We start from the raw sequence: 117,665 nt of genomic DNA on the forward strand, positions 1-117,665 counted from the left end.
AAGTGTGACCATTTCCTTTTGTTTTTGTCATTTTGCATTATGGTAATATGGTTTATTTCATCTTTCTCGTGTGGAAAGCTCATTAACAGCACATTTCTATGAACTCTTCAACACTGCTGAGGGGAAGAAAGCATAATGTATTTTTGAATCCTGCAGTCCCGATCTTGGCAGTCTGAGAAAAACACTTGAGTAGATAAGAACAGATCAAGAAGACATAGACCCAACAGACCGAAGGCAAAATGGCAGTTCGTGAGAATGTCCCTGGAGGCCTGAAGTGCTCTCATATCTGCCGGGATGGAAAAGGAGAAGAACGTCATCAAAAGTCAGGTACATTTCAGTCAGCGCAATTTTGCCGACCGAAACGTGTGTGTGCTGGCATGCAAATGTCAAAGTGTCTGGGGAGATATGAAAGCAGCAAATAAAACAACAACCATTTCTGGTAATACAGAGCTGACACATGTCACATGGCTTTAATCAGACATCAGACACAGTTCCTGCCTGTTGTTGGACAGGAAGTGAACATGTTTGTGTTGCTGCTGTGCTTAAAGATGTATTTTTATACCTGACCTTTAAAATTACATAAATTGTTAATTACATTTTTTTATAACCGTTACAATTTATGTAATATTTTAATATGTATTAATGTGTTGTTATTTTATATTTTATGTTTATATTTAGATTTGTATTCTTTTTATATTTACATTTTTTAAATATATTTTACAGAGTAGTTTTACTTCACGGTTTGGAACGCAACATCTTTACCACAGCAAAGTTCAAGCTCTTCATAAACTATATTTACTTTCTCCTTAATCACAGGAAGAACATGTTGCACGTCAGCGTTCTAATTTATTACTGTGAACCTGAGGTGAGATCTGCTCCAGGAAGCAATTAGTTAAATAACCCAAGAGCTAAACTGACACTGTTTGTCGCCGATCAATTGAACAGGCAGCATTATTAGAGGTGATTAATGCATTTATTAGTCACCATTGATAAGCACGGTAGCCATCTACAGAGGAAATGATGTCAGATGCTACGTGTTTGCCCAAGGGGGATGGAATGTCAAGTGCTTGTTTTGCCCATACAAACATTGGATGGTTTTTATATTATGTTCAGGGAACATTAGATTACAGGCAAATATGTGTGCAAATCCATGCATCTGTCAATAAATAATCTTGAAGTCATATTCCTAAATATATAATCACTTCATTGCAGTTCTGATTAAAACTGAATTCATAAAAGGGAGAGAAATTGTTTATTTTACAGGGACAAAACAAGCTACATTTTGCATTTTCAGTTTTTAAAATAGTTTTCCGTTTTGTTCTCTCCAGCATCACCTGGTCTGGTTAAGGTGGAGATGGAGTTCCTTTCGGGTCACTGAATAGTCTTGCTGTTCTCGGTAGCCAAGAATAGGAATAGTCTTCGCTTGAGATGCAGAAAACTGACTGCATCATAATGTTTTCTCTACTATGTCCATAGGAATTAAATCACTGCCGAAAAAACAGGAACGCAGTGTGTCCCTATACTCCAAACCGGTGATGGAATCTTGCTTGACAGAACACAAAGACACAAAGGTTTCTGTCACAGCCTAATATACACAGACAAATATACTGTTAAGAGTTAAAAAAAGAAATAAATTCACAGCATGAATTGAAGTAGCAACGTGCAAATTTATTTACAAATTATTACAAAAAAAGGTAGTTCACATGTTGTAGAAACTAAACAGTTTTGGTGATTATTTGACAAAAACAGATTTCTCAAAATATCTTCATTTCTGTTTCACAGAAGAAATTAAGTCATACAGGTGAGGAATGACATCTGGGTGAGTAAATGATGACAGACATCTGATATCATTACCATAAATTATTCATATTCATCATATGACAAATAATACTGTTCCACATCCCAAGGTACAATTCATTCACAGGCTGATAAAAACTGTGGCCGAGAGAGCTCACTGTGCTGCAACTTGAGAAAACATACAAATAGAAGAACACCAGAAAATAAAGAAAACATCTTCATCAGTTTGACAACACATTTGCGGCAAATACTCGCAACACAATCAAATCCAGAAGCACAGTGCAAAAAAAGAAATACATTGCAAATACTCGCAACACAAGCAAATGCAGAAATGCGCTGCAAAAACAGAAATGCGTTGCAAATACTCACAACACAAATACAGAAACGCGGTGCAAATATTAGCAAATGTCACGCCCATGTACTGTCTGTTTGGTTGTTTTGCTCCCCATGACCTAGTTTCTCCCTCGTGTTTGATTGTTCATTGACTTCAGGTGTATCTCGTTAATCCCCTCGTTTAGTTCAGTACTTAAGATCTGTTCTGCTCAGTTTGCTTTGTCTGGTGTTGTATGTCTTCCTGTTCTCCTGAGTTGAGCTTCATGTGTGTTCCTGCTTGCCCTTTGTTACCCCTTGGATGAATAATAAAGACTGTTTGCTTGCATTTAACCAAAGCCTCCTTGCTCCTACGAAGTGGCTATACTGTGATAGAACACCGGACCAAAGATAAAGATGACAGAGGTTGAGGATCAGTTGTGGTGCCTGCGGCAGGGTGGTTGGCCTTTGGAGAGATATGTAGAGAATTTCCTCAAGCTGTCCAACAGAGTGAGCTGGCACGACACTGCACTCAGTGCCTGTTTTTAGTTGGGGCTGGATGAAGAGACGATCCGTTCCAGTTTTGAAGTGGAAGAAATAAAGGAGAATTTAAAGTCTCATCATCCAGCCCCCTCTGGATCATACCGTGTCTCACCAGCTTAACCCCACGCCAGGAACCCCCACGTACCTAACCAATGGTTCTGACCACCTGTCACCACATCTGTACTCCTTTCGACTTCCCTTTTCCTGGCTCCAGTCTGAAGATCTGTCTCAGTCCTCAGCCCTAAAACCATAGCCGCTTCACACTCAAGCCCGCTGGCCGTTCAGCAGTCAAACCCACTGGCCGCTGTACTTTCAAGTCTGCTGGCTGCTTTGCTAACCAGCCCGGGGGGGCTCCTGCTCCCAAGTCCAGCCCAGAGGGGCCTTCAGTTCCTGAGTTTAGCCCAGAGAGGGCTTCTGTTTCCCCGTCCAGGCCAGAAAGGGCTCCTGTTCCTAAGTCCAGACCAGAGAGGGCTCCTGTTCCCAAGTCCGGTCCAGAGAGGACTCCTGTTCCCACGTCCGGTCCAGAGAGGGCTCCTGTTCACAAGTCCGGTCCAGAGAGGGCTCCTGTTCCCACGTCCGGTCCAGAGAGGGCTCCTGTTCCCAAGTCTGGTCCAGAGAGGACTCCTATTCCCACGTCTGGTCCAGAGAGGGCTCCTGTTCCCACGTCCGGTCCAGAGAGGGCTCCTGTTCCCAAGTCCGGCCCAGAGAGGACTCCTGTTTCCACATCCGGCCCAGAGAGAGACTCTGTTCCCACATCTGGCCTAGAGAAGACTCCTGTCCTCATGTCCAACCGAGTCATACCCAAAGCCTGTTCCAGCCGTAGGGGCCCTGCCACGTGCAGAAGCTGCTCTGCCATGGCTCCCTGAACTGCCTGTTCCGCCATGGCCCCCTTCAGGGAGGGACTGTCTGTTTGGTTGTTTTTCTCCCCATGTGCTCCCCTAGTTTCTCCCTCATGTTTGATTATTCACTGATTTCATGTGTATTTTGTTAATCCCCTCATTAAATTCAGTACTTAAGCTCTGCTCTGTTCAGTTTGCTTTGTCCGGTGATGTATGTCTTCCTGTTCTCCTGAGTTGAGCTTCATGTGTGTTCCTGCTTGCCCCTTGGATAAATATTAAAGACTGTTTGTTTGCAATTAACACAAGTCTCCTTGTTCCTTGCTCCTATGAAGATGGCAGAGGGCAGATCCAGTCCAAAGCTTTATTCATAGATATAGTCAAAAACAGGCAGTGTCTAACACCAGCAAACAGATACAGTACAGGCAAGACACAAGAGTAATCCAGGTACAGGCAAGGGTCAGTTGGTGGTGAACGTAATCCAGGGGGTGAGGAAAACGGGTAATCCAAACAAACAGATAACAGTCCAAACGAGGGGCGAACAGCGTCTGAAACGGCAAGGCAAAGGGTTAATCCAAGACAGGCAATAAATCCAAGGCAGGCTGCAGACTCAGGTTACCAGACAAAGAACAAGACTAAACTATAATCCGGAAACTTGGAATTGGCTCCGTAAAGTAGCTGTCACTAGACAATACTCGGCCCAGAATTATGGTGACGGCCTCGTATTTATTCTATGTGTGATTGGCTGCAGCTGTGTGCATAATAAGTGAAGTGGAGCATGGGAAATGTAGTCTGGGGTGTAGTTCAACAGTCTGTGTAGTCAATAGAATGGCAAGGCGACTTCTGGTAGACTGAAGACCATATACAGGATTTGTGACATGCTGCAAAAACAGAAAAGTGCTGCAAACATTCGTAACACAAGCAAATACAGGGATGTTCTGCTAAAACTCACATCAGAAACAAATACAGAAACACCCTGCAAAAAAAGAAATGTGTTGCAAATACTCGCAACACAACCAAATACAGAAACATGCTGCAAAAACAGAGATGCGCGGCACATATACGTAACACAAGCAAATACAGAAACGCTCTGCAAAAACGCAGACAAATACAGAAACACACTACAAAAAATGTTGTAAATACTCCCAACACAACCAAATACAGAAACATGCTGCAAAAACAGAAACATACATAAATGAGCTTCAAATAGAGAAATGCACTGCTAATACACGCAACACAACCAAATACAGAAATGCAATGCAAAAACAGAAATGCGTTGCAAATATTCACAACACAGCCAAATACAGGAACATGCTGTAAAAACAGAAAAGCACTGCAAATATTTGCAACACAAACAAATACAGAAATGCACTGCAAATACAGAAACATGCTGCAAATACTCACAACACAAATACAGAAACTCTCTGCAAAAACAGAAATGTGCTGCAAATATTCAACACAAACTAAGACAGAAGCACTGCAAAACATAGATGTGCTGCAAATACTCACAACACAATGAAATGTGCTGCAAGTAGCACAGACCACAATAGATCACTTATAAAAATTGAACTGTGGTTTTACTACAAATAAAACAAAACAAAACAAAACAAACAACAAAAAACCGAAACAAAAACAAAACAACAAAATGAAAAATGTTGTTGTTCTCTGTTGTGTTTGTTGATCTCTGTCACCATAGGGATAAACCTGTAAAAACTCATCTAATTTTAACACATCTTTTAAGAATGTGTTGTTTTATCAAATTGTCTTTGCCTACTTATAATACATGGAATTCCAAATGAACTCTTTTAGTTAATGGGTTCTTAATTTAAATCACTAGTATAAAGTTTATTGATGTTTTGATCTTGGTACAAATATAACAAACTGTGTGAAGGTGTTAGATTTCCCCAGTGCACCACCATCTTGAGTTTTTGTTAACCAGTTCGTGAGTTAGAAAATATAAGGTGAAGTTGGTTAGATAAATCTCCTTTTGTGTCCTTCTGTGTCTTGAAGACTGGTTTTCAGATGATTTTTTATTCACTCCCCAGACAGAAAGGGAAGAACCACTGGAAACAATTTAATAGTATTGACATTTCTCAACATTATTATATTTAAATATATTTTTCTTTTCTATATATTCGACTTGTCATTGTTTTGCATCTATGAGTTTTGAATGAAGGAGGGTGTCTAAGTTCAGCAGAATCTTTCTTTTGCTGATATTTTGACCCGAGGGCTCTGCTTGTTAAAGCGATATTGGCAGATCCAGAAATGAAGCGGAACGCTCTACTCTAGGGCCATGCTAATGATGACGTGGGATGATGTGGATCAGCACAAAGTCAGGTTTAGAGTTAATGAAAGTGAATATGTCCATGGTTAAAATGATCAAAGACAACATTCACAAGTGTTTCAGAAAGACACCAAATTTGGATGTTGAAGCTATAAACAATTAAAGATGCCATGTCTGTTGACAAATATGTTGGAATATAATTTAAATAATATTCAGTCGTGGATCTCAGATACAAGGATTTGCATACATTGAGCATAAACTGAGGTGTGAGAGTTTTTCAGTTTAATGAGACTGCAAAATCATCAAATCAGCTGTAAACCAAACAAACAGTCCATATCTGACCACAGTGTAAAAATATGTGTAATTTTCTTTTTCTTTTAATGGAGTGGTTAAATCCATTCTGGTCAGGGATGCTGGTAACACAGATTGAGTTTTAACACCATCAGTTTAACCACTTATGGTAGAGTTATCAAATCACTTTAATACTATCCTCTTGAGGTGTCAGTAAAATAAAGGATTTTTAAGGAAGTGAGGAATTAGCATTTTATTTAGAAGATGGTTTTAACCAAAATGACATACTACTAAAATAATTTAGGAAAACTTAAAGGATGTTTAAATAGTGATAGATTCTTGTGTTGAATTATATATACCATGTTTACTCAATATTTTTATAGTTTTACCTCAATTAATATATGGAAAAAAGTGAGGAGAAAAAAATAGATATGTCATGGTTGGGAAAACAGGGAGTACAATATTTAAATACTTTTTGTGTTTATATTAATTTATATGAATTGTGCTATAATCACATTTTACATGAGAAACAGAGAGTAAAATGCATCTCTTAAACCATTAATTTCAAAGAGAAGTCTATTTCAGCAGCATTCAATTGATCTAAAAATGATTTTTAAGTAAAAAGTCAGTGTTAATATTTGGTCTTTAAAAAGGTGTGATTGTCGGAGTTCATTCTTTCTGATTTAGTTTTATTTCATTTTTTCTTTCACAAAGACTTTTTTTCAGGAGACAATTTTCAGCGGCATCAGATTGCCTCCTTCTAAGTGCTGCACAAAATCAGATAGAATTCAATCTATAGCGGTTCCATCCTCTTATTACAGAACTTCACATCCTCTTTTATCTTCACAGTACTAGTGTCATAAGTGAGGTCTAGCATGCCATTGTAGTGTTCTGAAATGAGACAGTGTGTGAGTAAGACAAGCATGACTCATTACAGCCAGCAAAATTTCACGAATGACTGAATCGCCAGACCGATTTGTCTCCAAATTGTGGACTCATATCTGGTGACCATTCTCAGTTATGAAAGAGTGAAGTGGAATGACTGAAAAGAAAAAAAAAAAAAAAGTAAAGAGGAGTCTCAACACTGAAAAGGGAGTTTGGCCTTTAAATTAGCACACCGTTAAAAAACTGGTAATGTGGTTGTTAATTTAATGATTCATTTTGGTCACACTTTATTTTAAGGTCCAGTTCTCACCATTAACAAACAATTAACTATGACTTTTGCCTCAATAGACTCATAATTTGCTGCTTATTATTACTTAGTAGTTGTTAAGTTTAAGTATTAGAAATGATTAGGGATTTAAAATATGGTCATGCAGAACAGGTGTTTTATAAGTACTATGGGTAACACTTTATTTTACGGTTTCTTAACTAGTTGCTTATTAGCATGCATATTACTAGAATATTAACCATTTATTAGTACTAATTAAGCACATATTAATGCCTTATTCTACATGACCTTATTTTAAATTCCTAATCCTACCCAATACCTAAACTTAACAACTACCTTACTAACTAACAAACAGCAAATTAGAAATGTATTGTTCCCTATAAATGTTCCCTATTCTAAAGTGTTACCGTAGTATGTTATATTAATATACTAATATATTAACATATGCCATTATGTTAATAAGTAATAGTGAGAATTAGTCCCTAGAATTAGTTACCTTCATTTCTCCTGATCCTTAAAAATGATTTTCAGTTCTGTAACCTATTGTACTCTGGTTGATTCACATTAAATTACAAGTTGACTTGATCAAAATAAAAACTTGATTAGAGTTGTAATATGTCTATGTCATTTCATGCGCATGTTCGTCTTTGGAACACAGTTTAAGATATTTTGGATGAAAACCAGAAGGTTTGTGATTGTCTCATTGACTGCCAAGTAAATAACACTGTCAAGGCCCAGAAAAGTATGAAAGACATCGTCAAAATAGTCCATCTGCCAGTGGTTCGACCATAATTTTATGAAGCTAGGAGAATACTTTTTGTACACCAAAAAAACAAAAATAAGTGCTTTATTCAAAAATTTGTCTCCTCTGTGTCACTGTAGCGCCATTTTGGAGAGTATTCGCTGGCGCTGTGTCTGCCACACCACACGATACGATACGTTTTCTAAGTTTATTTGCACTTTGATTCAAACGAAAACAGTTTTTTTTTGTTTGCACCCAGCGGATACTGTCCAAAATGGCGCTGTGGTGACGCAGAGGAGATGAATTGTTGAATTAAGTCATTATTTTTGTTTTCTTCTGTACAAAAAGTACTCTCGTAGCTTCGTAAAATTATGGTTGAACCACTGATGGCAAATGGATTAATTTGACGATGCCTTTCATACTTTTCTGGGTCTTAAATGTCTTAAATTGTGTTCCGAAGACGAACAAAGCTTTTACAGGTTAAGTGATTAGTGACAAATTTTTCATTTTGGGGTGGAGTAACCCTTTAATAAGATTAAAAGAAGAAAACAATAACTTGCTCTAAAGCAAAAAAATTGGAAAACCATATTTGGATAACATATTTGCCACTATGTTTTCATTGTTAATAGACAATTAGCTTCTGATAAACAGCTGAACATTTCTTACGTACAAACAAACACCTTGGTTTGAAACATCATCCAAGGGTGTGTTTCCAAAAAGCATTACTAACTAGGGCTGTCACTAATGATTATAAAATAACATCAAATATATATAATAGCAATAAGGCAATAATAATCAGTTCAAATAAAGTATCAAAAGCAAGTAATCATATGGTTTTATTGAACAAAACTGTTAAAATACATAATGTATTACAAACAATAGAGCTAATGTACATTACGCATTACAACAAATGACTGCAGAGGCAATTGTTTTTACACTTTACTGCGCAATCTACTCTGACTAACTGCGCAATCTTAATACTGACTAAACAACATTTAATTCAAATTTCCACTTAATCTTTAATATTTGGCCATTTCTTTATGATAGAAAAACAACAGCCACTGTAATTTCTTAAATATGTGGACATCAAAACATGTAAACTCAGAGTGAGTGATTTACCTTACAAATCTGATGAAATGGTGCACGTTGCACCAGATGATCGTTATAATAAACCCAAACTTACAATAACATGCAGAGATGGAGTTTGAGATGCTCCACACATGTAAAGGATAAGAGTTTGTGTAGCAGCATTTTACTGTGAGATGCACGTACATAATCTACATGCATGTAAATAATTAAAGCGCATATATTAAACCTGCATTGCATATTTATTTAATTGAATAGAAGCGTTTAAAAATTCTTAATAGCTTTATGCTTTATTATGATTTTTTAATATGTGAAATGCGCCACTTCCAGCACTTAAGGATTTTTTGATAATCGAATATTCGAATAGAATCGAGGAATCATTGCAGCCCTATTACTAACCATTGCAGAGCTATGATTGAAAGCTCCATCATCATCCATCAGCTCCATCATGCAGTCCCAGAATCTGATTCAGTCCAGGAGCCACCCGAAGATCCTCCCTGTTCTGTCATGGCCATGGAGGTTGTCCCTACTTTTTATGCCATGGCCATGGAGGCTTTCCGCTGACTCCGGTATGGTGGCTCCATCTGTGCCATGGCCCCCAGCTGGTGTCTCCAGCCCTATAGTGGTGCCCCACCTAGTTGTCCTCAGCTCTGCTGGCTTCACCATGGTGGTTTTCACTTCCACTGCAGTTGTCTCCTGCTCCTCAAGCACCCCTGTAGTGCTCCACCAGTGCCTGGTGGTCTCCATGCATCTACTATAGCTTCTCCTGAGGTGGCAGCATCCACTGTAAAGTTTGCTTCAACCTCAGAGAAACCAGAGTGCCTTACCTGTTCTGTTACGGTTATGGAGGTTGTTTCTGGATTTTTTGCCACAGCCAGTTGTCCCTGGCAATCCATGATGGCCTTCTGCTCCACCAGTGCACCTGTCTTCATTCCCATTCCACCTACCTGTTCCCTTCATTATTCCCTGATTGTTCTTACCTGTGCTGTGTTAGTCAGTTTGTCCATGTGTATATAAGCCCTTGTGTTTCCTGTGTTCATTGAGTCTTGTCTCATCAGAATTCAGAATTCAGTTTTGGTTCTGTGTTTTGTCTAGTTTCCAAGTTTCTATATTTGGATCCTGCTCTTTTGCATTTGCTGAGTTCACCTGGTGTTACAGTAGTTCAAGGTTAAGCAGACACATGCATCATTTTACAGGAAACAAATGCTAACTTTATGTCATAGTATCTCTCAAGATAAAGAAGATAAAAAATGTAAAATCTAAAGCTAAGAGTGTTAATGAATTCATAATAACTTCCACTTTTCTCAGTTATTGGGTTGAATAGAAATGTGGCAGCACTGCAGCAAGCTAATTAAGCAGCCAGGCTGGCTCTCTACAAGAAGATAGAAGTGTGTGTCATGCTTTGATGAGCTGGATTAAGAGAGAAGCTCCTGGATTAGTACTAGGAGCCAAATCAGTACTTCATTTCAACATCATTGAAGTAACTAAACTAGTAATAATAATATAATTCTTATAAATATCTTTATTGTTATCATTAGCATGAGTTTGCTTTTATTTTTCCATCAAGAAACAAAATAGCACAAGAATATGCTCAGTCTTGTACCATGGAGAACTATTGCACTCCGACCTCATTTATTCCACAATGCTCTTCACCTCTGCAATTTCATCAATCCAATTTAACAAGCTGCTATTTCTGAACATCTAGAGTTTGCCAGTTAAACACTGGTGAAGGCAGGACCATATACAGCAAAAATGTTTGATTGAAATTGTCTCAGAGATACTTTGTCATTGTTTTTATAGTTTAATAAATTGATTTCAATGTATTAATCTAAACCTAAACATTGAAGGCATAATTCAGAAATACTGGCACATCACTGAGAGTGACCCCAAGTTGCAGTCGATTTTTGATAAACCACCTCGGGTGATTTATAAGAAACCTCCTAATTTGCGGATCTGTTGGTTCCACAACCTATGCATTGTTTGAACAATATACCTTTTGGGCGATTTTAAGTGTGGTGGCTGTCAACAATGCAATTTTACGTATAAGACAAACTTTTAATCATCCCTCTTCTGGTAAAACTTTTAAAGGGGTCATCGGATGCCCATTTCCACAAGTTGATATGATTCTTTAGGTTAAAATTTCTCAATAGTAGTGTAAATAACACCTTTTTTTTTACCTTAAACCAGCTCTGCAAAAATCATCCTGTTCTGGTCGAGTTTGCTTTAAATGTTAATGAGCTCTGCCCCTCCCCCCCCCCTTCTCTCTGTGGAGTGATGAGCCTGTTTACTTTAGCCACATTTAGCCGCTAAACTTGCACATTATTAGGAAAGGCGATCACAAAGATTCATGAAAAAAACCTTATACTCACTTCTGCTGTAGGTGAAGCTGGATCACGACTGATTCGCGTGAACATAGACAGATATATGTAGATCGGGAGGTGCATTCCCTTTGCAAACAAACGTAAACCACTGCATCTTCAGCAGCTCAGATGTTGGGAGTAAATGATTATTACATGCAGCAACACAACACCTCAATCGCTCAATCGGAGATATTATTGTCTAACTTACATCCCTGCTCCTGCATCGAAACAGTGGAGTTCAGACTGTTACATCTGATTTAAGGTGGGTCCGAGGTAAGACGCTCATATCAATCAACTATCATAGGAGTGGCCTCTGTTGGTGTGATGCCACACCCACAGGCATCTGAGAATGGCTCGATTTGAAAAAGGGGGATATTATTTTTACAGATTAATTAAAAACCACTGCATGGATTTTTATCATTATAGGGTAGATTTGTACATACACTGCCAACACACATTAATGTTCAAACAACATGTAAAAGTGAACTTTGCATCCGATGATCCCTTTAAGATCTGAGGAACGATTTTCTGTAAAACAACCAACGTCATTTATATGTTGTGTTGTCCTTGTGGACTGGACTGTGGACGTTGCTTCAAACGATCCCAAATGCGGTTGTAAACGATCCCAGCCGAGGAAGAAGGGTCTTATCTAGTGAAATTTACATACTATTTAAATACTTTTTAATCTCAAAACGCTTGCCTTGTCTTGCTCTCCCTGAACTCTGTGTATTCTGGCTCAAGACAGTTATGACATGACGAAAAAATCGTAAAAAATCGTATTTTCTCCCTCAACTTCAAAAATCATCCTACATCACTGCAGAAGTTCTGAGTCAGTCTTTGCAAAGTGAACATGCAAAGAAGATCAAACACAAAAAGCAAAACAACGATATAGGACAATTTTGAAGTTGAGGGAGAACATGAGATGGGAGTTTTTCGACATACCCTAACTGTCATGACACGCTAAAAAACAGAGGTCGGGAAGAGCAAGACAAGATGAGCGTTTGACATTAAAAAGTATATAAATTTTATTATTTTTATGAAAATAACCGATCGTTTCCTTCTTCCTTGGCTGGGATCATTTACAACCACATTTGGGATCATTTGAAGCTACATTTAAACTGCATTTTGGAAGTTCAAACTCGGGGCACCATGTCAGTCCATTATATGGAGAAAAATCCTGAAATGTTTTCCTCAAAAAACATAATTTCTTTACGACTTTTGAAAGAAAGACATGAACATCTTGGATTACAAGGGGGTGAGTACATTATTTGTAAATTGTTGTTCTGGAAAAGGACTTATTCTTTAATAAAATCTCTGTCATTTTGTGGCTTGACTCTTTAACTTCAAAGTCCCGTATTTATTTTCTGATGCATGGCTTATGGTTAGCCTTATTATCAGTCATGACAGATTTAAAGCAAATAAAGCTGTTTGTTAATGAGGCTTATCTGTTGTAATTGTATGAAGGAGCACAAAAGGATATCAATCATTCATTTGTTTCATGGCCTTACTTCATTAAATAATAGTAGGCTAATCAAGAGCGTGTGTGTATATATGTATATATATATATATATATATATATATATATATATATACATATACAAATGTACTAAAATGTAAATACTTTTTTGTGCTAAGTATACTACAAATACATTTAAATATTTAGGTGCTTAATAAAAAATACTCTGGAGTTGCACTTTTAGTATACTAAACTGGTATAATTAAAATCTTGTAAACTGGAACAACTAATTCTGTGCTGAATGTACAATAATTGTGCAGAATTCACAATTCACAACACAATTCTTCATACTGTTGCTAGAAAAGATATCATGACAATAGCATTAGCTTTTGTTGCTTCATTTTAACATGCGCTCAAATCACTTTAGAGATACAATACATTCTAATTTTATCTAGAAGAAATTGCTCATTGATTAGCTGTGTCACAACAAGAGACCAGACAAAAGTGTTATTCTCTGTAATACTGTTTGCTTGTTTTAAAGATTGCTTCCAAAAAGCAATAACGTCTTTTCCCCAGACAAGTAGGCCTAATTAACAAATATCTAAACATAATTGTTGTGCATGTCTGTACTAGCTAAAACAAGACAACTTTTGTGAAGAGCAATTGTTGTAATGCATCATTGCAAGGTTTAGTGATTTTTCATGATTTTAGAGATCATTTCCTGCAAAAGAGAAGTGTCACAGTAGGAGTATTTTGATATTTTCTTTTGGATAAGCAATTTAAAGACTTCCTGGAAACTTCATTGTTACGCTGTATTATGTAAGATTCTCTATTACCATAAATCTCTGGGTTGAGTGAGAGCACTCTGTATGCCTTTCCATATCGCACTGAGAGGCATTTTCTGCATTTTAGAATGCCATTTACACAGATGCATACTGCTCTGGATATTTGAGTCCACTGAGGTTGCAATAAAGTATATCTTTTTGTAATCAAAAGTTAGGCACAAACTTACGTTTCACACACTTCCTGCTTGCGTTGTAATATGAGATTCAAATGATTTGGCTCAGATTTTTTAATATGGGTAAAAAAAAAGAAGAAGAAAAAAACATTTCTTTTTTTTTTTTTTTTACCATTTTACCTTTTTTTTTTTTCCTTTCACAGAGTACTTTTTTCACATTTACTTGCTTTATTTCCAAACAACCAATAAATTATTAAGAAAAAATAAATAAAAAATGAAGCCTCAGAGTCGTGATTGGATGCATCATTATGCTCCTTAAATATCCTGTTGGTTTGAGGGCATGTCATGTAGTTCCTGAAAAGTTAAGATGCGCACAGTTGAGAAAATGAACAGTCATAAGAACATTGAAGTGTATTTTCCATCTCAGGCAAGCTTTTTTTTTTTTTTTGTTAAGATGGCATACAGAACTGTTCTGAAAAACACTGATAAATTGTGCCACCGTATATTGCTGGTACAGAACGTGGAAATTCGTATCATTATACATTTTGGTAATTGAGGCCACAATGGTTGAGTAGGATGCAACATAATCTCTTGCCTATTTCAAAATAATTTTATCCCCCTCCTTGAGGGAACAAAATATTCTCATTTTGAGTAGAACATATTGAATTCGTATTTCACCTATCCCACACTGTAAAAAAAAAAAAAAGTGCAAAAGTGTAGCGGCTGGTTCCTTACCTCTGTGCATGCTCAACCCACCAACTGTTGCTTGGCAAAAAAAAAAAAAAAAAAAAAAAACGGTCAAACTTTATTTTAAGGTCCAATTCTCACTATTAACAAACCATTAACTATGACTTTTGCCTCAATAAACTACTAATTTGCTGCTTATTAGTAGTTAGCAAGGTAGTTTTTAAGTTTAGGTATTGGGTAGGATTAGGGATGTGGAATATGGTCATGTAAAATATGTGCTTTATAAGTGCTAATAAATAGCCAATATGTTATGAATAGGCTAGTGAGAATTTTTCCCTATACTAAAGTGTTACCCTCACCACTGTAACTGCAATTAACTGCATAGGACCTTATTAGTTAAGTGGCAAAATTTTTTGATTTGAATTGATATAATAGTGTAATTACATTGTAATTATAGATATGTTACAGTGTAATAACATAATTAAAGAGTGTAATTACATGCACAATGTATGCTAATTGTTATGAAGAAATAAAGTGAATTTGACTGATAAAACATATTGTTGCGTTATATTGTTGCAACATTTAATATTTTCCTCGAATTCATTTTTTATTTTTTTTTTACAGTGCACCTGTAAGAACATAAATCAGACATTATCTGATCTGACTGTATATAGTCTTACAATTTAACCTCATCAGTTACTGCCTATCAAAGGAAAAGTATTATAGATGAAGGTCTGTTTCAGATTTCATTTGCCTTCAAAATCTTTAACTGAGACTCATAAACTGATTTCCCTGTTGGATAAGTCTTAATTGACTCTGGACCAAATGAAGCCCCAAAGCTTATTTAAAATAGATGAACAGTCTCAAAGACTTAAAGCTATTTTGGTTTCTCCAAGGTAGGAACTATTTGAGAGAGAGAGTGATGAAGGTCTGTCTTAAAGTAATCTCTCTCACACTCACACATCTGCACATGGCCATACAGATTATTATTTTTTTTTTTAAATATAAATAAAAGAATAGACATTGTGGTCATCTTTAGACCATTACTATCTGATGTATTTCTTTTCTGTCATCATATTTTTTGCAGGTGATTTATAGGTCCCCATTTAGAGTAAGAAAAGGAATATTCTCACTTTAGCCTTCGAGGAAGTGAGTAAATGAGCAGAATGATATAAGGAGGTCTGAATTGTGTTTAATGGTCTCTGAGGATCCTCAAGGCTCCAGAGACCTAGAGACGTTGAGAGGGACCATATATGTCCTACACTAGTTAGAGCCTGTTTAACAGGGCTGTGCATGAAAGTACAAGGCGCTTTTAATAAAAAACTATACAAAATATGGCCTGAATCTCTTAAGAAGCCTCTTTTATTCTTTTCTTTTATTATATACTTTAGTTTGGAGATCAATTCTCACTATTAACTAACTATTAACTATGACTTTTGCCTCAGTAAACTCCTAATTTGCTGCTTATTAATAGTAAAATAGCTGTTAAGGTTAGATATGGGATTAGATTTAGGGATCGTCATGTGATCATGCAGAATAAGGAGTTAATGTGTTTTACAAGTATTAATAAACAGCCAAAATGCTTGTAATATGCATGCTAATTAGCAACTAGTTAATAGTGAGAATTGGTCCCTAAACTAAAGTTTTAGTTTTGGTTAATATATTTATGGTTTTTGAATGCTTTTTTTATAAACAGAAAAGATAGAAACATAGTATTTTATGACCTTACAAAAGATGGAAAAAATAAAGGGTGATTGATTTTGTTGCTTGGAAGAGAAAAAAACATATCTGTTGTATTAGAAACACTCACACACTCATACTGCAGCGTTAACTTGTAAAATTATTTTTTTTTTTTTACAATGCTATGTAGAAACTCAGTCTGCGAAAGGGTCAATATGTTCAATATGTTATGGAATAAGTCTAGGTAAGTCTGTGCAGGATGTTTGTTTACATGTATGTACATTCATTTATATCTCATTAATGCGTATTATGTTGTAAATCAATTATTATGAGTATTATTAACAGTTTCCTTTTGTTCCGACGAAACCCTTTAGAGCTTTATGTAAATACACAACCTTCCTGTGCCCAACAATTGATAGTGTAACCACAGTAGCAGATTCACAGGTCCAACTGCAGGGCAGCTAGAAGCTGTTTGTCTCCGCACAAGCACAAATTTAATGGCACACTTTATCAAAGAGGCCAGCGCTCATATCCTTGCTCTCATCTGTCTCTGAATGCCCTCTGAGCCCAATAAAAGCATCTCCTTCACTCCATAATGACTTCCTACTCCACTGCAAATGACAGTCGCTCAAGCTAATTGTCCACATTGTAAATTATGAGTGGTGAAATGACATCTTACTAGAACGTTCACAGCAAAATGATGGCTAAATGTGCACAGAGATGAATGGATCTATCATTGTCTTTGACAAAGAAGAGCTGGTTGCCAGGTAAACCAAACAACAACAAAAACAAATGAAGAATGGGAGCATTATGGTATTATGGTCAATGTAGAGTGCAAACTTTGTTTTGCTTTCAAATGGTTCTGAATGGAACTTACACTGAAACAAACTCTTTTCTTGGTTAATTAGACATTTTCATTGTGCAATGTTTGGTCTAAAACTGTATGTGCAGTCCTTTTAATCCTAACAGACAAAAAGAGCTGCCAAGGCAACCCATGTGTCCCCAGAGCAGTCCATGGAGATGCTGTCTTTTTCTGTCCCCTGTTGAAACTTTGACAGAGATCAATTTGTCGTTTGCAATCAGAGAGGAATTGTTTATTAGACCGCCTGAGGGTTTCACTCTTACGTCACAGTATGAAAGGAAATGAACAAACGGTAGAGTCATTTTTTGACATGACCAGTTAGCAGTCGAGAGTCCCTCAGAGCTCATCTTCCACTGCTAAAAATGTCTCAACAATGCGTTATTTTTTCTGGAATGCTCCAATTTCCCCTGTGCCTTGAGAGCGGGATCAGTCATGATTACTGGCTCTTTGGATAACCCGAAATTCACAGGCCATCAGTCATGATTCTTCTTTTCCATTTATCACTTTTTCTCCCACTTTCCCATCTATATGTCAATTAGAGAGAGGGTTTTAGGCTTTCTGGCTAATAGGCTCATTTAGACAAATTGTAGAGATACTGGAAAAGCAGTTCAATATCTCTCTTAGCTACATGGGATGTAGAAAAGATTGCTGTGTTTTTAGATACAATGAGATTTGGTTGTGCTGTACAACACAGAAATCATGAGATGCTGCATACTGCGATGCCAAAGCATCAAGGATTAGCCAACTTTCCAGGTGCACAGCAAAGCATGAATGTTTAGAAAATTGCTGCGGTGAGTTTTTGTGCCATCTAGTGGTTTAAGGCTTGTTCACACCAAGAATGAAATCTATAACTATATATACAATATTTTATCTGGAATGCTCTAATTTCCCCTGTGCCCTGAGAGCAGGATCAGTCATAGTTACTGGGTCTTTGAATAGCAAGAAATTCACAGGCCATCAATCACAGTCTTTCTTTTCCATTCGTCACACATTCTCTCTTGTGTCTTCATGTCAATTAGAGAGGGGATTGCACGTTTTCTGGCTAATAGGCTCATTTAGATAAATTGACGTGATATCTCTCAGTTCCACTCTTCACTGGATGAGGTGTAAAAAGATGTTGAACAGAGATGACAAAAGTACACACATCCTTTACTCAAGTAGAAGTACAGATACTCATGTTTTACTTAATTAAAGTAAAGAGGTATGGGCTCAGACACTTAAGTAAAATGTACCCATTGCTACTACCTGTTTTAGTGTCACGCTGGTAACTGGACCTCACATCATATTGACACATTAATACGAAATAACTTACATTTCAAATTTGTTAGCTAATGAATGTAGGAAGGCTAAACAACCACCATGTAAAACAGGGCTGAACTGGGATAAAATTTCAGGCCGGAAAATTTCACACTCATCCAGGCCATCCCATACACCCAGTCGTCTGAGCAAGTCGAACTTGCGACCATAGTTGGCTAACGATGCTTTTGGGAAATGCACCCCAGGTCAGTAGTTTTGCCGCTATGGTCCACCCGGGTGCTTAAACTCCATGCTCGATTCACTTGTCAGGCCCATAGCCAGGGGGATCCACCCCATCCAGCCAAAGGTTTTTTTTTTAAATAAGTATTCTCTTTAATAACAATACACTTTTAAAGCCATAAAAAAGTATTAAATACCTAGAAAAGTCTTAATTATAATTTCAAGAGCTCTTAAATTTGTAGACAGAAAGACAAAAATGGCGTTATGGATTAAATGTGCTAGTCATTTGAAGCGTGCCACACGGACCGCTGCTCAGATCACAGTTCAAACAGCAGCGGAGTGCAAGTTTACTAGAGCAGAAGCGTTTACTCGCGAACAAAAAAAAAAAAAAAAAGATAACAAATGTTAGATTTTCTTGAGTAGTTTTTGCTTATTAGTATGGTTAAATTGGATCAGCGAAGGTTGGCAGCAAAGACATTGGTTAATAAAATGGGATTAAATGCATAAATGACATTTGTATTATTTAACATATTTAATTATTGCAGGTTTGTGTCATATTCTGAGTTGAATTTCACTGTTTTTATTCATTTTGAGGAATACTGAATCTGTTTTTTGTGAGTGAGATGAATTAATGCATGTTCACATTTATTCTAGAGCTAACATTACTCCCTATTTCTCTCAACATGGGGAAATGAGAGCTTTTAATCAATAAATGGGGGAAAAGTAACTGGCGTTACTTATTTGAAAAAAGTAACTCAGATATTTTCTTGTCAGTTAAAAGTAATGCGTTACTTTACTAGTTACTTGGAAAAAGTAATAATATTACGTAAATTGCGCTACTTGTAATGCGTTACCCCCAAGCAGAACCTGATTTTACCAAGTACAACATGATCCTGGATCAACATCTTTGTTGACCCTGGAACAACATTGTGATTAACCAATCAGATTTGAAAAAACAGTTTATAGTTTTTGTGAAGTTTAGGCTTACAATCAGTGTTTGGTGCTTGTACATCAGTGTCATTCATCTAGCATTTCCTCTGATTTTAGGGATTACTCATGGGCAAGGTTAGGTTTAGGTGTAAGGATGTGGTCAAGATTAAATTTTTGGATTAAAATGTCTAACTCAGCAAAATCAGGACGTGCTACCCCCAACACTGCTAGCGAGCACTAAACAGCGCGGTGAGATCCAGAGGGAAGAGCTCAAATTCGGCAAAGAACACAATGACGTGGCGATTTAAACAGCTAAAACAGCGCTGACAAACAAGAGAAACACTGTGCGCAATGATAGTCAGAATAATTAATTATGGATTATTTTTACTGTAACACTGACTGCACTATGGTATTGTGGCAGAATTGTGGGACATATCAAACTGTGTTATATTATTATGTAGACATGTATTAAATCTATTAAAGGAGTAATGGAATATAATTACAGTATTAATAGCGTTTGTGCATTTATACTAAGACCACTGTTCTTCATACAAATACCTTGAAGCCATGTAGTTCATTTATATACCATGGTATTGAGGTGAATAATTATTATTAATAATTTCATCATATAAACATAAGGTTGTTACAATTTTTACAGATGTTACTGTTTTTGATAATGAACATTATCTGAGCTGTAAATCAGAATATCAGTTTAATATATTACTAGACATCTTGCTTATTCCATATTAATTATATTTCTGCCGGTCTTTAAAAAAGTAACAAAAAGCCTTAAAAAGAAAAAAAAAAAAAACCCTGCATAAAAATCCTTCCTTGATATTTGTATTTTGAAAAGGAGGAAAGACTCCATAGGGTTCAGAGGTTGAAAGGGGCCCAGAAAAGGGGCTCAGAAAACTCAGTGGAAGGGTGTAGCATGGGTCAAGAAAGAACACAGTATATTTTGACCAGGGGCGGTTCTAGAACCTTTTTTTCAGACTGTCATCAGCTTTTTTGTTTTTTCAATTTGCACAATGAACATGGGTTGGATCTTTTACTTTTGAGTTCTTAAAGTACACTAAATTAATGAATTTCACTTTAAAATATATAAAATTTTCTCCTGCATGCCCCCAGACCCCCCTACAGGGACACACGTCCACTCAGCATTCGTATATATGTCAGTATAAAGAATCTGTGAATTTATTGCATTAAAAAATGTCATTCATTTAATTAACTAACTTTTTGCTTTAGGTATTCGTGTATATTTACTGAACAAGGCGATATCTTGGTAAGCAGTTTGACAGCATTGTAATAAATATTTTTGGTGAATCAAAAAATCATGCTTATTAATACAGACATGATAATACAGCACAAATTGGTGCATGAGTAGTCACCAAAATGAAGTATGTGAACCTCAGTTAAATACAAAATGGGTGGGAACTGAAAAAGGTCCACTTTTTGGAAAAAAAGAACCCCCCCCTTCCGCAAGGCTAGCTACGGGCCTGCTTGTAATGATTACTCTGATAAAAAACATTTGGCGGAGACATCGAGTGTGTGCAAGCTGAATCGCGTTGCCATTAAAGACTAAGCCATCCATGATTGATTTATTACAGATTTGGTATCGAATGGTGATCCACCAAATGTTGATTAAAACTAACAAGCCTAGTTTGGAAATGTAACAAGTAGAAAGTACAGATATTTGTGTAAAATATAAAAGAGAAGTAAAAAGTAGTCAGCAAAATAAACAGTGAAGTAAAGTAGCCTACTGATACCAGAAAAATATACTTAAGTACAGTAACAAAGTATTTCGTTACTTCCCATCTCTGAGGTTGAACTATATCTGAAAGGTTTTATTTACAGCACAGAAATCATGAGACACTGCATCTTTATGAGTGTAACAGTTTAAGAATAGATGCAAATTTATCGTAATCTAATTGCAATTTTAAATCTATTTTATTGATTTTAAATGAGCAAAAAATGAAATTAAATTACAGATTAAATTAACAATGAAATTAAGCATTAAATTACAGAATTAAGGTAGACAAATATATTCTTTTCTACACTTATACTGTTTCAATTTGTAAAAATTGTTTAATATCCTTATAGAAAGGTCTTAGATGAACTACATTTCCAGAATACTTGTTTGTAATTTATTTATTTATTACTACTTGTTAAGATTATTAGAATCAAACCATGTCAGGTCGACAAATGAAAAAATATATACATGTGATTGTCATTTAGCTCTGAAATATATATATATATATTGATTTGTGGTGGACAAAGTTTCTCAAAATCGTGCTGATGTAAAATGTGCAGTAAAGATATTACTCAGGTTGTATATAATAGATTTCACCCTAGAAAAAATAACACTATTTTAATTGTAGCTGTAATATTTGTTAAAAAAGATTTAAATGTAATTTTAAAAAGTTTTTGTGGTCATTTTCACTGTCAGTATAATGGTAGAGGATCATTAAAAGACCACAAAAAATTGGCTTCATACATGTGTCCAACACCCTGTACATGTTAAACATGCATGGGTTTCCTATGTCTGTGAATTTAAAAAATGTAAGAAAAAACAAAATAAAACAAAAAAAAAACATCCCAATGCTATTACATATCTATACTACTCCACAGCATGATTAGTCTTCAGATCTCTCTCAGGTCCCATCACATCAGATGCAAGAAGATACTGAGTAGGCAAATTGTAGCTGTAATTCAAGAAAATATAGAGTTATTTGAACTGTATGCATTGAGAATTTATTTATTTTTTAATCAACTGTGATTACTTTAACACATCATTGGAGGACATCTTAGAAATATATTTACCATGACTCAGTAGGCTGGTGAGTGAGATGCAGGCATTTGAATTAACTGTGGTGCTAGTTGTGGTGCTAGCTGTGGTGCTTACAACATTAGTAGAAGTGACATTAGCTAGATTCACCAGAGCAGAGGACCCAAGTACACTTCTTGGTTCTCCCAGCACAGTTCCTACAAAACAAAATGCAAAATGACAGTCTGTCAGCTTAGTGTTTATGCATGTGCATACCTGATCTCATGATGAAAACATACCTGTGGGAACATTTTCGCAAGACACGAAATACGTACCAATAAGTACATATCACTGCAGTTTCCAACAGAAATGAACACTAGAGGCGGTAAAACAGGCGCACTTGTAATTGTTTTCATACACAGTTATGATTACAGCTCCATATGTTTTGCCGTCCAGTTTTGACGCCCGCCAGATTACTACCCCCCTAGTATTGGTAGGATTAGGGTTAGGTGTGGAGGAGGGGTTAGGATTAGGCAATCATGTAGCGATTTCAACGAGATGGTAATTATTTGGCAGGGGTCGAAACTGAACACAACACCCGGATGTAAAAAGCTAGCTCGGTAGCTCAGCCGGCACAAAACTGGACTTAAGGATGTCGAATCCTTGGGTACAAATCCTGTGAAAAAACATGACCTACTATTAAAGAGCTGAAAGATGAGATATCGGAAAAACGGCATGCTTGCAATTGCGTTTTTACGCCTCATTCGCTTTTGTTCATACTATCAGGTAGGTTTAGGTGTAGTGCAGATGGTACATTATTTTAAATTATGCCGCCACTCAATTGACATTTCAAGTCAGAACTGAGGTGATACGTACAAAACCAATGTCGCTTTAAACGTATCATATGTACGTTCATCTGTTCTGGGAAAAAATGGAACATTCTTTTAGTGCCACTTTTAGTTTCTGTTGAAAACTGCAGTGATATGTACTTATTGATATTTAGTTCGCTACTCGCTAAAAAGGTCCCACAGGTACGTTTTCGTCATGAGATCAGGTTAAGATCAAAAGTCACTAGTAGAAGTGCTACATTTATTTTACATTTTCCTGCTACAAATTATATATATATATATATAAGTTAGAAAAATGCACAACCCTGATGTTTTGTTAATATGGATGTGGAGTTTGATGTGACAAATTTGCTTATTTGATCTTTTTTAAATTCATTTTTGTATTTATTTTTTTTACAAAATCCAAAATCTTTGTTTAAAGTAAGCAATTGTTATTTCTAAAGCACATTTAAACAGCCAAACTATCTGCAAGCATGCAAATGTGGACTGAAAAGACTTAGAATTGCTAAAGTCTAGTCCTGATCTAATAAAATCATAGATAGCCTTTTCCACAGCATGGAAAGAATTTTAATTTTAAACTGGTTGTAGCTATTTTTCATGACAGAAGTGATTTGTTTATGAAGGCAGAGATTGGAACCAAGTAACACCCAGAATTTTTAAGTGTGCTGTTGCATACAGTCTGAGGTGGCAAGAAATAGACCTTGAAGTATCAAAGAGGATTGCTTTGTCACTATTCAAAATGATATAGGTTTGTATTACAAATATTTTTATAAACTATATTTCCTTCAGTATCAGCTACATGTCCAATAACAACCTGTAACATGCTGAAAAGTGATCAACTCACCATTGGTTGAACCCTCCATGATGTCAAGGAAAACATTCACCTTGGAATTCGCAATGTTGCTGATGTTGATATTTGTGCCACTGACAGTGTTTAGGAAGGTGATAGTGTTTAGATCAATGGGGACACTGAAAACACATTGAACCAAGTTTGGTTGTATTGAACCCTGGATACTGTTTACATTGGGCTGAAGAAAAAAAGGATATTGATCCATATATCAAAAGCATTTAATGATTCCACACAAAAATGGAAAAGGTCTGTAGAAATGCTCAAACAATACTCTAAAAATATTATCCTTACTACATTTGTTGGCACCAGAGTTTTTGAGAATATTGCAGTCTGGAGAAAGAAACTGCCACTATTATTGCCACAGACAAAGACGATATTGAGGCCCTGTACAAAAAGATGGGATTTTATTATGAGAAGGAACAAAATGACCCTTGTAATCTGTCAAGGTTTCCAGCTAGACAACAGAACTAAACAGCTTCATTGCTAATGTGAGTCCTTTAGTGTGAAGGAGCAGGAAACAGGCCCTTATGTTGTTGAGATTTGGTTAGTTAAGAAATTCAGAATAAATATAAATAAAACAAGATGTTCTACAACATAGAATCATGGTGACAGATGTGAAAAGGAAGAATTTATACGTGTGTCAGTTTTTGACTAGAAACATTTCGACATAGTATTGCGTATCTACTTCTAGCTCCTCAGGGAGCTTTCTCACTCCTTGTTCGTCATGTCTTTGCAGGATTACAGAATGTATATGTCCTGAAAGATTTGAATCTGCTTCATCTTTTCAAGAATTTATACAGTCGGAAGATATGCAATGCTTATCCGATTGGAATCTGATAATATGTAGCAAGTGTATGAACGGCAAAAATAATTCTGGAAATTGGAGGTGAATTTGTAATCTCATTCATACATTTTCATAGGATCTACTTACAACTACTTTTTTTTTTTTTTTCTAAAAACTGTATGTTGTCATATGAATCAAATGCAATTGATATGCTTTGTAAAACTGGTAAAATAGTTACATTTACTCACGAGATTGGGTTGGAATAACGAAAACATGTTTATTTCACACACAATTCAAATCACATTGTCTGTCAACAATTAATTTTCCCAACCACCTCAGAGAAAACTAGTTCTGTCTGAAAAGGTCAAGATGTGAAAAGATGACGATCTTAATGTCCCCTGTTAAAAATATAAAAGGAGACTTCACACTGCACCTTTATTCTAGACCCAACTTTTATTATAGAAATGTGACACTATTTAAAGACTGCTCAATCTAGACTGAAATATTTTTGAGTGTAAACCCCAAGCAGCAAAATATAAACTGCTTAAACCTCTGAATGCAGTCAAATTTACTTTACAGACACTGTACATCTGTCACTGTTTAATGTACATTAAGCCTGACAACTTTTTCAAGTGACGTGTATGTACTGCTTCTTAAATATCTGTATTGCAAAAAAATGTGCATTTTTCTACTGAGCCTCGCTGCAAAGCTGTTCAGTTGATACAGAAAAGAACATGAGCAGTTGCAAGGGCATGTCAAGTATTAAACAAGTCTTAAGCTAGTATTGGTCTGTCATTCTTAGACACAGCTATTTATGAGAATTAATAAGCCACATCACCTCTTTGTTTATGTTTATGTCTTGTAATGAAAAAAGGCTGTTTGAAACAATAGTATTTTCCAGTTTAACCTGTTAAGAGTTCCACTGTACCACCCATGGTACACTGCTTGCGTAGTTTACAGGAAAGCTAAGGCATTAATCAATGTTTCTGTGGGTTCATTGTGGATCAGTTATTTCCACAATATGGCTTTTCATTTGATCTTTAATCAAAACGTTATATACTTTGCTTTAAAGGGGTCATCGGATGCCCATTTTCAGAGATATTGTTGTCTAACTTACATACCTGCTCTGGCATCGAAACAAAGAGGGCGGACTGTCACAACTGATCTGAGGTAAAATGCTCATGTCAATCAACTATGGTGGGAGCGGCCTCTGTGGGTGTGACACCACAACGACAGGCATCTGAGAATTGCTCGATTTGAAAAATGGAATATTATTTTTACAGATTAATTAAAAACCACTGCATGGATTTTTATCATTATAGGGTAGAATTGTACATACACTGCCAACACACGTCAATGTTCAAACAACATGTAAAAGTGAACTTAGCATCCGATGACCCCTTTAAGGAAGTATGGTCCACAGAGTGTGAATGTATGTTGTAAAATGTGCTTTTTATACCTGAGACACATTTGATGTCGTCCCAGCTGCTAAAGCAATGTAACCATTGGAGTTGCCACTGAGCTCAAGCATCAGACTGGGGGTAGTTGCGTTTATCTGTACTGAGGTAAAGAAACACTGAGAGCTGCCTGAAGGATCACATCCTTTAGGGATGTCCAAACACAGTTTGGTTTTTCCACACTCATTGCGGGTGATGTTGGACTATCAGAAAGAAAAATCAGAAAAAATGACAAAAATCAATTAAAAAAGAAATGGATTTGTCAACATCTACACCCTAAACTGTTTTATTAAAAACAATAGCATATCAAGGGTATCAAAGTGTATCAAACCTAGCTCCTGGAGGGCCACAGACTTGAAGAGTTTAGCTCCAACCCTAATTGACCATATGCATGAAGCGTTCTTTAGAACTTTCACATAATGATAAGCCAGCTGGTAAACTTCCTGTAGCACATTTTAAATGTGCTATATATAGATGGAGACTCTTGAGACTCCTCTCCTGCCCTGTTCTTATCAGAAACTGAGATAAATTATAATTGAAACATTGTAAATAATGACAGAGGCATGACCATTCAGTTTCATATTATTTAACAACATATCATTTAAATGCCGAGCCTGGTAATCCCAGGAGAGTACCTACACACCTAGTTGTACATTTAAATGCTGACAGCTAATAACTGTTTAGGCTAACGTTAGCAAGCTAGAGATGCTTCTCTTCAATGACATCTTAATAGTATTCTTGATAATCAATAACTTGTGTTCATAGTCATGAACATATTTTTAAAATCTTGTAATATTTTAAAGCCTTTATTATTTTTAAACTCTACAGCTGTGCAGTAAAATTCACTTAAAAGATTCACCCATACCACCAAACCTGTCCCTAACCTTCCCCATATCACACCTCAATAGCAGTAAAAGTGTTTTTAATATGCCCACATTAAGTATATTGTACTTATTTTTTGATGTAGGGACATAAGGCCACTTAAAGTGCTCCTATTATGCCTTTTCAAATATGATCTTTCATGCAGTGTGTCATATAGCTGTATGTGAACATACATCTGTAAAGTTGTGAAGCCAACAGTGCACGATAAATAAAGTTATTGTCTATAAAAAAAAAAAAGAGTCGGCTCACATTTGTCTGAACGAGTCGTCAGGAATTCAAATCTTTTTCTGTTACGGCCATACGTCACGAAGTAACACATTTGCATAACGTCCGCCCACGTTCTACGTCGCGAACAACTTGCCAGCCCACAAACAGTAAAATTTCCATGTGGTTTACGTCACATGGAAATTTACACGTACATTATACAGAAGACGCTGTATCCTACGCAGTGAGTAAAATTGTTTTATATTCACTTCCAAAAGATGAATCTAGAAAGATTGTATTTTCTAGCGATCATTCAAAATACGTAGTTGTGTATGTTATGTTGTGTAACATCCCCGCACATGTCTTGCTAACCGGCTAACTCACGCCTCTGTAGTTCTGTTGTTCAGCTGTGGACCCACTGTAGTCTGACAATTTGTGATTGTTGCAGCTTGACTGTCTGTCTGTCTCATTAGTTGGAGCAATGATAGATGGTGCACGAAGCGGCTTTCACACCGAATGCGGAAAGCGCTGTGCTATGAAACCAATTTGTTTCAATTACTTCCGGACGGCTTGAGGACGGCTTGTTTATGCCTTGACCAACGCGTATGTGCAGTGGAGTGTGCACACCGCGGACAAAGTTCAAATGAACCTTTGCTGCTGCGCTCTGAAGGGCTGCACTGAACCCAGCGGCCAGCGCAGCGCTTTCCACGTTCGGTGTGAAAGCTGCCTTAATGCATAATACAGTGTTGAAGTTTACAACATAGAGGTATGCCCTGTTCGCATACATAAGCTAATTTCAAGCACTTTCCACGCTTGTCTGTGCTAACTTCTCGATCAACCACTTCAGCCGTTTCATCATCAGACTCTGGCTGGAATTGTTATGGTAAAATCGATGCCATCTTTTCTACATTGTATGTAAATCTCCAGGGCTGTCATTCAGTTATGGCAATGGGTGTTTCATTCTCCGATACGGTAGACTAATCATAAAGGACTATGCCATCTGACCAATCACAGCAGTGAGGGCTCACGGAAAGGAGGAGTTTAGAGAGACTGATTCTTCAAACTGCTTCGCACGAGTCGTTTACGAATCATTTAGAAATGGGGTAAAATTAAATCTATTTTTGGAGAAAACTTAAGTGTTTTTTGACCTTGCATACATGTAAACCTGTTTTGGGAGTCTATTAAAACAATATTAGCAACCTTTAAAATGGCATAATAGTAGTACTTTAATATAAAGTGGGACCCAAACTTGTTACTGCTGTACTTTTGTTAGTCTGAATTTAGTCTGAATCATTTAATCCACAGCTCTGTTTTTGACATCGGCTTGTCAGATGTTTTGTTCGGTTATTGCTGTAGAGGCTACCCAGCAGGCACACAACGTCATAAGACGTTGATATTTGGTTAAATTTCGGTTGTGACATCGGCTGACCAAAATTCAATGTAAATTCAATGTTTAATGTCAACGTTAAATTGATGTCCAATACCAATGTCAGCTGACGTTGATATTTTGTTGTTTTTAGGTTGTGTAACCGAAATCCAACATTAAGTCAGCGTCACATTGACGTCAAATACTGACGTCAACACGATTTTCATTCTCAACCAAAATGCAACGTCTGTCCGACATCATGTCCAACGTCAACCTGATGTTATATAGACGTCCAGTGCCTGCTGGGTAAGTTTATGCAACTGGTCCCTGATCCAGCTAATCAGGTCCTTCAGGCTTATTTGAAAAGTAGATGTCAGAGGTGTGTCAGAGTAGGGCTGGAACTAAACTCTGCAGGGCTGTGGCCCTCCAGCAACTGAGTTTGACACCCCTAAAGCAATTTTTTTTTTATTTAATTAATTTTTTCAGTTAAATTGTTTATTTAACAACTGTTCCAAAACAATTTGCCAACAAAAATGCCAATTGTCATCGAATCTTTTCTAAGCACAGTTCCTTTCAGTGATACATTAATATAACCCCATAACCATAATTTAATATTTTATATTTCAGCTAATAGCCCACCTAGTTGGCAGAGGCTTTTTACACAAAGTCCGCCCACCAATGTGTGATAGGTCAGGATGTACTGGGACAGTGATAAAGACCAAATGTGATCGACAGAATGGCAAACACTGATTTAGACCAATGCTGTAAAATGGCAGACTTCCTGTCAGTTTAAGTGGCATTACGTCACAAAAGTGCGGACTCAGAGGAAGTCCGTAAGGATTTAGAATGCAGTTTGGGACAGGGCCTGTGTATGGTGGTGGAGTCACTTAGAGGTCTTTACTGGTCCAATTGGATCCGAAAACCTGAGGTCTAAGCAGGTTCAGGTCCAAAAAGTCCCTCGGACATGGGTCAGGTTCGGTATTAGCAGCCTTGGCTAATTAAAATATAAGTGACCCGGACCACAAAATCAGTCATTACAGTCCTTTTTTTTTTTTTTTTTTTAAATTGAGATTTATACAGCTTAATAAATAAGCTTTCCATTGATGTATGGTTTGTTAGGACAATAGGACAATAAGACCATAGAACAATATTTGGCCGAGATACAACTATTTGAAAATCTGGAATCTGAGGGTGCAAAAAAAATCTAAATATTGAGAAAATCCCCTTTAAAGTTTTCCAGATTAAGTTCTTAGCAATGCATATCACTAATAAAAAAAATAATTTTTACATATTTAGGGTAGGAAATGTACAAAATATCTTTATGGAACATGATCTTTACTTAATATTGTAATAATTTTTGGCATAAAATTTTTTTATAATTTTGATAAATTCTTGGCTATTGATACAAATATACCCATGCTATTAGACTAATTTTTAGCAAACTATCACATTTATTTTTTAAATCCACTGGTCACAATTGAAAGCCGAGCTCAGAAATAACGTGTATCCATAAGGCAGGCAAAAGTATTAACTAAAGTTCATAAATAAATGAAAGTAATGGAGCAGCAGCCAAATCAATCAGCAGGATGCCGGGATTTTTCCTGACTGACTGCGGCTGCAGGCTGTGCATACGTCAATGCCATTTACGCTAGATCCGAAAATAGCCCAAATGACGTCGGGTCGGACTCTGGTCTAATTTCATTGGGTCCATCTTGGGTGCGGTTTTTCATTTAAAAAAAAATTATTTATGCACGTTGGGTTTGGGTAAGAAGTGATTTGGGTTGATTCGGGTTGGAAACGGATTTTAGGACCCAAGAAGAGCTCCAGTGTCAATTACTGATCCAGGACCAACAATCCATAGCAGTTGTATTTCCCATTTGAGCTTGAGCTTCAGAAATGCTTGGGAAAATGTAGCTTGTGTGGATGCTGCCACACTACTTGATCAATAAAAGAGCTTTGCTATTGAAAAGCTATTTGGTTCAGAAAACAGCGACGCTACCACCACGCTACTAAGAAATATAGTTAAACTAGTAGCTTCAATTAGTAGCTTCAATACTTGTAGCAACGCCCAACACTGGTGAATTGGCCTTTACAAGTGCTAGAAACTTCCTAGTAGGTACAGGACAGTGGCTCTCCAAGAACTGAGTTTGATGTAGATTCTAAACAAAAGTCCAACATTTTTGAAAGAGAAATCATTGGAGCAAATTACGGTGTAAAAACATAAATGGTATTCTTACAGTTAAATTTGCTCGTGTTGATAGGTTACCATCAGCCTTAATGCCAGACACTGCACAACCAATCACACAAACCACCAAAAATATCAGCTTGCTCTCCATGTCTGAGGAAAAGATTATATGCACATTTAATCAAATTTATCTGAATTAGGATTAAAAATCTGATATAAAACACATTTACTTTATGGAATTAATTCCAAACATAACACAATAAATTGGATTACAATTGAGATAAACTGATTTGAAATCTAATTTATATTTAGGCTTAAACTAGATAGATAAATATTAAGGATTGTGCACTTTTTCTAGGTAAGTAATTTCTGTTCAATATTTCACTCAAATAGTTATGCTGATAAAGTTTTTATGTATTATTCCTTATATATAGATTATAACTTAACTGTATATTTGTTAGTATATTATTAATATATAAAATGTAAAAATATAAATACATCTTTATTTTAAGGTGTCCTTCTTACAGTGTAATTATGTAGTTAATTACTGAGTAATATTAATTAACTACATGTACTTACTATATGGTTAGGGTTAGGATTAGGGATTGATTTAGGGTTACTTGCATGTAATTATGCATAATTTAGTGTTATTATAACAGTAAGTTCATGTAACGTGTAACAAAGACATCTTAAAATAAAGTGTTACCTACACTAATTTACAATATAGTCACTAGTAGTCTTAGATATTGGATTACTCTTTAAACAAGCAGTTTATACAATTTATTAACTTGAATAATTTGATTCAAATAATGGATTAAATTAACAAAATATAGATGAAATAACAAAATAAAAATCATACAAACTGTAGTCCAAATTATAAGCTTTACAAAAGATGTGCTTCTTTTTATTTACCTGTAGATGTGTCTTTACCAGTAGATATGTTCACCTTCACACCCTTGAAACATTAGCGAAGACTTGCTCCCTGTCAATATTTTAAACAGAACTCAACCCCAGAGAACTAGATTGAGAGTGATCACATCCCATCAAATGCATGAGGAAATAAGGAAAGAGTTGTCACACTGCTGTGTAGATTTTTTTAATAACTCATACTGTTACAAAACATATTCCGTTTGTGTCACAACACGGAAACAGGTTGCACAGGTAAGATTGTGCAATCTTTATTCCAATAAACAATGGCAGGCAAACAGGGCTAGGATGTTTTGCTCTGCGTCAATCTTGGGGGGAGGAGGACCTCGGGTTCTGAGGATGGAGGGAGAAGAATGTTAGCGTAAGGATTTGAAAGGGAGACATGGAAAGTGGGAGAGATATGGTAGTGCACTGGAAGGTCGAGTTGATAGGTGATGTCATTATTTTTCTCAGAATGGGAAAAGGACCAATATAGTGGGCACTCAGCTTCCTACTGGGCAGACAAAGGCAGATGTCTCAAGTGGAGAGAAGAATTTGGGCGCATTTGAGTGGTAGACCGCGTAGATCTGGTGTTTCCGAACTGCCCACTGAAGATGGACGTGAGATAAGTCCCATACCCTCTCACTTTCTTACTTACGGAACCAGTAACCAACTGCAGGAATTCAGAAGAGCTTGGAATGGAGTGAGTCTGGTAGTGTCTTGATGGATGAAATTTTGTGCATACTCAGCCCAAGGTTGGCTCTAGCTGTCCTGGTGGTTGTGCCAGTAGGCCCGGAGATACCACTCTATATCTTGGATCTTCCGTTCAGTCTGGCCGTTTGTCTGTTGATGGTATACTGAGGATAAACTCACTGAGACACCCAGGAGTTGGAAGAATTTGTGCCAGACCCTGGAAATAGACTATGGTCCACGGTCAGTAACAATGTCTTCTGGAATTCCATAGTTACGGAAGACATGTTGGAATAATGCCTCTGCCATTTCCAGAGTGGAGGGTAGACTGTGCAGTTGGATAAGTTTACAAGATCTGAGAAACAGTCTACTACCACAAGGATGGCTGTGGATTGTTGATGGAGGAAGATCGGTTACAAAATCCACTCCTATGTGGGACCAGGGTCAGCACGGGATTGGCAGAGATATGATTGAACATGCCTTCATGAATCAGGTGACATCCCGAGCTATGACGTCATAGTTTTGCTCTGCTGGGGACATTTTTTTGGAGAAGTAAGCACACGAAGGGAGTACAGGAGGCTCACCTGTACACTGGTATAGAACTGCTCCTACACACAAAGTCAAGGCATCAACTTCAACCACATAAGGGAGTTGTGAATTGGGGTGAATTAGGGCAGGAGCGGAGCAGAAAGCTGACTTTAATTGTTGGAAGGCGTGAGTGGCTTCAGGTGTCCAAAACAGAGACTTAGGTTTATAGCGAAGGAGAGATGTGAGTGGAGCTGATAATTGGCTTTACTGGGCAATAAGGCTTGATAGAAATTAGTGAGTCCGAGAAATCTTTGAAGTTCCTTTATGGTGTTGGGTTTGGGCCAGTTTTGGACCACTTGCACCTTCCCCTGGCCTGCATTTTGAAATAAGTTGAACATTGGAGGAGGAAATTGTTGCATTCTGTCACCTCTCCAGCGTAGGTAGCTGGTTGGGCCATGGGACAGGCTGAGGCAGATGTTGAAGTGGTCCTGGTGGGCTGGCAGGAAGGCAGGCAGACAAAATTGGAGGAGGTTCAGGCAGAGGACGGACATCTGGGAAAGGACGACGAACAGAGTCCAGGGTGGAGATGATGGAGGGAGGAGCCAAGGAGAAGCCAGAAGGGAGCAGGAGGAGCCAGGTGGAAACCAGGCCACAGCCAGAGTGACAGAGGACCAAGGTGGAGCGGGAAGGAAGGAGGAGACTGACAGAGCCGGGGGAACAGAAGGACGAGGAGTAGGTGTAGTGGAGTCCCGAGGTTGCAGATGGTCAAGGACAGACCAAAGCAGAGCCGGTGGGATGAGGGAGCCCGGCAGAGCTGGTGGACTGATGGGCCACAGTGGAGAGGAGGCAGCTTGGAGCCATGGTGCAGCCGCTGCGTCGAAGGGCCGAGGTGAAGACCGGGATTCAGAGGCTGGAGGCGGAGGCACGGGATCCTCCAGGCTGACACCGATGGAGACTGGCAGACCCGTGGCGACCCCACTGTACAGATGGTGGGCTAAGGGTGAGCTGAGGGGGTGCCAGGAGACAGTGGTGGCAGAGCTGAAGCAGGGATAGCAGGAGGAGACAGGAGAGGGAGAGTGGGTGGATAATCCAGGCAGGTAGAGGGTTCAGGGATGATGTGTGCCACCCACACACATCACATTGTGACTCCCAACACTGGGAGCGTGGTGGACAGGGAAACGACTTCTGTGGTCATTTCAGGACAGGCAGACAGTTCAGGGCAGGCAGACAGCAGGCAGATGAAGGCGGGAGAAGAACAGGCATGTCTGCATATATATCCATACTGGAATACTTAAAAGTCCTCAGAGTCCAGTCTCTGCTCACCCTCAGTGGTGGTGCAGTGGAGAAGGCTTTCTTCCAAGCCCTTGCACTCCTGTACTTCATCCACTGGTACGTGCTCAGTAGCCGGGTCTCACACCTGGTCTGATGTTTCAGGCGATCCTCAGCTCTGTCGCTCCATTAGGTGATAGCTCATCAGTCACAGTGGTCAGGTCGTCTTCTGTTGGTCCGACAGTCATTGATGAACCACACAAAACCAGCACCCACTCCAAGTACTTTTTGAAGCAGTTGTGGTTTGGTGGGTGAAAAATGCACCGGTAAAACTTCAGTGACTCTTTTCTGAATTTTGCTTGGACTACACAAATTCCACAGGAGAAAAGAAGGGTGGACCACCACTTGTTCCCCCACTCTGATGGAACCAGCCAATCACAGCATGGAAATGGAGAAGCGCCAAATTACAATCTCCTTCTCATCGGAAAGGGATAAAGGTACCCTTCCAATAGACACTCCTTGTTCTGAGTCTCCGGCCTGTTACAGGGAAGGCAGCAACAGACATAACCATTCTGAGTCTCTGGGATATCCATGAGACAATAGCAGATCAACCTCGGTTCTGAGTTTTCAGCCTGTTACAGGAAAGGCAGCAACAGACACAACTGTTCTGAGTCTGCAACCCACAAGGATAAGTGATACAAAATATGCAGAGCAGTGGGTCCCCAGGACCAGGATTGAAAACCACCGGTCTAGAAAGACAGAAACAGACATTCCATGTTCCAAGTCTCCAGCTTTTGAGGCAGCAACAGATATGATCAGCGATGAAATACTCTGTGTTCAGAGTTCACTGCTCACTTAACCACAGAGAATGTAAATATCACTTCCAAACCTCTTCCAGAGACCTTGTCATTGTTGTATATTATCAGTATATGATTTTCTAATTTACATTAGATATTATATATCTGACTGCACCTGATAACAAATAGTTGCTCATTTATTTGTTTGATACATAATAAAGTTCTTCAACTTATTTGTTACAGAGTAGCAACAGTTTATCTTTCCAGATAACGTAGCGCTCACATAACAAAACCCAACATAATGACTTGCATTTTATGCACCTTATGCATTTTATTCCATAACCACACATTAAGTGACATGTGATCCAAGAATCCTAACCTCATCTCTGACGTGAGTACCCATCCCTACACTATTTCGCCCTCGCTAGGTTGGTGAAAGCAAAATTCACTATGTAAATAACAAAACACACATGAACCAAAAACACAACAAAAACAGTCCATGGGTGTGACAATAGTAAAGCTCAACTGGTCATTCAATTGGTATTAGTGTTGTAGAATCCTGTGATGTTGTGGCTGACTAATGGGTTGGTGGAGATTAAAATATTCTGTTTAAGCAAGGTTGAGCTGAAGGTGATGTTCTTTCAGCAAGGCTCAGGTTATCAGAACACTGTGCTATAGTAGTTTATACAGTCCAGAAAGTTCTTATATTAAAATTCCTTCATATGCTGTGAAATGGCTTGTAACAATAAAGTTTCATGGCCGTAGTCTGAGTTATGAATAAAACTTTTGTTCTTATAATCACAACTTCCTCATTTCATAAAAGTTGGTGTGGGAACTGAACGGTATGAATGGTATGTTGTTTTTTAAATATGTGTTTGTTTATGACTAGACAAAAAAGCTCTGACAATGATTGCTACTACTAATAAAAATGACAAAAAGTGGATGCATTTATTTGGGAAAAAAAATAATCTCAGCTTTGCTTATTATATTTTATTATATTGAGTATATACTATGCCATTCTGTATTTAGATTTAGATTACCAGTTTGGCACCAGCTACAGAAACTTATTTGAAACAATGTTGTCCATTTCCTTCTGACTAAATCCATTCCTTCCCAGTACTTCCCGATTCAATCCTCTGACATATGTAACATTTCTTTTTACATTGTAACTAATTTTGTAACTGTGAAGTAAAATCAGTTCCTTGTAGACTATTTGTTCTAATAAAGTTTGTTGTCTTTCCAGTAAAACACAAGGAAGTAAAACATAAAAAATACTGTGGCATAGGTTTAACTATGATCCATGAGTTTAATGTATCAAAAGCCAGTCCCAAAATGTGTAATTTCTTAGTTATGTCTGAATAGCCATTAACTGATTCACTTTTCCTAAGTGGATCCCATAAAGTGGATCATATAGTCCACTACATGAGAAAGGAATGAACAAAGTGACTAAATTCAGGCATCAATAGAAAAAGAGCTGTCACATGCAAAATTGCAAAAAGAGTTCTTTTTTCCAGTGCATTGCGTGATATAAACTTGCAACTACGAGTAATAAAGTCAGAATTGCAAAATATAAAGTCACAATTCTGAGTTTTTGTCTCAGAATTATGTGAAATAAACTCACACTTGCAAGAAATAATGTCAGAACTGGGAGATAAAAACTTGCAATTCTGACTTAATTTCTCACAATTGCAAATTTATATCACAATTTTGAGGGGAAAAAAGTCAGAATTATGAGTTTGTGTCATGTAATTCTGAGAAAGTCAGAATTATGAGATGTAAACTTACAACTGTGAAAAGAAAAATCAAACTGTGAGATTAAAATTCACAATGACTTTTTATTTTTTATTTAGTGGCAGAAACGTGCTTCCATCGTTTTGTGTTCTATATACAACTCAAATGCTCAATTCAACTCAAACTCTGCTTTCCACACAAACAAAAAAGCTGCTGTACATTATTAAAGATTTGACGGATGAACTCATGGCTTGACTGGACTCTTGTCATCCATGGCATGTTTTTAGAAACATAGCAAATTTTTTTTTTTTTTTCTGGCCCCTTTCCCTCAACCCACATGCTGCAAAGAATGACATGGGTTAAAGAGAAGGGCCATAACTGGCATGGGTCCAATTAATAACCCATAAATGGCCCTGCACTAAGCCTGAACCAGAAGCCCCAAAACAGCCACACCAGAGCCTTATATAGCCCAGATCCAATACAGAATCTTAATATTTGATATTGTTACATATATGTTTCTTTTAAGGTACTTGCCATTATTCATTTTATGAAATGTTTTGGTAATAATTTATGCAAACACAATCCATGCCAATAAAGCACATTAAACCAAGTCAAAAATCTGCCTTAAAATCCACAAATTATGTAACTGTACAATAAAAACTTACTGCTTTCTGACTTAATTTCTCAGAATTGCAATTCTGACTTTACAGTTGTGACTTTTACTTTCTGAGAAAGTCAGTTGTGAGAGGCGAGAGGCGAGCGGATCCAAGCTTTTTTAATATCTCACAGTTCAGGAGTCAAAACAGGAGCAGACAGGTATATCACAAAATCTCAAAAAAATCTAGGAACTGAAAAAGACAATCAATAATCAGTGTCTTGCATGGGGAAAGAGTTTGTATCAGAATTGTGAGATAAAAAGTTGTACTTACATGTTTTTTTTTATTCAGTGCCGAAACAGGATTCCATAGTCATTTAACTGTTATCGTGCAATATACTATTTACTTTGTTTACCATGGGGCACATAATTTTATTAATACACTGTCAAATCACAAGCCTGATTTGAGCCACATGATCACTGGATTGTTTTGGCCACACTCTTCCCACCAACAATCTCATTTTGTTTGCCGTGGTCCATGCTGTGATGCTGTGCCATCATGCCATTGCCGATCAAAGGCCAGCAGTGCCAGCTTGAGGCCACATCAAAGCCAAGATTGTTTGCTATGTTTTATGGATCTTTAATATTACTTATTACTTTGAGCTTGACTCCTGTTGCATGTTCATACAGATGCTACTACAAGCTGCATGAACGGGACATTTTGAGACTCACACCTGTAAGTAAATAAAGCTGTAAATCCCAAATAATTTCAGAATTTGTTTAAATTTCAGATATAGTCCCTGGCTGGTAGGTACTACTTTGAAGAAGCTATAAGATAATAATCCATATATCAATATTTTTATAGAAAGAAAAAAATATAATAATAATAATGTTTTTCATTTGCATTTTGTAAAATATTACCAGATGGTGGATCAGCACCTAGAAACAACCTCTACAGCTCTAAATGTTAGCAGAGACCATGTCAACTAGATAAGCCCCAGAGGCAGATCTCAAGTGAAGACCTCATCTTCTAAATAGCCATCGGCACAGGACCATAGGAACCAGATGAGTCCTCTGCGAAATCTGACTTTGTTGCAGCCTAGAATTAAACTGCTGATTTTGTCTGGCTGGAGAACTGACCCCCTGACTGAGCCTGGTTTCTTTCAATGTTTTTTACTTCATTTCTGTTACCAATGGAGTTTTGGTTCCTTTTCCACTGTCGCCTCTGGCTTGCTTAGTTGGGGACACTTAATTTCCAGCGATATTGTCAAATTCATTGCACAGATACTATTTGAACTGAACTGAGCTGGACAATGACATCACTGAATCAATGATGAAATGACTTTAACTGAAATGTTTATTATGTTTATTATTGTCCTTTTGCATTATTGACACACTATTTTCCTCTTTAATACTATAAAAATAAAGGTGACTTGGCTTGATTTGAAATTAAATACAGATATGTGATGAGGCCAAACTCAGACTTGATTAAAAGTTTAGAAAAAGAAGAAAAAGAAGAAGAAAAAAACAACAAAAACAACAGAGCAACAGAGTGCTGCTGCTCCTAGTTCCCTCAGCATGTTTCAAGTGACTTTTGGATTGTTGCAAAAATAAGTAGCATGACTTCAGTGTCAAAACCATTAAGCTTTCGACAACTGTTTGTCTTTTTTTAAAAAGCATTTTTCTTAAAACTTTGAGTTAGCATCTGTGTGATTAAAGCTGACATGAGTAGATGAGCTTACCTATTTGGTGTTGACATTTAATGTCCCCAACAACCTCTTTATTCTTGTTTAGTCACTTGTTAGCAGCCACCTTTTTCAAAACAAGTAAAAAATTGTTTGAAAAAAAAAAAAAAAAAAAAAAAAAAAATCACAAGGGGTGTTACTGGTGTATTTTGTGGCATAGAAGACAATGTTCCAGAAAGTGCTAACTCGTTTCCTTGTTTTGGCTTACAAAAATACATCATCCCTGAAGCACTTTGACAGAACATAACTGAAGCACATGCTTACAGTAAACATAATAATATTGTCTGTTGTTAGTGTGGATGGTTATATGAACTAAGATAATAAGATTTCTTTTTAAAAAGTTTCTTTTTCAGGATACTGTATTTTAAAGATAATTTTGTAAATGTCCAAATAAGATTAACAGATCTTCAATTGAAATGGTTTAAACAATATTTTCTATGCTTGCTCAATTAACCATAATTAATCAGCATGCACCTGTGAAACAGTCCTTAAAGGAATAAAAAAAAAATTCTGTCATTTACTCATCTAAGGGTTGTTTTAAACCTGTATGGATTTCTTTCTTCTGCTGAATGCAAAAGAAGATATTTTAAAGAATGTAACCAAACAAATGATGGTCCCTGCTGACTTCCATAGTAGTTCGGTTTAGCCTGCAGACACTGCGCCAGAAATACATTACTATCATTCAGTATGTACATACCTATAGTACTACTACTACTACTACTTTGTTACACAATATTTCTTCCATCTTTTAAATTTTATATCCCCTTTATTTGCCAAAAATAAAATTTAATTTTCATTAATTAAAAGATAAATTAATATTTTATGCCTTTATTTCATAACCAGAAAAATGTAAATACACAACACAGAATTTCATAAGGCCGTTGTAGAAATAAATAAAAGTTGTTTTATTATTTAAATAAACAGACATGCTAAAACTAATTTGGTAACAATAAAATATAAGGTGAGGAAAAATAAAACATTTCATATGGCCCTAAACATAACTTAACTTTTGATAAATTGACGCTAAACCGTTTAAGTTTCATTGTTTTATTTAATTAGACATGTTTTTTTTTATTAATAAAATTAAATTTAACCATTAAAAAGGAGTCCAGAAAAATTAAAACAGAAAAAAAAAGAATTTAGAAAAAAATAAAATGGAATTTTGGTAAAAAGGGACCCTATTTTTGCATGCAAATATATTTTTAAAATGTATTATTTTATTTGTGTAATATATTTTTGTAAAGTTATAATTTTGTGATAATACTTTGATATGCTTGCTATTTGCAGTGATTACTATTTACTATTTTCCATAGTGTAACAAAGTTGTTTTGTGCCACTGCTTTGGCAAAGTATCTGTCAAAAGCACAATATGACTTTGCTCACACAGTGAGTTCATGATCCAAAGTCTCAGAAGAGGGGTGAGTCAGGTCATCGACCTTTTTTATTTGTTCAATTTGCACAGTGACCATGGGTTAACTTGGAGCTCTTATTTTGAACTCTTAAAGTGCACCAGATTAATGAATTTAACTTTAAAATATATCAAACTTTCTCCTGGGGGGACATGCCCCCGGACATCCCTAAAAGGATCCAGGTTCACCCATCTGTGTCTAACAAAATCTTATGAAAGTATGATGGGAGCTCGATCCCATCCACCACTACTAGCCCCTGATGTTTTGCCACTAGCCCCAGATGTTTTCAAATGCCAGAAACTAGGGCTGGGAATCGATTCCAAAAAGAATCGAGAGTCGATTCCAAAGATTGGAATCGATTCCATCAAGGGGAATCCACTCCCCATTCAGAGCTGTTTTCAGTTCAGCAAATCTAATCTATGGGCGCCTCTCAAACAAAAAGCTGCATCATACGAAGGCTGCATATCTCGGCTGCTGTCATCAAACTTCACTGAACGTCGATTCACGAAAATAAACTTAATGAAAAGAGTCAGTACTGAGCTCGTCTGAGTTTGAGGATGCACCCTTCCGTTAAGCATCCATTAATTTGCTTCTTGCTCGCTCTGATTCGTCTGATTTGTTTCCACGAAAAGGTTCTTTCGGATAGATCGCTTTAATGAACCAGTTCAAAAACGATTCAGAAGTTATTTTACGGTGGAACTGGCATATATTGTTCCCAATTTTGAGCGCTGTACGACAGAATGGATCATGACGTACTGGAGGGTATTGATCCTATTTCCATCTTTTAAAAAAATGCCATTTCTTAACTTTTCTATCAGCCAATGATAATTCTGAAAGAAAACAAGAGCACGTGGCCGAGAGAGCATCTGACTGACAGATAAACCTTGAGCTGTTATATCAGTGTTGTTGTTAATGTTCTGGTTATTTTGTTTGTGTACAGTTTGTTAATTTTGTGCAAAGCATACCGTTGAAGTTAACATCATTGAGCTGAACTGCGCATGCCTTGTTCAGTTCACGCAATAAACGCATGTCCACTGCTGTGCTGTGGGCTGTGACTAATTTTAATGGGCAATGTAGTAAAATTACAATTTAAATGCAGAAATTTATCATAATTTTTTTTTTTTTTTTTAAATAAAGCTTCATATTATGATAAGGCTACTTTCTAAGACATGTATATCCTACACTCATGGCAAAATTAGGTTCCTCCGATCTAAAAAAAAAAAAAAAAACAAGAATCGTAAAACAATCGGAATCGGACTTGATTCCAAAATTTTCTGCCCTACTAGAAACGCCCCTACCAGAATACACAGAGTTCAATGAGAGCAAGGCAAGACGAGCATTTGAGAATAAAAAGTATTTAAATTGTATTTTGTTTATGAAAATAACTGATCATTCAGCTAGATAAATCCCTTCTTCCTAGGCTGGGATCATTTACAACCGCACTGGGATCATTTGAAGCCGCCGTTAAACTGCATTTTGGAAGTTTATCGGTGCACCATATCAGTCAGAAAGACATGAACATCTTGGATGACAATGGGGTGAGTACATTATATGTTAATGTTTGTTTTGGAAGTGGACTTCTCCTTTAAAATGTTGTCTGAACGTTCCCTATCAGCGTGACTGGAATATAAAACTGGTTAGTGTCTTCTGTTGGTTTGCCAAGCATTAATAAACTATCTAAGCTCATATATAACATATTAGCGATTAAAATAACAGCATATTTGTCTCTTTTTAAATGAATACTAAAAACTGAGATGAAAAAACTATGGTAAAATAAATATTCAGCGATATCTTCAAAAGGCTTTTGAATTTTGGTGCATTTTTTTCTCTGTATAGTGTTGCTATGGCAACTAGTAAATACCGTAAATTTGATCATGCTGGCGTGTGAGGAAATATTTAAACCACGTGTGTTACAATTAACCCCGCGTTAGTTTGTGCCCCGTGCACCCCTACTGCAGTCCAGTTCTCTCCCTTCCTCCTACTCAGACTCGACACTCACGCGGGTTTGCCAGACTGAGAACATGCGACGAGCCTTGCATTGTAATTTGATGACTTGATTTACTGTGTTTTAATGTTCCTGTGCTCATAGAGCATTGTGCAGTATGTGATATTGCCAGCTAGCGGTTAAAATGGGTACTACAATTCCGTCTCAGAATCTGTCCGAAACGCACATTTCAGAGTAGAATTACTGGCTATAGCATTATTTTTCAGAGAAACAGCTATGTAAAGATAACATGTATCCCAAATATCTACAAACATATTATTTTTAATATGTTTGCAGATAACAATTATAACAATAACAATTATAATAACAATTAGTTTATTTTTTGGCTTAAGAAGAGTAAAAACTTACATAGAGCACTATCTAAATCTAAATATTACGGTCTATATATGTTTACAGGATATATAATATCGGTAACACTTTACAATAAGGGTGCACAAATATGCATTAATTCATGATTAATTAATGCAGATAAGTACAAGTTAATGTATAATTCATGAAGAACTAAACCATTTATTAATGATTACTACATCAGCAACTAATGAACATTCCATATGATTCATAGATTAAGTAATCAATAAATTGTCATTAGTTAAATGTTTTATAAGGTATTAGTTCCCTAATAACTTATTTTATTAACTAATGATGTAAATTCATATGTTAATAACCACAGGTCAAAGCTATGTACTTCAACTTCCAGTTATCTGCTTTAATTAATCATTAGCTAATGCTTTGCAAATGTATGGTTATGTTATGACTTTACTTGTTGAGGCACATGACTAACTAATTCTAAATCCAACCACAATGACATGTTACTGAACAATTAGTTAATAGTTCTGTGCCTCAACAAGTAAAGTCATAACATAATGATACACTTGCAAATCATTAGCTAATGATTAATTAAAGCAGACAACTGGAAGTTGAAATGCATGGCTTTAACCCTTTGTGGTAATTAACACATGAATTTACACTATTAGTTCATAAAATAATGTATTAGGGAATTAATATATTATGACACATTTAATAATATCACCTAAACTGCAAATAAAATCTACTCTGCTATTATTACATACTATATGTTAACTGAGCCAGTGGCATTTAAAACTTACATATGTTTGGGTCGGGTGAATGAATGAAATACACCAACAAGTTAATCACTACTGTTTACGAAATGAAAGTTAAACTCATGATGTATACACACAGCTAAACAAATGTCATTTTTCCCTTACCAATTATGTAAATGTACAATTACTTTTTCTCGAAAATGTTTGTATTACATTGACTTTTTTTTTTTTAACTGAAATTTATTTACCTAGTGAGACACCAGCTGCTCCTCATTAATATCCGTTTCTCATACAACAGTTTGTTCCATTTCACAGCATATTTTAATATTTTACACATTATGTACAGTAACTTTGCATCAAACATATTTATAAATGAAAACAAGGGCCGTAAAAGGATAAAAATAACAAATGGTTATGATTAATTCAAAGATTTGTTTTATTTGTTAATAAATGCAAAATATTAGCAAAAATATATGCTGACTGCATGCCCTGCTTAGAGACAAATAATGATGCTATGCAACATACAAAACAGATAATATAAATATTAATAGAAACACACAAGGAAATGAAAACTGATCTTTTAATAAATGCAAACCTATAAATTATGCTGCAAAATTAAATTAATAAAACATAATTTGAGCCCATAATGCAGACATCTCTGATCATTTGGTTTGAAAGTTGCAAGCCTTATGATCTTATAAAAAGCAGTCAGAACACAATCAGCTCTCTGTAATTGTACAGTATTGCACATTTGAGTGGTTCGTGTATGAATGAAGAGATCCCCGTGGATTATTAATAACCACTGCCAATCAACAGAAGAAAAAATGAAGCAATCTCCGCGTTGTATCTTGATGAATTTCCACACAGAGGTACGCAATAATATAAGGAGGATGTTTCTCTGGTCTTTCATATACCACTACTCGCTATTTATTTTGAAAAACATTATCATATATATCTAGCTAAGTTGCAAGCGCAGCAAACACTTGAAGTATGTATGCACACACTTGCGTTGCCTAAGCGCACCGAGCCACTTCAGACAACCTTGTTCAGTTTATGTCTTCGTTGCTGAATCTTTCTTATGCTCGTGCAAACATCTGCACATGTGAAGAAAATTTCTGGAAATAAAAGCAGTTGAAAAAGAGATGATGTTTCTTTCTTTCTTAGGGGTAATTATCCCACAGGTTTGTTGTACGAACACTCTTTATTCACAACAAGACCAAAGTCCACTTGAAAATATTGCATATACACTCTGTTAATTCAACAGTGTCCACATATGTTGATATTCCCAGTAGTTTTATGTTTTGTGGTCACGAAGACGAAACATTAATACTTTTTTTTTTCTTTGAATTGGTTCAGAAATTTAGGTGATTCTAATATGAATCACCATCTTTGCACAGTCCTTTAATATGAAACATATTATTTATTATCAGTGTTGGGGAGTAACTAGTTACATGTAACGGAATTACGTAATTTAATTACAAAATAAATGTAACTGTAATTAGTTACAGTTACTGAGAAAAAATGTGTAATTAAATTACAGTTACTTTTGAAAAATGCCTGTGATTACAAATGGGATTACATCTGAATTTTTTCACACCCCCACCCCCACTTACAGATTCAATTGACTTCTTTCATAAATTGCATGACTGCTCTAAAATGAGACACAAATGTTTCAGAAGTTTAGGACACAGAATAGGACACATGCTTATTTGATAACTGTTTTATTTCCTATTCGGGTTTATGCATAAACTTTATTTTTAAGATTGTTTTTTTCCAAGGCATTGTTAGATGCTATGTGTTTTCTGTCATAACCATGCAAACATTTGATTTCAAACCCAGTATCATAGCTATTAAATTATTTCTTGTTATGATTTCAAATCTGTATTTAACCTCACAGTGATCTCAAGTAAATAAGAGCTGTTAAGTCTGAATTTGGGGCGCTGGTGCCAATAGCCTCGTGGTTAGTGTGCTGACATATAGTGCAACTGCACTCACGGTGACCTGAGTTCGATTCCCATCTTGAGGCCCTTTGCTAATCCCGCTCCCCTCTCTCCTCCCAGCTCTTTCCTGTCATCTCTCTACAATCCTATCACAATAAAAGGCAAAAAATAAGTAAAAAAAAAGGCTAAATTTGTGGTGGCTGTGCTTTAAATTAAATGGTTACACGGCTCCGTGGAATGCTTGATTCTGATTGGTCAGTCATGACATACCAAGGTATGTTATTCCCCGATAACAACTGGTAAAAACTAATAACTCAGACTCATTCGGGGCAACTTAAATCAGTGCTATATGCTTGATAGTTTTTCTTGGCGGAAGCATTGCGTTTGGTTAGCTAATGAAATATTAAAGCTTAATTCAATATTATGTAGACAATTTCCTGATTCTGTCATCCTGGTATCGTGGACTCTTTTGTTTCATACAAACGCAGCTGCTGCCATTTTTTTTTTTTTTTTTTTTTTTTTGTACGCTGTAATGAATTATAAGATAACTAATGAACTAGTACTACTACTTAATTATTTATGTGGTGAAATGTTGTGTAAGAAAAGTGGTGTGACTGCACTGTATCCCTAAAATGTCTAGTTTGAACTTGCCGTTTGCTAGCAACTGATTTCTTCATGGAAGCTTCAGATATTTCAACTCAGATCAGTGTTTCGTAATTATTTTGACATGAAACGTCTAAATAATCTATCAAACAGCTGTGTAATAAGTGGGATAATGTACATCCAGCCAGATGTATATTATCCCTTACTTATTATAATCTTAATTCAAGTGATAAAGGATTTTGAAAGTCTGACAGTAATCAGTGTTAAGTGCTACTGTAAAGTTAACTCTGCCTGGTTTAAATGTTTCAAAATGATTAACAGTTGAAAATACTAGAAATTTAGAAAAGTAATCAAAAAGTAAGTAAAAGTAATAAGTTACATTACTTTAATAAAGTAATTGAAAAGTTACACTACTTATTACATTTTAAATCAAGTAAACTGTAATCTGTAACCTATTACATTTCCGAAGTAACCTTCCCAACACTGTTTATTATTATACTGACACTGCCGACAAATCTAAAGAATATATGTTCAACTTTTTACAATTTTATTTGCAATTTTTTCCATCCATAAACAAAAATGTATAGGCTCACTTCCAACTCTTTCACGTTTTTTGATTGAGATGACTTGAGTCTTTGTTGTGTACATAACCTAGCAATGAAAAAAAAAAAGTAAGAGATTCCTCTAACTTCTTTTGTAAAGACCATTTATGGTTAGTATTATTTTGCCATAGAAAAGGTTAAGCGTTGAGCAACAATCAGGTGCAGTTCATCCTCCAACCCGATAGGTGGTGATCGCATACATTAATGGCTGGTTTAAAAAAAACACTCGCGCGGCGGTTGTGGGTAATATTCATGGCGGAATTCTGAATCTGCAGTGAAGAGACACACCTTCTACTTTTCTGTCTGTATATTCAAATAGTGAAATTAACTTACATCTTTACCCGTTGTAAAAGTAACTTAACGTCCATACATTTGAAGGAATGGCTGAAACAGGCTCAGGTGAGCGGAGTGTGTATTATTCAGTCAGTCTGATAAACACTGCAGCTGTTATTGAGCGCCACCGGCAATGTAAACTGAGGATTTGTCAACAACAAATATTTGTTTAGTATTTTTATTCGTATACATTAATCTTTAGGTTAAACATGTGTATAATAAAGGGTAATAATGAGTTAGGATAGCTAAATAGATAGCTAACTGCGATGAATGAACTGGCCTGATACTGTTTGAATATGCAATACATTGTTTGTGTAAGTTGTTTATGCTATAAGAAATGCTTTTGAACATATTAAGATTTTAGTTTTTTGACAGTTAGATGAATTCATTTTCTTTTTAGCTTCAATTACAGAAATCAAAGTATAAAGTATATTTGTTATGAAAGTTTAAATATGTCAAAGGTGTGGTTTTCAGTCATATATGGTGGTTAATGCTGTCAGTAGGTACTGCTTGATTTAAGTCAAACATCTGTCATTTAACTGCATCTTTTCCTTCTCAAGATCAAGCTGGTGACATGAAACATGACAGCGTTTCATCCCCTGGGGTCTCAGATCAAGAGAAAGAGATGGCAACCAATGCTTTTGAGGCCTTTAAGGTAAATAACTTTAATCTGAGCAGGCGATTAAATCCATTGGTGTTTCCAGAGGTCATTGTTGACATTATAAAATGATGTCTATTTAGGCTGGAAGCTATGACGAGTCCCTGAAACACCTTGACAGCCTTCAGGAGCTTAACAAAGAAGACTACAAGATTACAATGAATAAAGCGATCACTGAGTTTTATAAAAGTGGGCAGACAACAACCAGCACCTTGAAGCAGACTTTAATGACCTTGAAGAATCAGGTTTGATATTATATATTACATCATTAGTATAAGCCTTGTCATTAGATGATGCTGACTGATCGTTGTTTGCAGATGCACACAGCTGTGGAGGATATTGATGGTTTAGATGATGTTGAGAACAGTATCCTCTACTACAATCAAGCAGTGATCCATTATCACATGCGACAGTATTCAGAAGCTATATCCATCGGGGAGAAGCTCTACCAGTTTCTTGAACCTTTTGGTATGTTTCAGAATCCAAATGAAAACTGTTATTGTACAGTTGAGAGTTGAGCAGTAAGGTTTTTTTAAATTATTGCACTTGGACTAGCAGCAAAAGCATTAAGTGTTTTTTAGCTGGTCTGGTGCAACTGTGTGGCATGGCTTGATGGGTTTCTCTGTCCTAGAAGAAAAGTTTGCTCAGGCCGTTTGTTTCTTGTTGGTGGATCTATACCTGCTCACCTTCCAGCCAGAGAAGGCACTGCACCTGTTGGCTGTGCTGGAGAAGCTCACTGTCAAGGATGGGAACAGTAAAAATGGCAAAGGAGAGGTGAGAGTGATATGGCTTTTCCCAATCATTTTTATTTTTAATTGTTTCTCCCTGTCTCGCTAGTATATATATTTTTTTAAGTTAGTACAGATGTTATTACATAAATTATAAAAAAAAAAACCTTCTACAAAGTGCATTTTAACCACTGCTAAATCGCTCTCTTAACAGTATATTGTTGTAGAGTTATCACTATAACAGCGGTTTATAAAAATGGTGTATTGTTATAGAGATATCTCAATTAGCATTATTTACCATGAGAATGCTATGTAATGTACCAAATTCAAGATTTTTTTGTTTTAAATTAATGGATTAATTTAGTTATTTTTAAAATATAAAATATATCTATGGCTACTTTTTTTGATCAAACAAACAGTTAACCTATAATATTGTAACTGGTTTCTATTTTAATAGAATTTTAAATGTAGTTTTTTTTCCATCTCTACTGTCAGTGTTAACATTTATTTATTTTGTTTATATGGTCATGCAGAATAAGGCATTAATATGGGCTTTTAAGTACTAATAAACAGCCAATATGCTAGTAATATGCATGCTAATAAGAAGCTAGTTGTGAATAGGGAATAGTGTTCCCTAATCTAAAGTGTTACCGATCAATTTAATGCATCCTTGCTTAATACATGAACTCATTTCTTTCAGATATAAATCTTACTGCTTTCAAATTTTTTTAACAGCAACATATTAAATGTACATGTATAATATGTATATGTATAAACTATATGTGCCTTAAATTGGTCTGCCAAAGTGATAGAAAGCATTTTAAATTATCAGTCAATGTTTGTAACATGTGAGTGTTTGGGCCTGTGGCTGTAGCTCACCAGACCATGCCCTTTTTTGTAAGATGATAAATTGAGAGTTGTTGCTCCAGATTTTTTAACTTTATGGATCATGTGTCATTTACAGAGCTCCAACAGCACAAATAAGGAATCCGCAGCTCTGAAAGCAGAGTTCACAGCTATGATCGAGGCAGCTAAATCAAAAATGCACCAGGTGAGAGGAGTGAGCATAATAAATGTTCACTTGTTTGAGGCCCGTTGCCAATATAAAGTACTCAGATTAAAAATGTAATAATTAAGTTTTCCAATAGCATTGCACTGTTAATTAGTTCCTAATTAAATTCAGCATGCAAACTCTGAATCAAAAATGCTTCAATGTATGCTGATCAGCTTCCATGAACAACAACATTTTGTCTAAAATTGAGCTGTTTGGGATATGTGTGTGTGCAGTATAAAGTACGAGCCTATATCCAGATGAAGTCGCTGAAGGCCTGTAAACGGGAAATCAAGTCTGTGATGAACACATCTGGAAATGTGAGTAAAATCATAACCAACTGATTAAAACATTACATACATGCTGTAAATGTTGATCAGCTATGCCTGCACGTTATACAATTGTAATGTAGCTTTTGTTCGCTGAGTGTTATGTTTACACATTTCTCCCTCAGTCTGCACCCTCACTCTTCCTGAAGAGTAATTTTGAGTATTTGAGGGGAAATTATCGTAAAGCTGTGAAGCTCCTCAACAGTTCAAATATCGCAGAGCATCCAGGACCCTTGAAAACAGGTACAAAATTAAAAATCACCTATATGTGACCCAGGATCACAAAACCAGTCAGAAGGGTCAATTTTTCAAAGTTAAATCTTAAATCCGAATAAATAACCTTTAAAATTGTCCAAATAAAGTTCTTAACAATGCATATTACTAATAAAAAATTAAGTTTTTAAATATTTACGGTGGAAATTTTACAAAATATCTTCATAGAAAATGATATATATACATACAGTGTATTTTTGGCTATTGCTACAAATATACCCCAGCGACTTAGGACTGGTTCTCAACACATTTCTTTTTTGCTTTTATCTGACATATTTGTTTAATTCCAAGAATTGTTACCAGGTGTGCAAAATCATGCATTTGATTTGCATTTGATTAGTGAATAGGGTTTTTAATGAAACAAGTCACTTGAAATGTTCCGGTCAAAAGGTTCTGGATTTTCTTTCCTGGAATATTTTTACACAGATTTGTCTTTTTTTCCCCTTTGAAGGTGAATGTGTGAGGTGTATGTTCTGGAATAATCTGGGTTGTATCCATTTTGCCATGGGGAAGCACAACCTGGGTCTTTTTTACTTTAAAAAGGCACTTCAAGAAAATGACCACGTATGCGCCCAGCTTGGTGATGGCAGCAATGGCCAGGGTAAGACAAATGAGGACCTTTTGCATGTCAGATCATTCAAAATGTCTCAGTGTGGGGTGCTTATTTTTGCAAACTCTTTAAGGTATTGATATTTTGCAGCCTTGTTTATTAACATTGTTTTATTATTATTTTTTTCCTCACAGCAGCTAAGAAGTTCACTGGCATCCCCATGTGTGCTCTGTTAGCTAATAAGCGCTATGAGCTGCTATATAACTGTGGGATTCAGTTACTTCATATTGGTCGACCGCTGGCAGCATTTGAGTGTCTGATGGAGGCGGTGCAGGTGTATCACTCCAACCCTCGACTCTGGCTCAGACTTGCAGAATGCTGCATCACAGCTAATAAAGGGGTACAGACGTTAATCCACGTGTATTTACATTTTAGAATTAAAGATTGGGGTCAGTAAGATTTTTTTAAATAAGAAAATTAATACTTTGTTCAGTTAGTTACTAAAAGAATCCCATCGCCTAATCCTGAGGAAAAAAATGTCATGATTTCCAAAAAATATTAAACAGCTCGACAGTTTTCAACACTGATGATAAGAAATATTACCTGAACATCGAATCAGCTTATTAGAATGATTTCTGTTTTAGCTTTGCTGCCACAGCAGTAACATCTTAAAAAATATTTGAATATAAAACAGTTCAAATTTTTTTTTTAATTATTTAACAAATCTTATTGACCCCAAACTTTTGAATGATTGTCTATTTGTTTTATAAAATATTGGCGAATAATTTATCCACACCAAAACAGTTTACAGTGTAATTATTTCAGATTTGTGATGCATTTATTTATGTCCTCTTTTTTTTGTTTCCTTCAGAGCTCGGAGCAGGAGACAAAAGGTTTACCCAGTAAAAAGGGCATTGTGCAGGCTGTTGTTGGGCAGGGCTATCATCGCAAGATTGTTTTAGCATCACAGTCCACACAAAACACTATCTACAGGTGAGGAGGAGTGATTCAACCTAATGAGCACTGACATTTTCTAGTTAACAATAGTGTTAGAAAAGAAGCGGTGTGACATTATCTGCCTGGTTGGAGCAGTGTAATTAGTTTTCAAATTGCTGAAAATGCTGTAATGTCACGGTGTCTCCAGAAGGTGTCATCATGTTTCTTTTCTTCATAGAAGTTGCATTTAAAGTTATCAAGTGATTTCTTACAAAGCTGTATCATGCCTTTTAGGTTTCATGTTTATTAAAATCCTCTTAAAAAGTCTTTCTAATGCACTAAAATGGATTGGACACATGTGTTTGTATGCAGTGAGGGCCAGTCAGCAGCAATCCCTGTGGCCAGTATGGAGTTTGCAGCGATCTGTCTGCGTAACGCTTTGCTCCTGCTCCCAGAGCACCAACAGCACGATAGCAAACCTGACAATGGCTCCAAGAGCTGCAGTCAGTCAGGCAGCACAGAAAGCGGCAGCGAAACTAGCGATGTCTGCAGGTACATGCACATACATGCATGCAGCACAATTGCTGACAATAACAGATTCCAATTTAGATTGAATTTGCTGAACACATTAAAGAACACTCTTTTCACCATTTGATGCTATTTTAAGATAATCTGGTAATGTCAGAATTTTCCTTTGACTGACAGTGGGAAGACTCAAGAGGGAGACAAGTTCATTCCTGCTGCCCCCTCATCACCCTTGAGAAAGCAGGAGGTGGAGAATCTCAGGTGAGATTACAGGAGAATTAGTTTCTCTCATATCATAAAATTGGCATGAAAAGGCTTTGAATGACAGTTTTAACATTTGATCTGGCTCAGCCTATTTGGTGGCTGATGTTGTTGTCCGGTACACTTTCATACACAGTTTTCTAGTACAAATAAACATTCCTAAATCAAAAAAAAAGCACATTTACTTCAGAAGCAAAGTGACGTAAGATATTAAAGCCCTGTTTACACTAGTGCGTTTTCATTTTAAAACGCATAACTTTTGCTAAGGTTATACCTGTTGTTTACACTACTCCGGCGTTTTTCGAAACCTCGAAAACTGACCATTTTGAAAACGCTGCAGAAAACTGTGGGTTTGCGTTTCGGTGTAAACAGACCAAAATAAAGACTTTCAAAAATGATGGCATGGCTGCCCGCATTCTCCATATAAACAATAACATCATGCTCATGTGACATGCATTTTCGGTTGTGTAGTGTGGATGGAGTTTCCGAAATGCAGTAAAAATGGCAGCGTAGATGAGAATCATTTTAGTTTTAAAATGCCATTTTAAAACTGGTGTTTATTAACTGATGTTTATGCTTGAAACAAGAATAAAAATAAACATTCTTATCATTTAAATTAAGCTTTTTAACTTATCCAAGATTTTTTTTTTTCTTATTTTAAGTTTAAAATCATTTCATTTTGATAAATTTTTCAGAAAACATAAGGTCTGTCATTTTGACTCTTAAGTAAATGTTTCCTTATTTCTGAATGTTTAGATATTTGTACTGGACAACAAGAAAAATATTGAGCGAGTAAATCACTTTTTGCAGTCTGTTTCCTATGATCCTCAAGGGGGCACTTTCCAGCTCAGAAAGCTGAATCCTCCATCGGCCCACATTTAAATCCTGAAAGCTTCCTTTTTTTATACACCTCATAGGCCTGACTCTTGAGAAATATGTTCAGTATTTATTATATTTATTATTTATTATATTTATAGGTCATTCTGTAATTAGGGGTACATTGAGAAGTTGACAATGTGAAGAAAAAGTTTTTCTTTTTCCCAAAAACCCAAACATGACCTTGCATAGCTGCGTTGAATCTATATTCTATAAAGTGCTATATAAATAAAGGTGATCTGTAGGTATATGTGCATAAAATACCATCTATGTTTGGTACTCTTCACCATGTTATCTTTACTGGGTAACACAGTTGACAGGTAACTTAGTTGACATTTTTAGTATTTTGAGCCTATACTCAACATGGAAGCCTAGAACTACTGAGCATATGGTATGTTTAGAAATATGTTTTATAAACAAAACATACGTTTTAGTTCAGTTGTCTTGTTAATATTTGCAGCAATAATACTTGTGTAACACTGTTGACAGTCAATTAATCCACTCTTGACACAGGCTTGCTAGTTTAACCAATATTAGGGGAAAGAGAGAGAACATAAATAACTTTTAATGTTTCATCTTTGTGCTTCTAGAGAAAATATCATCATACTGTGTAAATGATGTGAGAATGGGACAAACCATTCCTTTTTGAGGGGGGTAACTTAGTTGATAATGTTTTTTCAGACACATATATAACAAGTTATATCACAATAAACACTTATTATTTTTGAAGCGCACACCAAATGTCTTGATAACCTAATTTAACTGAAAGCAAAACTATGAAATTAATTTATATTTGAGGTAATTTTCATGCTTAAATGCAGAGTAGAATGAGCAACTTTACAAAACCGGACAGCTGAATACCAGGGCTGTATGTGATATAAACATAATTTTTGAACAAAAGATATGGCTTTTTTAACATACAGTAGTGTGATTGGGGAAAATATAATTGTGTACTAGAAAATTAGCTTTAAATTAGGCTTTATTTTGATGAAAATGTATTAAAAATACACTTCACGGACATGAGATGTACCCACAATTATAGAATGACCTTTATATATTAAAAGTAGTATGTAAAGCAGAATGCAATATACATTTGTAACCCTGGACCACAAAACCAGTCTTAAGTCACAATAGCCAAAAACACATTGTATGTGTCAAAATTATCGTTTTTTTCTTTTATGCCAAAAATCATTAGGATATTAAGTAAAGATCATGTTCTATGAAGATATTTTGTAAGTTTCCTATCTTAAATATATCAAAACGTAATTTTTGATTAGTAATATTCATTGCTAAGAACTTAAGATAATCTTTAGAAAAACTTTAAAGGCGATTTTCTCAATATTTAGATTTTCTTGCACCCTCATATTTCAGATTTTTAAATAGTTGTACTTTGAACAATTATCGTCTTATCCTAACAAACTTTGCATAAATGGAAAGCTTATTTTTTTCAGATTTTAGATTATATATAAATCTCAATTTAAAAAAATTGACCCTTATGACAGGTTTTGTGGTCCAGGGTCACATTCTTTCAAGCAGTAGTATACTTCATTTGTCAAATGACCTTGTTAATTGTTATTTTTTTTCTAATCTTAACTTTTGCTTATATTTTTGCTTAAATTATGAGCCAAAAGGAACTGACAGCTTTATTTATCACACTGGTCAAAAAGAGCATTGTGCAGTATTTCAGGCTGTGTATACTGCTTATTGTGACAGATTTAGTCACAAATGGTCTTATACTATTACAAATATAACCAACATATGTGGACCTTCATTCCACTTTTAAGATCCCTTTACTAATTTACTCATAATAGTTTAGAAATAGATTTACTTGAATAAGCAAGATATCAGAATGGCAAACGGTCTTTGCTAAATCCATTCAGTACATTTAAGTCTGTATTAACAACATAGATTGCAACACTTGCTAATTGCAAAGTGGCAATTAAAGAAAAGCCAGTTAAACTGTCCCTGTTAGGCTTCTGGCAATAAGCGTTGCTTCAGGCTTACCTTTAATGCTCTGTAATTGTGAATAACCCTCCCCTGGTTAGTCCACTATACACCCCTCTCTTATTTTATGCACCCACTTCACCATTCACTCTCACATTACTTTTGCCTCAGGAATTGATTAGACTCTCTACCCCACCTCCATCCCACTCTCTCCCCTTCCCCCTCATCTTTGATCCAGCGGGACAGTCTGCTCCAGAGGGCTGGCCGGACGTGGTTCCCTGTGAAGGGAAGGGGTGTGGTGTGTGGATTGTGTTGACCCTGCACTGACACCCTGATACACTGACACTTTTACGAGCCCAGGCACCATTTACTCAAAGGGCTCTTCCTGGAATCCTGTGGGCTATTGTGTCACAGGCAGCCACTCAGAGCGCTGAGCATTTCTCTGTTTTCCCCCTCTTTTCTTATACCCATTTTTACCCTCTTATGTGGTATTTGTAACGAAGATTGGCATTTAGGAAACTTGGCAAAGATTATTTTCATAACATTTTTCTTTGAAGTACGTTTTAATACGCAAGTTCATGTGCGGCCACAATTGTTATGGCCTGTCCACATCAAGACTGAATTTAATAAGCTAAACAAATGGCAAACAAAAGGACTATTATGGAAAATAAATCTCGTCTGGACGTTCCTTCATTCTGCAAGCAAAATTGCCTAAAACTCAGCAGTCCTTGATCAAGAATACAGAATAAACAGTAAAATATTAGTTTATTCCAGAATTTTCATCAGCCATTAATCCGGTCTTCAGTGTCACATGATCCTCCAGAAATCATTCTAATATGTTGATTTATTACTTTTATTATCAATGTAGGTTTTTTTTTGTTTTGGTTTTGTTTTTCCAGGATCCATGAATAAAAAGTAAAATAAATAAATAAATAAATAAATAAAAACACAGCATCTATTTACAATAGAATTTTTTTCTAACAGTCTTTGCGATCACTTTTTTTTTTTAAATCAGTTTAACATATCTTTGGTAAATAAAAGTATTGATTTCTTTCAAAAAAAAAAAAATTACTGAACATAAACTTTTAAATATCAGTTTATATTAATAATTCTGTTCTTTTGAACTTTTTATTTACTAAGAATCCTGGGAAAAAGTATCACAGATTCCAACAAAATAATAAGCGGCACAACTGTCAACATTGATAGTAAATCAGCATATTAGAATGATTTCTGAAGGATCATGTGACACTGAAGACTGGAGTAATGATGCTGATGAATCAGCTTTGCATCACAGGAATAAATTACATTTTAAAATATTTTCACATAGAACACAGTTATTTTACATTGAAATAATATTTTACACTATTACTGTTTTTCTGGATTTTTATCAAATAAATGCAGCCTCAATGAGTATAAGCAACTTTTTAAAATAAATAAAACTGATCCCAAACTTTTGAAAGGCAGTATATAAATATAAATATTACCAATTATCAGATTTTAAAATCTGCCATCATGTAGTCACACTGCAGATTAGCTTATTATATCAAATCACACTGGTGCAAATGTACAGTATATACTGAAATAAACATGTGCCAGTGTAATATTACATTGAAAAAATAATGTAAAATATTGGTAAATAAAATGAAACGTTTACAAATATGTAGTAAATTTAAATTAAAGGTATTTAAAAACCTCCCGACACAAATCCAAATGTGTGCATGTTTCATGTGCTAGACATAAATTTGTATATTGCTATTTAAGTCACAGCACATTTCAGATGTTGAAAGTCTGAAATAAGTAACTTTCTGTAAAATATCTTATACATTTATTTTGAGATTGTATGGGTTTGTTCCAAATGTATAAAAGTGCTAATTTTATTTGCATGTGCAGTCTTAAAATTAGATTTTAAAAACATACCAGTACCCTTACTACCTCTGAATGTGTTTTACTGATCTCATCTCTGAATGATTTGGGAATTTGTGAGGCAGTTGACACATTTCCTGTGGTTGGGTTTGTTATGGCTGCTGTACACTGATTCACACAAAGAGTGTTTCTCTCTCTTTTTAATAAGGCCTATGAAGAGTCACCTAAAACCATGGAATCGTTTTGTCCTTGTGTTGAAAATGGTTTCATCTGCTTGCTTCTCTCTGGTCTCTCTCTTCACAGGTGCTCAATTCTAGCCTGCAGTGCATATGTGGCTCTTGCTCTTGGGGACAACTTAATGGCTCTTAACCATGCAGAAAAGCTTCTGCATCAGACAAAGCTGTCAGGATCACTCAAGTGAGTCTGTCTCTCTTCTTCTGGCTAATTTACATCTTTTATGGGTTCTGCACTTGCAACACTCCCAACATTTAGCAAATATTTGCCCTCCTAAAATGGGCAATCCTGAGTGATGGGATCAACGTTTAAACAAAAAGTCTTACCTATGCCTGATCACTTCTCTGTCCTTGGGGAAAAACAACAAACAAAAAAGTTTTGAGATTCCTTATTTTTTGTAAACCTAAATGTGTTTCACCTAAAAATCAGATGCTAGTTTATAAATGTGCTGGAATTCCAGATTGGGTTTTATTTTAGCTAGGTTTCCCAGACACAGATGAAGCTGAGCCTAAGTGGGCAATACACAATGTAAAGCAGTCAGTTTAGCTTTAGTCTTTGTCTCGGGAAGTGGTTTTAAATAATGTATTCAGCTCAATTTTTGATGAGTTGTATTGTACTTGTGTTCTCAGGTTCCTGGGTCACCTATATGCTGCTGAAGCCCTGATCTCTCTGGACAGAATCTCTGATGCCATTGCACATCTCAACCCAGAGAATGTTACTGATGTCTCGTTAGGTGTGTCATCCAGCGAACAAGACCAAGGTACAAAAACATGAAAATAATCAAAACATACAGATGTCAATGGATGTGATGTACGAATACTGACGTGGGTCTGTGTTGTTATTTACAGGTTCTGATAAAGGAGATCTGGAGCCTGTGGAGTCCTGTAAGTTATTTTTATTACTATTGAAAATGTATTTATTAGATGGATGGATTTATTTATTAAATGAGATAATTCCTCTAATGTGATGAACATGTTTGTACATTTCTGAATGAAAATTAATTGTAATATTTTTAGGGGATTTAAAGTAAAAATGTATATATATATTTTTTTTTAAATTAAAAAAAATTTATATATATAATGAAAAGGCTAAAATTTTTGAAAAGACAACCTTGGTATAATCTTTTTTTAATGATTATTTATATAAACAAGGATTAGTGTTTTTTCTATTTTATTTATATATTTGATCCAAAGTACAGCAAAAACAGTAGATTTTTAAAATATTTTTACTAGCTAAAGTACTAGCTAAACTGTTTTCTGTTTGAATATATTTTAAAAATATAATTTATTTCTGTGATTTCAAAGCTGAATTTTAGCATCACCACTCCAGCCACATGATCCTTCAGAAATCATTCTAATATTATGATTTGCTGCACAAAAAAGTATTATTATAATTATTATTATGTTGAAAACAGCTCTTGTTTTTCAGATTTCTTTGAATTGAAAGAAGAACAGCGTTTATCTGAAATAGAAATCTTTTTTAACATTATAAATGTCTTTATCATCATTTTTGCTAAATCCTTGCTAAATATAAGTATTATTTTATATGTATATATATATATATATATATATTATTTTATATGTATATATATATATATATATATATATATATATATACACTAACTACACTCTTTTGAATGGTGAAGTGTATAATGTTACAGAAGATTTTTCTTACAGGTAAATGGATCTTTCTATTCATCAAAAGAATCTTGAAAAAATGTATTCAACTGCTTTAAATATTGTAATAATAATAACAACAACAATAAATGTTCCTTGAACAGCAAATCAGCATATTAGAATGATTTCTAAAGGATTATGTACTAAAGACTGGAGTAATGATGCTGAAAATTTAGCTTTGATCACAGGAATAAATTACATTTTAAAATATATTCAAATAGAAAGCAGTTTTTTAAAAAGCAAAAACATTACTGCATTTGCTGTATTTTGGATCAAATACATGCAGGCTTGGTGAGCAGAAGAGAAATTCTTAATTCTGTGTAATGTTGTAAAAATCTAAATATTTGCAGAAAGACTTTAAAAAAAAATAAATTAAGAGTTCATGATATTTTTTTAAAAACATGAATGTGTGTGTGTGTGTGTGTGTGTGTGTGTATATATATATATATATATATATATATATATATATATATTTTTTTTTTTTTTTTTTTTTTTTAGAAACACGTACATATTTAATAAGTTGTTTTATTTATTACAAATGTCTTTCTTTATTTAATTTTGGTTTGTGTTGCAGCAGGGAAGCAGACGCCTTTATGTTACCCTAGCTCAGTAAGTTCTGCCCGGGCCACAATGCTCTTCAACCTGGGCAGTGCGTATTGCTTGAGGAGTGAGTACGAGAAAGCCCGCAAGTGCCTTCATCAGGTAAACACTCCTCATGTGAAACTGTCAAATTTTAATGTCCATGTAGTACTTAAAATGACAATGCCAACCCATTTGTTCTTCAAAACATTTGTTTCTGATTTGTCTACAAGGCTGCTTCAATGGTGAACACTAAGGAGATTCCTCCAGAAGCCATTTTACTGGGCGTTTACTTAGAACTGCAGAACGGTGAGTCACATACTGAGAATGTAATTACACAGTGCCTGCTGGGAAATGTCACTATATTTTTTCAGAGGGTGGCCAGTCACCTTTCCTCACCTGGAATCATTTGTCACTTCAGAGCGATTTATTTTTTTGAGTAATCTTTTAAAACTGTGATTGTTGCTTCCGCAGGAAACACACAGCTGGCCCTACAGATCATCAAACGGAACCAGCTCCTCCCGTCTGTCAAGCCCGCCTCCTCCCCTGACCTCCGTAAGAAACCATTTCCCTTCCAGTCATCCCAGCCTGTACAGCCCATACAGACCCCTTCCTCCTTTACACAAGTGCAGCGCAAGTGATTCCACTTTTACAAACCCCAAAAACATGTACAAACACATTTTTTATTTTATTTATGAGGCTGCAGCAACTCAGGATGGATGGGGGAAAAAAAGAAAGCAAGGAAGAAACGGTTGTCTGTCGCAGTCTGTTAAATATGTCTGTGTTTTGGGGTCTATGAAATTATAAATAAATTTTATTTACACTTATTAGTGGTGTGACATTTATGCGGTCAGTGACATACTGCCATATGAAATTATACAGATTATGAGTAAATTATTCCTGGAAAGTAAGATTGAAAATCTGCATGGAGCCCTTATATCGTGATGAGAGAGATCATGTGGTTGTCAGAAATCAATGGACCAAAGGTCACTGTTCGGATCTCATTTGCATACAATCATGGACACTTGTCTGACGTCGGCTGTGGCAGAAAAACTCTTTAAAATGTAGCTTTTAAATATCTCCGTTGTATAACTTGATTTCTTCACTACTGGTGCATAAGACTCAAATAAATGTCCTGATTTGTGAAAGCTCGTCTCTTGGCGTGGGTGGACAGATGTCGGCTTTCTTTCATGTGTGGTCTCTCCTCTTTTTGCCCTTTTTCCTCAGGGTGGCCCATCACCTTTCTCATGCTGGGTCTTTCTTATGCTAAATCTCTTGCCCCCACACCCACTCTTTTTCCACCCACATCTCTCCCCATTGTTGCACCGATCTGATGTGCTGTCAATGATGCCTTGGAGAAAAAAAGAGCTCTTTTTTTTAGCCTTTATGGGATTTTTTTCAGCCATCTGACGCTAGTGCCAAATGCAGCCCTTGTTCCCCAAGAGGTCATGTTTGTAAAATCACATTTTGTCTATTTTTGGAAAAACACATGTACAAGGAAATAACACCAATGCACACAAATTTCAGAAGTCAACTGTTGGTCTCTTATAATATATACAGCCGAGTAAGTGAGTTTATTCATAGCCATGCTTTTTCATGCATGAAGGTTAAATTGGGATTTTGTAGGTGGACGACCTCTAGGAGCGGTTGCGAATGTATAATATAGATGTAAAGCATGCTGCCCTACAAAAAAACACAGCTGGACTAGGTCTGGGTTTCCTAAAGTTGATGAAAAGCTAAAAATTAAATTAAATGGAAGATAATGTGAGTAATGTGAATATGAAAATGTAAAATATTTATGAAAAAAATAAGCATTAAATGCCATCTAACCCCACCCCTAAACATAACCATCACTGGGGTGTAAGCTGATAGTACGAAAAGGTACCAATGTATACAAATTTGCCCGATATAAGAAATGATATATTTTCATATGAAATGTTATATTGCAAATTGCAAATATTTATTTATTTATTTATTTATTTATTTATTTATTTATTTATTTTTTAATGGAAGGCTGTATTTATTTGATCAAAAAATCAAAAATCCAGAAAAAAGTAATATTGTGGAATATTATTGCAATTTGTAATATTAGGGTTTTTTTTTTTTTAAATATATATATATATATATATATATATATATGTATATGTATATGTGTGTGTGTGTGTGTGTGTGTGTGTGTATATATATATATATATATATATATTATTTGTTTTTAATTTTTTTTAATGGAGTCTCTTCTTCTCATCAAGGCTGTATTTATTTGATCAAAAATAGAAAAAAAAGTTATGTTATAAAATATTATTGCAATTTCTCATATTAGTTTTCTATTTTAATATACTTTATAATATAATTTATTTCTGTGAGGCAGTGCTGAATCAGCCATTACTGTGGCATCAGCCAATCAGCCATTACTTCAGTGTCACATGATCCTAAATTAAATGCTGATTTTTTTTATCACTGTTGAAATAGTTGAACCTGTGATACTTTTTTTTTGATTCTTTGATGAATTAAAAAATTTAAAATAACAGCATTTATTCAAAATAGAAGTCTTTTCCATCACTTTTTGCCAATTTAACACATCCTTGCTGAATAAAATTAATTTCTTTAAAAAAAACTTTTGAATAGTAGTGTACAAAATTTATATTTTGAATAAATACTGTTCTTTTCAACTTTTTATCTATGAAATAATCTTGAAAAAGTATAACAGCTCCCACATAAATATTTATTTATTTGGGACCTGTTATACTTTTTCAGGATTCTTAAGCAGCAGAGCTGTTTCCAACATTGATTATAAATCAGAATATTAGAATAATTTCTGTGATCATGTGACACTAAAAACTGGAGTTAAGATGCTGAAAATTTAGCTTTGCTTCACAGGAATAAATTATATTTTTAAAGTATATTAAAATAGAAAACTGTTTTTTTAAATTGCAATAATAAAGATAAATTGACATATTAACTTCATATTAGTTTGGCTGACACATTTGTTTGGGAACCCCTGCTATAGACAAATGTTTCTTGGTTAACCCTGGTCTTTGGCTAACAAAAGAAAGAATTTTAGAGGTAATCTGTAAATTCGTGAATTTGTTTTAAATTCACTTTAATTTCACTTACTAAAAGCTGCCAAAGAATACACTGGATCATACATATAAACTGGAATGGACTGACAAACAAACCGCAAATTAGTATTTTTCTTTGATTTAAACATTCCAGTCCAATTTAACCCCCCTCTTATCACTGTTTACACCCGAGTCGGTCCCATCTGCCAGACAACAAACATTTTCCTGCAGGCTCAAGCTGACCTTCTGGGCTACGCCCCGCCCTGCTCTGACCTTTGACCCGCTGGTATGCAGGGACGCCCATTCCTCAAACAGCACTGGTGGCCTTAAGAGGCTTTTGTTAAGTAATTTAGACAAAACAAAGACTCCTTGTGATAGTACTCTTTAAACAGGATGACAAATATTTCACCGAGTGATTTAGGAAGCAGTTACCATAACCTTGTCTTTAAGCACTTATCAGAGAAAAGATCATTTTTTGCAGTCTCTTTCATTAAGGTAAAATAATATAAGAGCTACAGATCTGACATATGGGCTCAAATGCCTCCCCTCCAGTCGTCAAATGAACGTATACAGCATCCCGAGGTTGCTCACATCAATCACGAGCTGGAAGGGTGTCAGTGATGAATTGCTGTATTGTACTGCTGTATTACTGTATTGCTGTCAGTGAAATGCTCCACCATCATTCAGAACTAAGAAAGCTCTGAGATACGAGGAACAGAATCTGTATTTATTACTCTGTTGTAAAACTGGTCATAAGCAGCAAGTGAAATTAATTTGTGTGACTTCAGGGTATTCATTAAAAAAAAAAAAAAAAAAAAAAAAAAAAAAAAGACTTGGAAACATCACTAACTGACCCCATAGTGTGCATGGTGTCTTCTTTCTCCCCAAACCAGTTAAAGGGTTACTCCACCCCAGAATGAAAATTTTGTCATTAATCACTTACCCCAATGTTGTTCAAAACCTGTAAAAGCTTCTTTGTCTTCAGAACACAATTTAAGATATTTTGGATGAAACCAGGAGGCTTGAGACAGTCCCATTGACTCTCAGGTAAATACCCTGAAAAGTATGAAAGACATACTCAAAATAGTCCATCTGCCATCAGTGGTTCAATCTGAATTTTATGAAGCAACGAGAATACTTTTTGTACACAAAGAAAATAAAAATAATGACTTTATTCAACAATTCGTCTCATCTGGGTCACCGTAGCACCATTTTGGCGTAATGGTGCCAAAATTTTGGCGTACGCTGTTCTGTGTCGGCCCCACCACACGGATACACTGTTTTCGTTCAAATCAAAGCGTATGAACGTAGAAGACAATCTGTGTGGTGCGGCTCATAGACATATGGTGCGGCTGACAGAGAACAGCAGCGGATATTCTCCAAAATGGCGCCATTGTTGAATAAAGTTGTTATTTTTTATTTTCTTTGCGTACAAAATGTATTCTCGTTGCTTCATAAAATTCAGATTGAACCACTGATGGCAGATGGACTGTTTTGACGATGCCTTTCATACTTTTCTGGGTCTTGACAGTGGTATTTACCTGGCAGTCAATGGGACAGTCACAAGCCTCCAAAATATCTTAAATTGTGTTCCGAAGACAAACAAAGCTTTTACGTGTTTGGAACGACATAGGGGTAAGTGGTTAATGACAAAAATTTCATTTTGGGGTGGAGTAACCCTTTAAATGCAAACCCCGCCCCACAACCAATTAGAAATATTTCACTGGTCAAATCAAAGTCCTTAAATGCTGTAACAAATACTAACTCCTAACCTTAACTACAGCAGTGGTAGCACATTCTGATAGATAACAATACTGTTCATCACAATCAAATCCATCTTTGAGTTGAGTTCATGGGGGGAAATCACACCCGTAGGTCACATGACAGTGCCAATCTGCATTTCATTAAGGAGAAATACAAAATGTGTAGTGTCAAGACTGACATATTTCAAGCGAAACTGAAAAAAAAAAAAAAAAAAATGATTCAGAGATGGTCTGAAATTCTTGTTATTTTTGTTGTCTTGTTTTGAGAGGATAGTGTGTATCATGTATTACATGCAGTTGGGGTCAAAGGTTTACATACACCTTGCAGAATCTGCAAAATGTTAATTATTTTACCAAAATAAGAGGGACCTGAATAAGATATTTCACATATAGTCCACAATTAGCCCCTTGTTTGTCCTGAACAGTTTAAACTGCCCGCTGTTCTTCAGAAAAATCCTTCAGGTTACACAAATTCATTCGTTTTTCAGCATTTTTGTGTATTTGAAGCCTTTCCGACAATGGCAGTATGATTTTGAGATCCATCTTTTCACACTGAGGACAACTGAGGGACTCATATGCAGCTATTACAGAAGGTTCAAACGCTCGCTGATGCTCCAGAAGGAAACTGGGGGAAGGAAACACTTTTTGAATTTGAAGATCAGAGTATTTAACTTATTGATTTAACTTACTTTGTCTCCTGGGAAACATGTAAGCATCTTCTGTAGGTCAATAATACATTTAAAAAAAAATGTACACATCTCCATTCTCTTCGAAAGTTTACACACCTGGCTCTTAATGCATCGTGTTTCCTTCTAGAGCATCAGAGAGCATTTAAACCTTCTGTAATAGTTTCATATAGTCCCTCAGTTGTCCTCTGCATGATTTTGAGATCCGTCTTTTCACACTATCATTGTTTGAGAGGGTTCAAATACACAAAAATGCTGAAAAACCAAAGAATTTGTGGGAACTGTTCAGGACAAACTATCACTCATCAGGTAACAGTATTAGGAATCAAGTGTATGTAAACTTTTGAACGGAGACAATTATTTATAAATTATTTTCTCTTGTTGACTATTTAAACATCTTTATGTGAAACATAAATCTTACTCAGCTCAGTACTAAATACAAAATAGCATGCATTTTGTATGATCCCTCTTATTTTGGTAAAATAATTAACATTTTGTTGATTCTGCAAGGTTTTGATCTCAATTGTAGTCTAAACACAACCCCCAGCAGCGTGGGCCGCATCAGTATTGTTCGCAAACAATACCAAACTACTTTTCAACACATAGGCAAGTTTCCTGTGAATTTGCAAGACATCCAATTCACTACGCTACAGGTCAATAACTAGAAAAAAAAAAACAGACCAGTAAACTACATTTCAGTGTTTATGATTGATAATATATTAAAATAATATGATTACAAATTCTGGTTTGCAACAAACAGCGTAACAGACTGTTTTTGTACAGCTAGAATAATTGGAAGTGGAAGACACTGGAAGCCTTGCACATTCAAGTTCAAATTGGTCATGCATATGTTTGCTTTGAAATAGCTGGGCAACAGTATCCAGCTTATTTTTAAAGACCAGATTTGGGAACCACTGACCTAATTATAGGCAGTAACTCAAACACAGAGGAGACATGCTTAATACAATTGATTGAAGTTTGATGTTAGCATCTACAACCATTAATTCTTATACCCAGTAGATGTATTCAATACAAGTGATGCTTTTCACCATTTTCACTATATATAATTAATTTATAAATCCATGTTTTGTTTTGCTCATTTTGTCAGCTTTTTTGTCATCTTGTTTCTTCATCCCAGTGGATTCCGCTACTGGTCTTCCCGTGAGGAATATATATACTGCTTTGAAATTGGATTAATGCCTTATTATTTGCAATTTGGTGCAGTTGCTAATATTTGTTTGAAATTCTGATAGTTTGTCATGTAAATAGTGGGATCTACTACTTGCATTGAAAATAAATGTGTATAACACAATATGGATATTTGGATAAGTAAATATAAGCTGCTTCAGTTCAGTAAGTGTTCATCTTGAAGCATATTGACAGTTATTCTTAAAATTACTTTACCAAAAAAAAAAAAAAAGATTTACAGCAAAAAGATAGGAACCCCAATCTGAAGAGGGGTGTTTTTAGAATGCTATTAAAGTTTTAAGATGTTACTTATACTTTAATGAAGTAAAAACACTCACCACAAATACAGGATCCAAAGAGGTACAACTTTATTTAAATTGTAAACAAACAAACATTTAAAAAAAACAAAAAAAAAACACTGCATAGGAAATGTTTAAAGTCCACAAAGACAATAGAACAAGACTGCAGACCACTAAGTAATTCATATAGTCCCATCAGCCTTATTCAGAGGGTAATAAATGACTGTTCTGTTGCTTTGGTTGAGGGGGTGATAGATGGTGGGATGGCCAGTTATGAGATGGAGAGAGTGGTGGGCCTCTTGGAGGGCTCCTAAACCAATACCATCCACCTGAGAAGACAACTGACCTGGAATCAGCATTTGCTACTTTGATTCTACCCTAATCATTGTATTTTAAAAGGCAAAACTGATTCCGGGTCAGAACTTTGGAGCAGAATCTCCTCACACCTCTTGCTTAGCCTGTCTCACAGCCAAGCCTTATAAAAACACTACGACTTCAGGGGTTTGGAAAGTATTGAGGTAAATATCAAATTTCAGTGCTGGAACATGGTATTTAAATATCTGTTATCACTGTAATTCTAATTTTGAGATAGCCTGTTGCCCCCAAATTTCTTGAAAACCAATTTTTCAAGGTTTAAGGCATTTTTGATCATCAAAAGACAATGAATTTTATAGCAGCCTTTGAATGGAAACACATTTATCATAATATATCCATCAGTTCCTTTAGTTACATGAGGTTTGAATTAATTAAATCAAATTGGGACTTTGTCAAGAATGTAAAACTGAGACACGCTGGAGTAAAAGTTATGAACTGTTCACCCCCCTCACTGACTGTTAAGTGTGACATGGTTAAAAAAAAAGGATCCCATGGAATTCAAATAACAGCATTTTTACCAACAACACACAAAAGCTCATGAGGTACTAACAAAGGATTCACTATCAAACTGTAGGAAACAAATATTGAATTTTAATCAAATCTCAAATCTCTACAAAGCTACCTGAGTTGTTTTAATGTGTGTATACACATCTCTTTTTTTCCATAAGATAATACAATCATAAAAGGGTCTATGACCACACAATTCTGAACTTACATTTTCTGTTTTTCCCCAGTAAGGAAGAAGTCATAAGCTGGAATACACCAGAAATGGTGACAAAACCCGTACAATTAGAGACCGGAGGTCCAAAAGAAAAAAAAAAAAAAAAAAAAGAAGAAGAAACGAGAACAAAAAAAAAATGCAATGATCTGAAATTCAAAGACACCGACTAAGTTTGATAACATTGACTTTCGTGTCCATTGAACCAGTATCAGTCCTAAAAAGTGAATTGTCTCTCAGAGTAGAACTTCTAACACTTTTATCCGTGTCCAAATCACTGCTAAAGGGGTTTTACATAGTGGCTTTTTCTCACTTGGGTCCTCAAAACCCACAAACGCCAGATTCCTTTGTCAAATACAACTCTAACACCACACAGTTTTAGTTCAGTTTCATTGGGAACTGTGGGAGCTGGATTCAAACATTTCTCCATCTTTGGTCCTGCAGGGCACCTGCTCAGAAACTCGTGTTACACACAAAAGCCAACGTCCAAGGACGTGTTCTACAAGCGTTTCGCCTCTATGTTTAAAATATCGACAGCTTGTTGAAAATGTCAAATGTAGAAATCTTCAAGCAAACGTGAAAAATGGATTTATAAATACATCCGCACACTGAGGTTTCATTTGAACGAGGTCTTTGGCAGTTTTCCAGTTCTGATTCGATTCCGAAAGCTAAAGCTAAGAAGCTGTGGTAAGGCATCCGAATGAAGCTCAACGAGGTACCTTACTCTGTAAAGCTATCTAGAAAGAGTACAATCATATAGTCAACCACTCACCACAAGCTAACAAATGATATTCGATTTCTTTTTTTTTTTGGTACATTATACTTTTTTTAATCATCATCCCTCCCCTTGTTTTCCAACATCTATTTTACATCCACCCGTCTACAAAGACCTTTACAGCATGCAAAAATATACATTTAAAGTTCCCTCTTAAAGAGAGTAGGGATTCAGGGCTAAATATTAAATCAAATGTGATATTAATACTGTAGTAGACAGGGAAGATCTGTGTTGGTGGAAGCAGCAAATCTTTCATTCTTTATTGCATAAGCTCCTAACATCCATCAAACGGGTTTTTGTTACCCATGCTGGTCCTTTTATTCGTCTGTTATCATCTAATGTGCAGATGTCTATCAATTTTCATGAACCTAACCGCCTACCTTCCACTCTTGCCACACGTAAAACGCAGCATAATCATAATTAACATCTCACCAACATAAATATGCCTGATGATCAACAATTTGAAGTCAATATTTTGCTTACAATGAGGTAATATACATAAAGAAAATCCACTTTATAATAAATGCAAGCAAACGCTCAACGCAAACGTGACTTTCAGAATCATTTTTGGCACATGCCTATTTTCTATAGTCACCCTTTGGCAAAGACATTCAAATCCGATTTATCTAGCATCACGAAAGGCACAGGTAACTACATGCAAGCACTTTGATACTCATGATGGGACACAAGATAACTGCGGCCTACAAGAAAACGGCGGGGCAAATTATGACCAATTTCCAATAGTCGTCCAGCTCTCCCACAATTTTCTGATGTTACCTAAAGTGTAAAACAGAAAGCATGGGCCTGCCACACATATGTAGGAACAAAGTGGGACCACACACATTTAGAAAGTAGTTCCTATAAAGCTCACCCACTTCAAAATATCCAAAAACACACATGATGCTTGCAAAAACAGGAACATACATATTCCCACCAGCCACTTAATACCAAAAAGAGAAAAAAAATTATTTTAGTGAATAATGATTCTCACTGCCTCTTTGCCAACTGCATATTTTGAGTTATGACACGACATTCCTGTCGGTCATAAAAGAACTTCCATAAGAAGTTCAAGCAGAGTATAATGGGAGAGCCATGTGCTTTTGTTCTGCTGTATACCAGTGCTTTATAATTATATATTTTTTTTTTTTCCTTTCCCCAAATGCTTTGATTCCTCTTTTTTCTTTTAATCAATTGAACACAGAAGCAAACAACACTTTAAAGTGGTTACCCACAAGTCAGGCACAAACTATCCAATTTCAAACTGGGCTCAATTGATTCTAAGTGTTTTCAAATGATGTTACACTGACAGAGTGAATAGTCTCCCTGGAGATCTTTCTTTAAACGGGCACAGGAAGCACTGTAGGCCATGCTGTAATCAATAGAACAACAAAAAGCAACTTGTGATCTAATGCAGCTGTTTATAATGAGACTCTTATGAACCTGGCCTCAATATACATCCTATGTTTAAACAATAATATATTTTTTTAAAAATCCTTAGACTGAGAGGAACTGGATTATATCCTTGTTGCCAGTGGTGTCGATCAAGTATGAAATACGAAAAACAAAACTATAGAAACACAAATATAAGGGCTAGGTCATTTTTACACTTAGATATTCCATTTAGTGTCTACATTCTTTAATTTGTCCCTCCCCCAAAATAAAATAGATCTGAAGATCTTCAAAGAACACCCTCCTTTTAACTCTTTTATCATAACGCACTTAAATTAATTATTTGTTGCATTTCTCAAAGTCAGAGCAAAACTCTTGATAACATCATGAGGGTCCTATTAAATTACTAAATTCAGATCATTTTTCTAGTTTAGCAGTTTCTTTCATCAGTTCTACAACATTTTTGGTAACTGCTTGCATAATTTTCAAATGAAAAAAAGACCATAAAGTGAGGTAAATGTGTAATGAGGCTCATGGACTTAGAGGTATAATACGGTAAATGAGGTATAAGGTTTAGATGAGGTATGAGATAAAGATGAAGTCTGATTTAAAATGTACACAATAATTCAAAGAGCAAAACATAGCAGTAGATATATCAAAACGTTATCCTAATGTTTCTGCCAAAACATGCATCAATCGTTATGAGAAACATTCAGGGATATAACTTGCGTTCTGTGCACAGTAACAATCAGGAAAAAATTGTGCGAACTGTGCAAATACCCAAACATTGCTTCATTTTGTTTAGTTTTTCTTGTCCTCACATTCTACGAAAAAAAGAAGAAAAAAAAAACAAAACACTGAGGTAGACGTTTCTTTATAAAACTTCACGGACTAGGTCTCTGCACAAACGTGAGTACATTCATACATAAGCTAGATGAGGTAGGTGTAATGCAGAGAGAAAATATTTCAAGAATGCAAGAAATTCCCTGAGAAAAAAAAAGGAAAAAAAAAAAAAATCTGAAGACACATACCAAGAGCAAAACACTCTTAGCTTGCAGCAGTCAAAACTGTGCTGTAACGGCAAGCATTTGGTGTTAGATGATCTGACTGTTTTCACTACGCTAAATCAAACTGCATTTGCTCCTGATAGATGTGCAAAATCTCCTTTTCCATTTGTCCACAGCTACAGTTTTGTATTTCAAACCTTAAAAGGTCAGAACATGAGGATTCGGTTGTTTCCAAAGTCCACAGCCACAATCATTCCATCTGGGGTAACCGCTATACCCGAAGGGCGATCCATTTGCCCGAAGCCATTACCGTGTGTCCCAAACTTGCATAAGAAGTTGCCGTTGGGTTCGAACACCTGAATTCGATGGTTGCGGGAGTCGGCCACGATAATACGGTCTTCCTGATCTACCGCTACGCCTTGAGGTCGTAAGAACTGCCCGTTTCCGGTTCCCTCAGACCCGAGGAAGCGTGCCGACTGGCAGTCGGGCCTGATGACAAGCAGCCGATGATTGTTGAAGTCGGTCACGACGAGGTGGCCTTCCTGATTGAAGGCCACGCCGCGAGGCGAGTCGAAATGCTTCCAGAGGGCACCTTCGAATCCGTACTTGTTGAGGAAAGTCCCGTCAGGTCCAAAGAGTTGCACGCGGTGGTTGCGTGTATCCGAAACCAGGATCTTCCCTTCGGAGTTGACGGCCACATCCCATGGGTAGTTGAACTGCCCATTTTTGGTTCCCTTCTCACCAAACTTGAGAAGAAACTGCCCATCAAAGGTGAAGATCTGGATGCGGTGATTGTCCTTATCTGCCACGATGATTCTCCTCTGGCTGTCACAGGCGACCCCAGCGGGGCGGTCAAATTGGCCCGGTCGTGAGCCCAAAGTGCCAAACTTGTGGTGGAATGTACCACAAGGCTTAAAGATCTGCACACGGTTGTTGCTTCGGTCAGCGACCACCACGTAGCCCTCCTTATCCACGCAGATGCCCCAAGGCCGACACAGCTGCCCATCCCCATCGCCCTCTCCGCCAAAAGTAGCAATGGGCAAGCCTACACCGCCGTAACTCCGACCGGATTTGACCATCACCTTAAAAGGACTTCCCTCAATGTGCTGATTGCACACAAGCACCGAGAGCAAATGCTCTCCCTCGCCCTTGGGCAGATAGCTGACTGTGTACGTTCCATCTTGGTGGTCGGAAACATCTGCGCTGGATAGATTACCATCAGGACTCATGAGCACAACCGAGACGCTGTCTCCACCGGACAACCGAGGCTCGCCGTCATGATCGTACCCTACGACGGTAAAGGAAGCTAGCTTTCCTTGAAGCGCTCTCTTGAGGCCTTCACCGTGAGCTTTGGAAGCTGTGGCGAAGGCTCCGCTGCTGATGAGGCCCATGGACTTGATGGCAATCAGAAGAGCCTGGTCTGGAGGGGTGAACATGATGCGATCATCTTCTTGAGGCTGTAGGATGCAGCGGAGGGATTTGAGCTCCTGTAGCTGATTTAACATGTGCTCTCGTGCTAGCAGGACATCTATGCTACGGCCCTCTTCTAGAACCTGCGTCACTGTGGCGATAGTACTATCCAGCTTGGTAAGATTCTGGTGTAGTTTCTCAACCTGCAGGTAAAGTGATTTTGCCTTCACCTGGCGAATCTTCTCCACCTGAGCAGGAAACAAAATGGTTCCAGATGTTACAAATAGTATTTCACGGTTATAAAATATGCAGACAGACTTTCAAAAGGTAATTAATGTTTGTTCATTCATTCACCTTCCAGAGCAGCTCACACTCGCGTTCCTCCAGAGCTTTCTTATGACGGAGAGTGATGGTTTTTACTTCTGACTGCACAACCTTAGCCTTCAGCTCCACCTGTTCAGCAATGGCCTGTGCTTTCTCGATGCTCAGCTGCAAGACAATTTAAAGAAAGGGTTTAGACACATGAACTCTTGTGAGGACATTTCAGTTAGAAATGAGTAAAGATATAACTGCACACAATTGTGCTATAAAGCTACAGACTGTGAGTGAACTTTACCAGAAAGACATAAATACAAATATGCTACCATTTTAATGGATTATGAACCAATTTTTTTTTTATCTTTTGACATACAGTAAATGACTAGTAAATGCTTTGCATAATGCTTTGTCTGGAAATGAAAGTTTTATTTTGATCATGTTGTCAAAACATTATCATGCAATAGCAAGGGAGCGTTGACACTGTTTCCTAAGCAATGACGCTAGCCAATCATAACAGTGGGCGATCACTGACAGGCCTTAAAGGGGTCATCGGAAGCTCTGCTTCTGTTTACGTTAGCTGCAAAACTTGCTAACTAGAATCAGAGACTGGCTTGGTTTGAAAAAGGGGATTATATTTATATATTATATATATATATATATATATAAATTTTTTTTTTTTTTTTTTTGTGCGAAAAAAACTTTATTAACATTATAAGTAAACCTCGAGGAACATTAAAATAATGAAAAAATTCATGTCATGACCCCTTTAAACACAGTAGCATAAGAACCACAAACTTTGTGATGATTTGCATTCATTACATTTTTTTTCCAGGTAATTTGCTGTAGTTGCTAACAACTTCAGAATGTCTACCTTCACCAGTTTTCGTCAAAGCACACTGAGACTAAAAAGATATGAGGAAATGTGCCGGATAACTGTGAACCTAAATCAATTCATCCATCTACACGTTTGAACAAGGTGTGTGTTCTTTAGGTTGCCATGGCATATAGTACATTTATTGCAACATTTAAATTTGGATCTAGTAATTTTACTTCTAGAAAAGTTTTAGGAGCTGGTGGGACCCAATTCTTTTTTTTTGTTTTTTTTTTGTCCTGCAACTTTACAGCTATAAAGTGTAAAATATTTATAAATAAATTGATAAATAAAAACCTACTACACCAAAAGTGAATGCTAATGTGTCTTAATTTGAAAGGATCCAACAAAGCATGGGGGCTTTCTTTGTGATGTTACACAAAAGGAGGATAAAAGGTCTATCTTGGGTACAATGACCTATAACATTTGTTTAAACAGCAATTTGTACACAGCCCTACCTAGGTGATATCTAGATTGTCCACCAATCTAACATTATCAGAATCATAACACACTAAACAAAATTGTGCTTTCAGGGTTTCCACTTAAATCTATTTAAGTGATCCTGACTGGGAAGTCTTTTTTTTTTTTTGGTTTGTTTTTTTCTGTCAACATCGGCTCCACACTTGTGGTACGTTTCAAAGATTATAGATAATAAATCACACAATGAGAGGAAATTAAAGGACTTGTTGGTCTCATGAACTGGGTCAAGGGGTTTATCCATTAAGAGAAAAAGGTGTGGGAAAGAATGTCATTTACTGTGGAGCAGATTACCTAACCCGAGTCAAATTCAAGGTTCAAAGGATCCAGGGCTCTACAGCCTATAGCATAATCTTTAAACAAATGCATTAACAACGATGCAAAAATTACTTTTCAGACACAAATGTAACATTGCACTGAAATCTCTTTGTGGCAAAATATTTAAGTAAATGCTGCTGCATTATATTACATTATATTGTATGATCTAAATATTTAAAAATGTTTAAATGTTTACTTTTTGTATGTATGTGCGTTGCAGACAATTGTTTTTCAAAATTGTACCATTTCTTTACCACTCATTAAAAATCAATTGTATAAATGTATTTTAAAAATTTCAAAAATGAAATTCCACAACATTAAACAATTGTATTTGCTAGATAATTCGCACTGTTAAGGTTCTACCCCCCTTCCATATTTCCAAATGTCCTCTAGCTAAAATATTATCCCCCATTCTAAAATTGAGATGTCAATCACAAAAGTGCAAACCAATCAAGATTTAGAAACAGGAATGGGGTGAATGGAATAAGCAGCTGCAAAATGACAGGCTAAAATCCAGCAAATGAGATTATGCAGCGCTAAGGAAGACTAAGCTGTTAGGGGTTGGTTATGGAGCGGGCCCTTCATGGGCAGTGTGCTTCCAGAATAGAGATTACGGCCCCAGGCTGAAGCCATTGTTAAAACCCTGCATGCGCTTTCAAACCTATAAACGTTTAGAGACTTCCCATTTACACCATCCAGTAACAGGATTAGAGACACACTAGAACAAGTAGCCAATCAAGCTCATGAAAACACAGGTCAGCCTCTTTCAGACGATGCTGTGCGGCAGAGCCTGATGACGCTTTAGGACTGAACAGGTTTAGATAATTGCAGTCTAAATGCATAGGCTATGTTTGGAATGGAATGCTAGCTCACTACTTAAATATATTACTAACATATACTGCAACAGAATGCAAAATTCCATGGAAAACATTTAAAACAGTACTATGGTACATTGATGTCACTGTTACAAATTAAAGTGACAGTTCACCAAAAAATACAATTTGTAATTTCCCTTGCCTCTGTGTTTTCTTGTTTCATAAACCAAAAAAAATAAAAATAAATAAATAATTGGATTTTATTTTATTTATTCATTTATTTATTTTTTGTCATATGTAATAAGACAAATGCAAACCAAATGTGGGAACATAGTTGGTGGCATATTTAAATGTAACCAGCACATTTTAAAAAGGCTAAGGGACATAAACCGCTATTGGAAACCATTGTCTTTAGTACCTTCCTTTAACTAAAACCCATCTCTTCTGCCTTTCACTTTTAAATTCACTTTTGGGTTTCCCTGCCAACCGACTCCATGTCACTGGAGAAGGATGGATTTGAACAGCCCTAATGCGTGTTGTTCTCTCCCCCCACCCCTCAGCCGTAGTGTCTCTTTGAAGAGTGTCAGAGAAATAGAAACATTTCCTCTGTGTTCGACTAATGATCCGCCCTGCTAGGGCCATCAGGACACTGAATAGAGGCAGTAACCGAGCACTGGAACAGTTGCCCCTCCCTCTCTTCTATTATCTTCATTCAGGCTGAGTGGGGGTGGCACGCACAGTGATGCTAATGGAAAGTCAGCTTGATTCTACAGCCTCTTTTTACCTCCACAAAGCAGAGGGAAGGACCCTCACTCGCAGTCATGCAGTGTGTTTATGTGTGTCCGAAATCACACAGTAACAAAATAATGAGCATTGAAATTAAAATGTGGAAATAATTTACATTGAAAGGAACATTTGAGCCTAAAAAAAACAACAGAAATGAATTTACAATGGACATTTATAAGCCAACTTCACTGAAATGTTTTAAAGCAGAAACAATAACTATTACTATAAATTCACTTAAACAGTTTCCATTTAAAAATGTTTGCTGGCCAGTAAAAATCCAAATTTTTACTACTAAATTACATTTCATGTTTATTTATTTGGCTGTACTTTTGGCAAGTACTCTTTAGGGCTGTCAAACGATTAATTACAATTAATCGGATGTAAAATACAAGTTTGTGTTCATATAAAATGTGTGTGTATTGTGTATATTTATGTATGTAAGGGTCAAGTTAAATTGTTGATTTTCCAAAATAAATAAATAAATTTCTGTTTAAATTTACTGCATTTTTGTTTTTGTCTTTCTGAGCAGGAAATAAATATCACACATTTTTCCCCTAACTTACAGAAGACACCCACTAAAATGTCATTCAGTGTAATAATCTTGTCAGGTATATTTACAACCAAAAATCAATTTATGACATATTAAACGACAAATTACTTTCACCCCAAATACTAATTAGTTGTAATTCTTCCTTTTTTAAAATTTGCCACCATCTTAGGTTTTGCCCATTTGTCAGCAAGAATTTTTACTCAATAGAATGTAATATGCTCCCTTATTCTTGTATATATTTTAATATGTACAAGTCAGAATAAGCATGTAGTTTGAATTTTTAAATATATATTGTGTTACACTGAATGACAACGTAACATTATTTTAACCAAATTTTTACATTTTATTTTTTAAAAATGTATTTGAAACCTTAAAAGTAGACACATTTAATGTGCTTTCTATGGACATAAAATCACTTTTGCAAATTTCTTTTGATGTGGACATCTTAACATCTTTGACCCATATACACATGCATGTATACAATTAACAATTTTTTTTTTGTGTGTATATAACTTTTTTTTTTTCAAATACATACATGTATGTGTGTGTATTCATACATAATTAATACACACACACACACACACACACGTAAACACGCTTTTATTTTGCATGCGATTAATCATTTGACAGCCCTAGTACTCATATTTTTAGCATTTATTTTAATGCTGTACACTTGCTCTTTTTTTATGTGTGTTAAACCTGTGCATGACACAGATGCTGTCAAAAGAGCTTAAGTTGTATTGATCTGGACTATTCCTTTTAGGATCAATAGTAGATACAGAGCTACTAAAGCCTAGGACTGTTTTGTCATTTCTTTCATAAGAATAATCATAACATACAATGCACTTCAAAAGTTCGGGTTAGGAATTATTCAATGTTTTTAAAATGCATCTCTTTTTGAAATAAATAAATAAATAAATAAATAAATAAATAAGAATACAATTTAAAATAAAGAGTTATATTTTAAGATAAAAATTCTCCACTGCCTTTACTCATTCTGATATGTTGATTTGGTGCTCAAGAAACATTACATGTTATCAATTGTATTTCATTATCAATTATTACTAATCAAGTGTTGACAGTGTTCAAAAGAACAGCAATTTCACATACTGTTTAGTTTCCACTGTAAGTGCCTGTCACTTTAAATCAACTGAATGCCCGTTGCTTAAGTAAAGTTTCAGCTTTAAAAAAAAAAAAAATAAATAAATAAAAAATAAAAAAGAGAGAGACCCCAAATTTCTGAGTGTATTATACCAAAAACAACAGCTCAACATGACACTGAAGCATTGACAATGACAGTGGACCATAAAGACACCACAGTAAGGAACAAGCAATAAATTCTATTTGTTCATCTATTTATTGCTTTTATTTATTACTTTTGGTATTCAGAGTAAGAAAAAAATAAAGTGAGTGGAAGTCGTGTTGCACCTGGAAAAACACACTGAGGTCCAAGTTAAACAGCAGGAAGGATAAAGAAAGAAGTATCTGTTAAAATACCCAGCAGGTGTTTGTGCTGATGTCTGTTTATGAGAGATTGTAGTTGTTCACTAACCTGTACAGCCTGTCTGCCCTGCTGTGCGTCTGCAAGCAGCTGGATGGTCAATGCTCTGGAGTCCTGCAGCGCTTCCTGCAGGTAGGTGAAACTGTGACCCGCATGTCTACCCAAGCTGCACTCTCTACAAATCGGAACGGCACAGCTGTCACAGAAAAACCGCAGCACCTGCAAAGAAAAACAGGAGACAGTGTAAAATTAACTGATTTGCAGTCCAATTTATTCAGTGATCAATTGTGAAATGCATTACAATTGAGTTTTTCTAACCCTCAGAGACCCAAACACTGATAATGGGGACATAATCATCCTTTGAAGTGTCTTTAGAAAGACTGACTAGATATAAACATTCTGATGGGGTTTTTTTTTAAAGAAGTTGGAAATGGAAAAAAACACGCTTGGAAGTGTGTGTTTATATATACACTGACATGCATGTTGATCCAAATTGTAAATGTTTTCCTCTAGGTTTAATCCCAAAGTTAGTTAAAATAAAATAAAGTGTAAAACTTAATTTAACAAGTGCGAAAAGGAAGCAGTCGGATGATGAGATTTAATCACTGTATGTGAAAGGAAAAGGCCATGCTTACACTAAAACCACTCTATAATATAGAGCTCATAAACAGTTACATTGGTCACCTGCCAAGACTATAAATGTTTACAGTAACACATAATAGGGAGATGTGTTTATCACATATAAGCCTGCGTTATATAAGCACACTCAAACCCAGAACATTTAATGCTGACAAGAGACAAAATAAAACTAAAGATAAAGAATATTTTCATGTATGGTGTTAAGTACCATACATTAAATAGATTTTATAGCTACCAGGGTATGAGTACAAATAATCTAACAAGCAACTTGTAAGGTACCTGTGACTAGCTTACTTTGAATTTTAATTTTTTTGTGTTTTTATATGTGTATATATATATATATATATATATATATATATATATATATATATATATATATATATATATATATATATATATATATATATATATATATATATATATATATATATATATATATATATATATATATATATATATGTTTATATATGTTTATATATGTTTTTGAACAGTGAGATTTTTAAATGTTTTTTTTAAAGAATTCTCTTCTGCTCAACAAGCCTGCATTTTTTTTTTTTTTTGATCCAAAATACAGCAAAAGCAGTAATATTGTGAAATATTTTTACTATTTAAAACAACTGCTTTCTATTTAAATATAATTTTAAAATGTTATTTATTCTTGTGATCAAAGTTACATTTCCAGCATCATTACTCCAGTCTTCAGTGTCACATGATCCTTCAGAATCATTCTAATATGTTGATTTGCTGTTCAAGAAATATTTTTTAATTACTATTATCAATATTAAGAGTTTTTTTCTGGATTCTTTGATGAATAGAAAGATGCAAAGCTCATTAATCTGAAATATTGTAACATTATACGCTATACCGTTCAAAAGCTTGGAGTCAGTATAATTTTCTGTGGGGGAAAGAAATTTTAGAAATTAACACTTATTTAGCAAGGATAGCTTTTCTATTGATCAAAAGTGAAAAAGACATTTATAATTTTACAAAAGATTTCCATTTCAGATAAATGCTGTTCTTCTAAACTTTCTATTCACCAAAGAAAAATTCTGCTCAGCTGTTTTCAACATAGTATAATAATAATAATAATAATAATAATAATAATAATAATACATTTTTTGAGCAGTAAATCAGAATATTAGAATGATTTCTGAAGGATCATGTGACTGAAATAATGATGATAAAAATTGAGCTTTGAAATCACAGGTATAAACTACATTTTAAAACATATTCAAATAGAACATTTGTCATTTTAAATCGTAAAAAATACTTTAAAAAAAATAAAAAAATAAAAATTACTGTATTTGCTGTACTTCTGATCAAGTAAATGCAGGATTGGTATGCAGAAGAGACTTCTTTAAATAAAAATAAATTAATTAATTCAAAAACATTAAAAATATTACTGTTCAAAAACTTTTGACTGGTAGTGTATATATAGTCAAATTTATCTATTCAATTTTATTTATTAATGTAACTAAAATTAGCCTGTTGACGTACTGTGCTTTAGCTGCTTACATGGTGTCTTTGTCAAGGTTCTACCATCTAATAAACAATTTATAAAACTATGATTATTATAAAATATGAGCAAATCTAGTAGTATACAATGCATACTAATACTAAGTATATTCTGCCCCAAACTTAACACCTAATTTAAAGAGTAGGAATTTATGCAATGACAAAGAATCTGGACTCTTTTAAAAAGTCTTTGCAATAAGCAAAAGATCTCCCCCGAAATGGGAATTCAGTCCTGCTTTGGGCTTCCTGTGTTCTGACAGCCTGCTGATGGATTGCTTGAAGCCTATTGTTGTGTCACTCATCTGACTAATTTAGGAGTCACTTCATTGTTGTTTTAAATATAATTTATATATACTGCTTTAACAGGAATTTCAGGATAAGCCTTCTTATTAACGTTCCAAAATGTAAAAAACGAAAAGAAAAAAAGAGAAAGAAAAGAAAAAATAAAATAAAATAAATAAATGAATAAATAAATAAATAAAAAAGTAGTTTGTTGTTTTTTTAAGGTGCATTACGTGCATCAAAAGCTAACCGGATCCATTTAGGGTAATACTTCCTGAGAATAATAACTAAAAGCTAAAACCGTGTAATTGGCCTGAACTCCGTATCACCCAAACAAATTTTCCACCTTCCTCGTAGTCAAGCTCAGTGTCAGGTACAGTATTCCTTTTCAAAACCCGCTAGACCGCCTTCCTGCAACCTAATGACTTTACCAAAGACCAGATCAAACGCTAATTATATCTCACTGGGCTATACGGCGGCAGCAGCTGTGTGTAAATCTAGAGTTGTGATTCCACTCGAGTTACCTGCTCATAAAAGCGGGTCCCCTCTCTGTGGACCAGATGCTACAACTGCGCTAGTGTGTACAGAGGTCACATGGAAGCACTTTTTGGGAAGCAGCTTTTCAGAGTGACTGGAATTAGCAGGAAGCAACAGCGAGCTGGTGGGAGGAAACTACCACCCAAGATTCTAATGTTCCATTTGAAACATTTGCAGCAATGGCCCTGTTCAATTACATCAAGTTTCACAGGGACAATGTGTAACACCACTATATCTGCAGGGCTGGTGGATCTGACTTTGCATTACTGTTTCTCATGGACATTATTAGCGAAGCGTTTCGTGGTAAAATCCCGAATAATTTCCATGATGTAACTATTAAAGGAGAACTCCACTTCCAGAGCAATTTACAAATAATTTACTCACCCCCTTGTCATCCACGATGTTCATGTCTTTCTTTCTTCAGTTGTAAAGAAATTATGTTTTTTGAGGAAAACTTCATTTTTTATAATGGACTGCTATGGTGCCCCGATTTTGAACTTCCAAAATGCAGTTTAAATGCGGCTTTAAACGATCCCAAAAGCAGTTGTAAACGATCCCAGCCGAGAAAGAAGGGTCTTTTCTAGCGTAACGATAGGTTATTTTAATAAAAAAAAAATAATACAATTTATATACTTTTTAATGTCAAACGCTGTCTGGACTGTTTTTGTTCCGGTTCAAGACAGTTAGGGTATGTCGAAAAACTCCCATCTCATGTTCTCCCTCAACTTCAAAATCATCCTATATCGCTGTTTTACACTTTTTGTTAAGGGTGTTTGATCTTTTTCGCATGTTCACTTTGCAAAGACTGGGTCGGTACTTCTGCAATGATGTAGGATGATTTCTAAATGATTTTTGAAGAAAAAAAATTTTTGAAGAGTTTTTCGACATACCCTAACTGTCTTGAGCCAGAGTATACAGAGTTCAAGGACTGCAAGGCAAGATGAGCGTTTGAGAATAAAAAGTATTTAAATTGTATTTTTTTATGTAAATAACCGATCGTTTCACTAGATAAGACCCTTCTTCCTCGGCTGGGATCGTTTACAACCGCATTTGGGAACGTTTGAAGCCGCATTTACACTGCATTTTGGAAGTTAAAAATCAGGGCACCATAGCAGTCCATTATATGGGGAAAAATGCTGAAATGTTTTCCTCAAAAAACTATTTCTTTACAACTGAAAGAAAGACATGAACATCGTGGATGAGAAGGGGGTGAGTAAATTTTGTAAATTGTTGTTCTGGAAGTGGACTTCTCCTTTAAACCTGAAGTACACTTCATTTTTAAGGTGAATGGATGATGTATGTGTACAGAAGTATACTCTGTTTGTTAGCAAGGCACTCAACACATGCACACTAGGAAGTTTTTATATTGGTCCTGGGTCTGCACTGTTTCTCTTCAGAAGTTATAACCAATAAAATATATTTGTCTTTGTTTAAACCAGTTGTGTCGTTGCAGTTTCATATTGTTGTTCCGCCATATCAGTTTCTTTTTGGACTGTGTTACTGACCAAAAAAAATTAAGAGTTAAGGTCTGTGTGAGCTAAATATCTGACTGTACGCATTCTTTGCTGATTATAATTTGCCTTATTATTTGTATATACATTTTACAGGGATTTGTTGGCCCCAGTGATGTGGAAAACAGCATGAGGGAATGGGGATTTTCTTTGGCTATGTGGCTGATGCATTTTTTCCTCTAGTGTGCTATACATGCACAGGATAACTTGACTGTTGGCCTCTCCTCTTGTACGCTAAAGCCATCACTGTAACGACTGACAGTATATAAATCTTTGACAAAGTACACACGCTTCTTTTCCTGCCTGTGCATTGGTGTCCATTATCTCACACAATATCTTCTACACTGGGCTCAACTTTCTTTCTCTCTTCCCCACCCCCACCACCTCTCTCTCTCTCTCTCTCTCTCTCTCTCGGAGGAGGGCCTCTTGTTGTGCCTTTGGCATCCACCAGTTTTTCCTCAAAAACAGGTGTGGAAAGATAAAATTTCTCTTGTTGAAGGTAAACAAAAAAAAAAAAAAAAAAAAAAAAAAAAAAAAGAGAGCAAGCTAGTTAATTTTTCAGAAACAATTAGGAGTGTCCTGCTAAACGAAGCTTCAGTTTTGTTCAGCTATTAACCATCACATCTCCAATTTTGACATTCCAATCATATGACTATGGTCTCTTCTTCAATGTAATTTGTTTCCTATTTTACTGCATACAAGGAGAAATGTTGCAAGATGAAGAATGTGCTGAAGCCTAACACTTAAGATAATGGTTTTTCAAATCTGCAACCATAAGTATGAACAATAGTAATTGTGATGCATACCTTAGGAAGTACAAAAACAATCAATGTTGGAAAACACATTTCAATCCCTATGTTGAAAGAAAACGTATCTGAACAGATTTGCAATGTCTCGACAACATTTAGACGAGCATGTGTGTTCACTTTATGGCATTACCTAGAAGTTTTATCTAAAACATGCTTTTCTAAGTGATGCCACATTACTGCAGTATAATAAAAGACTTCTTTATTGCAGAGTATATCAATACTTCATGAAAAACAAAAGAAAAGACTATGTATCAGATCATGGCCCAAGTATCATAATAATGGATTGGGAATAGATTTGCACCCATATGACAGAGTATTTCTTAATTGCAAACAGGATGTTTACCCACCTGTTCAACAGAACAAATACCATCATGTTAAAGGCTATATACTAAAGAAATAACATGCTGCAAAATCAAAGATTTTATAATACAGTATATTTTTTTAATACCACAGTGATTGCTAATGGACACTATATAACTCTGGTTATTCAAAAAAAAAAAAAAAAAAAAAAAAAAAAAACCACGATTCCCTCAAACGCTGGGCATATGCGGTTCAATTTAGCTGTTTTAGGAGTTTGATTTCTGTATGCATGTGCGAGAAATTGTGAGCAGACCCAAGTACCTTATGAACAATTTTATTTACAGGTGTATAATTACATTTAAATTTGACCAGTATATATGCTAGCCCCCACAAATCATACACAAATCACATGGGCTACTCGCTGTTACATAACCCCGTAACACACATAAACACACTCTAGCTGTTTTGAGAACAGCCATGCTATTCTGTTATTCAGCAAATCATTTGCAAATCTCTTTTTTTCTTTCTTTTTCTGAAAGCCTCAATCTCTGTTTAGTTTGCCATGCCTTTCTTAAAAATACAAAATGCCTTTACATGCTACAAATGGCATTTAAGTGCCACATTTAAAAAAATTATAATTTAAATATTTTGATAATAAAGTCAAAATTACGAGAATAAAGTCAAAATATTTTGAGAATAAAATAAAAATTACAAGAATAACTCCACACTAAAGAGTGTGAAAAACATTATTTTAAGACATATTTGGCTGTATTTCGCTATAAATCTGAATTTGAAAGCTGAGACTTTGTTTTATGATACAAGTACCAAAAGCGCAAAGCTTATTGCTATTATTGGGTGGCTGGTGACCTACAAATAATAAAATGCATTTGAAGATGTGAAATATTATTTCAAAGCATACTGTCCCTGCGAGTATGCCCAATCCCAGCCATTTGCATGCACAAGGCTATACTCAAATAGAAACTCAAAACGTTTTCCCTATTTCTTTCCACCCAAAATATAAATGTACCCCTTTTTTAAACATAAATGTTTCTATACGTTTCTATACAAATTACGTACAGAAGCACTAAATCATGAATGATAGGCATCTGCAGGTTTAAAGTCAAGGGTAAAGGGCAAAACTCTGTTTGAAGATCACAGAGGACCACGCTAATTTAAGCACTATGAAGTAACCGTCAGGCAAACTTAAACTGCCCTGTGCTTCCTAATCTTTTTTTCTGGGAAGTCACACATCCCCTTTGAGGTTTCTGCTCTTCCCAAAACACACATGGACAAAATTTTCTCTCTCTACACACACAGAACCACATGGCCCTCCACCCTCCCACCCGCTGTGGGAGGTGTCTACTCATTTAAATGTCCTTATTGGCTGCTCCTGAGGGGCAAACACAAAATCAGCTGGGCCCCTGGCACATTGGATTCCAGAGCGCACACGTGTGTATGTGTGAGTGTTTTAGTGAAGCGTGAATGAGTTTGTACAGACATGCCGCGCAGGTGGCTGAGGTTTGGTCTGTTTTCGTTGAATGAAGAGACGTATTTCCTTTGCACTTTTAAGTGCCCGACTAAGAGATGCTGGTACAACAACTATTAGCATTGACTGGGTCAACAGTCAATCTCAGCTTACATATAACCTCACATATGAGCTAAATAACGAAAGAATCAGATAAGGAGTAGCAGTTGAGCTAAAATGGAATTGGATATCATCAATGAGTACATCATACTTTGCGTGACAGGCTTCAAGTCTTTGTTGATGTTGGCCTTTTCACTTGTTTTGGTTTAAAGGGGTCATCGGATGAAAACTTCACTTTTACATGTTGTTTGAACATTAATGTGTGTTGGCAGTGTATGTACAAATCTACCCTATAATGATAAAAATCCATGCAGTGGTTCTTACTTAATCTGTAAAAATAATATCCCCTTTTTCAAATCGTGCCATTCTCAGATGCCTGTCGGAGGCTGCTCCCACGATAGTTGATTGACATGAGCGTCTTACCTCAGATCAGCTGTAACAGTCCGACCTTCATTGTTTCGATGCTGGAGCAGGGATGTAAGTTAGACAAGAATATCTCAGATTGAGCGATTGAGGTGTTGTGTTGCTGGACGTAATAATGAACATAGTGGTCGTCATTTACTCCCGACATCTAAGCCACTGAAGATGCAGTGGATTACATTTGTTTGTGAAGGAAATGAGTCTATGTTCGTGCAAATCATTCGTGATCCAGATTCACCGAGCAGAAGTGAGTATAAGGGTTTTTTTTTTTTTTTTTAAATGAATTTCTGAAATCATCTTTCCTAATAACGTGCTAGTTAGGCGCACTAAATGCGGCTAAAGTAAACAATCTCTCAGAGCAGAGCTCATTTGCATTTAAAGGAACAATCTCTCAGAATGGGATGATTTTTGCAGAGCTCATTTTGACAAGGTAAAAAGGGTGTTGTTTTACACAACCTTTGAGAATTTTAACCAAAGTATATTGTAGACTTTTCATTAAGAACCTAAAGAATCATATCAACTGGGAAAATGGGCATCCGATGACCCCTTTAAGAGTGAAAGCTTTAAACTGCAAATATCCACTCTAAACCACAGGACTTCACTAAGGCTGCGTCTCTACCAAAGTGTTTTTATCCAGCTGAAAGCTCCAGACACTCTGCTGAAAATGCCTACCTGTGAGTTAGTTGAGACACTGTTGTAACTATGATAATAATAAATAGCTAAAAAAAAAAAAAAAAAAAAAAAAAAAAAAAAAAAAAAAAGACGCTCTGTGCTCACCACGCTCCTAGTGTTTTAAAAAAATGTGGCACTACCATTGAAAACAATTCAGATGCTAGCCTCCTCAATTGGAGGAACACTCAAATTGATCAGCTTTAAAGGTGACCTATTATGCACCTATTTACAAAATGTAAAAAGAAGTCTCTGATGTCCCCAGTGTGTGTATGTTAAGTTTTAGCTCGAACTACCTGACAGATCATATTTATAGCTTGTTGAAATTGCCACTTTTAGGGTATGAGCCAAAACGCACCGTTTCTGTTTGTAAAAAAAAATACACACTCAGCAGTGAGTTCAGACTTGTATGTTCAAACCAGAATCAGTTTAAAAGTCAGTCATCTCATTGTACTGTGCATAATAAATGCGCATTTATGATTTCACAGACGACGTGATAAAAATAACAACATAGCTGTTCTCATGGTGCCATCCCGTGCTGTCACAAACTTTATAAGTCCCATTTGTGATTATGAGCTCGACAGATTCAGGCGGTCGACTTCACATTGCTTTCATATGCAGTTATAACTACCATATTCCTATTTACAATCATCCTAGTAGTACGTGAAGGCAACATCAGCGAAAACCAGTGTTGCCAAGTCCGTGGTTTTCCCACATTATTGGGCTACGTTAGGGTTGTTTTTCATGTCCGCGGGTTATAGCGACCCCGATAAGGTAATATTTAGCCACTGGAATGCTAATTTACCAGGGGTAAAAACGTGTATTTTACCCTCTGGAACGTGACTGGACTACTTTTGGGCTAAATTTGAGTAGCAATTGGGCTGGTTTTGTTGTGAAAACCTGGCAACCCTGGTGAAAACATGCAGAGACAATGGTAGCTTTAGCAACATTAGTCTTACAGAGTGCCAAGAAGCGCTTTCAGAAAGGCTATTTGGAAAACAAATGTGTGATACCTGCTTTGTCTGGAGCTGACGTTGGTGCAGGAAACGTTGGGTCTGATCCCTAAACACATAGGGGATTTCACAGTTTTTTTTCCACCGGGACATTTCCTCTGATAAAGAAATTTAGCCACAGTGTCCTCACTGGCTCAGATCGAGGAAGTCTATTGAGACTCCCATGTTCGTTAATGCATCCCAAAACATAACACTCCTAATGCCTCTTTGGTGCTGACATTGTATCTCCAGCAAGGAAACAGTTAATGGTGGAATGCTTCTCATTCAGGGCTGTGTCTATGCTAATAAGGCAGAGATTGTCACAAATGGGCAGGACTTTTTCCCTACAATGACGTCATCGTAGGGAGAAATCTGAAATGGCATGTTCAGAAAGGCTGTTGATTTATTGGGACTATAAAAAAAATTAGTGAGTGGATTTTTGCCATTACTGGTTGTTTTTACACACTGCGGCCACACAACTGTGTTAAAACACCTTATAAAAGAGTGTTTTTGCATAACTTTTTGCATAGCTGCTTAGCATTTCAAATGTAAATATTTACACCCTCAATCTGATTAAATAAACGATTCAGATGCTACAAAAACTTCCAGTCCAATCAGTCCAGTGAACTTCCTGTCTTAAGATCAGCATACTGCCACAAGGAGCACAACAAAATACACACACAAAGACAAAAAGTCTCTAGACCCATCACTATCTCAAAACATGGTCTGCATAACATAACGACTTTTTTGATAAGCTGCCAGAGGTTTCTTATATAAAATTACGAAGCACTTCCATGTGGCACTGCTGTATGTATGCTACAGAAACAAGAGAAGAAACTCCATCTGGATTGCCGCTAAACCCCTCAAAGCATACACACAAATCCAGGCAGGTCTACGTTCCATATACCTACGTAAAAATGTCAGAGGTGAAGGTTGAACAGTTCTAATTAAGTCATCAGACTTGGAAAGGGCTTGAATTGCTTGCATTAGAATGCACCACTGTCTTTCCACACGCTACTGTATTTCAGTATGGCATTTCCAGCATCTCCATGAATGAAGCAGTAAATTCAGCGAGCTCACATGCAGGTTAATATCAACCCAAGCTCATAAAATTCATCTGCCATCCATGACACCAAAAGTCTGTTTGTTGCCTCCATTTGTGACAAATGGCATCCTACATGATTGTTAATAAAATCGTGCTGTTTGAGCCTTAAGTCTAGACGAAGAAGTGGGACGTCTGGTAAAATTTGCTGCGGAGTGTTTTGACTGGTGGAATTACTAAAAGTTTCCACTGAGTGCACTCCCTTTTTGCATCCTGACTGGCTACATCTGTCTTTCTTTCTCTGACAGCATTAAATGTTCAGACATATGTTGCGCTTTCACTGCATCCTGCTTTACAGCTCTGGGCAGAGCCTCTGGCCAGACACACTTTTAAAACGCTTTCAAGAAGGTCTTGGGGGAGGATGGAACAGTCCAAGTAATGTTAAAATCATATTTAAAGCTCTTTCTGTTAAAGATGCTCTTCATAAAACTGTACAGAGTACAGAAATGTCTGTTTTTGACCACATATGGGGGAAATATTTAGAGGAAGTCTTATAGATGGCTAGACATTGTATCAGCAAGGGATCTGCTGCATAATGTGCTGACAAGTTCACATTCCTCTCGGACTTCGCCTCAATCGGAGGAAAACCCTTTTGGCAAACTCCTCTTAACCCCTGAAAGACTTTCTACTCCATATGGCTTGCGTCTTGGTTGCTGAGAGTTCAGTTTGTTTTAAATGTGGGCCACCAGATTCCATATCAAAGCACTCAGATGAGTGCACGTGAAAATGGTTAAAAACAAAGAGTCACAGGGTAATGGAGTTCCTGAGACAGGGCTGTAAAACGCATGCTGAACAGCTCTTCTGGCCCGCGTTCATGAACACCCCCTGCTAAATCCAGATACGAGCCATGAAAAGTTCTCAAGACACCAAAAGACAGGGCAGGAGACGAGCAGCAAGACAACTGTCAGTGATAAAATTTTTATCTTAACGCTGAATTAGATCAGCGTAATAAAACATTCATGTGTTACTTTGGCCTTTCTGAATCGCAGTAGATTTGGGTCATATTTGCAGTTGAGGGAGTCAGAATTTGGTCATTTTTCCATTCCTTTTCCTATTTTGAATACTTACTTTTTCTCTGGGTCATGCATTTTGGGCATTAATTAAAAAAAAAAAAAAAAAAAAAAAAAAAAAAAAATACTTACACTACTAATCAAAATTTGGTGTAGGATTTTTTTTTTGTGTTTTTTTTTTTTTTTAAAGTCTTATGAAGAACACTAATACTGTGAAATATATAAATTCAAAATAATTTCTTTTTCCTATTAAAAAATTATTTTTATAAATTTAAGAATCTAATTTATTTTAAAAAAATTCTGACAGCTGTGCTGCTTAATATTTTTTATTCAGTATGCTTTCATTAATAAAAAGAACATTTATTTATTAAACAGATTTTTTAATGAGCCTTTACTGTCATTTTTGGTCAAGTTTATGCATACTTGCTTTAAATTGTATAAATTTAATTTTATAAACACAAAAATAAATAAAAGAGTTAAAGAAACCTTACTGGCTTCAGACTTTTGAATGGTAGTGTATTACTGTATTCGCAAAAAAAAAAAGGTTGAAACCTGTTAGTTGTAATAAAATAATCTCTTGATTGACAAATATCCATAATTAATTAAATCTCCTACATTAAAAAAAAAAAAAAAAAAAGACTGAATGTAATTTTGTTTACGTAATGACAGACTGTTGATTTCAATATTTTGCATGGCTTAGCTCTTAGCATGGGCCAAAAGAAAGGATTACCATATAATAATATGGAAACATGGATGGTGTCCAACAAATCAATCCCTCCATCCTTGGCTCCAGCAACTCCGTGTTGGGAACTAAACTAAAAGAGAATGGAATTTGCATTCGTGTCACAAAAATGATGGATAGTTCACAAGAGAGAGCAGGGTAGGGGCTGGTCTCTATGCTACTTCATTGACCTAACTAATCCCACATAGAATCCATTCTGGCCATTTGGGATGACCCCTAACCCACAGCCTTAAGCAAAAGAAGACAACAAGCTTTTAGATATTATGCTTTCCCATGCATGCTTCACTACTACCCAAGAGCAGGCAGTAAGCATATGGCATACTAGGTACTATTCTGAATATCATATGATTTAAAGTCAATTTGTAAGCCATGCCGAACTAAATACCAGTCCACCATTCATCATGTCTACATTTTCACCCTTGTACCACAAAGTGTTAAAAAGGGAAGTCAAAACAATAACTACCATGAAAAGTTGCTTTTAAACTGGTAGTGCTACTCTGTATCTATTGGTGACTCCCATCTACGACTTCAGAGGCTGTTCAAAGTCCTGTTGTGCCACTTACAGAGTTTTCCATTAATATAACATTAACAACTATTTGGGATGTTGCAACTGAAAACTACTGCATGCGACTACGAAAATATATTTAGGAGTGCCAGCGCGACTGACCCGATCAGCATATTTGTGTTTGCGCTGAGGGGAGCTTCAAAGGTTTCCACATGTTACTGCAACGTTTAGTAATGTATCACAGACATCTCACAAATCTTTTCATAAAGTGTAGAGAGAGTATAAATAAAGCCGGGCTCACACTACAGGATTTATAGCCTGATTTTGCCCTGATTTTCCCCTCCCGAGAATCGGAGCAGAAATCTTGTTGAACACTTCGATCGGTCCTGATGTTCAGCACGGATTATCTGGTAACGCGAGACGTTCACAGATTGAATCTTGCACGTCCCGATCTGCTCTCACACAAATCGGGCCACCCCAATCATATCAAACATATTCAGGATTTTAAATCAGTATGATCACGGCTATGACTATGTCAATACTTTCACAACAGCCAATGCCGACCACAAAACAGCTGCTGTACGGTCCATTAGATAGTGAAGATGGAGAAAACTGCTTCTTATGTTTTTGTAGCAACACTGTCTGTATAATATGTTGAAAACATACCACAACCGCACGCAACAAGGAAAGCTCTGGCGTGAAATCTTCTCAGTGAGTGAGTGCATAAAGCTGCTAGCATGCTAACTAACAATTGTAAACATTAGTTATTGAAATGACGATCTGTTGCGCAAGATCACGTGAAGCGCTCCCTCTGTCATGATAATTTTAATAATATCTTGTAGTGTGTGATGCCACAATTTTCAAATCTTGGAGTGTGTGCATGGTTAAGATTTCAGGGAAGACAATCTGCAAAGATTCTCCTTATGTGGGCGCTGCAACCAGATTTCATAATCCGTTAGGATTTTAAAAATCCTGTAGTGTGAGCCTTAAGAGATTCATTGTGCAGCATAGAGAGCTTTGTTGATTATAACAGAACTTTGTGAGATCGTAATGAACTAAGATGAGGGAGTTTGTAAATGAGATACTGATTTAATAGTTAGTAGCAGTTAACAGTTAAATAAACAAATAGTTAATATTAAGTGACGTACACTGTCTGACTACTTGCTCTATTTTGTTATCAAAAATGGTTTGAAACAAGTCACAACTGAGCCGCTGCACATTTCCATTCAAACACAGTGGTATTTCGTTTATGAATGAACGTACATTTTTAAACTAATCTAGAGAGTCAATAATTCAATTTCCTATTCATAAAGACACTTGTTTATTCCCGAATGAATTAGCCCTTCGAATGAATCAAACGAATGAATGATTCAGTAATTAAATCAGTGACTTGCCGCCACCTACTGGCAGTTTTAGTTTTATTTAAAGTATCTTTTCAGTTACTTAAATCATTTAATATTTCTATATTAAGAATCCTATATTTAAAATATTAATCTCAACATGAATTTATGAATTTCATTGCACCTTTGAGCCACATTAAATATATGAAAATACACCTACAAAGCACTTGTGTTCTTCTGTGCCACCTCTGTAGTACAAATTAATTTTGTTAATACTGATTTCATTTGATTGGTAACTTATTTTTATTCTTGTTCTCATTTCTGTTGTTTTAATTTAAATTTTTTAAAAGCTTATAAATATCATTTTTTTAAAAATTGCCATAAAAGATGACATGCTTTTAATAAAGTTAGAAAAATGCCATTACAAAGGTAAAAACAAAATTCTAGGGATGCACCGAAACGTATCGGCCGAAATGCTTGCGCGTTTTGTCAGTAAAGCCGATTCTGTAATCAGCGGTAAATGCCAAAATTCAATACAAAATTCCCCTGTAAATCACTTTAAGGAGTCAAATATCACCTCGTAATGGGAAGGCTAATTTTTTTATCAGATTTTTTGTTTGTTGATTAGAAGGTGCTGCTAAAATTTTGACTGTGCGCCTACATTTTTTTAAAGTTCGGAGCACGCATGCTTCTAAAAAGAAAAGCAAGCGTAAAGCCCTGTTTAGAAGTGAACTTTTTTCTTATATACAAGTGATTAGATTTGGTTTTTAGATGGCCATCTTAAAAATAATAATAATAAAATAAATAAATTGTGAGTACAATGTGTGTGATACCTGTAAGATGTCCAGGGAACTGTAGGAGAAAAGTCCACTTTTTAATGGATGTCAATGAAAAAGAGGCCTCAGATGGATTTATTAATGACTATGCATTTAAAACTTAATAGTGATTTAGATAATCTGGGTTATTTTTGATATTTTGGCTGTGGCCAGTAGAAGCTCTGAATGGCTGGTTACTTCATTTAAATACCCAAATTGGGTGGTGAGTAAAAAAGTTAATTTCTAAACCCTTGTTTCAATAAAAAAAAGTTTCCAGAATGAAATACAAATAAAAACACACACTGACTAATTTTGTTAATTTTCTTTTCTTAAGCCAATATTAAAATAATTAAGATTAATGTAAATGTATGACACCTTGATGTGAACACACTCATTCACAGTCATTTATGTCTTGTGAATGTAAATGGGTGACACAAAAAAGAAAAGATGGGAAAAAATATTGCATCTGGGCATTAGGCTTGCAGTGTAAATGTAGCCTAATAGACCAGTCCTTTATGCAACAAAAGGAGTCGATAGTGCAAACCGTGGACAGTGCATGAATAATGCAAAGGCAATTACTTTCAAACAAAGAGATGGACACCATTAGTCCTTCCATTAATTAAAGAGGAGAACATGAGGATTATAGGTTAGGTTTCAGTGTGTTCAGACTTATGAGCACAAAATGTTTTAACATCTGCAGACTTACAATCCAAAAAAAGCCTTTCAGTTTCATTGTTTAAATTGGTTTAAGCAAAAGAGCAGATGTCATGATGGCTAAAAGCGATGTTAGATGTAAACGCAATTGCTTTAGGAGCAGAACTGGGCTGGATGTTACTACTGTTTGACCTTTCACCAGAAGGTTTTTACCTCTAACGCAAGCACAGAGAAACAGGAATGTAAAAAGCATCTAATGGCCAGATCAGTTCACTCCAACCAACCAAACCAACCAGACAGAGATGCAGACAATGATTGAGAATCCCAATGGTTTCCCAGGTGGCTTCTGGGAACTGATGTCATAGCATTCCACAGACACAGCCTCCAAGCAAGAGCTTCCTGTTTCCCCCCCACTAAGGTTAGGAACTCCACTCTGTATAGAAATCATTTCATATTTATCTACTAAACACACACTTCTCTTCATTCCTCTTCCATAAAACACAGAACCTACGCATCTGAAGCCAACAACATGACATGTAAATCTATAGCTTAAATCTAAAATTTATAATTCAATAATTTGTCCTGGGAGAATTTGATTCTGAAAAACACAGTCTTATTCAGTGAGATCACTTTATGCTCAGCAGGCTACAAATGTGACAATGAATTATGTCATCTTTTTAGTCACCAGGCATTAAATCACAGGTCTATTTGTTCAGATTGTCAGTATAACACGCATATAAGCTATGATGTTAACGGCAGTAGCTCTAAAAACACGAGGGCTCAGTGAAACCGGAGTCCTCCTGTGTGCATTCTAGTATGGAAGGCTGATAGATGGTGTAGTGTGTTTCTGGCTGCTCCAGTGCAGTGCATTGCATTGTGTACTATATGGGAGGTATGCAGGACGAGCCCTCACAGCGCACAGCTGATACCACTAGCATGACGACACGCTCTGCATTCAGAAATTAACACGGCCAGTGTACTATTAAAAACTCCCTGCACATGGACAAAAATGTGCTAGTATGTGGGTTTATTAAAAAAAAAAAAAAAAAAAAAAAAAAAAAAAAATATATATATATATATATATATATATATATATATATATATATATATATATATATATATATATATATAAGAACACACAATGAACGCATGCATATATATTATATATATATATATATATATATATACACACATATACATATACACATATATATATATATATATATATATATATACATACATAAAATATATGCATTTGTGCATTGTGTTCTTTTCCATGTATAGTGTTTTAATAATATTTTAAACTTTAATATTTTTAATTGTTGAATTAAGTTTAATTATTAACAAAAATTACTCAACAAAAAAAAATTATTAATATGAAATATGCCATGTTTCTCATTGAAAATATTGAATATCTCTCTTTTTTTTTTAATTTTTTTAAAAATAAACCCACATACTAGCACATTTTGCATTTTGTCCATGTGCAGGGAGTTTTTAATAGTACATATTATATACATACATATACATATATATATATATATATATATATACATATACACATACACACACATACACACACACACATACACATATACATATACATATATATATATATATATATATATATATTATAAATAATTTAACCATCTTTTACTTTCAACTAAACATGTCTTTATTATAAAATATTTTGCACTTCACTATATACCTTTATCAAAAATGCCTTTATTATTAATATTAGTGGAATTAAATCTGTGGAAAGACTACTTTAAATTACTTTATACTTCCAGTATTGAAATATTCCAATATTTTCAGTGAATTATTGTTGACAGCACTAGCTTTACAATCAGGCTTGTCTGTTTCTACATGATACACAGTGCAAAGGCCACAGGTAAAAACACAAATAAGATTTTATATGCTATAGACCTGTGACGTTCATGCAGCACCGAGCAACAACATTGCTCAAACAGAGAACACCATGTCCCAGATAAAGACTTGGAGGGGAAAAAAAAAAACAACAACTTCTGAACCAGCAGTGAGAGCTCTCACATCAATCTAGAAAACATATGGACGCCTGAAGCTATACTATACGCAGCTGCCCTGCATATTGCATTGGAATCCATAACACTGGTAAAAAATATAAAGTGCTGATTTCTAGAAAGCATCGTGACAGTGAGATCAAAGTCTGAGAGACTAACTTCCAACAGGAAAATAACAGGAAAAAGGGCTGTTATTTAAAACCTTCAAACAGATGCACGGTCAGGAATTTTTGAAATGACAGAAGCACTTATTAGAAACAGATAGAAACCATTTGAAGTGATGCATAAATAGAGATGATCATTGTTTGCAGCTAGTTTGTGTAGTCCAGTACACATGGTTTTCAATACTCAAGACTAATGCATAAAGTTAATTATAAGTAAATTCTGATATAGCTATTTATTATATGATAAATACACAAAACATTTTATGCGTAACATCCTAAAAACCTACTCATTAATTTGAGACCATTTAGAAGAGAAAATAATAAATATAATATAGTATTTTATTATAGTATTTAAAAACCAAAATTAAATTACATTTAAATTCATATTGTAATTCTTAATCTCTGATTAAAAACAACAACGGCATTAAATTTTAGTTATAAGCACCACAACACAGACTCGTACCCCCTATATAAATTGAAGCTGACATGTACGCGCAGATTAGTGGTCGACCAGTATGGGTTTTCCAATGGTTCATTCTTAAATGACTACATTTGGTCCCCAAAATCATGAATATATGGTTACATCCTTGACCACAAAGTTGAATCTGTGACAATGAGGCTAGTATTTAGCAGATGTTGTTATCCAGAGAAATGTACGGTACACTAATTACAGTTCTTTGGTGTGAGGTTCAAACCTACAATCTTTCAGCAGCCAGCTCAAATCTTTATATCTTTAAACAAAATAATTGAAACATGCACTAAAATATAATGCACCTTTGGAGACAAACTCACCACGTTATCGTGCTGCTGGCAGAAGTCCATCCTCTCCTGGAAAACATTCAGCATAGAGAAGCTGTTGTGGAAGGACTGGGAGATGTTGATCGGGGTGTTGGAGTTGTTTGTGCGGTTGGCCAGGTGTAAGCTCTCCATCAGCCCCTCGATGAAGTGGTCTTTGGTGAGTCGGACCCTCTGGTGGGCTCTGACGCAGTTATCGCACAGGTACTCCTGGCAGTCCAGGCAGTGGGAGGTAGCGGGGTTGCCCTCATCACAAGAGCTGCACTGAGGGTCTGAGAGGTGCTGGGGTCTCAGAAGACCACCGTGATGGACCACCGATGAAGACCGACCATTCTTGCCCTGTTCCTCAGCAGAGACCACCACATCCAGCAGGTTGCTGAAGAGAAAGTTGGAGGAAGGCAGCGCGTCCACGCCTGATTCCGACAGAGACACTTTTTGGTCGCATGTGGGGCATCTGAGCTTCAGAGGGTCACCTGGGCTCCTGTGGCCCTCCAGGCATTGCCTGCAAAAGGCGTGGAGACAGGGCAGGACGTGCAGCCTCCTGGTGGATGAGGTAGATGAGGAGTTGGAGGTCTGGGAGGACGAGGAGGAGGTAGATGAATTGGAGGAGATCGGAGCAGAGCAGCCGCACAGCTCCTTGCACAGCGGACATGTTTGCAGGTCGGAGTCTGGGAAAGACGCCATTTGCGCAGAGGACCACAAAATAACTTCACACATAAAGACGCGTTAAGATACACAAAAGCTTGCGAAACGGTTCCCTGATCAATTCAAGCAAGTAACGCAGATCACAGACTTGGCATGCTGCACTGCAAGCTGCATTCAACGCTACTTAATATATACATTCCCGTTTAATGAGTTTAGATTGGTTTGGGCTTTCTGCTTTGGTTATTATCGATAGGAATTCGCAGAACAAACTCTATACGCAACTTCTCGAGCGCACATTTGGAAAGCAAGTGTCATTTTGAGGCCTTATAATCCCTCGGTGTGGGGCTTTAACATTGTTGCGAAACATGAAATCCGCTGCGAGGTCCCTGCTCCGATCCTCCCCCACCGCCGCATGACGAGAGGGGCCAAACACGCTCGAAACAGTGTCAGTTTTTTCCTTCCCAAACGCAAATATGTCCGTTTTCCATGAACGCGCTTTAGTCTACCATCTGCGCGTCATTATTCTCAATACGCGCTTGCGCGAGCCGCAATTAAATAATTCAAAGTATGTCCCATGTAGCTCGTTAGCACGCAGCGCCCCTCAAGATCCTGTTACTGTGGTGAGGCTGCAAGCCCCTTTAACTTCCCTCAGTCTGGTTACAGTAACACTTTGGCGAGGGATATAAAGTAACCATTCAACCTTTCGTTTCCACTCGTTCCCGAGGTTTCAGCTGCCCATATTCGTCTCGCGTCTACAGCGCAAAACAATCGCCCTCTCCGCACACCTCTTCACTCCGCATTCATTTTCACTGGGAATGACGCTCGCGCGGACTACAATTCTACAGCTCGTGACCGTCAAGCGAACGCGTCCATACTAAAAAAGCCTAGAGCGCACTTCCGCCTGAGAACCCTCTAGAGGGGCGGGGCTTCGGTGGCGAGGGGGCGGGGTTGGGCAGGGTATTGACTATTAACGTAGTACACATTATACAGTATATAGTATATACACTTTTTTAAAATAAGTCTATTCTGCTCACCAAGCCTGCTTTTTTATTGATGCGATATAATCAATATAATTTATCCAATATAACTGAATCCAGTATAATGTATAACAGTATAATATATATAGGGGGATTATAGAAATGTTAAAAAATAATACTTTTATTTAGCAAAGATGCTATAAATTGATAAAAAGTTATGATAAAGGCATTTATAATGTTCTTCTGAACTTTCTTTTCATCAAAGAAACCTGAATAATTCTACTTATCTGTTTTTAACATAATAATAATAACAACAATAATAATAATAAATGTTTTTAGAGCAGCAAATCAGAATATTAGAACGATTTCTGAAGGATCATGTGATTGGAGTAATGATGCTAAAAATTCAGCTTTGAGATCACAGGAATAAATTACATTTTAAAATATATTCAGATAAAAAAAAGTTACTTAAATAAAAAAAAAAAAAAAAAAAAAAAAAGTACTGTTTTTGCTGTACTTTGGATCAAATAAATGCAGGCTTGGTGAGCAGAAGAGCAGAAGAGAAACATTTATAAAATCGTACTGTCAAATGATTAATCACAATTAATTGCATCCAAAATAAAGTTTTTGTTTACATAATATATACATAATAAATACACACACATAAATATACACACAATAAATACATTGAAAATATTTATATATATTTATATTCATATAATTAATATTATTTATAAATAATTTTACATTTATAAGCAACATCTTTTTCTTAAATATATACATGCATGTGTGTGTATGTATATATACATAATAAATATACTCAGTACGCACACAAATTATGTAAACAAAAACTTTATTTTGGATGTGATTAATCGCAATCAGTCATTTGACAGCACTAATATATGCACGTGGTGCTCATAGAGACAATATAAATCATAGGATTTATAGTTTGTTTTTGTTTTTTTGTTTGTTTGTTTTTTTAATCAGAAGATTTAAAAAAAATCAGTTTGATGTGGATCTTTGTGTCTTTTGTTCTAGGCTTGTGTATCTGTGGATGTATAGGGAAAATGCAAAACCTCTTCCAGATCCTCTTCGTATATTTGTATTACATGCTTCAAGAAACAACGGAAAAACCAAAGCTTTATGTTTTATTTTTTAAATATCTTTATTCTATTCCAGCCATGTTTGTCATCCCATATTCTCATCCCATATGTCTTGCTCCTTGGAGCCAAACTAAAAATTGTTAGTTGTTTCTTACCTAAATGTCCATTGACTGTTTGACTCTTGGTATAAATAAATTAATATGGGTCAAATTTATCTTGTTAATCTGACGGCTTGATTTTATTTTATTTTATTTTACTTGATTTTTTACATATTTAAATTATTATTATTATTATTTTTAAATTATAACTACTAGCATATTTTTTAAAAATTATTATTTTGTTTTTGTTTTTGTGTATTCATTGATTAGATTTGAAACAGAAATTACAATTCGATACTAAGGCTGCCATCAAATAATGGCAAAAAAAAAAAAAAAAAAAAGAATTATGATTAATCCCATGTTTGACCAGCTCCTTTTGAGGAAAAATATACTTTAGACTGATAACACTAAATGATATTGAGAACAATGTTCTTTAAAAGGAGCACAGATCTGGTTTGGTGTCAATGAAGGGATGATTGAGCATTATTGATGGGGCCGTGGGTGTACGTAGGACAAAAAAGGTTGGTAAACACATTCTAGGACATGAAGGTCCCTTTGTATACCATTAGTTCTACCATTATTTCTTATTAATTCTCCCAGCCATCATCTTTCAACAGTACATGCTAATTTCCCCCCACACCTGAACCTATGAAATCAATCTCAGCCTTTTTGTAATCGATGCTACCCCTTCTGAGGGCCCCTCCTGTAATAGATAGCTACCACATGTAGGACTGGCTTTTGTGTGCATTTATGGGCACTTAGGATGGGGTGCTGGGGTGGCTCTTGTGACAAGGGAGGAAGCTTCTCGGTGGGGCTTAGGCTCCAGATGCAGGCTGCCCAATAAAGCAGTGGGATGCCAAGCTGAAAGACAGGACTTTGGGAGGGACCCTTTGACCCCATTATTATGGCTGGGATTAGGGGTAGTGGAGGCTGCCCACACTCAGCTGCACAGCTCTGGCCATCCCAAGGACATTCCATTGATCTACATGAGGAAAAAGCCTGAACGGGGGGTTGGGTGAGGGCAGAGGCTCAGCAAAACCAAGCAAAGCAAGGAAGGGTCATGTCACATGGTGGAAATGACCACAGGCAATCTGAACAAGGGTGAACAATGTGTACGTGTGAGTGTGGATCTGTGTATGTAATGAAGCGCTGACTCTTTCTCAGGCCCAGGAAGTAGCTAGTCCTTTTAACTGTCACTCATAATCAACATGTAATGAATGATTTTATTAAGCTTCTTTCAAACTATCTTTGTGGGCAAAAGTGAATGTTCCTTTGAGACTGTATTATATGATTGTGACTAGTGTAATCCCATTATTACAGAACGTCAGAACTTTGGATCTCTCAAAGTTCTGAACTTAAAATAGATGTTCTCAAAACGTTGGCACAAGAGCATTATTTATACATCATTCATGAAACTTTTTTTTTTTGCCCTTAAACAATTTAGTTGGACAAATATATTAGAATATATTTCATATTAGAATATATTTGTGGCCCAGTGAAACTCTCTGTATGCGATTGTCCATTTTTGATTAGTTTTATGTGCTTAAACCTCAACAATGCAATTGATAGATTGGTTATCAGCAGGGGTTTCCTGCAGGCCTGTCTTAATCACAGGATTACATTTATATCCACTTACCGAACAAAGAGTCTTGCCCTGTCGTACCCTGTCGTATCACAGTTGTCCTGACTAATTGATAATTAGTCTCTTGTCTAGCTAACATCTTTAAGATAGCTTTCACTTTAATTGCTATGAAATACGCACCGCTGAAAATACATGGAATGTTTGCAAAAAAAAAAAAAAAATATATATATATATATATATATATACGGGCGAGTCTCACACCAAGGCTGCATTTAATCAACCAAAATACAGTAAAAACAGTGAAACAGTATCAGAGTTTAAACTAATGGCAATTAAAATGAATTTTCAGCAGCCATTATTTCAGTCTTTATTTTCAGTCAGAAATCATTCTAATATGCTGATTTGGTGCTCAAAAATGATTAAAAATTTTTGAGCAGTAATGTATATATTTAATTCACAGTCCAGCAAGAATCTAGATTATTAAGCATTATTAATTTTGGTAGATTTCTGCATATACAGAGATAAATTGTGGATTAAATATACATATACATCAATGCTAACTTGAGATCTGTTAAAATACACTCAGGATCAAACCTAACGATCAGCATTTTAACTTGGTGTATTTACCACCATTACTTTGTCCTGATGGTCATAAATGTGGTAAATGATTAGAGAAAAAGTAATGTGATTGTAACAGATGAATAGAGAAAACTACCGAATGTCTTTCACTCACATGCAGGTTGTAAACTAACATATAAAGAAGCAGTGAAGAAGTAGAAGTAAGATGTTCTTTAGTAAAAATGTGGCATGGTAATGCAAAATGAATAAATAGTTCTTTATATAGTTAGCAGTGTTGGAAAAAGTTGAGTTACTTTTTATTTAAAGTCATGCGTTACATTACTTCTACATTTTCATTTCACTCATCTGAGCAAGAGGACAGGAGGGCTGTCAATTAATAAATCGAAAAACAAAGTAACTGGCAGTACTTTTTTGAAAAAGTAACTTCTTAGTAACTTTTTTTTGAAAAGGCATTTTCTTGTAAATTAAAAAAGTAATGCGTTACTTAAAAAATGTAATCAGATTACATAATTCATGTTACTTGTAATATGTTTACCCCAACACTCCCAGCTAACAAAATGTGTTCCAAGAACATTTTGCTAACATTCCCACAAAGTTATGAAATCGTTATTTGTAAATGTTTTGTAAACATTCTAACTGGTTTTTTTTTGTTGTTTTTTTTATGTTTGAGGAACATTCTAATCTACCACTGCCATAACGTTATGAGAACCTTATATTTGAATGTTCTCTCTAAATTTGAAACACCCATATTTGTATACTGATTATACACATGTTGGACATTTTTCTTGGTTATGTGAATGTTACAGGAACATCCCAATCTACCATTGTTATAACATTATGAGAACCTTATATCTGAATGGTCTCTCTATGTTTAAAACACCCATATTTTATGTTATGAGAACATTTTTTACTGATTATACAAACATTGGACAAACATTTCCATTTGATCTTTTATACCTGCTATGACAGGTTTTGTTTTTTTTTTGTTTTTTTTGAGAAACATTTTTTTTGACAGGTTTTCTTTTTTTTTTTCTTTTTTTTTTTTTGAGAAACATTTTTTCTCTGTTATGTGAACATTACAGGAACATTCCAGTCAGCCATTGTCATAATGTTTTTTTTTAAATTTTACACTCTTAAAAATAAAGGTTCCAAAAGGTTGTTTTTGCAGTAAAGCCATGTAAGAACCATTTTTGGTTCCCCAAAGAACCTTTCTGTGAACAGTTCCTAAAAGAACCATTTCGAGGAACATTTTAAAATTCTAAAGAACCTTTTTCGACTATAAAGAATCTTTTCTGCATTTGAAAGGTTCCATGGATGTTCAAGGTTCTTCACAGGACCACTGATGCCAATAAATAACCTTTATTTTTAAGGGTATATTTCTAAAAACTTTTTCTAACAACATTATGAGAATGTTTCTTAAATACATAACCTGTAAGAAAGTTTTCTTTTAACATGACGAGAACAATCAAGTACAAATTACATCACAAGGATGTTCTGAGAATGTTGTTCTAAGAACATTTTTTTTACATGACAAGAACAATTATCAGGTACAAATCACAGCAATCATATCCAAACAAATCACAAGGATAAGTTGGTAGCACTGTTGCCTCACCGTAAGAAGGTCCCTGACTCGAGGCTGGAGGTCTTTCTGTGTGAAGTTTGCATGTTCTCCCTGTGTCAGTGTGGGTTTACTCCGGTTTCCTCCCACAGTACAAAAACATGCAGTTGAGGTTAATTGAAGATGTGAAATTGGCCTTCCCCCAATGTGTGTGTGTGTGTGTGTGTGCATGTGTGCATGTGTGTATAGATTAACTTGTGTATAGATTAACTTATTCTCGCCATGAATAGCCATAGATGCTGAAATGGGGTTAAGAAGAAATAAACTAACATTCAGAGATAAAAAATGCATCAAAAGAATGTGAAGAGTTCCAATGCAAAAGCCTCTAAAAGCCATCTTGGTCAAAAATGAGATAACAATACTGAGTGAATGATCTCCACACATAGTATATGTTCATCAAGTACTTTCACTTAAAATGCACTAAACCCCAGCCTAAACTCATTCTGAAGTGCCAGTACTTACATAGAAACCTATACATAGTAGGCGGAAAGAAATGCTATTTATAAAGAAAAACGTCATATGTACTTAGAGGCTTTTGCATCTGAACTCTTCATTTTTTGAGAATTTAGCTATAAGAAATTTTTCTCTTACCATTACAAAAACCTAAATCATGTACAAATAACATAAAAAAAGTTCAGAGACTGTTGAACGTTTTCTCCTGCCATTATGAGAACCTCAATTGTGTACAAATAACATTAAAAAAGGTTCAGAGACGTTCTAAGAACGTTTTTCTTACCATTATGAGAATGTAAATCAGCCATTAATAATGTTATTAGAACATCCTGTAAACATTGTTTTAAGAATGTTCTGTCCTGACCTTTTAAATACCTTTGAAAAAACATTAATGAAAGTTGTGGGAATGTTGCCTGTTAGCTGGGCTGACTGCATAAACAAAGCTGCTGACTGTGAAAATTGACAAAATGAAGTAGATTTATAGCAGTAGCATAATCTTGGTTTGTGTTGGTTTGATTCTTTAGAGAAGATGTTTGTGTTCTCTCCTTCTCTTTTGAGTTCTTCTCATATTTTGATGAGGGGGTTTCTTAAAGTTCACTAATGAAGGACATGAAGAATGTTTGTCAGAGTTCCTGTGGCTGACCCATTTATTACCCTTAGTAAATGGAATGTGGTTGTATACGAAGATGTCAAACATAATCGTAAACGACACATCTGCATAGTGTTATAAGACCATAAAGCACATTGGGCATTGGGTTGGATACAAACACGGATTTTTAGCTAGACATCTAATTTCACAGATGTCTCTTTCCTTATTTTTTTCCCCCAAAAACTGCTCATCATTCAATTTTTATCTGAACAAGACCATTTGTCACACTCTTATTAGTGAGATAAGAGTAAATAAAAACAGTATTATTAAGTCCTCATAGCAACATTCAACATGACAAAACATGCTAATTTGTGTGAATGGATACAATTTTTCATGCTCTGACAGTGGCTCAGGAGAGCAAATAGGATCTTTTAGTTCATAGTGTAACCTAAACCATTTAATTTTAGATGCATGAACAAAACATAGGACCAAATGCAATTTGGCATGGAAACAGCATTTATAGCTATTGCTTTTATTTACTTACGTACTTACTTACTTACCTACTTATGATATGTAACCGATTATTTGTTCACAGCCTCCACAACAGTTGTTGATTAGTAGACATTCAAATATTTTCAGGTAGTTTCATTCATAATGATAATTTATTATAGACTTCAGGCAGGGTTTTTGATGTACAGTATAATGACTAAAATGAGAAGAAAACAGAAAATCCTCCCTGCCCACAGGGAAGCAAATACATCTGCTTGGTCTGTGACCTGCTTGCTGATAGCCTCTGTCTCAATCCTCTGTGAGTAAATCTGTCTAAAAGCAGACAGTAGAGGGGGGCAGAGCATGAACAGACTCACAGGTAATGTTTGAAAGTGATGATTCACATTCAGTCATTCAGGGCTGAGATAATGCTCAAAAATGTGAGGGTGCTTGCAAGTTCAGCTTTGAGATACATTATATGACATCTGTGCTACCATGTTTGAAATAATTGCGAAAAAAAAAAAGTTTTTGTGAATTTTGTGCTTATCAAAACCACATTTACATTTGATGAAAAACATAGTAAAAACAGTAATATAGTGAAATATTATTACACTTTGAAACAGTTGTTTTATATTTTAGTATATGAAAACACTGAATTCTTAGCAGCAGTTAGTCCAGTCTGGGGTCTGGGCTGATAACCTACAGATGAAGCCAAAAGTTTACATACACCTTGCAGAATCTGCAAAATGTTAATTATTTTACCAAAATAAGAGGGATCATACAAAATGTATGTTATTTTTTTTTTTATTTAGTACTGACCTGAATAAGATATTTGACGTAAAAGACGTTTACATATAGTTCACAAGAGAAAATAAAAGTTTACGTACACTTGATTCTTAATACTGTGTTGTTACTGGAATGATACACAGCTCTTTTTTTAGTGATAGTTGTTTATGAGTCCCTTGTTTGTCCTGAACAGTTAAACTGCCTGCTGTTCTTCAGAAAAATCCTTCAGGTCCCACAAATTCTTTGGTTTTTCAGCATTTTTGTGTATTTGAACCCTTTCCAACAATGACTGTGTGATTTTGAGATCCATCTTTTTACACTGAGGACAACTGAGGGACTCATATGCAACACTTACAGATGGTTCAAATGCTCACTGATGCTTTAGAAGGAAATACAATGCATTAAAAGCCAGGGGTGTAAACTTTTGAACAGAATGAAAATGTGTACATTTTTCTTATTTTGCCTAAATATCATATTGTTTTCATTTAGTACTGACCTTCAGAAGCTACAGAAGATACTTACATGTTTCCCAGAAGACAAAATAAGTTACATTTACATCTTCACATTAAAAAAGTTTTCACCCCTCCGGCTCTTAATGCATTGTTTTTCCTTCTGAAGCATTAGTGAGCATTTAAACCTTCTGTAATAGTTACATATGAGTCTCTCAATTGTCCTCAGTGTAAAAAGATGGATCTTAAAATCATACAGTCCTTGCTGAAAAGGGTTCCGATACACAAAAATGCTGAAAAACCAAACAATTTGTGGGTTCTGAAAGATTTTTCTGAAGAACAGCAGGCAGTTTAACAGTTTAGGACAAACAAGGGACTCATGACCAACTATCACTAAACAAACAAACAAGCAAAACAGCTGTGGATTACTCAGGTAACAACACAGTACTAAGATTCAAGTGTATGCAAACTTTTGAACTGGGTAATTTCTATAAATTCAGCTATTATTTTCTCTTGTGGACGATATGTAAACGTCTTTTATATGAAATATCTTTTTCAGGTCAGTAATAAACACATTTTGTATGATCTCTCTTATTTTGGTAAAATAATTAACATTTTGCAGATTTTACAAGGTGTATGTAAACTTTTGACTTCAACTGTGTATTCAAGAATATGAAACCTTTTGTTGTCAACAGCAGAGTAATGTGTTATGCTATGACGGTGCACTAATGGATAAAAACCTGCAGAGACAGAAAAGACTACATATTAGGCATGTGCTTACATATAAAAAGTAACATTTTCTATGATAATTAACATCATAGATGTCATCATTATTGTAATTAACCCAGAGTATTCCATTAAAATAGTCTTCGAAGCTTTCTAACTATGAATCATCCAGTAGACTGCAAAACTGGGAAACATTTATCTACTAAAAACAATGTGTTAAAATAATATTAGTATTATACAGATTCATATATCACAAAACTGACCTTTTATTATAGTTATATTATCATTTATTCATTCCTGTTAAAGTGGAAAATTCATGGACTTGTCTGTCAAGATGCCGTAATGACAAAATCTTGTAAACACTGTAACCCAAATAGGTACATATTAACAATGTATACAATAGTGACGGGTAACACTTGAACCATTGTTTAAATTTTGTGGTTACACAGTTCGATATTCATCGTACGTACAGATATCACAGTATAAACCTTTGAAACTCAATAGCAGCACACAACATGAATACACTTCACACTACATTTCAAGACAGACAATATTACAGCATTTAGGATTGATATTGTACATACAATATATGAACACCTTCTTAGATTTTTAGAGAACACTTTTCCATTTCTGAACATGTGGATATACTCAGCATTTAGACAAAATGTTTTGTCCAAACACATTGAATTTTGACTGTGCATTTTAGATTTTGGCAGTTAGTATAACAGTAAGCAAATGTGTTGATCTCCAAGCAGTCACTAGTATTGAGAATTATTCCAGCACCACACTGAAAACCAGAACCAACCCAAAGTTGCATGTTAAACAACCAAAACATGATTATTGATAAAACATGAGTATTATAAATCTCAGATATGGTGTAACTAGCAACGGATCATTTTCAGGCAAAAAAAGCCATCTATAATTTGATTTAAACATGATGCTTAAAAAAAATTATGACCCTGAAGTGTTGTTCATGACTAATGCATACTCTTGGCAGTGCAAATAAACAAACTTTGTGCTAAGTTATAACATCACATGACTGGGGCCAACTGCCTCAGAAGCACAACACTATGTGCTAGATTTTTACAACCAAAGTGCATTCATAATGCCTATACACTAGGCCAAAATCTCTAAATCCTCAAAATATTGTGACCACACTAGCCTGATAGGCATAGTAATAAAGTCCAACTAGAGTTTGGTGTGTTTCAACCCTTCCAGTCCCAGGGAATACACAGATCCCCATCATGCATGACTGAATAGAAGTGAGAGATGTATAAATGAAGGCCCTGCATCTGTGGGGATCTTTCCTCCATCAGACGCCTGCAGCAGGGGATCATCTGACTGCTCGACACACTGGGCTCTTTGGACAGACTGCGTAGAGACAAATCCTGCAGACAACTCGAAATGATGTCTTCTTCCTCCGCCTCCAATCTATATAGAGAGCAAAGACGATTTTAAACAGGCACTATATTGATCCTGACTATGCTTAAAACGAGAAAATATCAGCCAGGGACACGTGACAAAACATTTTAAGACACATTATCTACAGAAGATTTTTTATTAGGTAAAACTATATATATGTGTGTTTTTTATGCGTTTATGTTTTACGTCTCAAACTCCATCTCTGCATATTGTGAGTTTGGGTTTCTTAAAGGAGAACTCCACCTCCAGAACAACAATTTACAAATAATGTACTCACCCCCTTGTCATCCAAGATGTTCATGTCTTTCTTTCTTCAGTCGTAAAGAAATTATGTTTTTTGAGGAAAACATTTCAGCATTTCTCCCCATATAATGGACTGCTATGGTCCCCTGATTTTGAACTTCCAAAATGCAGTTTAAATGCGGCTTCAAATGATCCCAAATGCGGTTGTAAACTATCCCAGCTGAGGAAGAAGCAAAACGATTGGTTATTTACATTAAAAAAAATACAATTAAATACTTTTTATTCTCAAACGCTCGTCTTGCCTTGCAGTCCTTGAACTCTGTGTATTCTGGCTCAAGATAGTTAGGGTATGTCGAAAAACTCCGACTGTATTTTCTCCCTCAACTTCAAAAATCATTTCAAAATCATCCTACATCATTGCAGAAGTACCGACCCAGTCTTTGCAAAGTGAACATGCAAAAAAGATCAAACACTCTTAACAAAAAAGGTAAAACAGCGATATAGGACGATTTTGAAGTTGAGGAAGAACATGAGATGGGAGTTTTTCGAAATACCCTAACTGTCATGAACAGGAACAAACACAGTCCAGGCAGAGTAAGACAAGATGAGCGTTTGGCATTAAAAAGTATGTAAATTGTATTATTTTTATTAAAATAACCAATTGTTACGCTACGACCCTTCTTCTTTGGCTGGGATTGTTTACAACCACATTTGGGATAGTTTGAAGCCGGATTTAAAGTGCATTTTGGAAGTTCAAAATCGGGGCACCATATCAGTCTGTTATATGCGGAAAAATGCTGAAATGTTTACCCCAAAAAACATAATTTCTTTACAACTGAAGAAAGAAAGACATGAACATCGTGGATGACAAGGGGGTGGGTACATTACATGTGAATCTTAGTTTTGGAAGTTAAGTTCTCCTTTAAAATGTTCATCTGAGAACGCAGCATGCCCCACTTCATAAAATTTGTAAGGTAAATCATTTGTAAACCTACACAAACACAGGAGAATACATCAATATCTTTCTCAATATGCTAACTGTTTATCTTGGTTTCAAAATAAAAGTTTAAACCCTCGATCTGAGTTTATATATTTTGAATACGTTTGTCCACAAATTCAAGAAATTGCAGTGGCTGTAGCAGAATTTTTGTTGTAAAGAAATGACCAAATTTAGAAGATTAAGTGGACATTTGAATTTAATGTTGTTTAGTCAATATTAAACAAGGATTAGCTCATGCAGTAAAGTGTAAAAACAATTGTGAGGCCGTGGCACCCTCTGCAGTCATTTGTTATAATGCGTAATGTATATTAGCTCTATGTTTATAATACATCATGTATTTTAACAGTTTTGTTTCATAAAACCACGATTACTTGCTTCTGATACTTTATCTTAACTAATCATTATCACTTCTTAGTTATTATATATGTATTATATATGTATTTTATCACCTCAAATAAATAGTTATAAGTATCCGATTAATCGTCAGAATAATCGACAGATTACTCAATTACAAAAAAATTATTATTAGTGAGAGCCCTAGAAATAGAAAACTTTAAAGTGTCTTTACTGTTAATGAATATTATTTCTTCTAAAAAAAAAAAAAAAAAAAAAAAAACCTCATGACCCTAAACTTTTAAATGAACAGTAGTATAAATCTCAAAAGACAATAATTCTACTGGCTAAAATTAACCATTATATAAGCTATATTACAGAGAATGGTAACACTATAGTATAGGGAACAATTCACAATATTAATTAGCAAACCTATTATTGACATATTGGCTGTTTATATTAGTGCTTATTCCTGCATGACCATATTCTACATCCCTAATTCTACCAATACCTAAACTTAACAACTACCTTACTAACTATTACTAGAAGTCTTAGTTAATGGTTTGTTAATAGTGACAATTGGACCATAAAATAAAGTGACCAAGAAAATATAAAACAGCTGTTTTAAGTATATACTTCTGTATTGTGATTTTCTTTCTTTAAGTGTAACAGAAAAAAAATACACATAATTGGTCCTCATAATAATATACTGATGATTCATGCACAGTAAGACCAGACAAAAGATAAATGGTCTGTTCTGATGTCATGTTAATGTGCAGTGATAGGTCAAGCACTCACTTGTCTTTGCGTTGCATGCGTCTCCGGGCCTCCTGGGCCTGGCTCTGGAGGAAGTTCTGCAGCTGGAGGGTGTCACACATAGTAGGGATGATGAAGTGGCCCATCTCATGCAGGCAGGGGGTGGAGCGGTCACTATGGCAACAGAACAGAAGAGAAAAACAATGATTGACAGGACATTAAGCAGCACAAAGAGTTCCAAGTGAACAGAGGATATATCAGTCAGAAATACGACAGAAATGAATAGAATGCAGGGAACCACAGGAACAACACTATACCATTCAGCTACAATCTGTTGTTAACAGTCCAATATGGTCTCTCTTCAGTTTCATTTTATGTAGAATACTATTCTATACAAAAAGAACAAATTCCACAGAAATCCATTTAAAGCAACAGTGCATAATTTATTGTAATTTTTGCTGCACCAAACACTTTTAAAGCCTGTTCACATCGAGATAAAAGTTTTTTGAACAGTAAGATTTTTTTTATGCTTTTCAAATAGTTATTTTCTGCTCACCAAGCCTGCATTTATTTGATCCAAAATACAGCAAAATCAGTAATATTGTTAAATATTTTACTATTTAAAATGACTGCTTTCTAATTGAATATATTTTAAAAAATTTATTTTGTGATCCAAGCTAAATTTTCATCAACATTAGTGTCACATGATCCTTCAGAAATCATTCTAATTTGCTGATTTGCTGTTCAAGAAACAGTAACATAAAATTATTATTATTTAAAACAGTTAAGTACATTTTTTCAGGATTATTTGATGAATAGAAACATCCAAATATCAGCATTTATATGAAATAAAAAGCTTTTGTAACATCATATCATTCAAAAGAAATGATAGAAATTAATATTCTTATTCAGCAAGAATGCTTTAAATTAACCAAAAGTGATGATAAAGACATTTATAATGCTACAAAAGAACTTTCTATTCATCAAATAAAAATTCATAAAAAAAAAAAAAAAAATTCTACTGTGCTGTTTAAAACATAATAATAACAGTAATAAATGTTTTGAGCAGCAAATATTAGAATGATTTCTGAAGGATCATGTGACTGGAGTAATGATGCTAAAAATTCAGGTTTGAAATTGCAGGAATAAGTTACTTTTATTTTAATTACTATTATTTTAAACATAAAAATATTTCAAAATGTTACTGTTTTCACTGTACTTTGGATCAAATAAATGCAGGCTTGGTGAGCAGAGGAGACTTAAAACAAACAAACAAACAAACAAACAACCAAAAAAAAAAACATTAAAAACTTGTGACTAGTATCAACAATAACTATACAATTATACTAAATTAGCACCCACAACAACAGACAGTATAGTTTGTTAGCTGTAAATGCACACTACAGTTATTTTGGATTCTATTTGGCTGATGGCACCAAAAGAAAATAAGTGCTGCTAAACCTGCTGTTTAGATTTTATTTTGAAGATGCATCAATGGAGAACAGGCTTTTTGGTCATGTTAGAATGATTTCTGAAGGACTATGTGACAACAAAGACTGGAGTAATGGCTGCAGCTTTACCATCACAGGCTGTGATAATATTTCACAGTATTACTGTTTTTTACTATTTTTTTGCTTAAATAAATGCAGCCTTGGTGAGCATAAAAGACTTATTCCAAAAACATTAAAAATCTACATTTTGAACAGTAAGCAATATTTAAATTAAATTTAAATTATTTTCTCTCTTCTTTAATTATGTTATAAGAGAAGAAAAGTTGGTTCAGAGTTGGAAAAAAAACATTAGCTGATCCAACAATCTGATACAAGAATTTATTTTTTCTGTGACTTGATTTCATGGTGACTTTAAGATTGTGTTTTTCCAAAGAGTATAGCCTGCGCATAAGCACTACTCAAGCTTGGTATCCTTGAGACTCAATTTCTGAGGACCTTGCCTCACATAGTTGAAGGTCGTAAACAAAGAAAATACACAGACAAATGGCTGGACCTAAAGTATACGAGTATTTACTTTTCCAAGGTCATTGTAAGGCCTTGCATGCTGCGGGGGTGCAGGGAGAGGCGCTGAGGTAACAGTCTCTTGTGGAAAGTGTTGAGAGCACTGTAGTGTTCCTCCAGAGGAAGAGCTGGACCCATCCGCTCGATGTGGATCACCTGAATCCCTCCCAACAGGTGACTGATGCGCTCCTTCAGCCAGTCTGAATGCTGGAACAAGCTTCGGTAACTTGGCAATCTTTCAAAGAGCTGAGCATACACATGGACAAACATAAACATATTCCATCTCTGTCAGCATAAATGTTTGCAATGATGTTTTTTTTAAAGTTAAGATTCCCATAAGCTGTACCTTTGTCCATTGATGATGAACATCCATTGTTCCTAACATAACATGTCCTGAAGCATTCATCCCTGACTGGTCAGTAAAAACTATTATGTGTCCTATGTTTTGGAAAAGAAAGAAAACTGAGTAAATATTTGTGCACATCTGAGCCATCTAATTTCATCTCATGAATCCCATTTCCATGGTTACCTCTCAGAATGTGCAGAGCCTCAGGGCTTTGTGTGGAGAGACGACCCAGACTCTGCAGCTGACAGCATTTGTGTGCAACTCCCCATTTGCGCTGCCACCTACAGGACAGAGAACCACATGATCAAAGTGAACATAATGACAACTGGATACTCTGCACAACAATTTTAAACATCAGACAATAATTCAAAAGTGTGGTAAACATTTAAAAAATGTTTTTGAAGTCACGTATGCTCACCAGGGCTGCATTTGATCAAAAATACTGTAAAAATATTGTAAAATTTTCTGTTTTAATATATTTTAATATGCAGTTGAAGGCAAAGCTGAATTTTCAGCATCATTACTCCAGTCTTCAGTATTACATGATTCACAGAAATCTGTCACTTTTGATCAATTTAATGTGTGTGTGTTGATTGTATGTCTTTACATTATCCTTATTTTAAATAACACAGAGGTTAATGGGCCATTTTTGCTTGTCCTCTGCACAGACCTTTTACATTTCTTTCCATAATAACATTATGTGTTAAATCCTTTCTATAATACATTTAAAGTCAATGAAATTCTACTAAATAACCTTTAAAAAGAATGCTAAAAACTATTTGGTACTTAGCCTAGTTGTACCATTTGTAATAGTTGCTATATAATGTCGCTAATTTTTTCTATTTCACTTCATGTTCTAAGAACAGTTTGAAGTCTAATTTTAGAATATATTTAATAAATAAAATTGAAAAATATAAAATATATAATTTCACAAAAACAAACAAATGCCACACCATAAGATACAATTAAAATATCACTTGAAGGTTAATTAATGCCAAAAGTAAGATTATATAAGAGCACGTAGTCTGCATTAGAGCTGACCTGATATCCAACAAACCAAGTTTCTGAATCAGCTCTCTTTTCAGCCTTTTCAGCTCCTCACGGCGTGGAAGACTGGCATTCTGTTTCTTTGTGGCCTCCGGCTCATTATTTCTCAACCATAAACTGAAGATAAAGACAAACAAAGAAAGCAAAACAATGCTTAAATAGTATTGTATTTCATTGTATTATATAAAGTTCCTTTTTGTAAACAGTGTAACAGACTACTTGCATAAAATGCATATAAATATCAGTTGTCACTTCATATCTCCCAGTAATATGTTTTAGTAAGAAGATATTTAAATAGTTTTATGATCAAAACTGTGTAGAGTTACACTGATGAATAAGAGATCCAAAGCCTGATCATATTTAATACTCACGTTCTGACACAATTTGTCTAAAAAAAAACTAAACTTATGTTGCTTCAGTCAAGTAAGTGTTCATCTTGAAACCCTACTTCATAAATACTTCACAAAAAATCATTAAAAAAAAGATTTTGCAGCAAAAAGACTTGTTCCATGTATAAACTATCAATCACACAATAGGAAAGCAATATATTATGTACAGCAGTTTTGTTTTTTTTTACAGCAAAGTTTTGATCACGTTGTTAATAATCAAATATGATACAGTAGGCTTTAAAGGGGTTAAATGTGTGTATCAAGGTTTTCCTTGAATTTCCACAGCATCAGTATTTCCAAAGCTTAAATCTCAGGCGATGAGGCCCACTGAAGGGTTTCTGTTGAGCCTGGGCTCATCTGTGGTTCAATGTACACATTACTCCTTGTACTAAATGGCACAGAAACCATTGTTGAGTCATTAATCATAGTAAATACAAAGAATGGCTTGAGAACATTATGTTCTGTAGAAAAGGACAAGGCTAATTGTAGAAACACAAACAAGGTTTCTCGTGTGACACTAAAAGTGCCAGCTGGGCTCTTTCTAGCCGCTGTGATACACCCAATGGTGTCTCAACGGTCCTACAAAATTTTAAGTTGAATATTAACCAAACTGCAGGAGTCCTCATTTAGCAGTTATTTGGTTTGAACACATTAAGCTGTGGTGTTCATAAAGATTACATGAGTTTAAAAAAAAAAAAGGAATTAGTGGCCAAGAAAGATCTCTGTCTCTCAATACCTGAGTGTGGGCTCCACTCTTCTGGCTTGTTCTAACTCCTGCTCTGGGTCCCTGAATCCTGTGAAAGTGTAGTAAGTCTTGTCCCATTTGATGGGCCGATAAAAAGCTGTTCCAGGCTGTTGCGTTGAGTTCTTCCCGGTCTCAGCCTTGAGCACATGCATATGTTCAACTGAGAGGCTACACGACCTCAGAACATCCAACACCGTGCTCAGAACATCCTTAGACTGCAAGGTGAAAGTCACCGAACGGAATCCTGGGAAGTGTAAGGTTATCCAATTAAATAATGCATTGAAAAATAAAATATAGATTACCATTTAAAGGTTTAAAAATATTGATAAGATTAAAACAGTAATTCAATTTAGTAATTAAATTAAAACAGTATAATTCTATACTTGTTTTTTTTATCAATATTGAGAACTTTTGAATATTTTAAGTAATTATTTATTTAAAATAAAAATCTTTTATAACATCATAATTATTTTGTCACTTTTGTTACATTTGGGCATAAATTTAATTTCAGCATTGCAGAATAAGCATAAAACTGTCAAAACTGTTCAAATAACATAAAAATTGAGATAAGGGATGAGATAAAAGACTTTTGTTTAGGGAAAATGTCATTAATTCCTTTGATGGCAAAGCTGAATTTTCAGCAAGCATTAGTCAAAAAATAATAAATAAATAAATAAATAAATGTATTTTATTATCAATATTAAAACCTTGAGGATCCTTAAAGATGTAATAACTTATTTAAAATAAATATCTTTTGTAACATAATCATTTTGTCACATTTGTTACATTTTGGCATCAATTTAATGCATCACTACAGAATAAAATCATTTTAAAAATGTCAAAACTGTTAAAATAAGGTAAGAAATGGGATAAAAGACTTTTGTTTAGGGAAAAATAAATAAATAAAAAGTTAAATAAAGTAAATAATAAAATAAATAAAATAATATAATAATAAAATAAATAAAACGTTAGTTAAATTAGTTAACTTGATCTAAGAACGAACAATACTTCTACAGCATTTAATATTCTTAGTTAATGTTAATTTCAGCATTTACTAATGCATTATTAAAATCAAAAGATGTTTGTTAACATTAGTTATTGCACTGTGAACGAACATGAACAAACAACAAATGACTGTATTTTTATTAACAAAGATTAATTAATAGTGCAATAAATGCATTGTTCATTGTTCTTCATGTTAGGTAAAACATTAACTAATGTTAACAAATGACACCTTATTATAAAGTGTTACCGAATAAACAATTACAATGGTACAATTATTATACAGACAGTCTAGTTTTATCCATTAGTTTATTATTGTTGTTATTTTATTATTATAAAATCATAGTGTTAATCAAAAGTGAACAGGTCTTACCTGAAGCTGGCAGACTACCATTGGAGTCTGCTTTTTCTTTTGTGTCCCTGACATAAAAAGTGAGGTTTGCAGGTTTGGGGGATCTCACCCCAGGTTTCTGAAGATTTTCCAGATAACCATTTAGCCTTTTGAGGGAGTTTTCATTTACTTCCTACAACAGAGAAAACAAAACAAAATCAAACAATATGTAAAACACTCACACATCAAACATTATTAACATACATTGCTGTTTTGTAGTTTATGTATATAATAAAAATTCCATTTGAGGCTTACAACTATTATAATAATATTTTGATTATTATTATTACTCTCTCTCTTGGATGCTGGCCAAAGAAATCAGGGTGCACTGCAAAGTAAAAAGGCCGCAGGGCATTAATGGCATCGGCTCCTGAGAGATTCCTCCTCTGAATAATATGAGCAGAAACGCATCTACCACCAAGCCTGAAAGAATGATGATGATGATGATATTGGTTAGATGCTTAAAGAATACAACATAATTTAACAAAATTTTCTTTGCAGCTGTCTATATGGACTATAATGTGATACTGTTTCCATTTTTGTATGGGTTGGGTGGGTAAAAATTACCTAACATATCGCAGGAAGGTGGTCTCATACATCACGTTTGTTCCTTCAAGTAAGAGAAATCAAGGTGCATGAGAAAGAAAAAGCATGATAGACTTCTGCCATTTCAACTGGTCAAAATCAGAGGACAAATTTTATACTATTTATGTAAATGCAGGAATGATGTGTGTGAATGTATGTGTGTGTGTATGTATGTGTGTGTGTGTGTGTGTGTGTGTGTGTGTGTGTGTGTGTAAACCGTCACCTCCCCCAATCCCCGGGATTCTTTCATTAACTTCATTAACTTTATTATTATTATTCTCAGCACTCATTGCTTAGTTCTGTCTACGTGCAACTCATTTGTTTAACGTAAATATAACAGGATTTATGGTAAACAAGAGTAAAAGCTTAAATGGATTTAAGCAGAAACTGTTAACTCAGGTCAGGTTCATAGTGTGTGTTATTGACCTACATACTGTTGACAGTGTAATCATACCCCTCTTATTTTGACACATATCAACCGAGAAAGACAAACACGACGACAAATATTTAAATGCAAAACATGCCCATTAGATTTTAAAGCCATTAGATTTTATCAGCATTCAATACACTAAACACATAAACACTGATCAACACTGTAAACAATGACAAACATAAACTTGGCGCTCTTAAAATAACAACAACAGTCCCAGACTTAATCAGCCACACACACACTTTATTTCAGCGTGAGATAAAAACGCCCCAAACACCATAAAATTTCTTACCTGTGATATTGTAATCTTACATGTTCGCTGTGGTTAAAACTCAACCTCAACTCCCATACTACTCAGGCCTAATCATCCAAGCAAGAGTAATCAACTGCCTATCTTTGGAAAACAAGTGCAGATTTGAATCAGGCAGAACTAATCGTCTGCCCATCTTTGCCTGTTTTTACTAGCGCGATCTGTCAATACTGGCGCCATCTACGGTTTTTTTTGGGATTATCATTGGACTCCAAGATATGTTTGAGATATTCAAGGAATAAAAGGAGACCGCAAGAATTTGTGACGCTTTATTGATTTAATGTGCTTAAGGCGAGACACTACAGGTGAATGGGGTAAAAAAAAGAAA

The 117,665-nt window shown here is 35.5% G+C and overlaps 4 protein-coding genes across 9 annotated transcripts; 1 reads left to right on the forward strand and 3 right to left on the reverse strand.

Moving 5' to 3' along the window:
- Positions 1–21,601: 21,601 nt before the first annotated feature.
- LOC127177919 (putative ferric-chelate reductase 1) lies at positions 21,602–31,900 on the reverse strand. The gene is made up of 7 exons (XM_051130471.1): positions 31,721–31,900; positions 30,861–30,961; positions 26,174–26,374; positions 24,222–24,314; positions 23,925–24,108; positions 22,289–22,450; positions 21,602–22,170 (listed from the first exon to the last, which is right to left on the reverse strand). Exons 2-7 carry the CDS (start codon positions 30,957–30,959, stop codon positions 22,130–22,132), a joined length of 780 nt encoding a protein of 259 aa, XP_050986428.1. The 5' UTR covers positions 30,960–30,961; positions 31,721–31,900; the 3' UTR covers positions 21,602–22,129.
- Positions 31,901–46,931: 15,031 nt separating this feature from the next.
- cnot10 (CCR4-NOT transcription complex, subunit 10) lies at positions 46,932–60,194 on the forward strand. 5 transcript variants are annotated; one of them, XM_051132324.1, is made up of 19 exons: positions 46,932–47,088; positions 47,583–47,677; positions 47,764–47,925; positions 47,998–48,148; positions 48,312–48,454; positions 49,373–49,459; positions 49,696–49,779; positions 49,914–50,031; positions 50,513–50,662; positions 50,806–51,011; positions 51,483–51,604; positions 51,920–52,099; positions 52,253–52,333; positions 57,320–57,433; positions 57,880–58,010; positions 58,099–58,134; positions 59,501–59,628; positions 59,739–59,814; positions 59,980–60,194. In XM_051132324.1, exons 1-19 carry the CDS (start codon positions 47,070–47,072, stop codon positions 60,144–60,146), a joined length of 2,250 nt encoding a protein of 749 aa, XP_050988281.1. In that variant the 5' UTR covers positions 46,932–47,069; the 3' UTR covers positions 60,147–60,194. The 5 variants fall into 5 exon arrangements, with proteins under 5 accessions (XP_050988281.1, XP_050988284.1, XP_050988282.1 ...); XM_051132327.1 differs by having other exon boundaries at positions 59,504–59,628; XM_051132325.1 differs by having other exon boundaries at positions 50,809–51,011.
- Positions 60,195–66,547: 6,353 nt separating this feature from the next.
- trim71 (tripartite motif containing 71, E3 ubiquitin protein ligase) lies at positions 66,548–97,762 on the reverse strand. Its single transcript, XM_051131373.1, has 4 exons — positions 96,230–97,762; positions 77,862–78,029; positions 72,529–72,663; positions 66,548–72,422 (listed from the first exon to the last, which is right to left on the reverse strand). The coding sequence occupies exons 1-4, from the start codon at positions 96,947–96,949 to the stop codon at positions 70,971–70,973; spliced, it is 2,475 nt and encodes an 824-aa protein (XP_050987330.1). The 5' UTR covers positions 96,950–97,762; the 3' UTR covers positions 66,548–70,970.
- Positions 97,763–106,716: 8,954 nt separating this feature from the next.
- tcaim (T cell activation inhibitor, mitochondrial) lies at positions 106,717–117,404 on the reverse strand. 2 transcript variants are annotated; one of them, XR_007829466.1, is made up of 12 exons: positions 117,320–117,404; positions 116,580–116,622; positions 116,303–116,435; positions 115,995–116,145; positions 114,611–114,863; positions 113,480–113,602; positions 112,622–112,719; positions 112,439–112,530; positions 112,106–112,338; positions 110,123–110,254; positions 108,026–108,211; positions 107,661–107,757 (listed from the first exon to the last, which is right to left on the reverse strand). XR_007829466.1 is itself a non-coding variant. In XM_051132299.1 (11 exons), exons 2-11 carry the CDS (start codon positions 116,609–116,611, stop codon positions 107,532–107,534), a joined length of 1,473 nt encoding a protein of 490 aa, XP_050988256.1. In that variant the 5' UTR covers positions 116,612–116,622; positions 117,320–117,404; the 3' UTR covers positions 106,717–107,531. The 2 variants fall into 2 exon arrangements, 1 of the variants encoding a protein (XP_050988256.1); XM_051132299.1 differs by lacking the exon at positions 108,026–108,211 and having other exon boundaries at positions 106,717–107,757.
- Between the last annotated feature and the right edge of the window lie 261 nt (positions 117,405–117,665).

This window comes from Labeo rohita, chromosome 16, assembly GCF_022985175.1.
Source record: "Labeo rohita strain BAU-BD-2019 chromosome 16, IGBB_LRoh.1.0, whole genome shotgun sequence".
In the NCBI taxonomy this organism is placed as follows: Eukaryota; Metazoa; Chordata; class Actinopteri; order Cypriniformes; family Cyprinidae; genus Labeo; species Labeo rohita.

Excerpts from the sequence above, each read along its gene's own strand:
- tcaim (XM_051132299.1), bottom strand. The coding sequence starts at position 116,611 with ATGTATGAGACCACCTTCCTGCGATATGTTAG. Across the intron at positions 114,864-115,994 it reads TGGTAGTCTGCCAGCTTCAG|GATTCCGTTCGGTGACTTTC; the intron begins GTAAGACCTGTT and ends TACACTTCCCAG. Across the intron at positions 113,603-114,610 it reads AGAGTGGAGCCCACACTCAG|TTTATGGTTGAGAAATAATG; the intron begins GTATTGAGAGAC and ends CTTTATCTTCAG.
- cnot10 (XM_051132324.1), top strand. Across the intron at positions 51,012-51,482 it reads GCATCACAGCTAATAAAGGG|AGCTCGGAGCAGGAGACAAA; the intron begins GTACAGACGTTA and ends TGTTTCCTTCAG. Across the intron at positions 58,135-59,500 it reads TCTGGAGCCTGTGGAGTCCT|CAGGGAAGCAGACGCCTTTA; the intron begins GTAAGTTATTTT and ends TTTGTGTTGCAG.
- LOC127177919 (XM_051130471.1), bottom strand. The coding sequence starts at position 30,959 with ATGGAGAGCAAGCTGATATTTTTGGTGGTTTGTGTGATTGGTTGTGCA. Across the intron at positions 26,375-30,860 it reads CAACACGAGCAAATTTAACT|TCCAACATCACCCGCAATGA; the intron begins GTAAGAATACCA and ends TCTTTCTGATAG. Across the intron at positions 22,451-23,924 it reads CATGGAGGGTTCAACCAATG|GAACTGTGCTGGGAGAACCA; the intron begins GTGAGTTGATCA and ends TTTGTTTTGTAG.
- trim71 (XM_051131373.1), bottom strand. The coding sequence starts at position 96,949 with ATGTGTGAAGTTATTTTGTGGTCCTCTGCGCAAATGGCGTCTTTCCCA. Across the intron at positions 72,664-77,861 it reads AGGGCAGACAGGCTGTACAG|CTGAGCATCGAGAAAGCACA; the intron begins GTTAGTGAACAA and ends ATTGTCTTGCAG. Across the intron at positions 72,423-72,528 it reads AGTGTGAGCTGCTCTGGAAG|GTGGAGAAGATTCGCCAGGT; the intron begins GTGAATGAATGA and ends TTTCCTGCTCAG.